The sequence below is a fragment of the Embiotoca jacksoni genome, unplaced genomic scaffold, assembly GCF_022577435.1.
Source record: "Embiotoca jacksoni isolate LCO1_2020_lvr unplaced genomic scaffold, fEmbJac1.0.p SCAF_4, whole genome shotgun sequence".
Classification (NCBI taxonomy): domain Eukaryota; kingdom Metazoa; phylum Chordata; class Actinopteri; family Embiotocidae; genus Embiotoca; species Embiotoca jacksoni.
The window spans coordinates 23306224-23450402 of record NW_027185392.1 but is presented as its reverse complement, the minus strand read 5'-3'; the positions used below and the strand labels follow the sequence as shown (position 1 = coordinate 23450402).

General features: G+C 41.5%; 2 protein-coding genes across 2 annotated transcripts in view; one reads left to right on the top strand and one right to left on the bottom strand.

Moving 5' to 3' along the window:
• The window catches only part of naf1 (nuclear assembly factor 1 homolog (S. cerevisiae)), a 10368-nt gene extending 6229 nt beyond the window's left edge, over positions 1 to 4139 (bottom strand). The window contains exons 1-5 of the mRNA XM_069167741.1: positions 4066 to 4139; positions 2666 to 2913; positions 2329 to 2464; positions 176 to 269; positions 1 to 50 (exon numbers count right to left, since the gene is read on the bottom strand). The exon at positions 1 to 50 is cut by the window's left edge and continues 33 nt beyond it. Of these exons, the coding sequence (XP_069023842.1) occupies positions 1 to 50; positions 176 to 269; positions 2329 to 2464; positions 2666 to 2913 (528 nt within the window). The 5' untranslated portion in view covers positions 4066 to 4139. The remainder of the gene's footprint in view (positions 51 to 175; positions 270 to 2328; positions 2465 to 2665; positions 2914 to 4065) is intronic.
• Positions 4140 to 45574: 41435 nt separating this feature from the next.
• Positions 45575 to 126605, top strand: vegfc (vascular endothelial growth factor c). Its single transcript, XM_069168292.1, has 7 exons — positions 45575 to 45949; positions 77939 to 78182; positions 79714 to 79904; positions 99328 to 99467; positions 111508 to 111650; positions 118036 to 118360; positions 126037 to 126605. The coding sequence occupies exons 1-7, from the start codon at positions 45836 to 45838 to the stop codon at positions 126143 to 126145; spliced, it is 1266 nt and encodes a 421-aa protein (XP_069024393.1). The 5' UTR covers positions 45575 to 45835; the 3' UTR covers positions 126146 to 126605.
• The last annotated feature ends 17574 nt before the right edge of the window (positions 126606 to 144179 follow it).

Sequence of the window (144179 nt, the reverse complement as noted above, 5' to 3'; positions counted from 1 at the left end):
GATGCTGTCATCGTTCAGAGGGGGCGTGTCCTTCAGAGACTGGATAATAACTGCAGACACAGAAAGACACGTTGAAATCCTCCACTCTTTGTGCTCTCTGATGGAGATGAGCAAACACTCCTCAGACACTAAAAACTGAAGTGCAATCTGAGCATGTGTGTGTGTGTGTATTTACCAAGCTGCTGTAAAATACTGGAAACTGTTCCCACCGGCTGCAGCTCTGCTTCCTCCGGTAACACCACACACACCTCCTCCACTGCTGGAAGCTCCTACACACAACAAGACAGTCTGATGGTGTTCATCAAGTTCATGTACATTCTGCCAACAGGAAAACAAACACGAAGATAAACCCAAACAATGTGGACAGGAAAGGGTTAAGGTGCCTCTGCAGTCTGATGTAGCTTCTGGTGACTGTTATCATGTGAACATTGTTTGTTGTGTGTAAAAGGAGAATAAGTGTCATGGTGTAATGTTTTTGTGCCATGTCTGTTTCCAGGGAAACACTGAGGCTCCCTACACCTGCTGAGAATGATCCAATCAGGAACAGGCGTCATTATGGGCTGATGCCATGCGCACTAAACTAACTACAGAAGAATTGTTTTCGTGTATAATGTGTAGGGGGTTTCACTCAGCCTGACTCCTGTTTTTCATTTCATATCGTATTACTGCCCTCTAGTGTCAGAGTGATGTAATATATCTACAGTACACAGAAATATAATTATTAGTTTCTTTTGTTCATCACTTTGTGATACACAGTAACCGTGAGCTACACAAAGATCCAGAGCACTGGAGCTGCAACTTTAATGTTACTTAAGCATGAATACACGAGAGGGTGCGATTATACAACAAGTTACCAACTAAATAAAACAAGTAATCTATACGTGTTCATATTGTGCGGCAATTCGCTCTCAAAATACAAAACTTTTTGTTCGTGTGATCTCCGTTTCTATGGCAACACATGGGTTACAACTAACAACTGGAAAACGACCAGTCGCATCAGTAGACTCTTATGTAACATATGAAATGTTTACTACTCCAGGAAGGAGTCCGACCCTTAGCAACCACCTAGCAACGGAGAGGATTTCTAGTCTCCAACTGAATAAACACAGAACATAGAAACACTAAACTGATCAGCTAGCTCAGTCTGGTTGGAACAAAGATATCTGATGAACAAAGATATCTAATGAACAAAGATATCTAATGAACAAAGATATCCATGGACTCATGTGTTTTTAACATTTTAGCTCCGTGTCATGTGTTCAAACCAAACCGGTCCAGCTAGCCGCCGCTAGGATTGTAAGTGCGTGACTATCCGTGGTGTTACGGTACGGGTGCTCGGAGCGACCAAAAAGGACCAAAAGAGACCCGACTTCACCAAATGGGTCATTTAATAGAACTATAACAAGTAGAAACTACATTATATTACATATTATATGAAACTCTATTCTAATTCTATATTCCATTGAGGAGGTGGAGTGATATTTGTAGTGATGAGCAGGATGTGATGTCATGATGATCTGTTCCAGATGTTCAGTTGACCAGTCAGATCTCTGGGGGCGGAGCTACTGGTTGTATAATGAATGTTACTGAACTGCTGTGAGTGTCACTGTGTTCCCATTCGTTCACTCAGTGTGTGATCGTGCTGCCGGAGGTTTGCTACGAAAAAGGAGTGTTTCCTTGACTTCCTTAACTTTGTCATCACAGTCAACAATCCTCAGAAACATGTCACATGTGAGGCAAATATTCAATTGAAAAACATAATAGTTCTGGCGATTTTCAAATAGTATTTTTGCTTGAAAAGTTCATTCTTGTTTGTTTTATTATTTAAAAATATTATTTTCATAAGTCAAAATTTATAAGCAAAGATTAAATCAAAACAACAAAATTAAGAAAGCCATATACTTTTATCAACTTCAAATTATTTTAGAGAAAACTGGTTTGTTTTTTCATAGAAATGCACCAACAGATTCATTCACGACTGTAAATCAGATTAACCGTTGAAACCAGTCGTACAGCTCCAGCTTCAGAACGGCACAAAGCAACGCTGCCTTTCTCATTTTTTCTCAACATTACGGACTCAACTTGTTCAAATACCTTTCACTGAACCAAACTCAGCGGGGACTCTGTGCCGAGGTTCAGTGTGAGCGGAGAGGTCGCCGGTTCCAAAAGGTCTGATGAAGACGTGTAGTTTGAACAAACACATCAGATAAACAACACCTACGTTGCTAAAACCTTCTGGGGAGAAGTTTTCTTTCCAGGAAGTACGTATGTCAATGTAAATTGATTTAATATGGAACTATTTGTAAAAACACAAACACACATACTGACCTCAAGCAGGACTTCATCTCTCGTTCTGACCGGGACTGGTTGGCTGAAACCTTCATCATCAACTTCTTCCTCCAAGACAGACGGGGAGGGAGAGGAGGACGATGAGGAGGAAGAGGAAGATGAGGATGAACTGTCACTGAAGACAGAAAAAGAAGAGCATCAGTGTTTTTGCTTCGCTGCTCCGTGTTTATAACATTTGTGGCACTCGACCCATAAAAGGACTATCGGGTGGGAAAATATTAGTAACCAGACTGTTTGATGTGCTGAGATTAATAACGAGTCTCCTGTTAAATTGTTGTGTGTGTGTGTGTGTGTGTGTGTGTGTGTGTGTGTGTACCTGTCTGAGTCATCTGAGTCCTCGTCATCGCTGTCTTCCGTCTTACACGCGATGTCTAATGACGGCGTCGCTGCTGTCGAGTGTGTTTGAACGTCTCCCGTTTCCTCGTTAGGTGCTCGTATGTTTGACGGTGCCGCCACACTCTCAGAGGTCACGATGAGATTCTCCAGTTGGGTCGTCACGGTAACCTCCATCTTCTCCTCCTGCGGTGACGTCTGTCCATTTTCCTCTGATAGCTTTCCGTCCATCTAATAAATTATATAAAAGTTAACACTTTAGAGTGGCGGTCTGCCATATCATACACAATAAATAATATTTAAAATAAAAAGTGTTTTAAATCATTTTAATAATAATGGCAATACCAAGAGCTGGACCAATACTGGATTATTGGGGCCGATACCAATATTAGGGAGGAAAAAATGTTGATATAATCGCCAAAATTTCTTTATATCTATACTGTTTATAAAGTACATACAAACACATGTTCATTAAAGTATTTCATAATTTAGTCCACAAGACCCTGATGTGTCGTGATATTATTTTAGAGCCCGGTCGCCCACACCTACTTTACAGGAAAGTAATGCGAGCGCATACGGTTTTTAGTTTATGAGGCTTGTGGGTTTCTAGTACGAAGAAAAAAATATCTATTTTAATTTTTTTTAAGAAGAGCTACATGATTATGTGCTTAAAGTCTAAACTGATTTGACCCTTCAAGACTCCCTTGAGTCTCCAGAGGTTCTAACCTTAGAGGTTAGCTATGATGAAGTACCCAAAATATCAATCTACTAATGAAAAAATTAAATACATCTAGAATATATCTGGACTAGATAAATATTAAGTAGAACACAGTTTAATCAACTAGTTTACAACAGGAATTTGATCAAGTACAGACTGCTTTTAGCTCTGAAATGTGAATAACATCTGGTTTTCTGGTCTTACAGAACACTAATCAATATTTAAAATAACACTTGAATGTAACTGTAATCTTAAAATACGACACAACATGTTGTAATACTCCGATTAAATACATAAATACACGTCCTGATGAAATGACCTCCGGGAATGCAACACTACCCATTAACTGCGACACTATGTTCACTGAAAATGATGTCCTGGAAATACTGTATTTACCAGCGAAATCGACAAACAGGTAAAAGAAACGTAAGTCAACAGAAAATAAAAAGATACGTAAATGTTTGTTGTTTACATTCATGCTAGCATGTCCGGCTAAATAGCTGAGGAGCTAGCTACGGCTAATAGCGTTAAAATAAAATGAACCCGGTTCACCAGCCGCCAACCGGGACGAACCCACAACGTTTTCCACAACAACAACAACAACAACAACAACAACAAAAATCCATGAACAGCTTGTTCGAAGAGCGAGAGCGGGGAATAAAAACCTGTGAGTTTGTAGAGCTCCTCGACAGTGCTGCGAGAAACCCGGAGAAACCCGGAGCTGCTGTCACTTCACCACAACGGACCAACGTGTTTCCGCTCAGAACCTTCAAAATAAAAGCTGCCTTCTTTTTCTTCCACCGTTTACGTCTTGTTCTTCTTCTAGATTGCAGTTTGAAGCAATTACAGTTCCAGCTGCAATACGGTAGTGGCGATTAAATGATGTATTGAAGCTTTAACATCTCGTATAAAATTATTTCTACAATTAATTTCGATGGCAAAATAGTTATTTTCCGGTGGTTTTCATTACAGTCTGTGAACTTGACGCATCTACAGCCACATGTCCGCAGCACGTGGGGTTGTGTTTTTCCGGGTATGCGCAGGGCTGCGCTGTCCAGTGCAACTGGTGAGGATAAGCTTGAGGTTATTGATAAGACTTTTACTCTGCACAGTACAGTAGATATAAGCAGAGTCTCACAATAGAAGACTGTTCACATGCAACTACTGAAGGCAGTGACATCATGATCAAACTACAAATTTGAGTAATCTGTTTGTGTCAACTCTATATTACTCCATGATCATTCCACTCGTGGACTACTGGGGGGCCCCAGAAAACAAACACAATACAGAAAAGTCCTTCTAAGGCTGTTCAGAGGCTGTTCTGGGCAAATTCAAGGTTCTTCAGAGGCTATTCTGTGTACGTTCAAGGCCCCAGAAACAGCGATGGGCAGTGGTTGAAGGTAACTAGGTACATTTACTGAAGTACAATTTTGATGTACTCCATAAACTTCCATTCCACTACATGTCAGAGGAAAATATTGTACTTTCTACTCGAACACATTTACTTTACAGGTTCAGTTACTTTTAAGATGAATATTAGACACACGTTCCCAAACATTTTACCCTCTGTCTTGCGGGAACCAATCTTTATTTGCTCATGCTCTATCCCAGCTGCAAATTGGGGGCGGGACACAATAAATATAGCTTTGCCAGTGTGGTTCCTTATCACAACTGATCAAGATGGCCAAAAGATTCTCTGCTCAGAGGGCCTTGCAATTGATTTTGGAAGAGAGAGAAGCTTTGGATGAAGATGTAGAGGACGAGGTTTCAGAATGTGAGGAGTCTGACAGTGACTTTGAAGAAGAGGATGAGATTGAGCATCAGCTAGTTCCAAAACGAAGATGAGCCACAGGACCAGCCCGTCAGCAGCCAGACCCAAGACCAGCCCGTCAGCAGCCAGCTCCAGGACCAGAACAAGCCCGTCAGCAGCCAGACCCAGAACAAGCCTGTCATCAGCTAGCAAGTAAAGGAATATGAATGTCAAAAAATTGTGAAATTGAATGGTCTTCTTGCCCAAGAAATGAGCCACCCCTCATGGCTGCCAACGTGATAAGGATGCAACCAGGGCCAACACAGATGACAGTTTCTCATGTGCAGGACATCAAGTCTTCTTTTGATCTTTTCATCCCAGATTCCATTCAGAACATTATTCTGGATTGCCCTAATTTAGAAGGAGGGCGTGTTTTTGGAGAGAGGTGGAAGGAGATGGACCAAACCCATTTACATGCCTACTTTGGGGTTCTTATACTTGCTGGAGTTTTCAGGTCTAAAGGGGAATCCACAGAGTCCCTGTGGGATGCAGAAACTGGCAGTGAACCTTTCCATGCAATAATGTCTCTGGAAAACTTCCACATAATTTCCAGGATTATCCGCTTTGATAACCGAGACGACAGACCAGCTTGACGGTAGAGAGACAAGCTAGCTGCTTGGATATATAATATATAATATATATAATTGAATTTTCTTTTCTTTTTTTTTTTTTAATCTTTTTTTTATTACATTTGATTAAAAAACAACCAAAAAATGAGTAGCACTTTAATTCATAAATGTGATCTAACAAAGGTAAAGGGCAAATATTAACCATATATGCTGTTTATATTGTTTGTAATTGGGATGAAGTAAACATCTGTTGAGCATTTTAATGTAAAATTGTTTGATTGTGTTGAATTAAAAACCCCAAAATGCAGCGGGTCCATCAGACCCACGGCCACTGGCTGAATAACAAAAATATGAACACCACACAAGGGTTAATCTTGGCTTGCTTTTCCAGCCAAAAAAATGTGAAGATAGGAACAAAGATAAAAGATTTGTAACAATATCCTCAAAATGTTCAATTCTCATTGGCATACAAAGCTGTATTAAATCCAGGAAAAATGTATACAAGAGAAAACAATATTAAATAATTTCCTCCATTGTCTTAGACCTCAGATGATGGAAGTAGGGGTGCAGCAGTAGTGGTGACAGACAGCCTCCATTCAGTAGAGAGTAACATCAAGTTCAATTACAATCATCATTATAAAATTTGCTAAGAACTTTAACTACTTTAATGCTTTAGTTAGTAGTTACTTTTAAAATGAAAATTTAACAACATGATTTTGAATGATTAAACCAGTGATTTCAAACCTATTTGTCTTCTGATGTCTTACAAACAGAAGTGTGTAGTCAGAGGTCATGTTTCAGATGTCAGTGAGTTGTTAACAGCTCCACCAAACAGAGATTTTTCCTCCAAACTTCTCACCTGATTTCATTTTAATGAATGTTCAAATGATTAAACATCTCAGCAGAAATCAACAATTTGAGAAAAAGTCCATGAAGTGAAAACAGATTTGTGTACCAGAGCTTCATTTTTCTTCTTTTCTCTCCCTGTAATCGTCTGATGACCCCTCACATTTATCAGATGTCCCTGTATATAATACTGGCTATAAAGAAGTTTAAAGCAGCTCCATCTGCAGCTACAACAGTAACAGGCTGCTGACATACTGAGATTGGGGGAAACAGAAGTTAACACACAACAGGTCAGACAGGGATCCTGACACAATGGATGATAAAAAAAAAAATAAATCTATTAAAGTACAACACATTCCTCATTAAGGTAGTGGTGTCCAACCATTTTGTCTTCTGATATCTTACAAACAGCATAGTGTAGTCGGGTCACATTTCAGATGTCCCCGAGTTGTGTAACAGCTCCTCCAAACAGGGATTTTTTTTTCCCTCCAAACTTCTGACATGGTTTGTATTAATAAATGTTGGAATGATCCAATATTTCAGCAAAAAAACAAGGGTAAGAAGACAAATTCCAAAACTGACAAAATATTTGTGTATCAGAACCAAAGCTGGGCAATAAATCAATATTACATCTGTATCAGACTCGATGGCCTTCGATTTTGGATGCTGTGATATAGTCATATAACATGTTGTCTTTTAAAGGCTGCATTATAGTAGGTAGGTCTGATGATAACTTATTGAACAAATCGCATTGTGAAATGATTTTGCACCAACAATCATCCCTACAATATCATCACATTATCAAGCAACAGAGTATGTGAGTGCAGACCTGGCGTTTTAAAAGAGAGCTGAGCAAGTCCTCCAGAGAGCAGGAATTGGATTCTGAGAGAATATTACAATGTTTGAGTGTAAAAACAAGAAATCATTCTCTCCAATTGAAAAAGTGTCATCTTGATGTATTACACACCCATACAGTATATTCTGCCAAATTAAATCATTTTCTGAATAAGTCATTTCCAAAACAAAAAGAGAGAGAGTGAAAAATGTGGATTTACAGTGTACTAAATATTTGGTACAAATTGGTACAATTAGGAAATTAACTTTGTGGTGTCCTAAACTAAATAAATCACTCTAATCTGTTCATCTTAGTTGCATGCATTATCTCATGCTGATTGAGTCCTATTTAAAGTATTAGGGCCCCTTTGATTAAAAAAAAAATATATAAAAAAATAAATATCTCTTAAAAAATGAAAATGAAAGAAAATAGAAAAAAAGAGCACATGAAACACAGAAGTAGAAATCATATAACAGTCTACAGAGTTTGGATTTCATTACCAAAAGTAAAAAAAAATTGAAAACACCGTGAACTCACCCTTCAGAACACAGTTTGGAATGTTCATTATGACATCACAATGTGTTGATGATGTCACAGACATCAGTCAAGCTTCTGACCCAGCTCCATTCTACAGTTAGTATCAGCGTGGTGCAGTTGTTTCAGTCAGGATAATAAAAATGGACAATAAGCAGTCAGGAGGACTTTTCACCATCAGCAGCTCCAGTTTTCAGTGGAACGCTCCCAGTAGACACAAGTCTACTGAAGACAGTCATGTTGAGCGTGAGGAGGAACTTGAGGAGGAAATTGAAGAGGAAATTGAAGAGGAAATTGAAGAGGGAAGCCGAAAGGAAACAGAAAGATGCAGTGAGGAACATGAGGCTGATTTGAATTACTCTGAGGTACAGTATACGATTGTTATATTATTAATGATTATCAATATTAACATTGATTCTCGATTGTTTTTAAATTATTCCTTGATATCTATTTGATTCCACAATTGTGTTAAATTCTTTAAAATAAACAAACTCATGTAAAGAACGTGGACAACAAACTAATCATTGTTTTATGTTTCACAGAATACAGAATATGAAAATTCAGAGAAATCTGCTCATCAGAGAGACCTGGAGGAGGAGAGAGAAGCCAGAGCTGCTCTGGAAGAGGCCCTGAAGAAGGAAAGAAGAGCGAGAGCTAAACAGAAACGAGCCCTGGAGCAGGAGCGAAAAGAAGCCGATGCTCTTGCAAAGGCACTGAGGAAGGAGCGAGATGGAAAAAACACCCTTCGAGTTGAGTTGGAACATCTGAAAGGACAAACGTCTGATCTTAAGAGATCACAGAAAGAACACCAGCGCAGCAATGCAATGCTCAAAGCTAAAATGAGCAAAATGAAGGCTTATCTTAAGGAGGACGAGGAGGACATTGAGAAACTCCAGAGGGACCTGGCAGCATCCTCCGTTCAGCACAAAAAGGAAATGGCAGAGCGTGGTGAAGTGAGCTGTGCTGAAATAAAAGCACGGAATAACTGCCTCAAAGAGCAGCAGAGAATATGTTTGGAAAAAGACGCCAAAATTCAATCGATGCGCTCCAACATCCAGAAACTTCACGCTGATGTTGAAGCCAAAGACAGCATCGTTTCCTCACTGCAGGAGAAAGTGAACACGTCAGCGTCAGACCTCATCGTGGAGCAAACGAAGAACGGTGAACTGGAGAAGAACCACGAGGCTGCCGTCTACAAGCAGCAGCAGCAAGCAGAAGAACGGGATCATCTGACTCATGAAAAGCAGCTGCTGGCTTCTGAAAACAAGAAGCTGCGAGGTGATCTGGAGTCGGCGCTGCATCAGAGCCAGCTCGCTCAAACGCAGCTTCAAAAAGAGCAGGAGGCTCGAAGCGGACTTGAGGAAGCTGTTCAGAAACAGAAATCTCGGTTTGCACGAGCATCTAAGAAGATACAGACTCAAGAAAAGGAGCTCTCTGAAAAGACTCTGGCCTTAGGAAAAAGCCTGGCCGCTGAAACATTGTATAAATCTTTATATGAAATGGAGAAACAGCGATTTGAACAGCTGGTTTTAGAGAAGCATGCTGAAAAAGATTCTCAGTCAAATGTCAGTAACCAGCTGAGGGAGTTCTCAGAGCATCTGATGTACAAAACGCAGACACTGGAGACTGAAAGTGAAAATATTAGGGCTAAATTCAACACCCTGGAGACAGAATGTGACAGATTGACATTCAAACATCGCTCTCTCTCCGATCGCCTCGAAGAAGTGATGTCACAGAAAAATGATTTCATCTGTGAAAATCAAACTACGATAGCTAAGATGCAACGTGTGGTGGATGACCTTCAAGAACAGCTGTCAGAAAGAAAGACCATCCAGGCAAAACTGGAAGATGCCTTAAAAGCAGAGAAGACACGGAGCTCTGAATTAGAGCAGAGAGTGAAGGAAAGTGCCTCAGTGCTTGAAGAGGAGAGGAAGGCATGTGAGAAGCACTGCGCCGAGCTCAAGGACGCTTTGGCTGAGCAGACGAGAACGATGGAGGAGCAGCAGAAACTGGCCACGGCTCTCGCTCAAGACAGTTACTGTCGACTTCAGGACCAAATGCTGGTGGAGTCAGGATTTCAGAAGAGAGATATCAGGGACCTGGAGCTCCGACTCAGCCAGCAGAAATCTGCTCTGGGTGAGAACTCCAAGGTTCTGCACAGCCTGCAAAAGGACCACACAGATCTGGGGAAGAAGCATAGCAGCGTTAACTCAGAGTATCACGAGCTACTTAAAAGCTACAGCTGCCTTCAAATCAAATATGAAAGGCTGAGCTATGCACAAGGACAACTACCAGAACTCAGCCCACCTCCATTCAGAACAAATATTCTGTGAATTCTAACATCAGAGGGACATTTTCAGTCCCACTAACCCCTAACGTTGGTCAAATATTAAACAATAGAACTGCTCAAGTTGAACAAGGGTTAGGTAAATTTAAAACTAAATGAAGTGCAGAGAGGAAATCATTCAGGAAAAGCGAGCTCGGTTTTATGTGTTTTATTTCTGTGGGGTCCAGATCATGTGTGCGTGTTTAATTTGTTTTCTCCGGGTGCTCTGGTTTCTTAAGAAAAACAATCAGTGTTTCAAAATGTAAAGATATTTATTATCTGAAGAAATACACATATTTCACAGTACTGTTCCCATACTCTGTGGCATTTCTATCACTATATATCTGACAGAAAGCAGTGTGGAAATGGGGTCACGTGTCGGTGTCCCGGGACCACAACCGCTGAGTGTTCTGGGAGAGGATGTGGACCTGGAGGAGGACTACACCTTCCTGGACCTGGAGGAGGACTACACCTTCCTGGACCTGGAGGAGGACTACACCTTCCTGGGCGTCTCCATCCACAGCAGACTGAGTTGGAAGACCAACATCATCCTCTGCCGGCAGCGTGAGGAAGGAGGAGAGCTGGTGCTGCAGCTGCTGTAACCTGTGGGGGCCGTGTTCCCGGGCTTCCTTTCAAATGACCGCCCGTTTAGAGGAGTTGATCTCCTCCCTGTGGAGCCTGAACTCGGGGTGGGCGTGTCGATTCTGCGGGATCGATACTTACAGGCTCATTTGGTGTTGAATTTTTTTTTTTAGATATCGATAAATACAAAACGTGGGTGGCTGCATTTTAATTTTTCGTAAATTTGTCATATTTAGACTAAAAGTTGTTGCCCCGTGTCACATGACCGTGGGAACCAATGAGACACAAGGATAAAGTGAGCGAGCGCGCACTGCGCAGGTGCCAACTGCACAGCTCTCTTCCGCATATTGAATTTACGCGACATGAGCGGCGGAGAGAATGAAGAGGAAACGTGGTGGTGCTACTTTTCATCGGGAGACAAAAACACAGCAAGATGCAACGATCGGTTACCGAAAGGTTCCGCACAGCTGAAACACTAGTCACCTTTTTAAGCATTTAAAAACGAGCCTTCCTGAAAGCTCCACGGAGGCAAACGTCCAAGTCCTCAGCGTCACCTGTCCTCAGCGCCACCTGTCCTCAGCGCCACCTGCACCTGTCCTCAGCGTCACCTGTCCTCAGCGTCACCTGTCCTCAGCGCCACCTGTCCTCAGCGCCACCTGCACCTGTCCTCAGCGTCACCTGTCCTCAGCGTCACCTGTCCCCTGTCCTCAGCGTCACCTGTCCTCAGCGTCACCTGTCCCCTGTCCTCAGCGCCACCTGTCCTCAGCGCCACCTGCACCTGTCCTCAGCGTCACCTGTCCTCAGCGTCACCTGTCCCCTGTCCTCAGCGCCACCTGTCCTCAGCGTCACCTGTCCTCAGCGCCACCTGTCCTCAGCGTCACCTGTCCTCAGCGTCACCTGTCCCCTGTCCTCAGCGTCACCTGTCCTCAGCGCCACCTGTCCTCAGCGCCACCTGTCCTCAGCGTCACCTGTCCTCAGCGTCACCTGTCCCCTGTCCTCAGCGTCACCTGTCCTCAGCGTCACCTGTCCCCTGTCCTCAGCGCCACCTGTCCTCAGCGTCACCTGTCCTCAGCGCCACCTGCACCTGTCCTCAGCGTCACCTGTCCTCAGCGTCACCTGTCCCCTGTCCTCAGCGTCACCTGTCCTCAGCGCCACCTGTCCTCAGCGTCACCTGTCCTCAGCGTCACCTGTCCCCTGTCCTCAGCGCCACCTGTCCGACACAAGACGGCGCAGGACAGTTTTCAGAGAGGAAAAGCACATCCAGGTACAGATGGCTCAGTTATGAGCTCACGGTCATGTTTCTGGGTGTCTGTCTGCCCTAAATTCCAAAACATCTTTATTACAATCGAATTTTAAGGCCAGACACTACAAGTTAATAGACTAATAAATAAATGAATAAACTAACAGTTATCGCTGTGAAACTTCCACAGTTGGTTGCTTGAGGTACAATAGGAGAATAATTAATGAAAGTGTAAAGAACTTCTTTTCTAAAAACTCATTATTATGAAAAATCACATACTCATTTAAGAAAGTACGGGTGTCAGTATCGGTAAAATTCCATCTAAGAGTAATTCACCACCATCTCAAAACAACCGATTCCATTCAAACAAATAAAGGCCAGCAAAAAAATAAATATGGTTATGAAGTACGTACTGTAGATAAATACACCATAAAAAGGAAACATAAAGCTGAGGGCAGCAACTTCAATAAAATAGCCTCTTTCTCAGAGTTTTATTTTCAAAGTCTTGATGCCGTTTTATTGCTAATTACTGTGTGAATTTGAATATTAAATGATCTATTTATTCTGTAAGGGCCTGGTTTACTAAAGGTTTGTGTGTAAAATCACGTGCAAACTCCACTCCACCCGCAAAAAACTGTCCAAGCAGATTTACCAATGATGTGCAGTGAGGATTGTGTCTTTCAAATGTGAAAGATGCAATCCTCATTTCATTTGCCTGCATGCATATAATAATAATAATAATAATAATAATAATAATAATAATAATAATAATAATAATAATAATAATAATAATAATCATCATCATCATAATAATATTGGGCGTTTCTGCTTGAAGGTGCAAAATACTGGGAGGGAACATGCAAATACACACATTTAGCACCCACAATGACATTTACTAACCTGAAAATAGAAATCGGAGAAGTGATGAGGTGTGTTTTTTAGTAGGACTGAAAGGAACGTATTAATCAGGTGCACAGATCTGGAGAGACGGCTGCTCTTATTATGGAGAGAAGGAGACGTAGAGAAACTAAAGAATACGCAGTGAACGTGGTTTTACACCCGTGGAAACATTTTGGAGATGACAGAGGGAAAAATTATTCAGACATATCGTTTGTCCAGTGATGACATTTCTTTATTGAGTTATTGAATGAACTGAATGATGATTGACAGCCAACAACAGGGAGGAGCCACGAAATACCAGCATTGTCAATACTTCTAACGACTCAGCATTTTCCGGCCTCTGGGTCGTTCCAGCGTATCTTGGATATCCTACCAGTCCTGTTATTCAGGTGAGCTGTCACAGGTCCTGAATGCAGAATTCACAGGTAGCTTCATCAGGTTCACGAGCACTTGCAAGGCACTGAATGAAAAGTCACCTGCTCATCACAGAAAGATCTGGACCTGCTGATCGGAGTTTGTTCGAGGATCTCATCCACCTTTCCTCCGGTTTTATTTGCCATCCAAACTGTCTGTCTGTAGGGGATGTTGGCTGATCATATCATTCATTACCTGCAGTAATAGTAACAGCTTTGGATCTATGAATATTTCCCACAGAAAAAGCCGTTTGTCCTTTTGGGACAACAATTATTTGGTTAATCTGGCAGAGTCTCATCAAATGGGCTGCTTCAGTGTCAGTTACTGAAATTCCCATTGAGCCCTTTTTTGTTAGCCTACATTATTTACATTTTGGCAAGTTCTCCATATATATATATACACACACCAAATTAGCTGTTTGCAGATTCTCCATATAATGTATATATGCATAGACAATTATTAATGGAATAGTGTGACACTGAAAACGTGATGATTCTCAGGCAAGTTGTGAAACATCTTTTTTCAGTGGATTTAAACATATTTATGTGCTATGGACATCAGAGGTTAAGGTCAACCTCAGTAGTGTACAAGTCACGAATGATATCGACATGTCACGTGTGTTGAGGCTTTGGCTTTGTCCTGCTGAATTTCCAGGCCTATTACAGATCATATCATGTCATTACCTGATGGGTAAAATGACACCTAGAATTCTCACCTCCTTTACATAGAAGCAGAGTGAATGCTCCCGTTAGTCATATCTGTGAAATATTAAAGTTCCACTTGTCCATACTGTGTGTGTAGATGACCAGCAGGTGTTGGTGGTGAAGGAAGAGGTTCCATCTGAGCTGAGGCCAAGTCTGAACCAGGGGGACCCAAACAGCCCACACATTAAAGAAGAGAAGGAGGAAGTCTGCAACAATCTGGAAGGAAAGCAGCTTCAACAGCTGGAGGATGCTGATACTATCAAGTTTCCATTCACTGAGAAGAGTGAAGATGATGAAGCGAAATCTCAGTCCTCGCACCTTCATGGTGTCATGACTGATGAGAGCAAAGAGGTGGTGCCTCTACCAAGCTGCTCAGCTGAGTGCACGAAAAAAGAAGCTGATGGAGAAAAACTAAGTTCTTGGCGCATTCTGATTCTCCAAGAACTTTGTTTTTACATTACATTACATTTATCTGACGCTTTTATCCAAACCGACTTACAACATATGGTACACCATTGAGAGCAATTTTAGGGTTCAGTGTCTTGCTCAAGGACACTTAGGCATGTGGACAGGAGGAGCTGGGATTGAACCACCAACCTTCAGAACGTATATAGTATAACTATTTGTTGAAAATATTAAAAGTCAAATTTGTTCTCATTTTCTCTCATATCTTTTTGCATTTATATTGTCCATTAATCCTAAATCAAGATGTGTTTTTAACAAAGTATTTTTTTTCTGATAAAAAGAAAAAAACAACAACAAGATAAATTCTTAACAATACCAATGACAACAACCTAGATAAAAAAAAGCACCATACCATCAGATGGTTGGATGTTTCTGAGGAACTGAGGATACAGACATAACCACGATATCTTAACTGACACATACCTGACAAAAAGTGTGGTACCATCTGTTTTACTGAATTTTAAATCATGAAATCATGGCCACAACACATCAAAAAGTTCACGTTAAAACAAAAAAATATAATCATACTAAAGCTGCAACTAATAGCATTGGTCAACTAAAGTAATTGCAGAAGCGATAGAAGAAATCCTGGTAATACCACAGTTTGACAAAACTTGATTTCACAATATCAGTGATGCATCATGATATCCTGAATTATCATTACTGATTAACATTTTTCATCAGAATCTCAGTATTTGTTATTTTTGACCTCATGGTTATGGTTTCGTGAAGCAGCATGAGGAGGTTATGCTGAGTGATTCTTGTAACTGTGATAAACTTAAAAGTGTAAAAATATCACCAGATTCAAACACAAATATAACCAGTAGGTGGCAGCACAGTTCTGTTTGATATGATAACTATGAGTCGGACTGCCTGGAGTAAGAAAAGCTTTCCATCTTTTCCTAAAAATAAAATAGTTGATCTGGTGTCATGTAATAGTTGGTGTTCAGGTAATCCTGTACTAAAATGACATCTAAATTTAAAAAACAATATAGACTATAGATCTTAAATCATTCCACAAGGAGAGGACTTAACTCCAGATGGATGCTGGGATCTGGCGTGTAATCATGTAAGTTTCTAACTAATCTAAGAAATGTGTCAAAGCCTTGTATTTTTGCATGGTTTCTGCTTTAGAACAGATAAGCTGCAGTTGATGGCTGTTTGAAGGGCTCAGGTTTCAAAATTTCCTTTTTGCATCTTTCTTTGGCTGAACGTCTCTACAAGCATCTGTTTTATGTTCAAAATCCTGAAGAAATTACATGAATAATTACATTCATTCCTGGTTTTTAACAGCTTGTTTTTGTAAAGAGTTTGCAAAACTGTCTACTTTGCGAGTGACCTTCCTAATCACTGACTTTCTCTTGGTATGTAAGCGCTTCCACTTTTTCCCCTGGTAGCACGGTCAAATAAATACTACATAAATGCAGCTGAATGGCTGTATTGTTACTGAGCTGATAATCTGGCACCGGCTCAGTGCCACTGTGTTAGCAATATTCAAAGCCATCGCACACATCAAACAACATGTCTTGAGCCCACAAAGCACTACTGCTTTAGAGGACAAAATAACATAAATGGCCCCAGTCACCAGCTCTACGTCACCACTGAGAATAAGCGTACATGAAAGCCAGAATTCATCTTTGCGAGCACCAAAGGAGCTGAAAAATATGCTATTGTTGTCCTTGTGTGTGACTCACCTCATCAGAATGCTTTGCCAGAATTGTGCTGGTGTCCGAATGTAAGTGGAAGGGAAATTGAACATCAATATGTCTCATTGAGATACTGTACCACCTCTGCGTCCAATGATATTTCCTATGATAACATTGTAAAAGCCAAGCCTCTAACCCTGATTCCCATTGTGTCAGAGGACTTAAAAGCAGAACACACTCAATGAAAACCTTGGAAACCTGTGCTTGCTGCATAAAAACAATTCAGCTCATTCATCCAGATAACTCAGGAGTCTGAGGAATATATTCCACATACAACCCAGAAGGTGGGACGCTGTGTAAAATGTAAATAAAAACGGAATGTGATGAATTGTGTTCACAGAAGTGTTGCAAGTGTTCCTGAGCCCATGCAGTAATTTCCACCACAGAATGGAGTCTGTTTTTAATGCAGTGAGGGCCCGAGATCACCACCATCCAGTATTGATTTTCAGCCTTGTCCCTTGTGTACAGAGATTATTTTAAGGATATTATGTACCGTGGATGATGACATCCCCAAATTCTTTGCAATTTCATGTTGAGGAACACTGTTCTTAAGTTGTTATTGCTACTATTTCCCCACACAGTCTTTCACAGAGTGGTAACTCTGCCTCTCTGAAATGCTCTTTTTATACCCAATCATGTTAAAGATCAATTCAATTCAATTCAACTTTATTTATATATCACAACATAGGTTATTTCATGGCACTTAACACATTAAAGTCCTTACAGCAAGACTTTACAATATTATACAGAGAAACCCAACAATTCAATAATTCCCACATAAGTTAGGAGGGAAAAAACTCCTCTTTAAGGGAGAAAAACCTCCAACAGAGGGAAGAAAAACTCTCTTTAACAGGAAGAAACCTCCGACAGAACCAGGATCAGAGGTGGAGAACATCTGTTAACAGAACCAGGCTCAGAGGTGGGCGGAGCATCTGTTAACAGGACCAGGATCAGAGGTGGGCGGAGCATCTGTTAACAGAACCGGGCTCACAGGTGGGCGGAGCATCTGTTAACAGAACCAGGCTCAGAGGTGGGCGGAGCATCTGTTAACAGAACCAGGATCAGAGGTGGAGAACATCTGTTAACAGAACCAGGCTCAGAGGTGGGTGAAGCATCTGTTAACAGAACCAGGATCAGAGGTGGGCGGAGCATCTGCCTCGACCGGTTGGGGTGAGAGGAGAGCAGAGAGAGAAAAGGACAGCATAGAGATAGAAGAGAAGAACTGTTGGTGGAGACGACAATCACAGAGCAGAGACATGCAGCTCCATGACGGGACATCTGGAAAAGAAAGAACAGAAACTACGCTGTGTAGCTAACAGCAGCAATGTGACTACATTTCTTTATCGAGGTCTTTTGTTCTTCATCACAACAGGGACATAGCTGTTGTTTGCCTTCAGTACTTTTAAGTAAGCTGGATATGCACCCATGCGGTTCATGTAGCACAGAAGTAGGTAGAAGCTACCTCTGGAATTTGCACAAAAACGTCTGTCCTCAGGATCATTTCACGCAGGATGCACTGAACCATGCCAGCGCTATTCTTCAAAAAAATCTATTTGTTTGTCCGTTGGTGAGCGTTCCACCAGCCTGTTTTATGTTTCGACAGTACACAGGGAATTTAACTTTCTGAGGGGCCGCAGGATGTGTTTACTGGTCATAAAGGCAGCAGGTGTTTCTCTCTCATTGTCTTACACACACACACACACACACACACACACACACACACACACACACACACACACACACACACACACACACACACACACACACACACACACACACACACACACACACACACACACATGCAGGACAGGTGCGGTTAGTCAGTAAGTATTCTTCAAAAGTCACAACGTCACTCATTGTGTCCCGCGTGACAAAACATTGTCAACAGCATTCCACCCTTGAACAAACAGAATTAAGTCACTGCATCGCCTCCATATGTCAGACAGAATTCCTAAAATTCCTGGAGTTTTTTCTCCCTCTTTTGTTTGAGGGCGACTTCCACATTTCCTCCCAAAGGTGATGAGTTTTGGCTGTTCGTGAGCTTTGAAGGAAAAGGTAACTCTGAAGCCCCATAGAAGGACAAGAACATCATTATTTTAATTTCCATATCTTATTTTAGAGGTCCTGCCCTTTACAGTTAATTTCCTGCTGTATCATGTATTTCTGGGAAGCAGGATGGATGTGGGGTTTAATCAAATAAACTACAGTGTATGTTTGCATCATAATTAATTAATATTTCAGCCAGTATTTTCATGTTTCTGGACAACAGTGAAGCTCTATGATGCAGAGGAGGCAGATTTATCTTTGATACGTACAAATTGCTCTTTAGTAGTATCAGTTCAATGTTGGTTTTGGTGTTTTCATTTCATCAGTTGACAAAAGGACAAAAAGTCAAATCCTAGTGATTTTCGGAAAGATTCACATTCTGCATGCATGATTTCATTTGATTAATTTTCAGTTACACAAGATTTTTCTTCCCCTGTGAGTCAAAGTGAGTTGGGAACAAAGTAGTTACACACATGGCAGAAGCCCAAATTCTAAAAACAACGTCTCAAGACTTCTCAAACAATTAAAGTTAGAATAAACCCAAAGGCTTTTATGTTGTTATTAGGATACACAAACAGTAGTATTTAAAAAAAAAAAAAGACACTTCTCTGGTTTACAGGAACATTGAAGCCACTTAACTATTTTTTTTATGCTGGCATTCAAATATTCAATTTTTCTTTTTCTTGACACTGCAAAGTGCATTTCCTAATGAAATAGACTGACTGCTGATGAAAGTCATTGCAACTGCATGTTTCCAAGAGGATGAACCTATTTTTATTCCAGTGACTTCAGGTGGTATGAGTTGGCCTTGTGTCTCTCTTTTTTCTGCCGTTGCTTATGTTCAGTTTGTTTTTAATCAGGCATCTTATCCAGGTATAAATGTCAGGTTCACTTGACATATGGATCTCATTGATACTATTTATAGTCCAGGTCAGCATCAATCAATCAATGATCATTCTTGATTGGAACAGCTAGTTTTGAGTATTAGCGACCTCCTGGCCAACTATCCAAAAATACGAACACATCTTAGAAACAAACTGAGAGTGTTTGACCCAGAAAGTCCCAGGATTTATCCCCATTTAGGGAACAAAGAAATGTGTGTGTTTGTGTGTGTTGTCAGGTGGGTTTGTCCCACAGGATTACTCTCACACTACCCAGCAAACACAGACGTGGTAAATGCCATTCACACCGTTTGTTATATCCCGATATACCTCCTACAATTTACAGTCTCTGTTTATCTCTTTATTAATGAGTAAAGCAAGCAGAATATTGGTTCACTGATCCCTGTCTGAATTTAATTCTGCAGAGATTTACATCAATTATTTTATTGTGGTTGGGTTTTAGGATTTTCAGGTTTAATAATTTCTCGCTGTCCAACATTTTTAATAAAAGCAGTGTCTGTTTCCCAATCCATATGTCCACCTTAAAGCCAGGTGTAGTAGAGTTTAAGTGTTTGAGTTCATGAGGGCTGAAAGGGGATAAAAACAAAACAAAATGGGACACACCATCATGACACCATGCACTGCTTACAGCGCCATTGGAAAAGTAAATATGCCCCATCTCCAGAAAAAAAAAAAAAAATAAATAAAAAATAAATATATTTTATGTTTATGATATGTTTATCTTCTGATTTGATCCAGTCTCCATATGATATATTACATGATATTATATATGATATAATCATTACACACGATACAGCCCCAAATTGACTTTACAAAGCAAAAAGTAGAACTTGAAATGAGCACCCGTCTTCACGTCCTGCTACTGAACCACGCCGTTATTCATTCACTTGATATTCATTCTGATCACTTCTGTCCAGCACATATTTCTCCCGACATATCAAGCCACTTATCTCCGGTTGCTATCAGTGCAACATTCCTCTTTGCGGTCGAGGACCTCAGCTCCCTCTCGCCTTATTTCTACATCGGTTTCTAATTGTTTATGTGAAGTCGGGAAGTGTGAGGAGAGACGTGCTGAAGCTCTACTTGCCCCAATCTGATTGTCTCCACCTGTGTCTAATTGTCTCTTTTTTCTTTCTATGAGACCAAACAGTTCTAAGGACTTTCTTGAGAGGAACCACAGAGTTTCCCCCAGAATTAAAAAGGTTGCCTTTTGCTTTTGCACTGCCAATAGGAACTCTGAAATCATGCAGCACCATATAGAGGTAATGCTGTCGGAAGAACGCGCTGCCACTTTTTTTCTCCAAGTGAAGTTATAAAGTTTTCAGTTTTCTTGATCCGGTTGAAATTCACGTACATATTTTGCGAATTTCAATTCAATTCAATTGTATTTATATAGCGCCAAATCCCAACACAGGTTATTTCATGGCACTTAACACATTAAAGTCCTTACAGCAAGACTTTACAATATTTTACAGAGAAACCCAACAATTCAACAATTCAACAATTCCCACATAAGCTAGGAGGGAAAAAAAACTCCTCTTTAAGGGAGAAAAACCTCCAACAGAGGGGAGAAAAACTCCCTTTAACAGGAAGAAACCTCTGACAGAACCAGGATCAGAGGTGGGCGGAGCATCTGTTAACAGAACCAGGATCAAGGGTGGGCGGAGCATCTGTTAACAGAACCAGGCTCAGAGGTGGAGAACATCTGTTAACAGAACCAGGATCAGAGGTGGGCGGCCATCTGCCTCGACCGGTTGGGGTGAGAGGAGAGCAGAGAGAGAAAAGGACAGCGTAGAGATAGAAGAGAAGAACTGTTGGTGGAGACGACAATCACAGAGCAGAGACATGCAGCTCCATGACGGGACATCTGGAAAAGAAAGAACAGAAACTATACGAGTGAAGGAACTGAATGGAGACAACAGATAATAATAAGAAACTATGGGAGAGAAGAAGATGGTGAGGTATGAGTCAGTTAAAGAGTAGGAGGAAAGAAAAGAAGATCAGCATGTAACGAGGTCTCCCAGCAGTCTCGGCCTATAACAGCATAACTAAGGGTTGGTTCAGGTCTACCTGAGCCAGCCCTAACTATAGGCTTTATCAAGAAGGAAGGTTTTGAGTCTAATCTTAAAGCTAGAGAGGGTTTCTGCCCCTCCAACACAAACTGGGAGCTGGTTCCACAGGGGAGGAGCCTGAAAACTGAAGCTCCGCCTCCCATTCTACTTCTGGAAACTCTAGGAACCACAAGCAGACCAGCGTACTGAGAGCGAAGTGCTCTGCCAGGATTATATGGTTCTATAAGATCTCTAAGATATGATGGAGCCTGGTCATGTAGAGCTTTGTAAGTCATCAAGAGAATTTTAAATTATATTCTTGATTTAACAGGAAGCCAGTGAAGAGAAGATAAAACTGGAGAAATATGATCTCTCTTGCTAAATCCCGTCAGTACTCTTGCTGCAGCATTTTTGATCAGCTACAGGATTTTAATGAGTAATTTGGACACCCTAACAACAAGGAATTACAATAATCTAGTCAAGAAATAACAAACGCATGAATGAGTTTTTCTGCGTCACGCTGAGGAAGGATTTTCCTGATTTTATTAATATTACGTAGATGAAAGAAGGCAGTTCTGGAGATTTGCTTTATATGGTGTCTAAAGGACAAGTCCTCATCAAAGATGACTCCAAGGTTCCTCACAGTTTTGCTGGAGGCCAAGACAACGTCATCCAGAGTAACTAAGTGATTACAGAAAGTGTTTCTGAGGTGTTTAGGACCAAGTACAAGAACTTCTGTTTTGTCTGAATTTAGAAGCAGGAAGTTTTTGAAGGTCCAAAGTGTATGTCTTTCAAGAGAGCCAATCAAAACAGATGGAATGGTCAAATTTGTTCTGGCTATATTTAAGACATATTATTTGATTCACCAAATAAACTTGAAGCCTTGTTATGATCCGCTACCATTTGCGCTGTCAGCAACTTCAGTACGTGTTAATACAAACTCAACACTTATTATTATGTATAGTTATGAGTATTATTTAAAATGTATAGCTTCATAGCCTTTTATTAGAAAGAAACCTCTTTTATTGTGAAACATTTGCAGGAACGTGTTGTGGCTGAAGTCAGACAATCACAACTTAAATGAGTAATCAGAACAAGCGTAGAAAACAACACAAAGCGATAGAAATAACCATTATTGACATGCCATCATAGGAGCAGGCGTTAAAACTGTGACGCTCTTAGAGGCACATCACATGCGCCCTCTAGTGCTTCAACAAATATTACTACACCCCTGCATAGTACGACGTAAACGGAGCGACTTTTCATATTTCTCTTCATTGTATCGAAGTCACGCTGTGTTTCCTCTAATGTGTAAAGACTTCATAAATTTGGACTTTGTTGTCGGTCCTTTTCTCAGCAGTGTGTCTCCATTTGAAAGTCTTTCCATCTGTTTTAAAGGGCTTCATTCGTAGCTGTAGTTTCCCCGGCTTACTGTTTACACGGTGTTTTAAACATGGCGGTTGCTTGTGCTCCTGTGTTCGACCAATCACTGTACACTTACGCCACCGCAGTTTCTATTGTAACGGGGAGAGTACCAACCCAGGCGTAAGAGCTAAAAACATACCACAAAACTGAGTTATAGCATCTTAAAAGGTTTTAGGTTCCCCTTGTACTTACACGCAAAAAAAGGGGAACTCCCTCCAACTTTCTGTTGCAGGATATGTCCTTCAACCGACACAGAAAACAAGTCGCTTTATGCCGGAGATACGAAATAACTAATATGGAGAGCCGAACCTGCACGTTGACGAGGTTGGTTCCTTTGGTGTCTGATGGAGGAAACCCTCGCTGTCTGAATCTGTGTTTTTGAGACAACTTTTTGTACACTGCAGTTCCAAAGTGGAAATGCTCCGCCATGGCATTGACTACTTCGGTATGTCCTTTAGCATATAAAAAAACCAACACAAGGGCATGTGTTGTGTGTGTGCTTTTAAATGTAAGCAGCATGAGATTTGCTTATTAGCCAAAACACAAATGGTAGCCGACGCTGATGAAACGAATTACTTTGTGATCAGTTTTGTAGGTATTTAATTATAAACCAAGATATGAGACAACGATAAACTGGAAAGTGGTGGCACTAGAATGCAAGTAAGAGTACCAAAGTCATTGAAAAATATCTTTAGAGGACCATGATAGTGTGTCAAAAGATTTCAAGGCATCCACCTAATAGCTGTTGAATAATTTCAGCCCGATACATAGTGGAAGAGGGACGATATCTCAGGGATGTTTCGAGATAATATCTTGAAATTTGTCCCAGACGTTCACTTGATTCAATAATAAAGTGATTCGGTTTTGTTTTTTAAAGGTCAGGGTCAATGTGACCTTAGGTCCGTCCCATTTTATTGAATGCGATATCTCAAGAACACCTTGAGAGAAATTCTTCACATTTAGCATGAACTTTCACTTGGACGTAAAGATGATGACGATTTTTCTTTACGGCAACATCCATATTTGAAGCATCGTCTACGGTCCTACCTACAACTTTATGTTCTATCAGAATCAGCCGTACCGGTCAAATGTCTTCAACGTCATTTATCATATGAGTCTGGGGAGACATGGATGTCAGCTGCAACTTGACTGGTTGGCCGAGGCACACAAACACGAGGTGCAAATGTTTCTTCGGTGGGTGGTCATGGTGCGGTATGAATCAGATAACTCACTCCCAAGTGTTCCAACAATGAAAATAATGGACTTGGCAGAGGAAATGTCACAAAGGAATAATGTACTGTACTTCAACCTCATCCATGATGACTCACCTCATCGGGCCTTACTGTTTACCTGAACATGTTAATGACCCACGTACATTCAATACAGACATTAGACAAACACATGCGCACACACACACACACACACACACACACACACACACACACACACACACACACACACACTAAATTCAAATGTCCTGTCCTATTCTGTCTGGTTTTCTTCTGTTGATCAGTCAGTGAGGAAAGTTTATTGAACTGAGCTAATTAGGGATTTACATGTTAGCCAAACACACACAGTTCCATCCCTGACACACGCACACACACACACACACACACACACACACACACACACACAGTACTTGTTCCAATGTTCTGATATGATACAGCACTCTTAACCTACTGGCTAACACTAAATAAGAACTTTACTAAATTGAAGCACACAACAGCCACCAGGTTATGATAAGTCGGAGCGTAAAAGCTGCAGCGTATTGTTTTCCTCGTTTCACTGTGAAAACACAGAGCTAGTAGCCAAAGTGGAGCAATTATTTTCATATCAGGTCAAATTCCACAGGCGTCTGTGATTGCGCGACAAAAAGCACAGCATTCCAATTACGGAACACACACAAACACTGACGCACAGAGGGATGAACACACACACACACACACACACACACACACACACACACACTGAGCGGGAGAGAGAATGTGGTTTGGTTGTCAGGGTGTACGACCTTAACCTGCTATTTGTGGGGGGTCTGTGCTTTTAGTGTTTGGATGTGCTGTGTGTGTGTGTGTGTGTGTGTGTGTGTATGGGTGCACAATTAATTGCCTAACCAAGAGGTCAATGCTGAGCCAAGGATTAGTTGTTTATGTAACTGAGAGCTGCAGAGACGCAGGGAGAGAGCGATCTTAACTTTCTCCAGCAGCCCACTAGCTGTAGTAAAGGCTGTGAAATATTTAGATTACATTAAGTCAGAATATCTGTCGTTCATTCAATGAGGAGTTCTGCTGGAAACTCTTACGATACTTCACTTAATTCTGTCCCCCGAGGTCTCTGCACTGTGACCAGACTTGATCTCTTCTCAAAACAAAACCTGAGGTTGCTGATTGTGGCGCATTCATTGAAAAGGTGTTATGTGGTGGGGTGTTTTTCCAGGACCCAAATGCAAGCTCACAGACTCAAGGTTTTCAAATTCCAAAAATACAGTCTTTATTGTCCAAAAAAAACAAACAAAAAACTACAAACCAAAATGTGGCACCGAGCGTGTCCACTTTACATCCAGTCGGGAGGGCAACTCCACCGACTGATGATTTTGACGGGGATATCCACAGGAGACACAGAGGCCGGAGGAACGGGAACAGGTACAGGACTGACGGAGAGCTGACGGAGAGCTGACGGAAGACGGACGGAGAGCAGACGGAAGACGGACGGGTGGCTAACAAAAATGCACCCACCACCAGAGTTGTGCAGGGGCAGGTTACATATAGTCTGGGGAGGTGATCAGGGAGATGCAGCACACCTGCAGGTGGTGATCAGGGGTGAGTGGCTGCATCTGCTGGGACTGGTGAGGGGCGTGGCCACGGGAGGTGAGGGGCGTGGCCACAGACAAAGACAGGGGACACAGGAGGAGAGGTGATCGGGGGCAAAACGGAGGACAAAACTGAACTCCTGACAAAAGGCCTCTTAAGTACTTATATGACACTGACGCGTATTTATACTCTCAAATTTACAGTGTTGGTTAAGTAGAAATAAAAATGTCATGTTATACTGGAGTTTTTCCACATCTCCTTCTGAATTGCTGATGGAGACAAAGGAACCTTTTTGTATTTCAAAATCCTCCCAAGTGTCTCTTATCCATAGAGTCCAATATTGTTTATTTTGGCTTCTCCATTGTGGAGCTGTTTCTCACTAAATTTGGAGTGTTTTTCATTTCTGTGGAAACAAAATAGATTCGGATTTGACATGTAATAAGATTTAAATTAGACTCTATACTGCGGTAAAACTTCCATATAGCACTTAGTGCTACGTGAAAGTATTAACTTTCAACATATTGCCTGCTTGAGACGTGGTTGCTTGCTGGACCTTCAGTACTTTTTAGCACTGAGTCGAATAAATCAGAGCTTGTAAAAAAACTTTACTCTCCCAGTAGTACATTTATTTATAACTCAAAGGCATTTATCAGGAAACTGCTAATTACAGTAACTCAAACATGATATGAATGTCGCACAGCCTGCACTGCTTATATTCATCGCTAATGCAGATAAATTATGCTAACCATTAACAGCCGTGATGGGCTACAAACCACTAATACTAATCAGTCATTGCATGTCATAAATCTATAAACTGATACACCTGCTTGTATGTTTCCCTGAGTTTATACTGTGTTTTGTCATTGCAACCATGGTTTCTCAGTACTCATGCCCTTCGTCAGCCACTAGTCATGTCAACGCTGCTGTGGTGCTTGACTGTGAACTTGATCTGAAATCCTGCGAGAATGTCACCAACCTCACCGAGCTCACAGTGTCCTCGGCTGACTCCTCCGATACGAGCATGACTGAAAATAACACTCTCTGGTGGTGTTACGGGCAAAAGTAAAACAATAAAACTAGAAAATGTCTCCACTTTGAAACTGAGGTGGTTCCCACATGCATTCAGTATTTCTAACCAGTTTCCAAACTCCATCAATAATCAGGCCCTTTAGGAAATTACAATCACAAATATGAATGCAAATTCAATCAATATCCTTAATATCTTTCTCCACATTCAATATCCACATTAGAGACTCTGCTGAAGGCATCATGGCACAAAGTATTTGTTTCCTAAACTAAACCTGCTTTATCGACAACCTCTCCTCTACATGTGGCTGATAGGAAAACATGGCAAAACAGGAAGTGACAGGGTTTATGGGAAATGTGGTCCTTTCATGAGATGTATGATTTTTACTGCACTTTACTGTTGTGCATACAGGATGTGTGGAATATCACTTGAAAAGCATTTAAATGTAACTTATTCATACACAAGACGTTGATCTTTCTGTTCTATCTTACAGCCATTAATGACTCCAAAACTTTAAGTTTGAGCCTCATGATGGTTCTTTAAGTTCAGAAAATAAGGACGAAGAATAAGGATACAAACTAAAATTTCTCCAGATATTTTCGTGATTTGCAGCAAATACTCATTATTACAAAAACTGATCCCATATGACAATTTACTTTTTGGGTAGGAGTTAAAAAAAAAAATTCCTTGACTTGAAATGTCCACAATTTTATGACAAGGAACCACAAGTACTTTTTGAGAAAATCTGGCATTTATGATTGAAAATTATACAACAAATAGCTCCCAAACAGAAATCTGAATGATGAACTTTACATTTGGAACGTGCTCAAATCAGCATAATAGGGTCGGCCTACTGGCTGGAGTAGTAAACAATGCGTACATTACAGAAGAGTCTACTGATGCAACTGATTGTTTTCCAGTTCATGCCCCATGTGTTGCCATGGCAACAGAGATCACACTAACAAAAAGTTTTACATTTTGAGAGCGAATTGCATGATGGTGTGATGCGGTCAGGACTGAGGCGCCTAAACATCACTGAAGTGTAATATTGCTTAAATATCTGCAAAAGTAGGTGACTCTAGGTTAATTAGCAGCTTTGCCATATAAATCTAGGCAAAAATATTCTCTCAAAATTACAGAATTTAGACTTTTTCTTCAATGTCAAACCTAGTTGTTGAAATCCATTATTATCACCCCTTCTCTCATTGAAACACATACAGATGTTGGTGATGTTTTGAAAATCTATGGCCATACGGCCAATAAATAAATGAATAATTAAATTAACGATAACAGCTGTTCTCTAACAACATCAAACAAATACCTAACATTACATTGCAGCCACTTTTACACAAAGTCACAATGGACAGAATGTCCAACTCAGACATGTTGTACAACTGTAACTTAGCCTGTGAATATAGGGAGTGAAAACTGAGCAAGCATTTATAAACCCGCTTGTTTGACTTGTCTCGGCCAGAAGGACGAAACATGAATGACAAAACCGGTCAGATGACAAATTTCAAGTCCAAAGTAGGTGGAGTTGTTCAGAGACAAAACACTTTCACCATCTCACACACACACACACACACACACACACACACACACACACACACACACACACACACACACCAGCTATCAGTTTTCCCTGGACCCATTGTAATTAATGGTGTCCAAGTGTCAACCAAAGCAACAAAGGAATCTTATCTCTATGCTAACATGCTTTCCCTCCAGCCACTGTGTGTGTGTGTGTGTGTGTGTGTGTGTGTGTGTGTGTGTGTGTGTGTGTGTGTGTGTGTGTGCGTGTGTGTGTGTGTGTGTGTGTGTGTGTGGTAGAGAGAGAAAGAGAGGGAGAAAGAATTATAAGAATTTATAGTAGTGGAACTTACTGCTGACAGAACTATTTCACATCCTCTTCAGGTTTTTCTTTTCATAAACTTTCTCTCTTTAGGCCCAAACAAGGGAAATCGTCTCCAAGGCCCTCCATCCTGCATCTGTCCTGTGATGTATCAACAGTGTAGTGAAAGTTACTTTTGAAATGTAATAGGTTAAAGATTTACCCTGTTAAATTGTAAAGGAATGTTATTATTTTAATTACTTCAGCAAAGTAATACAACTTATTACATGTAATGACTTTTTCTCATAAATGTCAGTACTCAACACTGATCACTGCCATTTATTAAAGTGTTATCACATATAGCTTGAATTAAGATTTTAACGTATTGATTTTAAAGCGCATCCCCCCTCCCCCCAAAAAAAATCACAAGTATGTAAATCACGAACAACCTTTGAAGTAAATGGAAAAATGCTCCCATAACCTCAAACCAAATCTCTTTTTTGACACCGTTACCAAAATGAGTCTTTTAATACCTCTTTGTCTTATCTGACATGACGGTCAACCACCTTGGCGTGGTTGTTTAAAGACACGGTGCAAGTTTAAACAAGAGAACCCATCAAAAAGAAGAAGTTCAACATTTGAGTGCATTCTGACAAATTAATGGAGTCTGTCTAGATGTACAACCCCGTTTCCAAATACGTTGGGACGCTCTGTAAAATGTAAATAAAAACAGAATTTGTAAACCATGTAAACCCATATTTAATTGCAAGTAGACCACAAAAAAACATATCAAATGTTAAAACTGACAAATGTTTCTGTTTTATGAAAAATAAACGCTCATTTTAAATTTGATGGCAGCAACAGGTTTTAAAAAAGTTGGGACAGGGTCAACAAAAGACTGAAAAATCTGCTTAATGCTAAAAGAAACACCAGATGGAACATCTCAACTAATTAGGTTAATTGGCAACACGTCAGTAGCATGATAAAAGAGCCTGAATGAGGCTTTCAGCAGGCAAGATGGTGCCCACTGTGGCAGACGTCTCTGTGTACTCTGTCGTTATGAGGTGTTTATTTTTGCTTGTCTAGTGTTTCGGAAGTCATTCCACATACACGTTTCATCAGCATTGATCACATATGACAGACAAACGCTTTTGGAGATCGGGAAACAACCTTATGGGCCCACTTTTAACTTTTAATCTGTCGGATCCGGACCACCTCGCATGAGCTCAAATCAACGGGGCCCACAAACACCGCAGTCGAGCGAACAGTGCCGCCGGAGGAAGGAATGATCAAAGCGATGACGAGTCGACCGCCTCTGCCGAGCCTCCTGCATGCAAATGTCTGATCCCCCAAAAATAAGATGGATGAGCTCAGAACCAAGATTACATCCCAGCGAGAGATTAGAGACTGCTGTGTGCTAATTCTCACTGAAACCTGGCTATCGGACAGTAAACCGGACTCAGCGGTCCAGCTGAACACCCACTCCATACACCACGAGGACCGCACAGCGGCCTCTGGAAAACAGATGTAAACAACCGATGGATGTGTTCAAGTGACGCGGAGCTTTCAGTGTTGAAGTGCAGACCACTCTATCTACTGAGGGGGTTTACCGTTTTATTTCTCCTGGCTGTTTACATCCCGCCACACGTGAACACCGCGGCAGCTGTTGGGACTGTGTACGATGTGATAAACACAAGAAAACACACACCTGGACGCGTGTTTATTGTAGCAGGCAATTTTAACCATTGTAACTGTGATGCCAGCATACCACCAGTACGTTCTCAGCTAGGTGTACATCACTTTGAAGGGGGGCATACAGGGCGACACCCCGCCCCCACTTCGGTCAGTTTGATCACATCTCAGTGTTTCTACACCCGGCATACAGACAGCTCCTCCAGCAGGCCCCCTCTGTAATGAAAACGGTAAAAGTATGGCCTTGAGGATCTGTGTGATAAACTGTGAGGTTGGATCCAGGCTGCAGGCTTGCTTTAAGGCATTTATCTCAGGTAATGCCAGTGACTACAGGAAAGCCAGATGTGATCTGAGAAGAGCCATAAGGGACACCAGAAGGCTATGCAGCCTGAAACCAGAGGGTCACCACACCAGCGCGGACTCCCAACGCACATGGCCGGGGATAGGAAGCAGCACAGACAGTCACATCACACCAGATGAATGGATTTTAGGACCACTTTGAGGCCCATCAACACCGAGGCACTGGGGAGCGAGCTGGACAGTGAGAGCACACATTTGTGATTTCATCTACAGATGTGGCGAAGTCTCTGAGGAGAATAAACCTCCCGGGAAGGCAGCCGGCCCCAACAACCTCCCTGGACGAGCACTGAAAACCTGCTCAAGGGCACTAGCAGATATTCAACCTGTCCTGCTCCCCACCTGCTTTAAGACAACCACCGTCATTCCACTGCCAAAAAAAGGAGATAGCAACCTGTCCTAATGACTACCAACTCATAGATGATCATACACTTTGGACTCTCTTCAGTTCGCATACAGACCGAACAGACACAAAAGAAGCCGTCAACGTAACAACACACAGGCCTCACACACCCAGAGAACAGGGACAGCTACGTTCGACCGCTGGTACCGTCCAAGCTCATCAGTTTCAATTTCTCCCTTTCAACATTTTATATGTTGTCTTTGGTCCATTTTCAATGAGATATGGGTTTACGTGATTTGCAAATCATTGCCTTCTGTTTGTTTTTTTTACATTTTACTGAAGAATCCCAACTTGTTTTGGAAACGGGGTTGTAGTTTGACAGTTCTTAAGATATTCTTGTTGCTTTTATCATTATTCTTTGCAGTTGTTTACACCTTTAAAATCAACTTACAACAAATCAAAGATTGCAACAAACATGACTTTTAGTCTGGCTTCTGCGCAGATTATAGTTCTGATCATTCCCTGTCACTTTATGACATTTATCACCCATGCTTAACTTTTTTGATTTTTAACAGTACTTACATGGGCCATATACAGCCATATCAAGATAATTACAAAATCAGCCTACTATCACCTGAAGAATATATCAAGGATTAGAGGACTTATGTCTCAACAGGATTTGGAAAAACTTTTCCATGCATTCATCTTCAGTAGACTGGACTATTGTAACGGTGTGTTTAAGGGTCTCTGCAAAAAGTCAGTCAGAACACTGCAGCTGATTCAGAACGCTGCAGCTCAAGTCCTCACTAAGACCAAGAAAGTGGATCACATCCCTCCAGTTCTGAGGTCTTTACACTGGCTTCCTGTCCAACAAAGAATTGACTTTAAAATCCTGCTGTTGGTTTATAAAGCACTGAATGGTTTAGGGCCAAAATACATTTGTGATCTGCTGCTACCTTATAAACCCACCAGACCCCTCAAGTCATCTGGGACGAGTCTCATTTCTGTCCCCAGAGTCAGAACTAAACATGGAGAAGCAGTGTTCAGTTTCTATGCTCCACATATCTGGAACAAACTCCCAGAAAGCTGCAGGTCTGCTGAGACTCTCAGATCCTTTAAATCAAGATTGAAGACTTTTCTGTTTGCTGCTGTCTTCAATTTAACCAGACTCAAGAATGTTGATCAATTTCCTGCATTTCTGCATTATATTACTCTATTTTATTTCTGAAACTGCACTGCAACTTTTATTCTATGTTTTAGCTTGTTTAATGTTTTAATGACTGTTTTTAATGTTTCGATCAATGTTCTTAATTGTTTTTAAATTCGCTTTTCCTTTGCCTGATGTGTTGATGCTTTTATATGAAGCACTTTGAATTGCCTTGTTGTTGAAATGTGCTATTCAAATAAACTTGCCTTGCCTACATGTATTTGGCTTTTTCATATACATATTTGCAAAATTTCAATATGAAGTATAATTTCCTTGAAAGTTAAATGGGAAGACACACACACACACACATACTAACTAAACACCCTATTCGACTGCCCATTGTTGTTTAGTTCCGTTAGAACAAAAATTCCCACAGTTGGACTTAATGACTAAGTACACACAGACACACACACAATGACAAATATTAACTGTCCACCCCATCCCATGTGTCTCAGTAGGCTAGAAGCTGCAGTTTAAAATTAATGTGTCAACATTGGGGTATATTCCTGTTTATATTTGAGAGCATGGATGTGACAGACATCTTTGCTGTCACTGTGGGTTCTATTGGCTGAACGCACAACACTTCACCAAAGTACGATGTTCCAATTTGTTTATTCCAGACAAACGATCACTTTTAACTCTGGTGCTCTCCTGCCGGGCATTCGAGCACATGCCTGGCCAGCCTTTCTGTGTCCCTAAGAGTGAGAGACCTGGTGTCCTGCTGCTTGGGTTTTTAAGGGAAGAGGGGGACAATCAGTCATTGATTTCAGCTGGGGATAATTAAGCCCCTTCCAGGCACCTTTCCCTGAACCACTCCCCCAATCAGTCCCTCCTGCAGCTGAGCCAAACCACGTCCCGCCACCACATACCCCCACCGCCCAACTTAGGCCGGGGAGCCGTCTTGCCTAACCCCCCGCCCCTTGAGAGCGGGAGAGGAAGTCAGCCATGGCCATCTGCGCCCCCGGCCTATGGACCACCTTGAAATTAAAGGGCTGTAAAGCCAGATACCACCGAGTGATCCGGGCGTTAGTATCTTTCATGTGGTGGAGCCACTGGAGCGGAGCAGAACAGAGGATGAATCGGAATCCCAGGAGGTAGTGACGCAGGGAGTCGATCGCCCACCGGATGGCCAGGCACTCCTTCTCCACCGTGCTGGACCTGACCTCCTTCTCCGATAGTTTCCGGCTGATGTAAAGAACAGGGCGGTCAACCCCTCGTACCTGCTGGGACAAAATGGGCCCCCAGCCCTCTTTTCGACACATCAGTCTGCAGAGTAAAGGGGAAAGAGAAGTTAGGTGTGTGGAGGAGTGGTTCCCCACAGAGAGCCTGTTTCACCCTCTCAAACGCCCACTGGCACTACTCCATCCACTGGACCGGATCTGAGGCACCTTTCCAGGTCAGGTTGGTCAAAGGACTGGTCAGATCCGCAAAGTTTGGGATGAACCGTCTGTAATAACCCGCCAGCCCCAAAAACCGCCTCACCTCTTTTTTAGTCTTGCGATAGCAGCAGTCTTGTCCACCTGAGGGTGCACCTGCCCGCCGCCCAAGTGATACCCCAGATACCGTACCTCCCTCCGTCCAACTGCACACTTCCCTGGGTTGGCGGTGAGCCCCGCTTGCCTCAGGGACTCTAGCACTGCACATGCTCCGCCCAGGTGGTGCTGTGGATGATGACATCATCCAGCATATGCAGCATGTGGATGCAGCACCCGGTCCATGAGGCGTTGGAAAGTGGCTGGGGCACCGAACAACCCAAAGGGAAGTGTGGTGAATTGGTATAATCCAAACAGAGTGGAGAAGGCTGTTTTTTCCTTGGACTCTGGCGAGAGAGGAATCTACCAGTATCCCTTGGTTAAATCCAGTGTTGTAAAGAAATGCGCATTGCCCAGCCGGTCCAGGAGTTCGTTGACTCGGGGCATTGGGTACGCATCAAATTGTGACACATCATTCACCCTGCGATCGTCCACACAGAACTGTATAGATCCATCCTTCTTGATAACAAGAACAATGGGGCTACACCAGGCACTGTTGGACCCTTCTATTACTCCCATCTCCAGCATAGCAGCCAATTCCCTCTGAACCACTTTTCTCTTGTGTTCAGGTAGCCTGTAGGGTCACGACTGCACCGTCACGCCCGGAGACGTCTCAATGTTGTGCACTATGAGGTTTGTGCGTCCTGGCAGGAGGAAGAACACATCAGCAAACTGCTTTTGAAACTGGGCAACATCTGTTCTCTGGGTCCCGGAGAGATGGGCGTCATAAGGGAGCGAGGCAGGATTGGTAGACTTTGGAACCTCTGGCCCCAGCTCCTCTCTCTCAGAGAAACAGACTCCTCCTCTCTCCATGCTTTTAAGAGGTTGAGGTGGTAAATCTGTGTAGCTCCGCCCCTGTCAGACCGCACCACCTCATAGTCGATGTCCCCTACTCGCCGTGTGACCACAAAGGGCCCTTGTCACTTGGCGAGGAGTTTTGAGCTGGAAGAGGGAAGCAATACAAGTACCTTTTCTCCTGGTGTGAATTGCCTCAGCTTGGCCCCACGGGGGTCCATGACGTATTGCATTTCATTTTTGCTGGGGTTCGGACCCTCCTCCCGGTTTTCCTTAAGCAGGTCGAGCACCCCCCGTGGTTTCTTGCCAAACAGCAGCTCAAAGGGAGAAAATCCCATGGAGGCCTGGGGGACCTCCCGCACTGCGAACAACAGAGGATCAAGCCATTTATCCCAATTGTGTTCATCTTCGTGTATACATTTACAAATCATGGATTTTAAAGTCTTATTCAGACGCTCCACAAGACCGTCAGTCTGTGGGTGATAAACACTGGTCCGAATAGATTTAACTCCCAGTAATCCGTAAAGATCCCTTCGTGACATGAACAAGGTGCCCTGGTCAGTCAGAATCTCTTTTGGGATTCCGACTCGGGAGATGACCTGAAACAGAGCCTGCACGACACTCTTTGCAGAAATGTTGCACAACGGCACTGCCTCAGGATATCATGTTGCGTAATCCACCAGAACTAACACAAACTGATATCCCCGTGCGCTCCAGTGAAATGGCCCGATGAGGTCCATGCCAATTCCTTCAAATGGGACCTCCATTAATGGTAGAGGGCGCCCTCTGAATGGCCGGCTGGTTTACCAGTTGACACTCTGGGCAGGACGCGCACCACTGGCGCACATCCCCCTAGATCCCCAGCTAATAAAATTGGGTCATTATCCTGTCCAGTGTTTTAGCGTATCCCATGTGACCAGCCATTGGGTTATAGTGAGCCGCCTGAAAAATTATTTCCCGGCGGCTTTTTGGCACCAACAATTGGGTGTTTTCCTGTCCTGTCTGAGTGTCACAACTCATTCTATACAGTCTGTCCCTAATCAATGAAAAGTGCAGATATGACTGTGCTGCGTCAGGGTGCACCAACTGACCATCAATTCTTATCACTTGGTCAAAGGCAAAGCATAGAGTATCATCACGAGACTGCTCAAGTGGAAAACCCTTCATGGAGTGCAATTCAGGAACCGGCGGAGTCTCCCTGGGAGGCTCCGCTGGTTCCCCCTCCCCGTCTGCAGTGTCGGACAACCTTGCGTCACCGCTGAGCACAGCACACATATTGCACGACCCTGTCTGCCGTGAATGCACCCCTGCACACTGCCCCATTAATTTATGAAACCCAGGCCAATCTGTTCCCAAGATTAGGGGGTGTGTAAGGTGGGAGCTAACCGCAACCTTCACACTGTGCTTTTTCCCCATGTATCTAATTTCCACTGACACTATGGGATACTCGTGAACATCCCCATGCACACACCTAATCTTCACCCACAATGCCTACACCAATACCCTGGGCCGAACCAGGCTCTGGTGAATCATAGACTGTGTACAGCCAGAATCCACCATTGCCTGATGTACACCCCCCTGGATCCTTACTGGAACGCGGTATGTCGCCCCTGGACCGGGGGAGGGTGTTGGAGGACCGGCAACATGAATCACCTGGCCTACGTCCAGGAATGGACACTCCTTCCAGCAGTGCCCAGGCCGGCCGCACCTCCAACACTCCTGCCCTGACGTATGAGGAGCCCCCTGCAGGTTGGGAAGGGTGCCTGTAGCTACTGGGACCTGTGAAGACAGAAATGGAGGGAGAGGGTGAGACCGCGGAGATGGCAGCGGCTGAGCCGGGAGCTGCCGTTGTGACCTTCTCTGAGGGGCGGGAGTTGCTGCAACTACCTGGCTGCGGCGTCCCTTAGTCGCTGGGCATGGGTGAAGGGCCCGTCTTCAGGCTCCAGCCTGGCCTCTCGGAACCGCCGTCGATGCGCCTCTGGCGAAAGGCCCAGCCGGTCCAGGATGGCTTTCCTCACATCAGTGAAGCTGTTTCTAGCTGTTTCTAGCCGTTTGTGCCTCCCCCACCAGGAGCAGCAAGAGCCGAATCGCCCGCTACACCGCCGGCCAGCCACATGCCTCCGCCACTGCCTCAAACATGCTGAGGAAGGACTGCGCGTCGTTTGCTGCAGTCATTTTATGTAGGTGCACCCCTGCCAACGTCAAAGATGTCCGCGGTGGCGGGGATGCAGCTGCCCGTGCTGCGAGCTGCTCGAGCACCTCAGTTTATCTGTCTGCCCGGGCCTGAAGCGCCGCCAGGAACCCCCTGTTGGCCTCAGCATGGTCCTGCTGCATGGCTGCGATCTCCCCCAGTATCTGCCCCAGGGCGATGACCACCAAGTTCATGTGCTGGTCGTCCATCTTCATGCCGGGCCCCACATTGGGTGCCAGTGTGACAGACATCTTTGCCGTCACTGTGGGTTCTATCGGCTGAATGCACAACACTTCACCAAAGTACGATGTTCCAATTTGTTTATTCCACACAAACAATCACTTTTAACTTGTCGCGCATGCCAGCCAGCCCGCCAGCCAGCCTTTCCGTGTCCCTAGGAGTGAGAGACCTGGTGTCCTGCTCCTTGGGTTTTTAAGAGAAGAGAGGGACAATCAGTCATTGATTTCAGCTGGGGCTAATTAAGCCCCGTCCAAGCACCTTTCCCTGAACCACTCCCCCAATCAGTCCCTCCTGCAGCTGAGCCAAACCACGCCCGCCACTACAATGGACTTTCAGAGAACATGATTACTTGATTTTACCTCAGAGTTTGTAATGCTTTCGTCCAAAACCCTGCCCTCACACTCTAATAATCCCTGCTTGCTTACAGAGTTGCTCCAACCCTTTTCAAGATTGTATGGCGGCACTTAGATGTGTTATTGTTTGCTCAAATGTCCTGAGCTTCTGTGCACTCCTGACAGATCTGCTCTCAGACTTCTGCTATCTTTTGTGAAATATCACAAAATTATCCAACCAGGAACCAAGAGCCAGGTATAGTGTTGAGCTTTCAAACTTGGCCTTTTTCCTCAGAGCATCATCCTGTCCGTACAGTTTTTCTATTTATATTTGTAACTCTAGCCAGCTATAGCCAGGGCACTGGGTAACATTTAACATGTGGCGAGCACAGAGTGGGCGGAATGAATTAATGGGGCACGGTTTTAAAGCGCGCTAACTGGGAGGGTCGGACTGAAGCCTTTGAAGATTAAAGGGCCCCGTGACAGACTCCATGCCTGCCTGAACTACCACGAGATCCCAGTAGTCTCTGACTCACTCCTGACTGGACAACCCTTTGTCTCTCATCACCTCCACATGCACTTGATCTTGGAGGCTGGTGGAGGGTGGCTGTCCAGTGACACCTGGTCCGGTACCTCCACTTGGAACCTTCAACCTTAAGCATGATGCGCCAGCTTCGCCCTGGCTAGTCACTGTCCTTCCTACGCCAGAGTGCGGCAGGCAGAAATAGGGCGATTAGGGTGTCTACTTGTTGTCTAATACTTAAATACAAGTCAAAAGTTAGGAACATTGAACACTTACATTTTAGTTATTGTAATTTCATTATTTGATTTAAAAAAGTGATTTGTTACTACTTCGTAGCAGCACTGAGAGCATGAAATGGAGATCTTGAAAAGCCAAGCTCGTGTTGAAAGATAAGAATAAACCCACAAGGGTGAAAACACTGGCTGTGTTTTATTATGATGAGACTCATCAGTGCTCAGAATCTACCTTGTATATTTCACAGGAGTAGGTTAGTGAAGAAGCAGGCAATGACAGGTGCATCCTGGTATTGAGTAACCTTCCATGTGCATCAGTTAAAAACGTTATGTGTCATGTACAAACACCTCATGTTCAAGGTTCCAGCTCTGGAAAAGGGGCTCCTGACAACTACAGCTGTTGCCCATTTGTTTAGAGGTGGGAGGAAGGACAGTGAGGAAGACCTTGGAGAGAGGACAGGTACAGTAGGCTGGGTGTGTTTGTGGAATGAGGCAATCGGCTTCTCAATACGATTCATCCAGTCAGCAAATAAACAGCATTGTGCATTATGTGACTTCAGTTAACAGAACAGGACTTGATACTTTAAGTGCAGTTGAACTGCATATTGCTCATTTCATATTTTTACTATATATTTTGATCTACTTGTATTAAATATATGCATTGTATCTGTTCTTACACATTTTATCTGTTTTATCGCTGTATTTTTTCCCCCTGTATTTTTGGGTGTTCCTCTGTGTCTGTTTTTATGTGGAACACTGAATGTAATTTTCTTGCCGTGAATCACTTTGAGCTGTGTTTTTTGTATGAAAGGTGCTATACAAATAAAGTTTATTATTATTATTATTATTATTTATTTATTTTTTTTGACAAGCTCTGAAAAGAGACTTAAAAAAACACTAATTTTGCTCAAAGACCAATGACTCTCCTTTTTGGGCTTTTAGGTGGTGGCTGAGAGCTGGTGAAGGCCACATAATCAGCCTCACTCTGTGGCCAGCAACAGGCTCTCAACATGGAGAGGATGAGGCTTAAGCAGTAGTCTGGCCATTGTTCTGTCAAGTTTGGACAGATTTTTAGAAGACAAGTTCACCTAACTTGGGCCTGGTCACCTCAGGGGCTGCAGAAAGTATAAGAAGATACATTTAAATTTTCTTAACCTGTGGATTCTACAACACTAGAAAGATATCGGGTGTTTTCAGTCAAGTCTCACAGAGACACAGTCAAACAAATTGAACAAAATCAACCCACAATGAAGAATACACAACTTATCCTCTATCACCGCACGTAATAATAATAAAACATACAGATGAGAATATTAGAATTTCCAGTACACGAGTCAGTTTGTAGTCAGAGTTATTTGGCTGAGCTGATTGTTTCTCTTTAAACCAATGATATGACTGCATGTGTTAATGCCTGGTGGATGTGTCTACATCTTGGAATCTGAATACTGCTGATGTCAGTGGTTGTTGTCACGGCAGTAAGTGATGTCCAAACACTGTTGCCCTGGGTCTGTTCCGCAATCCCTGGATTGACCCTTGACCTCTGAGGCAGAGGCCAATCAAAACAATGTTAAGTCAAATAGTAATTTCTTCTGGTCTAATGGGGAACACGGGACAACCACCCACCCACACACACACACGCACACGCACACACACACACACACACACACACGCATGCACACGCACACGCACACACACACACACACACTTTCTGGCAATAAAAACAAAGATTAAGTAAAAAATATGCACATGTAAGACCATTTCTATATTTGTCTCAGCCATAAATTGTTAAAAACACACGCATAATTGTTAACTTGTTTCTGCAAACACACTCAGTTTTATTCAAACTGAATATTCCCTTGGGAAAATAATCCATTCACGCTCTCAGTCTGTGTGTTTGCATGTGTGTGTCTTGTAATACTTTGGAATGCTGAAGGATTTCATATCCCCTAAATGTCTGCAGAGTGGCCCCTCTCTCTCTCTCTCTCTCACACACACACACACACACACACACACACACACACACAGTCTTCAGCATAACAGACTCTTGGCTAAACTTGGAGATGGAGAGAGACCCCCTGCATAGTACAACCTTTCCACTTCAACAGTGCATGCGTGCGTGTGTGAGTGCGTGTGTGTGTGTGTGTGTGTGCGTATGCGTGTGCGTGTGTGTGTGTGTGTGTGCGTATGCGTGTGCATGTGTGTGTGTGTGCGGCCTACAGCTCCAGGCCTGTTCAATAACTCTGTCGCTCCATCTCTCTCATGCCAAGTTATTTCAGCTGAACCTGCTCACACTGTGGACTGGATTCACCTCCACACGTTGACCCACCAGGAATGTGAACGCTGCCGTGAAATTATCTTCTGATTTGCAGTCAGAAGTGTCAGAAAATACAGTATAATTAGCTGCTTATATGTCTCTCATGTGTTTATGAAACCAAGTGAGAGATATGTGGTTTAAAAGTACATAAAATGGGCTTAAAAATCAGACACTAAAGTGTTAAAATTAACTTGTAGTTCTGTATGATTCATAGCTTTATGTGCACTTAAGAAATGTAACGACATGTCAAGACGGCAGTGACGACAGAAAAGCCACATGATTGGTCAGTTGATGACGCCTGTGTTTTCCCCAGTACTTTCCAAAAAGTACCCCCCCTCCCTTCAAGCACATATCTAAAAAAAATAACAAATCCTCTCTGTGTCTGTTTGGCTAAACGCCTTGAAGTCAGGAAAAAGCCCTGCCTTGCAAAGTATGGCTCACAGAGTTGGCAAATTTGCTTTGCCTGGAAAGACTTTAAACAATATAGATTTAATGCAGTTGCCCCCAAAGAACATTGAAGAAAGTCATAGCGGCTTGTGAAGCACCAAATGCACTCAGGCTTGTTTCAAGGTCTGGATTTGTTTTAGTAAACTATTTTTCACCTCGTCTTTATAATATACTTTTGAATGTCTTGTGTAACTTGAAATTCAAACAATAATGAAGCTTGATAGAATGGGCTTGTTTTGTTTTAAGGTTACATAATTTCATTTGAGGCTAGGTTTGGATGCTAATTTTAAGAAATTGGATAAACATTGAGTTAAAAGAATATTCTGATGACATTGTATGATACATTTTGTTATTATGATGACAGGAAACTGGACCTAGAAGCAGAACACAGAATGAAGGTTAACCAGATTTATTGTTAAACAGGTTGTGATGTGGAAATTATCCAAGAGATGAGAGGAAGAGAACATCCAGTCAGTCCTGGGGTTAGCCGGGATACTGGGTAGCATACGAGCGGTCGAGGGCTGCTGCCAAGAGAGTGAACGGCTGGCTTGGCAGGTGGAGATCCAGCAGGGAGTGGAGAACTCGGGTGAGCTACTGGAGGTTACTGCTGGGCAGCAACGGACCAGGCAGACAGGTGAGTTCAGGGTCCAGAGGTCTGCAGGTGAGAGACAGCTGGCAGGGAAAGCCAGAGGTCCAAAGGATCTGGAGTCCAGAGAGGAGAGTGCAGTAACTCAGAGGCAGGAGCAGCAGATGGCAGGTGAGTGGAGAATCACCAGCCGGTGGACGAGGAGGGGAACCCAGGTGAGTGGAGAATCACCAGCCGGTGGACGAGGAGGGGAACCCAGGTGAGTGGAGAATCACCAGCCGGTGGACGAGGAGAGGAACCCAGGTGAGTGGAGAATCACCAGCCGGTGGACGAGGAGGGGAACCCAGGTGAGTGGAGAATCACCAGCCGGTGGACAAGGAGGGGAACCCAGGTGAGTGGAGAATCACCAGCCGGTGGACAATGAGGGGAACCCAGGTGAGTGGAGAATCACCAGCCGGTGGACAAGGAGGGGAACCCAGGTGAGTGGAGAATCACCAGCCGGTGGACAAGGAGGGGAACCCAGGTGAGTGGAGAATCACCAGCCGGTGGACAAGGAGGGGAACCCAGGTGAGTGGAGAATCACCAGCCGGTGGACAAGGAGGGGAACCCAGGTGAGTGGAGAATCACCAGCCGGTGGACAAGGAGGGGAACCCAGGTGAGTGGAGAATCACCAGCCGGTGGACAAGGAGGGGAACCCAGGTGAGTGGAGAATCACCAGCCGGTGGACGAGGAGGGGAACCCAGGTGAGTGGAGAATCACCAGCCGGTGGACGAGGAGGGGAACCCAGGTGAGTGGAGAATCACCAGCCGGTGGACGAGGAGGGAAACCCAGGTGAGTGGAGAATCACCAGCCGGTGGACGAGGAGGGGAACCCAGGTGAGTGGACCGAGCACAGGACTACTCTTCTGGCAGAGTATCACAGAAGACAGGTAGAGACGCAGGCTGGCTGGCAGGAAATCCTCCATAGAACAAAGGCAGGCTGGCAGACAGAACTGACAGACAGTCAGACTGCAGGCAGGCTTCGACAAATGAGCCTCTGGAAAATGGGGCTTGCAACATAATGGCAGTCAAGGCACTGACACGTGAAACAGACTGAACAAACTGACGAAGATCAGGAGTAGATATACTGCTGAGGTGATTAGTGGGATGACGATCAGCTGTGTCAGGAACCAGAGTTGATGGACAGCAGGTGGAACCTGAGGAGCTGCAGACAACCACCAGACACGCCCACCAACATGGGGAAAACACTAGGAAGGACAGGGATCTTGACACATCTGTCTAGGGTTGCCATGGTGATTTGATACTTGTCATAGGTGTGTCTGCATAAAGACTTGAGCTAACTTAATATTTACTTTTCTTTACTCTGTGCTTTTGTCCACAGGTGTATCCTACCTAATCACTCATTGCTGTCTCCATCACTGGAAACACTTGGTCGGACATGTGGTTTATGACCGAGGATAAAGATGGTATAAAGTCAACTTGCTCATCAAAGTAACCAGCGTCCTTTGCTGACGTTAAGCCGGGAAGATGCTGCGTGTCACCAGATTTTTGCACAATCATGCTGAGGCACTGCCAACCTTAACAAACACACACATTACTAACAGGCCATTCTGGTGTATTCAACTCATATTTCTGTTTGGTTAAGTACTGTGGATCATAACCAGGCTAATGGAATAATAGATAAATGACTTCAATGAATGTCAAAAAATAAATCACTACAGAGAAGGAGACAGGAGTGAGGAAATGGTTCTGTTCAGTGTCATCCAATAGGGAAATAAAAAGTAAGGTTACGCAGCTGTATGTATATATATACACATATGTATATATATACATATACATATGTGTATATATATACATACAGCTGCGTAACCTTACTTTTTATATATGTATATATATATATATACACATATACATATTATATAAATAAAATACTATGAAATTGAGAATATGAAAAAAATCTTGTTGGTCAGAAGAGAATTATTTCCGAGGGTCAAAGGGATACAAAAAAAAAAAATACTGTATCAACAACAATGTGTCATTTTGGAAACAATGGCAGAATGACTGGAATCTGTTTCACAGGATGGGTGGCTGGTATGAGCGAGTTTAAAGGGGAGCTGGTCAGCCTAAGAGGTCAGTGTTTCAGTCTCTGGCTGTCAGTACACCAGAGTCAACGACCTGCGGCGCAACAAGGCGCATGAGCTCGGCTGAAACTGCTTCACAAAGCTTCTGGACAAAATGTGATATAATGCCTTTGTGAATCCCCGTTTAAGAGTAAAATCACAAAATATACTCTTTTTATTTTCCACAAACAAAGTCTCATCTTATCTTAAAACAATGCCTCATAGACATTTTACAAACTTTACTTTACTCATCAGTGTTATTGTAAATAGTTTGATGGGTTCTCTTTTATATTACATTACATTTTCCACCACACCACTTGTTATGTCTCCAAATCTCTCCAAATGGCATCCTTCAGAAATGCCTGAACTTGAAAGTCATGTGTGAAATACCAATTTTCTGTGCCATTGTCAGCAGATTTTAATCAGGAGTAGGTCAGACTTCATGCTGTGGTCTCATTGTGTTTTTCAGCTAGCAGGTCCCAGCTACAGTCATCTGCAGGAATTTGTTTGCAAAAAAACAACAACATTCAGGCGCATGAGGAGGCGCGTTTGGCAAATTCTACCACAATGTTAAGGGGCTAGAGTTACTTGAGTGATGCTGGATTGATTGGTGCTCTTGTTTCCTCAACATAAATCCATAATGAACTTTGGACAGTTAAACTATCATCAAACGTCCCTGAGGGTCAGCTTGTTTCATAAAATGTTAGATTAAGTGGTACTTGATCCATAGAAAACACTTTTAGCACAACTCCAAACAAGTCTTTTCTATTAACACATCAAGTTCAGATTGTAAAACTTAGTAGAATATGTCCATTGTTAATGTGGCATCCATCACAATACTATAGTTGAAAGCCAAAATGGTAAGGACAAATAAAGTTAACTTAGAGAAAAGATAAAGTATTGTTTGCAAAAAAAAATATTTATGAGACCAGAACAGAAACAGAGGATTCAGACGATTTGTAACTGAAAACAGAAGCTGCACAGACCGACCCAAAAACTGAATTAAGAGTAAAATGAAGGAAAATATGAGAAACAGGAGCTAGAATCTCTCTCAGTTACATCTGAATTCACAGACCAGAAACAGTATGAAGGTTGGACACAGGGAGAGTGAGACAGCAGACACTATTCTTAAAATCAAAGAATAAGACAGCTACAATGAGCAAAAAGAAAACGCAGAGACAGACAGCTTCGGAGATGTGTTGTTGTTTCCAAATGAGTCCAGATTCAGTAGACTGCCACGTCCATGTTTTACCCCTGGAGCAGTTGGAGGCTATTTTTCGTAAACTGGTGAAAGTTTAGTTTTTTCATTTCAGAATGAAGTGTGCAATAAATGCAATAAAAAATGAACAAGCAACAGAAGTGGATTTTTAATAATGATCCAAAGCATAGCAGCTACCAGAAAATTGAAGTGTTAGATTTGATCTTCCAGAGGCCTGACACAAATCCAACAGAGCCCATGAAGGATGTTGTGAAAAAAAAAGTCTTTACATACTAAAACATTGTAACTGGGACCTTCAGTGAAGCATCTGTGCTCCAGTTGAGATATAAACTGTTTAAGCTTTCAAAAATGTTTACAAACTTCTTGTGGAATATTCTGCTTGAAACTTATGCCTTTGCAATTTTTCGTTACAATAAATGTCGTTTGCTTACATTTTTGGTTGTGGCTAAAATCCAAATACTGTTTGGGGCAGTGAACAGCTTGACTACACTGTGATTTTAGGCAGTCTGGATATTTTTCTTGCAAATGTTGTCTAATTTTGTTTTCTCATATGAGAACCAACTAGTCAGAATAAACAATTTTACTTATTCTTTTATTAAACCACCTTCCTTCTGAAACAAAGTGTGTTTCATCAGGATAGAGAGGTGTACCGGACTAGATTAGTGCTTTATTGATTTTATTAAATGGTTATAAATTATTTAAAAAAAAATGTGGTATATTACACAGTACTTTGAGAAAGAGATCTTAGACCTATTCTTTAGTTCATGGACATGATTTATAGTTTTCATTTGGGAAAATATAATCTGTTGATGCAGTTTCTATCAACTGGCGACAGAGGTCAGTAGAAAATATGGATTAGTCTTGTCACCCTCCGGAGGTCATCTCTCACAGAGGTGGTCAGCTCCAGGCTCTTATTTTGAAGTCAGGTCGTCCGTTTTCCTGTAATTGTGCGCCTTGACGGTCTTAATTGACGCACAGCCTCCGCTGACCCTCCGGATTTATCTGTTTCCATATGACCGGGCTTTTATCCACAGCGGGGTTCATACACATGCTGCGGACTCTCTGAGGAGTGAGTGGGCTACTGGACCTTGACAGAGAGAGACAAAGAAAAGAGAGAGAGAGAGAGAGAGAGAGAGAGAGAGAGAGCGAGAGCGCAAATGAAAGAGTGTTATTACCAGCAGCAGAAGGAGAAGAAGAGAGCGCACACACCGGGGAGGGCTTTTTAATTTTTTTTCCTTTTTATGGTTGTCGGATCATAAACACTTGAGGACTTCATATAAACATGCACCTTCTGGGAATATCTCTGGTACTGGCGTATCTGCTCTACACCAACCTCGCCAGCGACTTCAGCCACAGCGACGATGAGGACTACGATCAGGAGCAGATGGACGAGCCGGTAAGTTGGAGAGGAAAATCATCTGAGCCTGTTAGAAGTGAACGAGTGTCCCTGCCTTCATGTGCTTTCAAGTTCCAGCTGATCCGGTTAGTGAACGGGTTCATCATAACAATCATTTTAATATAAATATATTAATACTATAAGTATTTAATTCATGTTTGTCCCATGTTAAAGGACCCACACTGAGGTGCAGGGACCAACATGTGACTCGTGATGGGAGATGTGGTTTTTTATTCCGTATTTTTACATTGGTAACACACCTTTCTCTTCACTGATGTGCTGCTCAGAACGACAGTTAATTCAAAATGCACTAATACAACCAGAACTTTTCATACAGAGTTCAGGAGCATGTGTCTCCCTCCAGCAGCAGTGTGTGAAGATGTGCTCAGTGCATTTTGTGTCTGAAAAATGATCCACAGTTTGACTTCTGTTGTGCCGTGAATGTGATTTTTTAAACCATTATTAACTGATCTCTCAGGCTTGTCTGAATAAGTTCAGATCAGGGGACTGCAGATGACCTTGAGATAATCAAAGACTGTCCAAGTGAAACGTCAGTGTGGATGAAGGAGAGCTCTCTCTGTCCTCCATTAGTCCACATTGTCCTTTCAGAGATCTTAAGACTGAAACGCAAGTATTTGTTTTAAAATTTCAACTAAAAACTAACTCAGTGAGATGAATCTCAGGGCTGCCACGGTGTGATGGAACCACCTGCTGAGGGGGACACGGATCCTAATGATGCAGCAAACTTTATGAACTTCATCCAATAAGCAACATATATGACTGCACAAAAATGATTTGGATAAATTATCAAAAGGCATTCATAAAACATTGGCTTCATGCACTCCACTTCGCTAAAAGACAGAAAGCAATGAGGATTGTCAGTGAAGAAAATGAGTATTTATTTATTTCACACATGAAGTTCAGTTCAGAGGCAGCAGTCATCTTGTTACACTTTGCAACAAAACGTGTCCATTCTGACCTGCAGACTGAGATAAACTGGATTGATAGGATGCAGCATTTTTGGAGGTTTGACTAATCTACAAGTCAGAATATCTTGATCTTTTTACCCATGTATATCCTGCCAAATGTCCCCGCAGAGCTAGATTAAGCAGACGAACATCCCCAATACAAAATATAATTTAGAAATGTACAAATAAAATACAAAAAAATGTATATCCCACTCTGGTTTGTTGCACTTTCTCCTTTTCACTCAGGTTTCTCGATGATCTCTGTTCACAGTCCAAGTTTTTTTCCCCTGATGTGTTTGGCTTTGGCTGAGCGAAAACAAAAGGCATGTTAGCCACAGCCGGCTCCGTTTGATTGTGTTTTCTTAACTGATTGTATTCCTCTGCTGCGGTGTGCGGGATATCGTTAAAGGTTTAACTTCAGCTTTTTCTACGGAGCCTCTGGATCTGAGAGGTCAAAGAACACAGAGACTCACACAAACACTGACTTTATGTCTCACTTCATAAACTGACTGTGTGTTGTTTTAAACATGGAAGATAATGCTGATCTTAACTGGCTCTTGTTAAACTGTTATTATCCATCTGTCCGGTGCCATTTTAACAGTTGGACTGAGACACCCTTAAAACAGACTTCTCTCTAATGTCATGCCAGCACAACAGATTGAACTGAACCCACAGAGAAAGTGGATGAGAGAGGAACGGAGAGAGGGCAGGGAACATTTTTTAGTGTGGTGGTGGTGGTGGGGTAGGGTGGGGGGTGGGGGGTTTAGAAGGGGTATTTTCAAATTAGCCAGAGAAAAGAGCCAATGGAGGCAGGTGTCACAGGGGTCAAGTGTGTGTGTGCTGTGTGTGTTATGTGTGTGTGTGTGTGTGTGTGTGTGTGTGTGTGTGTGTGTGTGTGTGTGTGTAGCTTCCACAGAGGCAGAGCAGGGTAAAAGAGGGGGTGGGGGGATAAGTGCTAAGCAGCAGCATGCAGCCATTTGATCACAGTAGAGTCTTAATTGGGATGATGAGTTTCTCTCCCAGCTACCATCCCTTCGCCTGTAAAGCTCTCACAGTTATTCCGAGGAATTTGCCGCACTCATCGCTGCTGTCGGGTGAAAACCTCACAGCCATCAGGTGTCCGCGGATTAAAAGGCAGATGCTGTTTTCAGAGTTCTCAAGCAATGCCACAGAGCACGGATGAGGTCTCTTTCATGTTTCAAATTAGTGGTTGAATGGGTTGTTCAGCTCGATTCAGAAAATATCTCAGATTCAAGACAAAGCCATTAACTGGGCTTTTCTTTCATTTCTTTCCACAGAAACAGACAATTGACATATGACTGACATATGCTTGCATAACCATCTTATTGCTCGCTAAAGATCTTATTTGAGATTAAATAAGAGCTTAATGTCCCTTTCTGGTGTTTTAATGAATGTACAGAAGACAGCTTTTTATTGTAGGATTGTACTTTTTTTTTTTTTTTTTAAAGAACACTGATTTTATTCATCGTTCTCACACTGGGATCCATTGTGACCATTTCAGTGGAACATGTGACCAAAAATCTGTCAAGTCTGACTAAACATTTTTGTTGGTGTCGCTGGTGCGCCTGAAATGTAGCAGGTGTAGGTGGTCAAATATTTGTCTTTGACAAACATTATAAACATACAGTATTTTCTGTCAGTCTGAAATCATCTCTGGTCACGACGGCGTGGTTAAGACGAAAGTGGTCAGGACTCACGATGTGTTCCGCTGTCAGCAAAACGTGCGATAGACACGCTTTGGCCTCTGTGTGAGTTTCACGTTTCGTAAGTGTGAAGCTTACACGCACGTTAAAGTAATGACATGAAGGATCATGTGACCAAGGAGAATGTGACCAAGTACAAAGAAAATTTTTCAGCAGTAGTAGTTGGTGACAGGGTTGGTATGGGGGAATGATTCAGAGACTGCCATGTGGGAGACAAAGGTTTGAATCCCAGAGGTGACCCAACTCTGTTTTTTTTTTTTTTTTTTTTTTCTGTAACCCCAGCCATGTTGTTTTTCCCCAACAGTTACATTTTCCTGTAAATCACATGTCTTTTTGTCCACGGCAGGAAAACATGAAACTGTCACACTTAGAGAGGCCAAAGCATGGCTTTCTAACGTTTTGCTGCAGTGGACAGGTGTGTCTATTTCACGCTTTGCAGTGACACCGGGTTATACTGGTTCATGTCAGGGGTCTCCAACACGTCGCTCGCCAGACATTTGTGGGTAGCTTGCTAAAGGTTCGGCCAAAGTGCAGTGTTTCCCTTACGTAGACTTACTTGATCAGTGTTGAGTGCTAAGCAATCAAAAAGCAATCAAATGTAATATGCTACATTATATTGTTGAAATAATTAAAGTAGTTACATTAATTATTGCATTTTAACAGGTTAACTAGTGTTCTGTAAGCTGTTGCATTTCAAAAGTAACCTTCTCAACACTGGTGCTGGTGCAAAAAACGTAGTCTCAGTTTATGGTATTCACTGCAACTCAGCACTCGAGTAAAATATGCTAAGAACCAAGCTGCTGAGTTGGTTAATGTCTCTACAAGGTATGGACATCACACCTTTGACAATATTTATGGCCATGTTCATATTAACACATGGATTAATTGGGTTTATTAGTACTGATGCTCCACAGAAAGAAAGTCTGGAATTTAAATTTCACTTGAATATCGACAAAGCAAATTAATTGACGTTGAAAAAAAGGCTAGTTTTCATCAGTGGTCCCTTTGTCTCACGTTGTTAGGTCTCATAGGTAATCTGAGAAATATACTGTATATAGTAATAAAAACATATTATATTGTGATAGAAGCATATAAAAAAGCATTTAGAGTTCAGTTCAATGATAGAGTTATAGTATGAGTACAGTCATGTTAAAAAGATGAATAATGACAGCATCAATGTTGTTGCTTGTCAGTAGGCCATTTTTTTAAAAGTCTTAGTTCAGTAAATAGTAAGATGCAAACTCTCTAATGGATTGTGATACTGAATTCCACTGAAGTGAACTGAACAGATCTGAAACCCTCGATGCCTCTCTGGTCTCTGACTGCAGTAGATTTAAAGTTGATGAAGGCAGACAGAGGAGGTGGAGTTAAACCATTCATAATCTGGTAAATTTGGCAGACATTTATGAGCTTTCTCCCTCCAAGCAGATTATACCTAGAATATGACAATGGTAAAAACTGAATAGCTTGTCTTGTCTGAAGTACTTGTTTGTATAATGATTACGGTAGTTTTAAGGCAGGATAGTGTGTATTAGACCAATTTACCAAAGAATAGGTGCTGGTGGAGAGACCCATTGAGTGGTAGTATATCTTAGCTACCTCAGTTGATAGGAAGTTTCTAATAAACCTCAAATTTGCCAAACAGAATTTTCCTTAATTACAGACCGAGTTTTGAATCTATATGAACTCCTAAATATCTGTATTCTGAAATTACTTTTAGTTTTTTGCTCAAGATGAAGATATTTTGCTCTGTATCTACTCAGTGACCTTTGTTGAAAAATACAAAGTGTTTTCAACACATTCAACCGTTAACAACATTGATTAATTGTATCATCAGCATATATTAGAATATCACACCGTCTACACAGAGAACACAAATCATTAATGTACACAATGAACATGAAATACATAGAGGGTTCGATTGTTATTAAATATTATTATCATTTGGATTAAATAAATCGATTTTGACAAGTTGGGAGTAAAATGAGAGGTAGGATTTTGGATGATTGAAAAACTGGAAAAATTGAAGCTGACTAGTTATTTCAAAAGATTAACAGTGTCAAATGCTTTTTGTAAATCCAATGGGTGGCACAGTGGTGCCGTGGTTAGCATTGTCGCCTCACAGCAAAAAGGTTCTGGGTTTGAATCCGGTCCTGTGCGGAGTTTGCATGTTCTCCCTGTGCTTGCGTGGGTTTTCTCCGGGTGCTCTGGCTTCCTCCCAACATCCAAAAACATACACCTCCCCATCTCCTTCTGCCCACATGCCTAAGTGTCCTTGAGCAAGACACTCAATCCTAAATTGCTCCCAATGGTGTACCATGTCGTAGGTCGCTTTGGATAAAAGCGTCAGCTAAATGTAATGTAATGTAAAAGACCAAGTCCCCCACAACCCCCGGCTTTGTTATTTTCTATGAAGTAGCATGTGATTGTTTCATTTGAGTGATTAACCCAACATTCAAATTGCATTGGTTGCAGTAGGAAGAAGCTGCTGGTGAGATGGTCAGTGATGTCCTCAGCAGCCAAGTTTTAGAATACTGTTCCAACAACCGCTGTTATTGCTGGTTGGACACTTTGAAGATGTTGTCATCGTTGCTCCAAGATTCCCTGATGATGTTGGTTCTGGTGTTGGTGAGTCCTACTGGTGGATCCTCCGTGGAGACAGTGTACTGTCTGGCCTTTGGAGCATAAATAGCTCCTGAAGACACATACCTGAGTAGAGGTAGAGAAGCAGGTGTAATTGTCAGCATTTATTATTCTAGTTGGGCCAGGACACTGATGAATATCCCCCAACAGATGCAGCCATGGTTATTATCACAGCCACACTTGTTCGAGTGATGTGTTTGTTTGTTTCTACTAAATCACGTGAGTAATTGCTTCATCATTATCGTGGCTCATCTTTTGGTGTCGTTGAGAGATTTTTGAAGGAGATTGATGTTTGCCAGTTAGAGAGACTTAAAAATGAGCCTTTAAAGTAACAGAGCGTCGCCGCGTCCGACCAACCTGCTGCCGTGTTCTTCTCGGGTCGAGTTGTTGTTGTTTGGAGTATGTTACGTTGACTGTTGACTCTAAATTGCCTGTAGGAAATATTGTTTGTTCTATCTGTCCCACAATAGACTCGAGGCATGTCCAGGTTAAGTTTCACCAAACAGTGGTTCACTTGTGATATGATGGATACGACACAAGTTAGCTGTGGTTGTTAAGGGTGGTTTTGTTTGGTTGTTTAGCATCGCTCTCAGGCAAACTGTCAGCTTTGCATCAGAAACTTTTCTGCTGTGAAGTGTAAAAACTATTATTTTGTCTGGAGGCTGCGTTTTCCGCATGACAGAGTCTTGTGAAGGGCTTATTTTTTTACTGAATGAATCGGTGCTTCACCGTGTGAACTCTACATACCTGAATTATTCACGGTGACTTGAATTTCAAAAACATTCGTGTGAGTTGTGGCCTGGAAGATCCCATGTTTAAATTCTGAGAGGGATTGAAGGAACTGTACGTAACACATCAACATGCTCACTGAAACAGCTTCAATCCTTGTAAATGGTTCAGCCTTCTTCTCTGACTCATTTGACTTACTACATTTGGCTTGTTGTGGAGGAAAAAAAAATCCCCAGTCAGCCTCTCCAATGAACCCTGTTCCCATTTGTCTTCACAGCTTTTCGAGTGGTTCCTCTTTGTCTTTCATGTCTCCACAATGTTTTCGTTGGCATCTAGCTTTTCTTTTGACCTGCTTGCTCTGAACATTCGTTGCTTCATTGCTTTGGATGTTTTTTGAGGATAAGCCCTATCAACCGCCTGATCCTGCACCTGACCTGAACATCTGAAGACCTTTAGATCTTGTCCCTGCATTATGTCGACCACCACCTTTGTGTGTGTACTACTGAACGGTCACTCTTAAAGGATTTGCGGCACTCCCACCCTGCGGTTGGCGAACATAGTGGCATTACTTGTTTTTTATTCACGTACTTCATCGAGGCATCTTCATGATCGGGTGGCTTCCTCGTTTCTGCCGCTGTTGTGTGGTTTGGAAGGAGGGGGAAAAGGATTGGTTTGGTAATATTGCAGGGAAACAAGTCAAACATCAACAGTGTTTCCAATTTCAAGAGGTTGACTTCTAAATGTTCATAATATAATTTTGGGGCAGGGAAAAGGAGGTAGCCGCATAATTGTCTGAATTTTACAAGAAAATATCCTGTAGTGTGATTTTTAGCAACCCGACACACCCATGCGTAGTATCCACTGTTTAGTTCAGTTTATAAAGTAACAGGGTTGATGAAGTGGTGAGATTGAACCAAATGAAGCTTATTGAGTAAAATCCTTCTTAATATCCAAAATAATCAGCTCAAAGATGATAAAGAATTTGGAGGAACCACAGACTGGATGGTAATTTAGTGTTGGAGTGTCACTATGAGCAACATCTTACACATTCCATGTGGTCACTTGATCTGTCGTTCATGAAGATATTGTTCAGAGGTCGGGTGTCCAAAATGCTGGCAGATCGTGCTTCATTCAAAAATCTACGCCGTTCGATTAGGTGTGTTTTCCATTCGGGGAAGACTCTCAAATATGGTGGTTTCAAATATACCAACACTGTTTGATCATCCAAATTCCCTCTCCTTTTTCCCAGTTTAATTGCACATCAAGTATTCATCACAGAGAGACGCGGTGTGTATCCCATGAAGTTGCACAACTGGAGCTGTCCAACAATGGCAGTGCTTCGTCTGTGTGATGAAACATTGAGTTTAGCTCTGAATCCATCTCTACACCCACTACTCTTGATTGAGTTGCTGCCTGATCGCTTCACAATGTGCCGCTATTAAAAAAATAAACAGAACTTACCCTTTCTGATTATATTCGTTTCTCTGTTTGACAAAATGTTTTCAGCTAATTTAGTTCTGAAATCACAGCTGACTTCTGCATTGTCTTACCATGAAGGTTCATACCATAATACAAAGTACATTTATATTCCTTTTTAGCAATCAAAATAAACATTTTTGGTGATAACATTGAGCTGGCCATTTTAGAAGTAGCTTTTGAAGCCAAAGAAGCGTGGGCGCCCCTGGTTTAGAACATCGTTATGTGTCCCGCTAAATGTTTTCGCAAATGTAAATTAACGGTACATTTTTGGAGGCTTTTTAGCAGCTACCCTGTGAGGCATTTATCGGTCTTCCATTTTCCACGACATTAAAGGTTTGCCGGGGTAGTTTCAGCATATGTTGCCAAGTCTTTTAGTGCTGTTCTTATCTTTCCTCTTTGAAGCACTTCATTTTCAGTTTCTTGGCGTGCACTTCACTTACCAATCCTTGAGCCCTTAGATGTAGATTTCAAAAATCCCTGTTACAATATTAATTCTTCTTTCTGAAGGTGATGTCTGCTATTAATATTTACAACTTTTCTTCTATTTATTAATTACTTTCACTTGATACTACTTTTTTTTTTACTCGTGCTTTTTCTACCTTCTATGTAGGCAGTTGACTAATTGCTGTTATTTATATCAAATATTAATGAATGGAAAGCAGTGGTTACCACAAGACAGGAAAAGCATTAATTAACTTGGAAATCTGTAGCATGTGTGGCCACCGCCACTGCAGGTTCTGAATTTAAAGATTTTGGATAGAACTAACCACAGATTCCCCCAAGATTACAATGTTTATTTAAAACATTTTTTTAATCTAACAAGCAGTGAATAAAGGGCAATTCATTAAATCTAATTTTAAAAACTTCAACATTGAAAACACTATACAATGCAGCTTCCAAACATAAGTGGAGTGCCAACGGTGACGAGGCTGCAGCTGTGGACAGTAAAGGGTGGTGGGGGTAAGGGAGGAGGCTCTGGGACATGGCCCTCACCAGCTCCTGTGCTCTACACGCTCACACACATATCCAACAAAGCTAAATTATAACAAAAGCATGCAAATATTGGGAAGGATGTGCAATAACTACCACCAACCACACAACTGGGAATGTGAAGAGCATGTGAGAGGCCCAGTCACCAAACCCACCACCGCCTGGGCGACCATGCTGCTGCCGGCCCCAAGCACCCCGAGCATAACAAGAAAACCTTAACTCAAGTACAATCTAAGGAAAATTTAATTCTTGGGGGAAAATAATCCTACAAACCATTTGGAAAAGAGCAGAAAACAAATACCAACAAAAGTCACCTAAAACTAAACAACGCAACAGAAATGAAGAAACACAAAACAGTAACAAAACAAAACAGCAGTGGCTTTCACTTATTTCTGGCCTGAATGTTGTGCATCCTCCATGTAGGAAGGTTCACACCTGGTTTGGGCCTCCCTGAGAAGCTGGACCAGATCTCTGCACATCACAATTTCTGTAGCACCAGAACACCAGAAGGGAAAAGCAGCCTGATTTGCAGCTCATTTGGTGCAGCTTTTAATACCCTGCCTAATGGGTGACCCAGGAAGTAGGAGGTGCCAAGGCCTGCCAGAACCTACAGGAGCTCAGGAGGGACATTTGCTCACTGGCTATGCATAAAATGGGGTTGCAGTAATGAAATGTGCAAATGTTTTGTAGTAGGTCGTTAGAAATTTTAAAGGAAATCTTTTTAAATATGCTGTAATTTAAAAAAAAAAAAAAAAATTATTTTACTAAAAGTGATACTATTTAACAACAGTTTTAGGATGTATTTCATGCATGGATTTTAAAAAATAAACTTTTCTGTGCTCAAATGGCAAGGATGAATATTTACTCTTTCCCTCCAAGAAACCTTGATCGAGATTCTCACCAAGCAGGGATAAAAAAAAAAAAAACCCTCTTTGAAATCAAATATTACTGTTGTCTTATAAATTCGGTGATGCTTATAGTGATGAGCCGCATACTCTTATCTCACCAGGAAGTTACAACCTTTGTGTAATCTGTGGATGACCCAGAACTACAGAAGACGTAGACAGATGTGGTGAAATAATCAATACAAAGCCAAGTCTTTCTCTCTGTCTCCCTAAATCTGTCTCAGTGTCTGGCTCTCTGTGGGCTTATGTTGCTCCATCACTTACTTCATCATAGTGAAGATGACTAATAATAGAACAATATATCTCTTTTTTTGTTCTTGTTGCCTTTACCCTGACCCACAGTCTCTTTCATCTCTTTCAACTCTTTTTATTCTGTATCCCACTCCTCCACCATCATATCTCTCTCTGTTTCTCTCGCTCTCTCTCTATCTGTATTTCTTAAATCTCAACTATCTCCCGTATTTCACAACCCCTTGGAATCGACAAAAGAATGTGGTGTGTAATAAGCAACCATTTTGAAGGAATTTTCGGATTTCTCTGTGGAGCGTCCAGCTCTGTCTGGGTCTGGAGACATGTGTCTGTTGTTTCAAATACCTACTGTGTAAAGTATACGAGAAATGTCACTGTGAACGTGTAAAATATGCTTCCTTTAAAGAAAAAAAAGTCCAATTACTCCTCTATTAACTCTCTTTTGGTCTCCTTTAACTCCTGAGTGACAAATCTGGATCTTTAATTGCTAAATCCTTGTCTGTGTTCACCAGCTCACCAGTCTGTAACTCTCTCTGTCGGCCGATTTGGTTGTTGAGCTCACTGCAAACAGCAGCCGCCTGTAGCTGGAAACAAGGTGGATGAGAACAGTAAGACTGAACCATAACAGTAAAGTTGCGCGCCACTTGACCAAAACAAAGAGCACAAAGGTGATAAAGGGGGTGATAATTCTTTGTTACTCCTTTCACACTACAAATAGTCATTAAAGTTATTATCACAAAAGATATATTACAGCAGCTTTAAAATCCAATAACACTTACGTCACATGACGGCAGCTCTCTTCAGAAAGTGTATCTGTCTCATTCGCTTTGGTGGGACAGGTTTGCTGATGCAATCAACTGCAGGAGTTGGAACTTGTTCAACTTTAGCTGTATTTTGATGATTTACATGACAACTGTCACAGCGAAGGATGGAAGTGATGTCACTGCAGTGACTTTCCAAACTGGTAAAATCCCATCTCATAGTATCATAAACTGCCGTGCAGCGTTTCAGCACCACAAAGACCTTCAAACTCTACAAACACACGTCCATCCTACCAGACGATGGCACTAATGCATCATTGAGCCGATAAAGTAAATAAAAGGGGCAGGCACTGCGTGGCACGCAGGATGTGGATCAAAGTATCCTCACGTCCACGACTGTCACAGGAGAGATCAGAGCAGCTTGAGTGAATTTATTTTAGTCTGGAGGAAGTTATATAAGCTCAATGTAAATATTTTGTATTGTTTTGGTATTTTAGTGCATATATCTTATTTGTCAAATGAATTTGTATTTGAATGCTGGACTGTTTCTGCTCTCTGTATCTATTAGCCAGCTAACGGGTAATTACCTGATTCCCTGGACATTCAGTTGCTTCAACAATAACCAGATGTCCTATTTGGATTTGTCTGTTCTGTTTTTGTCCGGTGCAGATGAATACACTATGTATGTGGTTTTTCTTCCCCTACCCTACAAATAAGTCGGCTACAGCCCGATCACAAACTGTTTTCAGTGCACTTGTTGAGTTTTATGTAATTTAATTACACCTGGTCATGAACAGCACCGCAGTCCCATTTATCCAATCACCCTCGTCGTCATGAGGTCTGTTATCTGTTCAGGTGCTTGCCTTCATCTCGGCATGTTAGAAGTGGATTTTTGTGGTGGGATAAATATTGTGGTTTCCGTGTTTGTCAAATGATCTAATTGCTGTTTAGGCAGCTTTCACACCACTTTATAAAATTGTCCTTTTATTATAACTTTCAGTTGATTTACCCGGTGTTGTAAATCCAGCTGACACACCTCACGTAACACACTAGGGGCTATCCACTGTTCCAGTTCAGGATCACGATCAACCACCTGAGTTCTGCTATTTGATTCTGCTGGCCGAACCTTTTCAACATGTAATCACTCTGCTCTCTTTCCACCTTTTTTTCTCCGCTGTCACTGAAATAAAGGCATGAAATATCCCCAAAATAATCTTTAAAATAAAAAAAAAAAACTAAACACGGTCAGACCTATGCAGAGAAATTAGCTTCAGGTTGTAGCAGTAACCTGCACTGCTGCATTGACCCTTAAAGAGACTGTGTGTGCGTTTGTGTGTGTCTGTGTGTGTGTGTGTGTGTGTGTGTTTGTGTGTGTGTGTGTTCATCACTAATCATTGTAGATAGAAACCAGGTGGGTCAGATTACTCACATATGTGCTCTATCTAAAACTCTCTCAATGTCTCTTTCTTTTCACACACACACACACACACACACACACACACACACACACACACACACACACACACACACACACACACACACACACACACACACACACACACACACACACAGAGTCATTTAGGTCTATACACTTGACTCATTCATCTATTATCTGTCCTCACTCTCCTACAGAAAAGCAAATTTATCTGTTCTGTTCATCCTTTCTTTCTTCATTCCTTCCTTCTGAGCCAAAAACAACCAGAGTGAGTCACAGCCCCTCATTTGTTTTATATTGTGAAAGAATCAGAGAGTTGTTCATAGTTTCGACTGATGAAGAGAAAGACTAAAAAGGTGCATGGTCATTGTCAGTAATTTTATCTCCCAACAAATCGACTTCTGTCTCTACTCGTCATAAAATGAATTCAGGCAGAAAGTTGCAAAGCTTAAAACTTAATACTTTACTCATTTACTGTCAATATGAAGCCTTTATGGTCTGCTGCTCTGAGTACAGCTGGGAGTTGAGACTCCAACGGCTTTGAATCTCGTGCGTGATGTTTGCTGCTGTTCTCCCATTGGGTCTGTTCAGGTCTCACTTGTTTTGGATGACCTGGATGGAACGGGTCTCTCTTTATCAAAAATGAAGTCATCCATGTTGTGTTTGTGCAGGTTTTTTTCTGTTTATTTTGAACTGAGTCTACACAAACTGCAGCGTCCTGGAGTTCCTTTATCATTGGAGAATACAGATTAAGTTCAATAAGTTAATTCGTTTTTTTAGTCTGCAACTGTTTTGATAATTGATTTCTTAGCTGAGCTTGATTGCTAACAAGACAATGAGTTCACACAATTTATATATAACATTTTTTTTTAACCGCGCCATTGACTCCATTCTAGGATATGTGGATGTGAAGCATGTGTTGAAATATGGATTCTTCCACTCTGGCCCGGTCAGTGTCATCAAGGCAACCTCCAGTTTTTTGACAAAACATTTTTGTATCATGGTTTATTACATTAGTGCAGATTTACTGAGCGTCGAACTTTCAACGAAGTGAATTGACGACACCGTCATCTTAAATGTTTTTGTAACCAGACCACAAGAGTCAGCTTTTTGGGCAAATACTGCTGTCCTCCATCCCTGACTAGAACGCAGAATAAAAGTCTCCTCTGAGCATCTTGGAGGTTTCTATCAGGAAGAGGACTTACATTTCTTTTTGGCAATCCCAAAATAAATGTTCTTTGTGTTATCGAACATCTGGACTGGACTGAAACACTGATCAAACCTAATCCAAGCTTGTGTAACCTGATAATTATCCTCCCTCCCTCTGCTTATCCATCTCTCCCGTTCTCCCCTCGCCTCCCCTCCTAACCTCGTTCCATCCGTCTGTGTATGAAAAACTAAGCTGTAATCAGTGTTAAAATGTTACTCTTCATGTATAGATAACCTACCCGGACCTTTTACATATACAATTTGGAATAGATTCCTTAACAGAGACCCATTCTTAGCTCTCTAGAACTCATTTCGACCTCCCAGTATTAATGGAGGCCTTTTTGACTCTTGATGCTCTTTGAACTATGAAGTATGTGAGAGCTCATTGAGAGTATTTTGACATTGGAAGGTTAACCAGTTAGAGCCTCCAAAGACTGACCTGCAGACCCCACCGGTCGACACGCTGTGTGGGACTGGGGAGGGGTGGGTTGGGGGAGTAGTGAATGTGAGTGAATGGGGGGTGAAAGAGGGTCAGTGAGGCTAGAATGCATAATGAAGTGAGATTGTCACTCACAGCTGAGAGGCCAGGAGGCGGTCTTCCTGCTGGAATCTTGAAGGGATCCAGCACGGTGGGTCCTGTGTTCATTTTCACATAGACACTCATTCATGGTGATGCTCACAGGTAATCATCATTTGGTCCTAAACTGTCTCCGAAATCATTCTCTCGTTCAGTTATTCACGACTCCCTTTGTATGGACACTCAATAGTGAGCAGGGAGAGATTTTGGTCAGTTACGAATCGTTGTCATTTTGCATCACCACTGTCTGCTCTAGTCAACTCCTCAGACATGAATAATAGTGCATTGTGTCTTTGCTTCAGTCCTGTCATGACAGAAATGCGAGCAGAAGCTGATAACAAATGATTGTTGCTGATGATGTCGGCACGGCTGGTTCAGATGTGAGTGCGCTGAACTGCTGGTGACATGCTGCTTTGGAGACTGTATTTTCACAGATGATGTGATGTACAGTGGTGCTTGAGTGTTTGTGAAGCCCATTTTTACACAAGTGTTAAAAGTTGATAAAGAGAACTCAATTAAACAAATATGTTAAAGTATTATAGGTATATTGTTAATCCAATATTGCATTTCTGTGAGTGGCAATAGTCTGTGAAGCTCCAGGGTTTGCAATTAGTTTGAAAATGGAATTGGAGTCAAGTGTTTTCCATCAACGGGATGATAATCAGTTGTGACCGGTTTTATGTAAAGAACAGGGATCTATCAAAGTCTGAGCTTCACTTGTGGAAGTGTGTGATGACACGAACAGAGAAGAGTTGTTGACGCTCATCAGCCCCGGAAAAGGTTGCAAAACGATCACTGAAGGGTTTGGGCTTCTTCGGATTCACAGTCAAATAGATTTTGTAAAAAGGGAGGAAATTCAAGACTTTTGTTACCCTCTCCAGGAGCGGTACCCTCCCCAGGAGCAGTACCCTCCCGTAAGCCTAAATTATTTCCCCCAGAAATCAATGTGTTTTTGTGCCCTCTGTTTAACATACCCAACAAACACCAGCAGCAGCAGTGAAAAAGGAACAGCAGCAGCTTCCTCAGACGCTTTTAATTTGAAAATCATTTACGTCGGTGGCCCCGCCCCTTCCTCTATGTAGCCAAGATGGCGACCATTCAGGGTGGAAGTGTCTAGAGTTTCACACTTCTTTTCCGGGGCCGTTTTGAGTGCATCATCCTGGTACTTGTAGTGTACTGCATGTTTCTGTACTGACAGTGTGAACACACCGATGCACTCAGACTAGTGAGTGTTAGTACACAAGTATAACATCTGGAACACAGCACAGGGACAAGATGTATAATATACTAGTTAACTTCTAAGCAACTGAAGGTCTCTGACACATTGGTTGATGTTCATGTTCATGAGTCCACCATCAGGAGAACACTGAACAACAATGGTGTGGACAGCAGGGTTACAAGGTGGAAGCCACTGCTCTCCAACAAGAACACTGCTGCCTGTCTGCAGTTCGGCAAATATCACGTGGATAGATGAAACCTAAATAGAGCTTTTTGGTTTAGATAAGAAGTGTTCTGTACGGAGTTATAAGATATAATTCCTGTTCATGATTGATGTACAGTTACCTTTCATTGCAGTTACTGCTGCACAAGGGGGTCACATCAGATACTAAAAGCAATGGCTCACGTTCTTTTTCCTCACACAGATATATAATATTAGATCATTTAACTCTATACGTAAATGACCCAGATCAACACATTTGTGTATATTGTTTATTTTGGTTCTCTTTATCTTCTTTTCAGGACTTGTGTGAAAATCTGATAATGTTTTAGATCAAACTTATGGATGAATATTAAAAACTTCTGATTGTGATGAATGATTTGGGATCAAAAGTCACTGTGACCTCATGTCAACCCATTCTTGTGACCGCAATATCTCAGGAGTGTCGGGAGGGAATTTCATCAAAGTTGGTAGAAACATTCACTTGACTTCAAGTAAGAACTGAATATATTTTGGTGGTCAAAGGTCAAGGCCACTGTGACCTCCCATTCCTCCCATCCCTCTGTCCCATTCTCGTGAACGTGCTATTCTGGGAATGCCGTCAAGGAATTTCTTCAAACTTGGCACAAATGTTTACTCGGACTCAGAGATGAACTGTTTATATTTTGATGGGTATGTCAAAGCTTACTGTGACCTCGCAAAACACGTATGAATGAATAATTCACACTGTAATTCTGAGAAAATTTCACACACATGTCTAATAGAATAAAACGATGAAGTGATTTCAGGTTAACTTCACTGTGGCATCAAAATGTTCTGATCAAACACGTTTGTGACATTATTCCCAGGAACATTGTGACAATATTTCACATTTGGTCGGATGCTGAATCGGTGACACTAACCTTGTTTTGGATTTGCCAGCAGGTGCTGCAACCTGCTATCTTCCTCAGCTGACAACACTCTGACATCTACTCCTGCTGTATTTGTGTTGGTATTTTGGTTTGCTGTTTCACCGAGTACTTTGTAGTTTTCACTTCAAATTCAGTGATTCTTCTTGTGCCTCTTCATGGTATTACTTAGAGCAGAAGGAACCCCTGTCGAATTTCCATCCAAACCTGTTCTAAATCATGTTGTTTTATTTTCCTCACTGCAAGTCTCTTTGTTTTCCTGAGCTTTTTTTGTATTCACACAGTTCCTTCTTATCCATTTAATCTCATCTAATCTAGCCTAATTTCTCTCAGGGTGTTTTTGTGCTGCTTCTGAAAGGACTTTCAGATGTAGCACTCTCTCTCTGTTGTGTGTGTGTGTGTGTGTGTGTGTGTGTGTGTGTGTGTGTGTGTGTGTGTGTGTGTGTGTGTGTGTGTGTGTGTGAACAAATCCACTTAAGCAAAGCTCTCCCAGCTAGAAAGATCATTTGGAGCAGTAGGTTAAGTGCTTGGGAAGCCAGAGTGGTGCAGGGATGTACAACAAGAAATAGATAGTTCATAATTGATGATTCTAAAGACACATGAACTATTCAATGATAGTAGATTCAGGTAAAAGTCTCTCCCATGTTTTTATAGAGATTATGTTTGTGCTGCTCAGACAAGTCTCTCTGTAGAGGAACACACACACTCACTTCTTTCCAAAAATCCAAAACAAATCTTTTAGGCCGAGTTGAGGTGATATTTAATTGCAGTTAACAGTAAATGCTTTGTCTACTACAGTTGGGTGATTTTCTGTATTTTCATATGACTGCTGTCGCTACGAGCAATCATCGATGGTGATTCTGTCTGCTTGCCTCAGTTGGTGTCTCACAGCTATCCACAGTTTTACAGCAAGCTGTGAAGCTTTTGGTTCATTTTACAAAATAATGTGGTGATCATAAAATTACACGTTTGTCTGCAGCAACATCTTGGATGTCTTAAATAAAAATGCCGCCCCTCCACCTTCTCTCAGGTTCTTGTATGTGTTTCTTTCTAATTACGCACATCTTCTGTATGTAATAGATTCAAAAAGCATTCTGACCACTTCTGTTTTTGCACAATTTATTTTACGGTTGATTCAATTATGAATTCATAAAATTGACATTTTGTCCATCTGTCCGACTTCTTCATGTCTCTTCACAGGGTTTAAGTCTGGGCTTTGGTTGGACAGTTAGGGACTTATCCTGAACCCATTCCAGCACTGTCTTGGCTGAATGTTTCGGCTCGTTGCTGTTCTGAAGGATGAACCGTCACTCCACTCTCAGCACATGTTCACCAAGGACTCCTCTGTATATGACTGCATTCCTCAGTTCTGGCCAGAGCTCTGTGTCCCTGCTGCTGAGAAGAACCCCCATACCATGATGCTGCCACCACCATGCTTCACCTTAGGGAGAGTATTAGGCAAGTGAAGACCATTGCTTGGTGTTCAACAGACACAGAGCTTGGAGTTCTGTGTCTCATCAGACCAGAGAATCTATTTCCTTGTGTTTTCAGTCATGTGCCTTTATCTCAGCGTGATTTCCATCTAGAACCTCTATTATAAAGGTCAGGTCATGCCTGCAGACGACTTCTGAAGCTCTTCTGAGTGACTTTTGGGTTCTAAGTCACCTCCCTGACAAAAGCTCTGCTCAGCACACAATAAACATACTGATGGATTCTATCCAACAACAGTGTAGTGGTACTTGGGGAAAAATAAAACCTTTAGTGTGGAGGGTGTATAACTTGTATTTGCATAGTGTGGGGTTTTGCAACAGCTGCAGCTTTTGAATTGAAAACAGGTCGGTGTTCCCCTCTTTTATGCTATGTAGCCATGATGGCAGCTGTGGAACATAATGAAGACACCATCCGGGTACTCATAGGGCATTGTGACCAAATCTTTCTTATATTTCTCTCTCTTTTGACTTGTTTTTTCTTGCACAAACACAGTACCCCTATAAATACAGAAAATTATCTTTCCAGCATGTTTTGTCTTGCGTTTATGTAGAGAGAAAAATGGGTTGTAAATTGTCAATAAGACTGACAAGATTACATTTTCAGTCATATTGTCTAACTGACAATAAAGCCTCTCAATAGGTTTTACTACAGACCGAAAGGCTTTGGTATCATTAAAAACAAATTGATTTATCTGCTCTTTGGAATTTAATATTTCTGATGTAAGAGTTAGCATTTTGGCATTACGCTGTAGGAAAGGTCAGATGATCAAAAACATGTTTTGTCCACCAAGAACCAGAAACCCAGCCATGACGGACATTTTGAGATGGAGCAGTGAAAGCCTATTTCCAGCCTCCATAACAGGTTCAGACTGATGGCTTGTGTCCATGTGAGTCACTTACTATTTATTTTCTTTAATTCTTTTACAATTTGTGTGATTGTGTGTGTTTCAGACATACGATCAAACACTTGACTGTTAAACAAACACACAGCCATGATGAATTTTTAACTCGAACACACACAAAGAGAAGGACAACACAAACCGCTGGCTCCTGGTGAGACCACCAAGCTAGTGGTTTGTTTGGCAAAGAAAAAAGCCTTGGTTACTGACTTCAGATGACTTTGAAACACACACATATACGCATACATAAATACACATACTCATGTTCATGAGCATCAAACCTGAGGTTCTCTGGATATACGGGAGACTGGGTATGGTTGTAACACATTTTGCTTCAGCGGCTGTAACTCACCTCATTTTTTAGATTGAATTCCCAAGCTTTGATACCAAACTACCCACTTTTGTTTACAACAAATGGCACCAATTCAAGCCTCTGTAAGAAAATCACAAATCTTGTGATTTTGATGTCAAATACATGGAGTTGTAACAATTACATAAAAGAAGCAAAAACAGATTTCACACAATGAATATACACAATGCTTTTAAAAGAGGTTTATCGATGTTAAAGAACAATCTGGAGCAAGGTCTCGCTCTGTGCATGACCGTCCATTACTCAAATCCACTTTCTGTTTGACTCAGGAGTGTGTGTGTGAGAGTATGTGCTTGTGTGTGTGTAAAATAGTCAATTAGAACAATTTCACTTAATGGTATGGACACTTTACTACAATGACCCTACAGATTATTTAGGTCTATTAGAAAACAATGTCCATCTGTGTGTGTCTATTTTCTTAATCAGACTCACAATGGTGACAAATGGGAGGCTGTGGCTCAGACAGTAGAGTGGGTTGGGCACTAATCAGAAGGTTGGTGGTTCAATCCCCAGCTCCTCCTGTCCACATGCCTAAGTGTCCTTGAGCAAGACACTGAACCCTAAGTTGCTCCCGATGGTGTACAATCAGTGTGTGAATGTGCTCCTGATGGCAGCACCTTGCATGGTGATCTGTCTCATTAGTGTGAGAATGGGTGAATGGGAAACCATGTTAAAGCGTTTTGAGACCGAAAGGTGATAAAGCGCTATACAAGTACAGATCATTTACCATTTACAAATGAATGTTGTTAATGCTTGAGTCTGTATTTTTTCCTTTGCTTGCCTTTCTTCTTTCCTTAAGAACAGACCCCTGGTGTCTGAGCGTCTGCAGTGATTTGCAGTATGTGCTCATTGTTACATGGCAAATCTCATGTTCCTTCACATCTGATCTGACTGACAATAGTTGTGTTTAAGCAGGTGGTTGTCATTCTTTTTCAGACGTGTTACAACTCCCCCAGTTATTGTTTAAATAGCTGTATCAGCAGAGTGGCTTGATATTAGCAGGGAAAAAATGCATTCTATTTTGCCTGAGAAACTACGATTCAGTCTAAATTAAACCATATGATTTTATCCGTAATTGTATAACTACTAAACAAAAAATAGTATTGGTCAAAACATTTACTTTTTCACCTAAAAATCTGTTTTTTTTCTCTATAAAATCTGCATATGCCTGTTTACAGCCATGTTAGATCGGGGAGGAAGAGGGTAAACACAAAAATAATCAAATAACTCATATTATTCCTGTTTGTGTCTCGTAACAACTCTCATGTTACAACCATACCTGGTCTCCCCACGCATCTGTATCTACAAGGCACCTGCCTCTTAGCTTCCTCTTTCTATTAATGAACAACAATATTGTTTCTATAGATTATTCTTGGGCATGAAACTGGAAATTTATCAGATAAAATTAATATAATTGATAATTAACAGGTTAAAGCCAATAATTCCAGTGCAGCCTTTCAGGATATAGAAGATGTATTCATCTTATCTGTCAGAATGTTCTGTAGCACTTGGACACAAACACCACAAGTTATGTGTAAACTGCTGGCTGAAAAAGATTTGAATGTGCGGTCAACAGAATGAAACCACAGAGCAGTTGGGAAAACGGGGGGCATTGGGGAACAACAGCAGTGAAGCTGTTTGGCAACACATGAGGGCATGTGCAGTTTCAGAAAGTCCAAAAGTAACAAGGTCTCTTGGCTCTTAGGAATTAATTCAACCAGTTTTAAAAGCTTAGCGGACATCCATGTCAGGTGCGAAAGATCAGATAATGATAACAGGATTTAAGTGGCTGTAAACTGCCTTTAAAGCTTCCTTAGCTGCTTCCCTGGTCACTTGGGGGCAGAAGAATAAGCTGTAAACACAACAGTGACATCAGCACGAAAGTCACAGTATTACCAAACAGCTGTTTATGTACACATCCAGCTTTTTTTGAACTGGTGTTTTGCTCAGTATTTGGTCTCCCCCAGCTGTGAGAAAAATGTCTGCCTCATTGCTTACTGACTCACTTTGTTCACCAGATAGTCTCTAGCAGTAATGCTGTGCAGCTGCTTGCTTTGGCTGAAAACAAAGTTGTACAGGGCAGCGGCTGTGAGCTGGAAAACCAAGGTAACCACTATATAAAAGCATGGTAGAGTTGAGAAGAAGGACACAGTGGGTTGTTCATTTTTAGTGTTTATTCCTTTTTAAAAAAAGAAGAAGCTCGTAGCCCTTCATTCTGTTGGCAACAAACGTGTTAATGAATGTGGTTATGATGAACTTCATGAGCTTCTCAACCTTAAACACGTTCATTTTCACTTGAATCTATTTGACCGTTCTTTGAAATGGAAGAAATGCATCTTAATGTAATCTTCATGGGTGTTAGTGTAGTACCTGTGACCAGGAGTCAATCCCAAGCTGCTGCTCTGCACTTCTTAAATTCAGAGTTTATAACCACGTCACCATCTGACGAAATCACTGCAAGGCTAATTTAATGACAATGGGTGTCGTGTGATTTCAGCTATATTTACTTGTACAATGATCACTCAGAGAGAAAATTAGAAACAACAGAATATTTTTTTAATTTTGCCTTTCATACCACACAAAGCCTCTCTACCACTTACTGAACAGACAGACAGAGAGAGGTGTGCCTCTCACTTGGAAGGCAGTAGGTGCTGGGGACTCTCATATCTGGAAAGTACCCATAAGGTTTTCTCTCAAAACGTTGCTGGATTTGTCACTAATGCTTATTTGAAAAAAAAAGTTGTTATGGGGGCCTGAAAAGCTGCTAAATCTTACAACAAATTTGATGAGTTGGCAACACTGCTTACAGCACCACACATGTTCTACTGGGGGATGATTGTAACTTATTTTGTTGTTTAAGCTATAATTTGCAAATCTTGAACTGTAATCACTATATATGTCTGAATATAGTCTTTCTGAAACCACTGTCCTCAAGTGCTCCACAAAGACCGCCTGCTGTACCAAGGTTGCGCAAGTACACGTGTATCCCAGAGAATTATTTTTACCCATGAATGTGGGTTGTGATATGCTGTCATCAAGTGTCTTGACTTGACATGAAAAAACATAAGCTTATGTTTTGTTTGTGTTTTGTCTTCTGAAAAAGTTATAGAACAAACAATTCCTGTTACTCCAGAAAGAATCAGAAATGAGAGCCTTTTCCTGCTTTAGACCTGAGGGAGGTTGATTATTCTGCAGATTTTCACATCAAATCTCTTTCTCAAGTACCATATAGATTCCCTTAGAGCCCTACTTTTCCTATTTTATTAACAGGTAGTATGTAACCATGCCATTTTTCTGGGGGACAAACTTGTGGACAATAATATAATATAATATAATATAATATAATATAATATAATATAATATAATATAATATAATATAATATAATATAATATAATATAATATAATATAATATAATATAATATGTCTCAAAGGAAATTTAGTAACAGTAATACAAGTGGTGCACCAGATCCCACTCGGCTGTGAGTGGAACATAAAACAGTGTCTTAGATGTTTTATATAATGTCCTAAAAAGCACATTGGATTTCCTTTCTTTGATGTGCTCTGTGTTTGAGTATCTGACAGGTCTTTTCCACGTCTGCTGTGCGTCTGAGTGTTTTACCATGTGTTGCTCAGGCTTCAGTTCTCCGGCAGTGTTTCGCTGGCTCTGGCTCCTCTTTGTCTGTTTGTGTTACTCGTCAATTCTTCAGTAAAAAATACATTAAAAATGACCCAATTTTGGTTATTTATAAAACATTTTTCGGTGTATTTCACTAGTTCAGGCATGTTTCCCCAATCAGGAAACACTGTAAATGTGTGAGACCATGTCAACTTTGTATCTATCCCATCTTTATGTCATCAAGTCATTTGGTCTATTTATTTAGTGAAAAGGAAACATCTGAAAATATGAGCATCTTCATCTCGGAAATGGTTTGACAGAAATTCCACTTTAATAGATTTCCCAGACAATTCAACTCATGGGCTTCATCAAGAGTCTCACCTGTCACACAAACAAAAACAAAGTACATAATTAGGTCAAATTATCACAATTAAACCATCTTTACAATGATAGAACAACTTCCATCTTTGGATTGAGACTGTTTAATAGATGCATTGTGTTGTTGTGGAAAAGAACTAGTCAGTTCTACCAACTCATTTATATCCTTTTATCTGGTTTTGACCAAGAAAAGCTCAGGAGCTCATCAGATGTTTTAACAGTTCATTTATACCTAAACTTGAAAAGAGAAACACTCGGCACGAATATACATTATCTGTGTGAGATGTCTTGACAGTTGAGTTTGGGGCTTGTGAGAAGCTAGGAAGCTGGGAAGCAGAGAGATTGGACTCTGGGGATGCAGATCCTGGATCTTTTCCCAGAGCCCTGCAGTGAGATGAAGCCAGTGTGGATCAAAAGCTCAGGCAGACCTGAGACATCCGGAGACATGGAGCCCCCAGACAGAGTGGATGAGTGTCAGCTGCTGACATCACGCTGCACAATGTCATTCTCTGCTTTCTAGCTTTGGAGTCTCATAATCACAACTATTACCCGAGCTGTTTGACATGAGTGCAGCAGTCTGACAGCTGTGTGCTTCTCATCTGACACTTCTGTGTTTACATTTGTATTAAACCTGTTGCTCTCGGCTGGTTTCCCACCTTTTCATCTGCAGCTTGTTATTGCTGTAAGTCTAATATGTTCACTGTCACCTGTTTCGTTCGATTTCATCAAACTGGAGAGTTTGCCCATGTGGTGCAGTTGTGTTTAAGTTATTGTAAAAGCAGTTGGTCAAACTCAGGTGTGGACTGAACAGCAAACAAATGCAGCTCTGGGATTCAGTCGCTGCAGTAATTTGTGGCTGAAGATATTTTTTTTTAGGTTGAACTGCTATCAGCTCATCATCTGTGGAAGTTAAAAGGCGTCTTTAACATCCATCACTTGTACTAAAAAAACCCCACATCAAGCACTGTATTTGTTTGCCTTTTAAACCATTTATTCCTCCACATTCCTCCGAATCCCTACAATGTCGGTGGAGAATGCAAAGTTAGCATGACCCATTGAATTGAATACCTGAATTGAATTGAACTGCAATTAATTGAATTGAACTGCAATTAATTGAATTGAATTGAATTGAATTGAATTGAATTGAATTGAATTGAATTGAATTGAATTGAATTGAATTGAATTGAACGAGTGAGAAATTTGCCTGTTGGGTTGCATCACCGCCTTCACAGGTTCTTCTTTCATTGTTGATTGCCTGGTCCCTAAAATTGGCTAATTTATACATAGAGTTGCCCGATGAAGATTGCTTTCTTTAAACAAAGCTATCCACCATTTTGACAGTATGCAAGTTATTTGTTTGTGTTTTGTAGTATTGCTTCTCCCGTCTGGAAACAGGTGTGCAGACAACTCCTCTTATTTTCTTAGACAGGCGTCTGCTGAACAGCAACTTTTTTGTCTTAGCTTCACCAATTTACCGATTTACCAAACATTTAAGAAGAGTTTTCTTTGTTAGTGCATGTTTGTCTGTGGTTCTCACTATCTTTTTTTTCGAGGGCAGTTGGCTTCACCTTTTGCTGCTCATATGCTGATATCTTTGTTCAGTGACTCCTGCTTTTCATTTGTACCAATCTGTATAGTGGTTAATATCAATATATACACCTCAGTTTATTTTTTGTTTTTTTCATTAATAATTCTCATTACAGTGCAATTAGGACAGAAAGGCCATAGAGGGTAATAACATGATTTGTTTGACATGATGTGCACAAAAAGGAAAGTTGAAGAAATGTGTGGTGAGAGGCTATTCGACCCAGTTGTGACATGATGGTTTCATGCAATATTTTGGTTCTAATGTCATGGAGGTTTTGAAAATGCTCTCTGGTAAAACCTGCAATAAGCACAACTATATCAGAACACTTACATCAGTGCTGTGAGCTTTTTGTTGTGATCGATGGTAGACCTCAAGTTTCAAACCAAATATGAATGACTAAGTTGCACCATGCTTTGGAAAATTTCAGAAACTTAGCCTTCAGCTTGAAGTTAATAAGCTCGCACTAGTCGGGTGGCTTTAATATACTGCCAACTATATTAAAATGTTGAGTCTGGTGGTCTCAGCAGTGATGAATTTCAAAAACATTTTCAAACCATCAAACATTTAAAATGTTCAGGAAACAACAAACAGCAGGAAGGACCAAAACGGTGACTGATGTGATAGGAGTCCATTCAACCCCGGTCAGCCTTGCAAAGCCGGGCCTGGCTGCAGAGCAGGAAGCTGGACCCTCCGTCAGGTGACAAACAAGTCATATTTAGGTCTGCTGTATTCTCAATTGTTTGTTTCAGCTTCTTTGAGTCTATATGAAGGCAAATGATGGGATTTTTCCCATGTAAAGGGACTGTGTGTGTGTGTGTGTGTGTGTGTGTGTGTGTGTGTGTGTGCGTGCGTGCGTGCGTGTGGGGGGGGGGGTGTATACAAATGCACACCCATACACACAAGGAGAAACACATAGAATGAGGGGAAACTGAGACAAGAACATATACAGAAGGACACACAAACACACATGAAGGGCAGACATATACACAAAGGAGAAACATGTTCAGAGAGAAGCACATACTCAACATGCATATAGAAACTCATAACACATTCTTTGAGTAGGAAATGTTTCCAGGAGGAAACTGAGTGTTTGCCTCACTGTCTGTTTGACCAGCTTCTAATACAAAGGCCAGTGTATGTGTGTGTGCGTGTGTGTGTGTGTGTGTGTGTGTGTTTGCGTAATATGGCCTTGCTTGCAGCAAACAGTCATATTGTTCCTGTCAGACTGATTGTGTGGATGTTAAATTTATGTTTATCATAAATAGTACAATGGTATATATCTAACTGTAGTGAAGGACAGGAAGTGAGATAACATTCACATTCAGCAGCCACGCATTTGTCAAAGTGTGTAGTTCTTCTGGTGTGTAATGAGCAGGTGGCGAATGGGGCGTCAGACGTCTGGTTTTGTTGTGTTTGTGGCTGAACGTTTGATCAAATCTGAATTATTTGTCAAAGGTAAAACAATGTAACATCTATGGTTAAATATTGAGTGAAATTTGTAGTTTTTATTCATCAACCAAGACCTGATTGGCCTGTTTCTGTCATCCTGCATTATCGAGACCCACATGAGGAAATCAGATCACTGGCAGCAAATAATCACTTTTTATTGACTTTACTGCTGAAGTACAGAAATAAGTATGCAGAAGTAACACACTGACTGATCCGTGACGGCAAAAAGTTATATTTCTATCTTTCTAAATCTCCACACTGATGCAAGGACATGCATGCATTTGTTACTATTGCTTTTGTAGCTCCTTTCTTATACAGTGGGTACGGAAAGTATTCAGACCCCTTTCAATTTTTCACTCTTTGTTTCATTGCAGCCATTTGCTAAAATAAAACAGGTTCATTTTATTTCTCATTAATGTACACTCAGCACCCCATCTTGACAGAAAAAAACAGAAATGTAGAAATTTGTGCACATTTATTAAAAAAGAAAAACTGAAATATCACATGGTCATAAGTATTCAGACCCTTTGCTGTGACACTCATATTTAACTCACATGCTGTCCATTTCTTCTGATCCTCCTTGAGATGGTTCTACTCCTTCATTGGAGTCCAGCTGTGTTTAATTAAACTGATTGGACTTGATTAGGAAAGGCACACACCTGTCTATATAAGACCTTACAGCTCACAGTGCATGTCAGAGCAAATGAGAATCATGAGGTCGAAGGAACTGTCCAAGGAGCTCAGAGACAGAATTGTGGCAAGGCACAGATCTGGCCAAGGTTACAAAAACATTTCTGCAGCACTCAAGGTTCCTAAGAGCACAGTGGCCTCCATAATCCTTAAATGGAAGAAGTTTGGGATGACCAGAACTCTTCCTAGACCTGGCCGTCCAGCCAAACTGAGCAATCGTGGGAGAAGAGCCTTGGTGAGAGAGGTCAAGAAGAACCCAAAGATCACTGTGGCTGAGCTCCAGAGATGCAGTAGGGAGATGGGAGAAAGTTCCACAAAGTCAACTATCACTGCAGCCCTCCACCAGTCGGGGCTTTATGGCAGAGTGGCCCGACGGAAGCCTCTCCTCAGTGCAAGACATATGAAAGCCCGCATAGAGTTTGCCAAAAAAACACGTGAAGGACTCCCAGACTATGAGAAATAAGATTCTCTGGTCTGATGAGACCAAGATTGAACTTTTTGGCGTTAATTCTAAGCGGTATGTGTGGAGAAAACCAGGCACTGCTCATCACCTGCCCAATACAATCCCAACAGTGAAACATGGTGGTGGCAGCATCATGCTATGGGGGTGTTTTTCAGCTGCAGGGACAGGACGACTGGTTGCAATTGAAGGAAAGATGAATGCGGCCAAGTACAGAGATATCCTGGAAGAAAACCTCTTCCAGAGTGCTCTGGACCTCAGACTGGGCCGAAGGTTCACCTTCCAACAAGACAATGACCCGAAGCACACAGCTAAAATAACAAAGGAGTGGCTTCGGAACAACTCTGTGACCATTCTTGACTGGCCCAGCCAGAGCCCTGACCTAAACCCAATTGAGCATCTCTGGAGAGACCTGAAAATGGCTGTCCACCAATGTTCACCATCCAACCTGACGGAACTGGAGAGGATCTGCAAGGACGAATGGCAGAAGATCCCCAAATCCAGGTGTGAAAAGGTTGTTGCATCATTCCCAAGAAGACTCATGGCTGTACTAGCTCAAAAGGGTGCTTCTACTCAATACTGAGCAAAGGGTCTGAATACTTATGACCATGTGATATTTCAGTTTTTCTTTTTTAATAAATTTGCACAAATTTCTACAATTCTGTTTTTTTCTGTCAAGATGGGGTGCTGAGTGTACATTAATGAGAAATAAAATGAACTTTTTTGATTTTAGCAAATGGCTGCAATGAAACAAAGAGTGAAAAATTTAAAGGGGTCTGAATACTTTCCGCACCCACTGTAAGATAACACTAATAATCCCCACACAGGGCAATTTGAGATTTCTTATAACAAGATCACGTCCTGAACAGTACCCAATCAGCCGATATAATTAATAGTAGATCCGCTTCTGAAACTCTGCTGAAACATATCTACCTTCCAAATATGCTGTGGCTGATCCATTTGCTTTCACACCTCAAATCGCGGCGATGTGGCAGAGCACCCGAGTCCCTTTAAACCAAACCACAGAGGTGAGCTGTTAGACAGGTTTAGGTTTCAAACTTGCGTTGGGTTGAGTCACCATGAGGGTTAAAAAGGCCGACACAGGCTGCGTTCAAGGCCTCTCTGCAGTAATTAATATAGCCTATGACACGTCTTTGTTCTACAGCCCACAGCAATTTGTGATGAGTCATTAGGATCAACAGAGGTGGACAATTTAGTCGTTATCCAATTCTGTCTTTCTTTTCATACTTCAACATTGTACCATCACTGCATATTACTGCATGTGTGTGGGACCCTGTACTGCAGGAATTTCCCAGGCGGCAGTGTCAGCTTTCCCCTCACACAGCTACTGTTTTCACACTTCAGTCACTCAGTCTTACAGCCCCTGTGTGTGTGTGTGTGTGTGTGTGTGTGTTAATCAAAGTTAAAGTTGACTTTTTATCACCAGAAAGTGTTGAAAGATACAAACCGCCGATGCTCTCCTACTGTTAGAGCCTCATTATTAGTTTAGCTGTAAATATGACTGTTTAGTCTGAGTCAGCTCTCAGAACAAAGATGAACATGGGAACACCTGGATGGAACATATTTACATTTGCACAACTCTCAAAGAAGCACGAGCAACCAGAGGAAGAACAAAGCTCCATCACGCTGGAGGCCTTAAAAGCGGTGCGGACGGTGAATTGTTTCCATACAGTTCTCATCCCAGTCACACTAACGCAGCTTTGACAATGAGTGAACACATTACCGGCCGTCAGACACTCAAGTGCTGCATTAGTGATGACAGCAAATGTGTTCAGGAAAAACAGCACAGTAGAAACAAATAAAGAAATCTCTACCCATGTTCCTTCATTAGTAGGTCAGAGGTCAACAAGAACCTTTTTCTAAGTTTATTTGTGGGTCATCCTGCTAAACTTCTACTTGTCAGCAGTAAGAAAGCTGTGGTGCTGAAGATATGAACATTTTCCAACACTTTTCAGTTTGAACACTAAACTCTCAGAGACACACACAATTGGTTTGGGAGTAGATCACTGCCATAAGTCAAGAGCATGCTCTTTCAATTTGAGAGCAGGATTTCTTGTTTTCACAATCAAATATTGTAATATTCTCTCTCAACAGTCTCCCCTCGGACTCAGATAGTCGCGGCTCCCTCGATGATATTCCTCAGCTCTCTTTCAAAACTGTACATCTGCCCTCAGATAAACTGCTGCCTGCACAGATTTCCTGTGCTCCAGTTTAACCCTTCCTCCTGCACTCATGCTGCTTCAGTGATTTTTTTTAAATTACCCGAAATGACCCTGTCGAGGTTCCCCAGCCAATAGCATGGCAGGCGACCATTGGAATCGTCACTGCGTCCTTTGCGGGTGTGCTCGATTTATGTCTCCCAGCATCCCTTATAGGTGGTTACTGTTTAAGTGGATCCATTGATTCCCCCCCTCCAGAGCCTTATTAAATGAAGCTGGTTTTCTTGTAGGACATTTGGAGTTGAAACATGTACCAGTGTCTGCATTGCATTGGCTTGAGGACTATGTCAGTGGCAGACTCAGAAGGGAATTGGTGTTCAGGTTCCACTAAGATTTGCTGGCCCAGGATGATGACTGGCTAATACGCTGATATAGATTTCCCAGAGCCCTGCTCTTGGACCTGTGTGCTGAATAGGGCCCATCGATAGACAGACCAACCCGAGCACTTCGAGTACTGCCCACTCTGACAGTATGCTGTGTGTCTGATATAACTAACAGTTGGTCTGCATGATGTTTAACTTTCTGCCTCAAGCTCCTTTTTGAAAGAGGCTAATACAATTCTTATTATCCTATTGTAGGTCTGGGATAACCCTCATGCCGTTTTAAATGGGATCATTAAACTAAGTACATGATACATCCTTTTCTGTTACACTGTGGGAGAACCGGCCAACATTAAAAGGCAATTTGCAGCCATGTCTGGTTTTTCAAATGTAATCGGTGCAATTGTCTGAGATCACAGTGCAAAAAGGGCTCCTTTTGAAAATGAATTCGTGCATGTTAATAGAAAGTATGTGCACATCTATCAATGTACAAGTCTAAAGTGATGCTAACACGGTCCTGATGAATGTGGTGGCACGATGGCTCGACACGTCCTTCTTTTATCCTGGTGCAGAGCAGTGTAGGGAGCAGACAGCAGGCAGGCGCCGTGTGTGACGGCTGGCTTCTTGGTAAGTTCACATAACGACGTATTGTCGATATTCTGCCCATTCAAGCCTGATGAATAATTACTCTTCATTATAACCTGCAGGTTATTATAGCCACTCATGCACTGGCTCTTCACCCGGTTTCCAAGCCCGCAGTTGTAGAGCGTGGTAGACGCCTCCTTAAATGCCGATGTTTGGATACTTAAGGTGGCTGACTTCTTTACCTCCTCAAAAAGATCTGCCACATCATCACGGTGTGTTTCGTTTTACACAACGTGGCCCTGAGAATTGGCCTTCCTCTCCCTCCTGGCATCCCAACCCCCCCTGCCTGAGGACCCCCGCCCACAGCGCCCTCCCCGACAGGAAGGCCAGGAAGGATCCGTGAGGATATCATGCAACACATGTAAAATGACAGAAATGCAAAGTTTCACTTTTCAACAACTATTTTTTAATGTTGTTAAACTCTCTTGTTTTAGTTTGTCTGCTATGACATAGATTGCACTAATTGTGTCTGTTTGTTTCTGTAGGATGGCGTCAGTCAGGACTGGGCATCTTCCAGAGGATGCCACGTGCACAGGACACTCTGGTACAGCGGCGGGACGTTCTGCTACAGCGCCCTCTCCTGGAATCTCTTCACCGAGAATCGCCACTTCCTGCTCCCATCGACTCTGGAGGAACAACTGAAGAACATGAAACATTAGCGCACAGTCCTTTGTCACCTGTGTCCATGTTCACGTAACGCAATACAAATGTAAATGATACTTTACCGGGTTCATCTGTGGTCTCCCTCATTCTCCGACAATATCCCAAACACACTTGTTCCTCCGAGTATCGAGGTCATTCGGGGTTCAAGTGAGAGTGTGTGTGTACTGTTGTCACCACCGGCAGCAGACACACTCATTTCTTCTTTATTTCAGGAAATGACCTGTTTGTTTCACTCACTGCATTTCCTTCTCTTCTGTCCTGTATTTCAGCCACAAACACCTTGGTTTCAGTGTCACGAATGTTCCTTTTCTTGCTCTTCCTCTCCATTGGTTCTATGATGAACCATAAAGAACCACTGAGCCAAATGGTTACTTTTATATGATTCAACATTCATGAGGTGCATTGACCATATATGGTTGAATGTGGGTGTGTCATGGACAGGATATGAGGCTGATTCACGTGTGCACATTTCTACATGAACTGTGATTTATAAAGAGAACATTACACGCAGGTGCGTGTGTGCACGGTTTTATAAATCTGAATGTTTTTTATGCACAGTTAATTTACAGCTTTGTTCACACGTACACTTTTAGTGTGGATCCTACGTAATGTTTATGAATTGGGGCAATAAATCTCCAGAGTTAATAGGCTGCGTACAAAATGCCTCAAACTCATTACAGATTACAAAATGTTTAAGGGACTTCATTCAAATTTAAAAAAGTAGGAGTTTAAAAATGTTTAAAAATAATTAAATTGTGCATAACGACCTGTTTAGGGCTGGAAACCCAAAATGTAGGACTGGGTAGGACTTAATTTTGGACTTGTTAGCCTAATTTTAGGATTAGGGACATGACCCAGGACTTGGTGGTCTTAACTCCAGACCTGACCTGGAACGTGTTGGTTTCAATGTCAAACTAGCCCTAAATCAAGTCTTGACTTGAACTTGTTGGTCCTCACTTTAGACTAGACTTAGGACTTGTTTGCCACAACTTTAGACCATCGGCGATGTATTTTTCTGACATGCAAAAATATGACTTTGTGATGTGTTCTTCGAGAGAAGGGTAGAGAAGGTGTTTTTGGTCAGTGAGAGTTGAGTAGTAGACATCGTGTAATAATTGTCAGTAAGAGCAGTTTTCTGAGTGAAGGTGTCTCTTGTGTTTTTCAGGACTCTCCACCAAAGCCAGATATGGAGGAGAAGTTGCGTTCAGCCTCCAGCGTAGATGAACTGATGAGTCTCATTTATCCATCATACTGGGCTGCTCTGAAGTGCAGATCCAAGCTTTCTGCAGCCGCTGCCTCTTCGGCCTCCAAACTCTCCCAGCCACCACAGCCTCGTCGACCGAGGCCACTGGCTGATACAGACGAGCCAACGTTCGCTGCCGCCTACCTCAACTTGGATATCCTGAAAAGTATGTTTACACTTTGTTTTAATATTATTTTCCTCAGAGTTGAGCACTCAGTTGTTAAACCAGTTGCAACGCAAATGCAGGTCTATTTTCTGTGGGCTGGGAGCGCATGTGGTGAACGCAAAGGCAAGATGGAGCTGCCTCAACAGTCTTAGCTGTGAGCATTGAGGCGTTTTGAGGGTGTCGTGGTCAGCATATCAGGTGATGCACTGGAAATGGGGATATTTTAACTCAAAACTTGATTTGCTCTTTCATCATTTGATTAAATGTTAAAGTGAACAAAGAACACTATAAATATTTTCAATATATTGAAATCAGGTGCTGCAACAATGTTGAGAAGTGCAACTCATTTATTAACAACACTGATGACGTGCTCCTGTTTTAAAATAAAAGGAAAGCATAGAGAGTAAATACTTATTGTACACTGTATGACTGACTATTATGTCTATAACCGACTTCATATTTAAGGGGAACATGTATTAAATGACACTGTCACATTTTAAGGGGTTTTGGACTCAAATGCATGAGAAACAAAAAGTCAAGTTTAGACTCTTTTATTTGTTCCCCACACATTAAACAAAAAAAGTTGATACAAGGATTGTCCAAAAAGCTCACAAATGTCAAGTCCTTGATACCAAAAACAGTGAAAGGAAAACAAAGTCCAGAAGGGAAAAAAACTCAGGTCGAACATGAAATCTTACAAGACACCGGGAAGAGCACAGACAACCAGCTTGGAGGTAACAATCACGACGATCTGATAATGCAGGTAGGAAGCATAAAGACTTTATACACAGTAAGTCAGGAGGTAATTGAACACAGCTGGAAACAATCAGGGCGGGGAAGACAATCAGACACAGGTGGAAAGACTCGAGAACAGGAAGTAACGACAACAGAAACAAGACAAGGAGAGTTACCAAAATAAAACAGGAAATGAACATGAAACCCTTAAAGGGAAAGCGAGACACTGACAAGGAAGACACAGAAAGAAAACGAAACAATGAAAAGACACTAAAGGGACAGGGGAAGACAAAACCAAACCACAGGGATGAACTGTGACACACTGATACATTCTTGCATATCAGACATTTAAAAATAAATATTAACAGAAGGTATTTTACTTTTTTGCAATGTGGAAATTGTTGAGAACAGGACTCCATAAGGTCAGAGGTCATGGTTATAATTAGGGTTGCCCCTGACTGAAGATTCAAATAGTCACATAGTGGTCAACTTGAACTTTTACAACTGTATGTATGTAGAGAGCCGCCTGTTAATGACGATTGTAATGGCAAAACTGTTGATAATTCTGAATGTGTTGGAACAACCAGCAAGGAGACTGAATATTTGCATAATGTATTTATTTTACACATATTGTATCTTAGCCTAACAGTGTGTGAGTATAGGCTACTAACAGCCAAATCATAAAATAACCTGGCCACTGTGTGTGTGTGTGTGTGTGTGTGTTTGACAACTAGACGTGTGGCGATGTGACTTCCTGTCTGTGGCCGTGTGGTGATGTGACTCCCTGTGTGTGCAGGTATAGAGTCGGAGTGGAGGAAGACTCAGTGCATGCCCAGAGAAGTGTGCGTCGACGTGGGAAGGGAGTTCGGGGCCCCCACGAACATCTTCTATAAGCCCCCCTGTGTGTCCGTGTACAGATGTGGAGGCTGCTGCCACTCTGAGGACAAACAGTGCAGGAATATCTCCACAGGTTACCTCAGCAAAACTGTAAGTCCATTCCTCATCTTACTCTTCCTCCATTATCAGTGTTATTGTTGTTATGATGTGCTCAAATGAAAACATCTCCAGAATTATCTGTGTTCTCCCTCCCAGTCTACTCTCATGCACACACGTCTGGACCTTTAAATTCGGGGTGGGCATCATCAGAGGTCCCGAGATACAATATTATCACGATAAGTCACAATATGATATTATTGTGATAATAAGCATGTTGCATTCAGTCTGTTCATCTCACTTCAATCCTTTTAACAGCAGCACAATGTGACAGACTGACCAACACTGTCATAAAAACCTGTTATAAATGCTGCATGCACCTGACTAATGCATTGATATTTTATGTCTATCAATGTATTCATACAATTTCTTAAGTTAAAATGGTATCAAGGTTTTTCCCCACCCTTCCCTGACCAACATGTTGCACATGTAAAATAAGTACGCATGCTTCCAGATGAAGGTCAGATAGAGGAGAAACACTGATTCACTATCGTGCGTGTAAAACCTTTCTCTGATTAGCTGTGTTAGACACACTGTCAATATGACGACTGGTTAGAGGCAGGAGCTCTGGAGGACCCTCGACTGGTTCTGTGTGAGTGTGTATCACTGAGAAAGTGCGTGTGTGTACACGTGTGTCTGTGTGTGTACACGTGTGTCTGTGTGTGTACATGTGTGTGTGTGTGTGTGTGTGTGTACTAGTCTCTGGAGTACAACTGTATTTGGAAGAGTTCATAGCATGCAGGCTGCTTTTTAATTGGCTTGTTATGTGGTTTGACCGGAGGAATACTGTGTGTGTGTGTGTGTGTGTGTGTGTGTGTTCCTGTGTGTGTGTTTGTGTGCATGTGTTCCTGTGTGTGTGTGTGTGTGTGTGTGTGGTCAGACACTCAGTTAGGGGCTCTTTCTGACGCTGCCCCGTTCAATGTGGGACTATAAATTACTGATAAAAATTGACTTGGATTTGTCTTCGACGTTTCCTTATGTGTCACAGTAAAATTAATCAAATACATGGTAACTTTGAAATTTTAATATAGTTTGAAGAAAACATGGAGACTGATACTAAGAACACCCGCTTATTTTAGCGAAACCTTCAGATTATCAGTTGTGTGTGGACGGTCCTGGTATCCCCTGGAAGAACCCTTTTGATTTTGTCACCATTGTTTAATGCCATCATAAAGTCACAGTTTACACAAGCAAACAACAAAAATAAAAATTAACTTCAACTTTAGCTGTCCATCATCTGTTAAATAATACCGCCATCAAGACAAAGTTGTTTTTTTGCACCGTTTGGAATTAAAACATTAGACTTGTTAAAATGTTTATGTGTAAATTTGAAGATATTGAATGTGGGTGTCAGTAGCTGGGGTATCTTGTAATGCTGATGTTGCTTTTAATGTTACTTTAACATTAATGTTGCTTAAAAGACTGTTGTGTGTCTGAATGTATCACCTGTAGAGCCCCCTGCTAGTGTGGCAAAACATTTAAATGCAGTGTATATTTAGAATACAGCAGAAGACAGGAACACAACATTTTTTTCCCGAATGAAATCCATGAATCAGTGACACTGCAGACTTTCTATTTTAATTTACAAATTAACAGTGATGAATGTACCTCTGCTCCCTGTTCCCTCCACTCTTTCAGGAAGACGTCCAGAGCAACTGGGAATAGTTCGAGTAAATATTATGTGATCTACACGATAAACGTGTGGTCAAGTTTGGAACAGCTCCAAACCACTGAGCGATTTTTATTGCATGTAATGAAAGAAGCATGATGAGACTTTTGTTTTTGTTTTAATGTTCAGGCAGACTTTGAGGCTGAATATATGTAACTAATGAAACTAGCAGGTGCTTTTGAAAACCAGAAGTATGGCGTTGTTTAGGCAGTGCGTCGTCACAGGAGACCGTCTCGTCAAACTCAGCCAGTTAAAATCCTTCTGCATTTTCCCGCTCATTTGTAAGCACATTCCCTGAAAAAGGATTTTCCTTTAACAAAAGCCTCTTAAAAACGTTAATTTATAAAACCTATGTGTAAGAATGCTCTACAAGACAGAAAGTGGACTGAAATTGCTGAAAGATATTTGCATTTAAATCATTACATTTTTTCAAAAGTTTCTGCCAAGAGAGTAACCTGATACGCAGCTGGAGGACACAACGCTTTGACTCTGCTTTCATTAACCGTCCATACTCTGTAAATAATACAGGAATAGATGGAAATGTTCTTCTTTTGGAAGCAAATTTGCCACTCAGGGCTCATAAACACAGATTCTCTCCATGACTCAACAGCGCTGCTAAACAATCAGGCACTCAGTACGCACGCAGCTGTGACATAAACCGATGATGTCTTGCATGAAATAGCTGCGGCATGCAGGCAGTAGTGTGGTGTTGACGTCTCGGATGAGATGCTAGTGTTTACTTTGGTGTACAGTAAGTGCTGCTGCTTTCTGGTGATTCAGAGCAGCGTTTCACAGATCCTGGAGTTTGGACAGATCAGAGCACATGTTTCCTATAAACATTTTCTGGAGAAGAAGATCACCCAGTATGACGTCTTAGTGCAGCTGGACCACGAGGGCACAGTGAGGACATGCCTCCATTTCAACATGATGAAGACGCATAGCACATCATGTGTCATAATAATAAAAGAATAGTGCGTACTGTGCTGAAGCTCCCGAAAGGAAATCCACTGAATTTATAACTTCTCTTCTGTAGTGATACTCTAACTCTAATCATAGCTGCAAAATCATTACCACTTTGTTTTATGACCCATTTCAGCACTTTCACAAATACGTTAGCAGGCCTCAGACTTTAAGGTTTCAGTTTTCTTGTCCAAATGTAGGACACGAGGACACGCAGCTACGAGAACCTTTTAAATCTCAATTTTGGGGACCGGAAATGGAGACATGATCAAGGAAAAAGTTGAAGCAGGTTAATTTATTATTAGCAGTACAAATACATTATCTTCACATGTCAGTGTAGGTTTTAGTGTTGACTCAAACCCAACAGCAGCTCCTCTTTAAGTTCATGCGGCCAAGAGGAAAGTCCACAGGCTTTATTTTCATGAGCCCTTCCTCCATTGCCCCACTCATCCCGTGCTGATGCAGCAGTACGAAACAAACAGTCCTGCAGCAGTTATAAGCAGAAAGAAGTTTTAAATGACTGTATCTACATTTCTTTTAAAACCGCGTAAACAGATTTTGTTGTGTGCTCCTGAACTGGTCCATTCTCTCAGCCAGTGAATTTATTTCCAGATGGCTGCTGTTAATGCACTGGCTCATGCAGTGTGGGACGGCTCTTTGTTTCAGCTCATCTGTGTTATTCATTTCCTACTGTGTGTTAATTGAATGAACTGGCAGTAGTGGTCTGAGCTGATAGCTCTTTTGTTACAGTAGATGAACTGTTCAAGCGGATTCAATCAGCACAGGAAGTCTACTTTGGCCAGTGGCCGTGTCTGTATGTTCGTGTGCATGGTACGTTAATGGTTTGGCACGCATGAAGCTGAAAGGCACATTAAACCGCCAGCAATCAATAGTTATTATTAACTGTCATTGGGAGCCATTTGAGTTAAGCTGATAAACCCTGTGTTTATGCAGAAAGTGAACCTTGTCAAAGAAATTAAATACTTGGCGGCCAAAGAGAGAATTGTTGTTCTTATATGTTAGTGGAGACTTTCATTCATCAAATACTATTTATTCCATGTGAATGCTAATAACGTAAACTGAGGATATGATGTTCATGATATGAATGCAGTTCAGTAAGAATGAACAAATTCCATATGGTAACACATATCGTGAGTAAGACATAACATTGATGCAACATTTAGTGAAAATTGGCAAAATGATAAGTGTATTTACAATCGCTTGATGCAGCGTTCATGCTAATGCCATCTACCAATCAGCTTGTTGCTCCCTCACTGAGCTAAACACTCAACAAAATCACAACTGTTTGCTGTCCTGGCTCCTAAATGGTGGAATGAGCTCCCCAACGACATTCGGACAGCAGAAAGTCTATACATCTTTGCCGCAAACTAAAAACACACCTCTTCCGACTTTACCTTCAATAGGTAGCGCTTCAGTAGCCCTTAAAATGGCACTTACTGATAGCATTTTGTAGTTTGGCTTGGTAGTTTGGCTTTCTTGAAGAAAATTGTACTTTCTTGATCCTTGTTGTTCTGGGTCTGTACCCTCATGGTTGAAATGCACTTATTGTAAGTCGCTTTGGATAAAAGTGTCAGCTAAATGTAATGTAATGCTAACACTAATAATAGTGTGACGAATATGTAGATTGTATTTCAACCCGGTCTCACGGCAAAATGTGAAATAAACACGCCCGTCCACGGCCACAAAACGTGAGATTGCTACACTTGCCGCTGTCTAGGCATGAAAGTTACACGTTTTCCTGTAGTGGACGACAATGAAACCTACTGCATGCTTAGAATCATGTGATTTACAGGAAAATGAAACGTTTTGCATGTGGTTGGAGTTACTAAATAACCACATGCTTGGGGTTAGTGACAAAGAACACATGGTTGGGGTTAGGAAACAAATTTAAGTTAACAAAATCAATCAAATGTAGGTCAATTATGCTTAATAATTGATTATGTTTAAATAAAAAAAATAGCCTACATCACAACTTTCCATTAGTTTTCATTCATTTTGTTACAAAAAGGGTTAACGGCTTGTTCTCAAAACAGCTGCCTCAGATTGCTTTTTAGTCAGGATGGTGATTCCCCTTCACAGCCCTGTATAAAGAGGGAAACAGAAGGGAACCATGGGATGGGTCTATTTAAGTTATTTATGCAAATACGTTATTGGGGTTGTTAACACATCAACTAACGTTTGTTAGAAAATGTTATCAACTTTAATTGGCTGAATTTATTAAGTAATTGGGCTTTTCAACACATGAATACTGTGTAATATATTTTTAACTCTCATATAAGGGAGTCGACAACAGCTTGATTTCTTTCTCAATGACAGAAAAGTCTCGGAAGCATTGACTGAATTCTGTCATAAGAGATGTGATCACAGACACATACTTCCCCCTTTTAGCAGAAAGTTTGGCCTTCGGAAAAGCACATTTGATTTGGGACAACGTGGGGAAGTGCGCAACATTGAAGATGCGTAGTTGTGTTTCAAAGAGACGAAGCTTTGCACATGCATGTTAACAGCCTCGCCTCCACTCTCCCACCTTGGTGCACCATTAAGGCCATTCCTTTGTGCTCGCCTGTCATCGGTGGAGCCCCGTCCGTTGTAACTCCACACAGCTTATCCCATTTAAGTTCCATTTTGTCAATTGCATCTGACATAGCTTCAAAAATGTCCTACCGTTGTTGTGCCCTTTAGACTCCTGAGATCAAGCAGCTCCTCCGTAACGCAAAGGTTATTGTCAACTCCCCGCAAAACAATGAACAGCTGCGCGGTGTCTGTAGCGTCTGTGCTTTCATCACATGCAATCGAGTAGAAACCAAGTAAGAAGTAAAATACAGTCAAGTGCAAATTTCATGTGTGGGTCATATTCCATTATATTTTTAGAATTTGCTGCGGGCCAATTAAAAATGAGCCACGGGCCGCAGTTGGCCTGCGGGCCGTAGTTTGGACACCCCTGCTTCACAGTAAGAACAGCTGATTCTTTTTGTGAAAGTAGAAGGACACAGAGTGCGCAGACCTCCACCAAGGCCTATAGTTCACTTTACAGTATGAGCTACGATATACCTGTGAAGGGCAGAACACAACAGCACATTGGCAACAGGGAGTGACACAATACGCTTCGTGATGTCCAATCTGTCACAAAGGATTAAGATTTACATGTATGGCATTTAGCTGGCCAGATGTGACATCTCGCAAACGTTATGGAAGTAAAAATAATTTGAGGATCTGCCTTATGATTCGGATTCACTCCAAAATTGAGCTGTTCTTCCTTGGCTCAATAAACACCCTTCCATCGTGTCTAATGAAAAGCAGGTGAGTAGTTTTTTCATAATGAAAAACAAATATGCAAACGGCACCAGAACCGACCTCCTTAGTGTCGGTAAAATGACAAACAAAGAATCCGAGTATTTTGAAAATTGGACGATGGTGTTTCAGTGGTTGAAGCATGCCACCTCTCAGCTGAAGTAAGAGAAAAGGAGGCCAAGGTTGAGGCAGAGGAGGCCTGACAGCGGAGACGAGGCTGTGGGTGCTGAACCACAGTCCCTCTGAGGTTTCACAACACATTCTTTAACTCTGATGGTTTTCCTAACTGCTGCTTTTGGCCGGAGTCTCGGACTACTGGCCAGAGTTTAGAGATTTACATCGGCTGCACTGTATGTCATTCAAATTGAGCCTGACTGGACAAGTAATAGCTCACCTGAATTCTTAAAACATTTTGAATGTGATTGAAAATATTTTTTCTCGGAATGGCTGTATGGAAAGGTTAGGAGTCAAATGTGGCTGTTTCTGCTAAAAGCATGCTGTGGTTAGTTTCATCATCCTCAAAGTTTCAATGAGAAGATTTACTTTGGCAGAGGCTTGAAGCAGCTGGCAGGCATTGAGCGGCTCCACACTTAGCAAGTCATAGAAGTATAATGAGTGTTTGACTGACTGTAAGTATCTTAAAGCGTTTATGTCTGCTGGTGGTTCTGTGCAGAAAGGTTTAGCTCAACACCTGTGTTGTCATACATTTTCATTCTTTAACAGCCTGATTTATTTCATCTTCCATTCTTCTGTACTGGGTCCAGTGTGTTCTGGTTTTGTCATTGTTGGCTGTCCTCACACATTAGAGATGTTTTTTCTTCTTCTTTTAACTCGACTAGCAAAGGGGCCCAACAATGGTTTGAGGGTCCGTCCATCCTTCCAAAGTAAGATATGATGACAACTAATGGCCAAATTCCAATGCAATGTGCTATGTATTTTCACCCTGCACAATTTCTTTAATCCCTTATTTGACATTATTGCCATTTCTTTAGTACCATCATTTGGCAAAAAATTAGTTACTGTATGTGCAAAACATATAAAAAAGTAAGAGGCAGTTCATTTAGTGAGCACATTACCACTTAAATACACAACAAACAGACACATTTCACAAGACTTCCTCACAATTGCCACCTTTATTACTAAAACAAGACTAAAACATGAAAGTATTTTGTATGTTGGACTCACAGTGAAACATTGTGCAGCACATAATGTTTTCACAATCATGTACAAGTACAAGGGGCAATCAGAAAGTTCTGATATTGCTCCCGTTGTGTGCGAATGGAGTGCAGCGCTGTGACAAATACGGAGCAGAGGGAAGCTGTAACCTTGGCGAGTATTCAGAGTTACCTCGCTTGATTAAAATCTCCAGAGTGACACACGTTTTTGGGACAAATGGTAAATGCACATTTGCATAATTGTAATTACACATGGACCTGAAACTTGAGCAGAAAACACGTCACATTTTGTGTGAAATGCTTGGAAAATAGAGCGAAATTGCAGGGAGCCATAATCATGTTGGTGAACCAAAGTGCCACGGTGCCTCAGTTCAGGTCATTTACACTGTGATGTTCTGAGGTGTCTTAAGGAAAACACTCTCTGGATCTTGTGTCATACATTCTGCTACCAGTTTGGTGCTACAAAGATCAATTAAAAGACAACAACAACAAAAAAAACTGTGAATCTATTGTTTGTCTTCTGCCCGGTCTGAGGACCAAATGACGGCATTGCAGTTTCTGAAGAGAATTTCTAAACCCCCTCATTATGAGGAAATCAAATTGTCGGCATTATGTAATGAATCAAGTTGAATTGCACTGGTAAAATATGCTCACATACAGATAAATAAGGGTGGAGTCGATTCAGTATTATTTCCCTCCTGAGAAGTGATTTAGAGAAACTATAATCCTCTGAGACCAGACAGCCTCCTTTTCTTTTGTGCTCTTTATTTAATAAATTCTGTATCTGTAATGAAGTGTCACTGTCACTGAACAAAGCTGGATGAGTTGATCATCTGATAGGCTGCTCAAGTATTCTGGAGTGTTGTGCAATGCAGAAACCTTCAGTCCAGCCATGATTTGACACTGAGGGAATCCCCTCTTTGATTAGAATAACAATTTGACTTCTGGCACTTTCTCTGAGTTCTGATGCCATGTTTCCCACTCTCACAAAGGTACGTGCTGCAGCCATATTTATAACAGGTGATCAATGGCTGCTAGTTGATTTGGTTGAACAAATCATTGAGCTGTTTAAATCCACCTGAGTGTTCAAAGAAGGAAAAGAGAGGCTTACAGGTACTCTGACAACTCAAAATGCATCAGATTGAATCAAAATGTAAGAGGAAGTTTAAAGGTTTTGGACGTATGTGTACAGGAAAGTAACCAGTAAACACATACTGTGTATCTGTAATAATTATTACGGGTATTAACATAAGTTTAGAAGACTTTTGTTACATCTCCAGAGTGGGTCTAAAGATGAAGGGAGCAACACAAGAATAAAGACACCCGTGGAAAAAAGAACCTCAGGAATTCAGCCGAAAACAAAAGGCAATTACACCAACTCAACTAAGAGAGTAACTGGCTCTGGTCCACAATCACTAGTGATTCAAAAATAAGCTACAAGCAGTCTGAAAGCTGCTGAATGGTCCACTGACGACCTTCACATACAGCTCAGGTTTTAATGCACCACCACTGATGGAAAATCAGCATCAGGTGAGGCCGATCATCCAGCTGAAAAGAGGCAGCAGCTGGAGAGACACACACACACACACACATACACACACACACACACACACACACACACACACACACACACACTCAGTGACGTTCTGACCCCCTTGAAATGCGTTTAACACTCAAAACACCCCGGCCCATTCACTGCATCATTGCTGTAGACTGTCTGAAGCATTTAGAGCAGGGGTGGGCAAACTACGGCCCGCGGGCCACATCCAGCCCGTTCATCTTTTTAATCCGGCCCGCCGAAGATTGGTACAGAATTGCCCAAATCAAATCATATCATAATTATGACTGCATTCATTTGACCTTGTCCTGTAATACCTGGCGGTCCACCAGGTGGCGCACTAGGCGCAGTGACACATTGACTTGATTTTGCAGAGGCCGGGCTGCTCTCTGTTGTTACTCTGCTGCTGCTCTGAACACATCTGCAACAATGAACGGGCCAAAGAAAAGAAAAGTCGACAGCGAGCGCCGAGTGTTTCATAAGGAACGGACGACTAAATACTTTTTCACTGAAGTCCGGTCGAAGGCCGTGTGTCTTATTTACCAAGAAACCGCTACGGTTTTAAAGGAATACAACATCAGCCGTCACTTTTCCACCGAGCATGCTAATTGCGCTAAAAACCAGTCAACGCGGGAACGGACGGCGACCGCTCGGAGGTCGGCAGATCGTTTGCAGGATCAGCAAAACACCTTCATCTGACAAACTGCCATCCAAGAATCAAGCACGAAGCCAAGCTATTTGCTGGCATTCAAATTAGCAAAGACCAGCAAGCCTTTCTCCGAAGGGGAGTTTCTCAAAGAGTGCTGGTAGAGACAGCAGGTATCTGGTGTCCTGAGAGCAAGAACAAATTAGAAAACATGAGCTCATCACGCAGGACGGTGACTCGCCGTGTTGAGATGATTGACGAAGACTTGGCTAGCAAGCTAAACAAAAAAGCGGAGTCATTTACATTATAATCCTTGGCATTGGACGAAAGTAACGACATAAAGGACACCGCTCAGCTTTTAATTTTTATCAGAGGGATTAATGACAATTTCGAGATAACAGAGGAGTTTTTGGCCGTGGAATCCCTGAAGGGGAAAACGCGGGGAGAGGACTCGTATGACGGCGTGTCGGGGGTCATCGAGAGGCTCCAGCTACCTCGGAGTAGCTCGCCAACGTTACCACAGACGGATCGACAAATCTGACTGGAAAAAACGTCGGGTTGCTCAAAAGAATCCAGGAGAGGGTGAAAGAGGACAACCCTGAGCAGGAGGACATTTTCTTACACTGTGTAAATCCGTCCTGCAGCTCGACCACGTGGTGAAGCCAGTTGTAGAAGTGGTTAACTTTATTGGAGCGAGGGGACTTCACCGTCGTCAGGTTATTAAGTTTCTTGAAGAAACTGACTCTGATCACCAGGACTTGCTTCATCACTCCAACGTCCGCTGGTTAAGTTTGGGGAAAGTATGTCAACGAGTGTTGGAGCTCAAACAGGAGATTATCTCATTTTTGGAGCTACTTGAGAAAGCTGACGATTTTCCTGAGCTGAGTGACAGATTGTCTTTGTGATTTATCTTTTGCTGTGAACGTACTGACACACATGAATGAGCTGAACGTGAAGCTACAAGGGAAAGACCAGTTTGTCCATGAAATGTACACAAACGTCAGAGCCTTCAAAACCAAGCTAGCTTTATTCTCAAAGCAAATGTCAAACAAGTCATTTGCTCATTTCCCCACACTGGCTACGCTGAAAGACGTCCTCGACATGAAGACATACAGGAAATCACTGGACAACCTGCACGGAGAATTCTGCCATCGGTTCTCTGATTTTGGAAAAATTGACAAGTCACTTCAGCTGGTGTCTTGTCCCTTCAGCTGGTGTCGTGTCCCTTCAGCTGGTGTCGTGTCCCTTCAGCTGGTGTCGTGTCCCTTCAGCTGGTGTCGTGTCCCTTCAGCTGGTGTCGTGTCCCTTCAGCTGGTGTCGTGTCCCTTCACACAAGACCCTGAAACGGCACCACAGGAGTTTCAGTGTGAACTGATTGATCTCCAATGTGACACCGTCTTCAAGGAGAAGTTCAACTCTCTTAAACTGGATGAGTTTTATGCTTCATTAAGCGCAGCCACATTTCCAAACATCCAGAAGATGTCCCAGAAGATGCTGGTGTTGTTTGGCGCTACGTATGTGTGTGAGCAGACTTTTAGTGTGATGAACACCAACAAAGCACCTCACAGATCCCAGTTGAGTGATGAACACCTCAGATCTGTTCTGAGAATTGCCACAACAAAACTAACACCAGACTTCGATGCTCTGGCAAAGAAGGGTGATCAACAACACTGTTCCCACTAAAAGTGAATGTAAGTATTAACACTGTAACGCCTTTTTTATGTTTATGTTTGATATGTCTGCATCTGGTGCTGGCCCGGCCCGTCTGTCAAATTTTAAAAGTCAATGTGGCCCCTGAGCCAAAAGGTTTGCCCACCCCTGATTTAGAGGGTCTCCGTTGCGGATTTCCTGAGTTTAACACAAAATGTAATGTGCTTCCTCGGCTCAGATGCATGGTGGAATTGCAAAAGCGCACATTTCACAAGAAACGTGTGTAACTCCGGTGCTGACTTTGATCATGTTACTCTGTTATATTACTTTCTCCTGCTTTGTGCATGTCAGTGATGCACAGCAGGAGCAGTCTTGGATCTTTCTAATACACCTTCATATGTGCCTCTACATATTCCTGTGTTCACACTCTTATTACAAAGTAACGATCTCTTGCTTGGTGCTGCTGCTATTGTTATTGTATCTTAAAATAGCTTAAACTAAATTTTCAGGCTTTTGAAACAATGTCATGCTTTATGGTATAACTGTTATTGGTTGAATTATTATTTCATTATTTATGGAATAAGAAAAGTTATTCAACACAAACTGGACATGAGTGGAAAAGTATTCATTGATAAATGGGTTCATTGGGATCAAACTCACCCAAACCTGATGACTGTCAGCCTTGTTCAATCTAAACACCACTTCAAGAAAATATGTCAATTTGTCTAAAATGCCTCATTCAACAACACATAATGCCACAATGGAAGGAAGTTCACAGCAGATTAAGAAGAAGATGGATATACAGAACCAGCCATGGTTTGGATACGCTTACTCATTAAAGGCTTTTCTTTAATTTAACTATTTTCTACATTGCAGAACAAAACTCAAGCCATCAAAACTATGAAATAACACATTTGGATTCATTCATTACATTTTGGTGACAAAAAAAGTGTTAATACAGTGTCTTTTCAAATTATACATTTCTCAAAGTGTCCATGGTTTGTCTTATTCGGCTACATGGTATAGTTGTTATCTGCAGGTTAGCCTCTTCAAAAGTGTATAGTAATACATATTATGACATGAAATACTAAACTAAGTAAAACTAATTGACAGTACATAATTGTTTTAAGACATGAAGGTCAGTCAATACAGAAAAGGTCAAGAAATTTGTCAAGTGCAGGCTCAAAAACCATCAAAAGTTATTTAAAGTTACCAGAAATCATGAATAAATGGCACCTCACTTTGGAGCCCAGAGATCATGGAGATGACACATCTCAACATTGACTTTTGAGAGGAAACTGTGTGAATCAAGCGTGACCCAAGAAACACAAAGATTGGAAGTTAGAACAGAGAAAATGAGGCCGAAGTGGAAATTATTGGATCCAGTCACTGTGCAGGTGAACGGATGATAACTACATCAGGACCGGCAATATGGACAAAATCAAATATCATACTTTTGAACTGAGATGTCAACATGGACATTGCAGCAATATTGTAGTGATGCCTATTGTTGCTTTCACAAAATATTTACAGTGACATTTTGAATGAGAAGAATCTACTTTCAGAAAACTACATCACTTATTGTAATGCAGCCTTAAAAATCAGGGGAAAAAAACCAACACTTACGTCTTATCATAGTTACAATATTCTAAATCTAAGACAATATTTTGTGTCATGTCACAATATTGATATATGGACCAGCCCTAATATGAACATGAGGTTTCCACCGTGAAGCCTGGAGGAGGAGGTGGGATCGTCCGGGGACTTTACTGCTGACACTGTCGGCCATTTATTCAGAATTCAAGGCAACACTTAGTCAGCAGTGACAGTCTGACACAACTCAGCTCCAGGCCTTGGAAGGACAACTTTATCAAACAGAGAGATGGAGCGCTGGTCTCCGCAATCTCCTGACCTTAACCTAACCGAGATAGTTCGGGATGAGCCGAACTGCGAAGTGAAAGAGAAGTGCTTAGCGTATGTGGAAACACCGTCAAGGCTGTTGGATGAGCTGTGCAGCTGACGGCTCCATGAAGCCAATGGAGAGAGGGCACAAAGCTCTTGTCAGGGTAAAAGGTGGCGACTTGGACAAATCTGAAATTTAACACATGCGTTGTTCACACTTTATTCGCTTGCTACATAATTCCATTTCTGTTATGCATTTGTTTGGATGCCTTCAGTATTGTTCTACAAATGTAGAAAATATTACAGTAAGTGTGTCCAAACCTTTGAGCTGTGCTGCACATGTCTCTGGGGTGGGTTCAAAGTCATTTCTAAGGCTCTGGAACTCCAACAAACCAGAGTTAAAGCCATTATCTCGAAATGGAGAAAACCCAGTGAACTTTCCCAAGAGTGACCTTCCCTTCAAAGATAACATCCAAGGAACTGCAGGCTCCTCACATCTCAATCCAGATCAGCATTCATTTCTGGCAACTGTCTTTTTAACAGTAGAGTAATGTTGTTCTCGGGAGAGGGGTGAAGTGAAAACCACTGCTAGCCCCGAAGGAAATGAAGATTGATGTCAATCATGCCAGAACACCACCTTTGGGTTTGGGGTGAGGTGGGGTTAGGTGGGGTGAGGTGAGGTGGGGTGAGGTGGGGTGGGTGTTTTGAGGGAAAATGTCTGGTGTTTAGTCCGTGATTTGAAGTTTAAGTGGAACTGGATTATACAACAATACAACTGCACGACACTGCGAACACATAAACTGGCGAACATCAGGTTTAACAGCGCTGCATTAAATGACTGACTTACTGACAGCATGAATAAATAATCCCTGTAATTAAAAGATTCTCCTGATGGTTTTGTAATCAGCCTCTGGATCTTGTCATACATTCTGCTACCAGTTTGTTGCTGGAAAGATCAATACAAAATAAATAAAAACTATCAATCTATTGTTTGTCTTAATAAATAAGGATGTAGTCAATTCAGTATTATTTCTCTTATGAGAAGTGGTTTTGAGAAACTATAATCCTCTGAGACCAGACAACCTCCTTTTGACAGGACTTTTTGTTGATTGGAGTTTTGTGCTCTTTATTTAATAAATTCTGTATCTGTAATGAAGTGTCACTGTCACTGAACAAAGCTGGATGAGTTGATCATCTGATAGGCTGCTCAAGTATTCTGGAGTGTTGTGCAATGCAGAAACCTTCAGTCCAGCCATGATTTGACACTGAGGGAATCCCCTCTTTGATTAGAATAACAATTCGACTTCTGGCACTTTCTCTGAGTTCTGATGCCATGCTTAAGTTTAGAAGACTTTTGTTACATCTCCAGAGTGGGTCTAAAGATGAAGGGAGCAACACAAGAATAAAGACACCCGTGGAAAAAAGAACCTCAGGAATTCAGCCGAAAACAAAAGGCAATTACACCAACTCAACTAAGAGAGTAACTGGCTCTGGTCCACAATCACTAGTGATTCAAAAATAAGCTACAAGCAGTCTGAAAGCTGCTGAATGGTCCACTGACGACCTTCACATACAGCTCAGGTTTTAATGCACCACCACTGATGGAAAATCAGCATCAGGTGAGGCCGATCATCCAGCTGAAAAGAGGCAGCAGCTGGAGAGAGACACACACACACACACACACACACACACACACACACACACACACACACACACACACATCACATTCTGACCTACCAACAGAATACAGATTACACTTTTAAGAAAGGTTGCACAAGGGGGAATTATTGGTTACTGCAAGGTTAATTATGTAAAGGGCCCCGAGATGACGTGGTATGATTTAGTGCTGAATAAATAAAAGTGAATTGAACTGCATATTGTCACGTTCCTAAAATAGTGGCCTAAGTCATTTTTTGACAAAAATGATTTTGTTGCCTAAATCATCTCCTCATGATGCTGGCCACCTCTGGTAAAATCGCCTACATCCTCAGTTGAACAGATCATGCGATTCTACCCCTGTAGTATAATGGCCTATGTCAAGAGTGTGACTTAGGCTGTTTTATTTTGCCTAAGTCAAAAGACAATGTGACTTAGGCAATTTTACAAGCTTTTCAAGAGGGCGGCTGCATCAAGAAGAACGAAAATCTACCGAGCCACTGGAGTTATTTCCATGATTCAGGGCTTGTCCCCTATTGGTAAGTGATGAGGTTTACTATAAAATAGGCTAGGCTATAAATATTGCTTAGTTATTTAGTCTTTGTATTCAGTCTTTTTAGTCAGCATTTTAGTCAATGGAAATCTCACTTGAGATTGATCACACATATGTGACCGTACACTTCAAAGGGTTGAAATGTTTTTCAATTTCGGTAGGAGATGCACTTGACAATTCTGACACCAATCAGGCCTCATCCACTGAAAATGACAATGAGACCGTTGTTGAAGAGATGAAGCAGCATGTACCAGGCCAAGACTGTTTCAGATGGAGCAGACAATAGCTTAAACACTCTCGTTGATGTTGTTGAAGATGCCAAGCAGACTCATCCACACCATGAAGAGGACATATCTGATGATGATGATGTCATCAGCGATCCAGACTATACCCCATCCTGTGATGTGTCCTCTGCCCCTGAAAATGAAGACAGCCTAACCATGGTGGCAATAATTCCAGAACAGCAGGATGAGGATGAGGATGTTGATTCAAACCATACGGTCCAAAGGGAAATAAATAAATGCCTTAGTCCGGGAACATGGAAGCAAAATGAATCCAAGGAGAAACGTCTCAAAGAATGTCATACAAGAGCAAAGGTGGCAAAGAAATAAATGCAAAGGCTATGCGTCCTCCCTGCAACTCCAAGTTATGTCAGCAAGTCTCAACTCGACACTGTCAAGTCATTACAGAAGAGCAGCGGCAGTGGATATTTCAGAAGACCTACAAAGACAAGACGTTCCTTCACCCAGGCACAACCATCTCCCAACTACATCGGGAATATCAACAGGCAGCTGCAACTGCTGGAGTGAGGGCCGTTGGAATATGATATTTCACAGATGTGTTCCATAAAGAGAACTATTCCGTATTCATTCCGGGAAAAAAATCAGTGTGATGTTTGTGTTTCATTCAAGCATGTGAATATCAGTGAGGCCGAATAGGATGCACATGTCACCAAGAAAGATGAAGTGAGGCAAGAGAAATCCTGGGACAAGGACTCAGCGAAAATTAAGAAGTCTGTTTGGACAATGGACTAGGTCCATTTCAAGCTGTCCTTCTCGAAGGACTCTGCGTGGGAAGCACTGCCACAGAGGGTACAGGTGCCAAATGAGCCGATAGCATGGATAATGTTTCCATGTGCTCTGCCAATCAAGGAGAGAAAGTTCCAGGACCTCCAGTCAATGAAACATGTCGAGTGTCATCACTTCTTTGACAATTTGCCACATCAATAGGCATCAGTCAAGAACCCAGCAAAGAAGAGCTGGAGGGAGAAGTGAGGAGATGCACATGCCTCCTCAGCATTATGTTGAGTTAGTTTGTTAGTTATGCTTTATTGTTGACAGAGTTGAAGGTTTAAAATTGCTTAAGTCACAAAGGTATGTTCAAAAATTTGCCTAAGTCATTTATTCCTCTTATGTTACATAATTGACAGACATTGTTATTAGTATGTCAATAGTCATCTATTGTCATAACCTTTTTGACTGAAATTATTGATAATCACATTATATAATCAGCATTTGGCTATGTTTTTTGTGTTTCCTGAAAAACCTAAAAAAAAAATGACTTGGGACATTATTTTAGGAAGGTGACAGTATTTCAGATTTCAGCCTCTTTCTCTCAACAGACTGTTTTTTTTTAGATGTTCATTAATCCCTGAGAATAAAACAAAATTTGAAATTAATTTTACACTGGCCCCCACACTCTAAAGGAAAGGAAAAGATCACAGGGTGTATAATAATAAAAAAGCAAAAACAAATAAGACTTCAACGTATTGATGAAATAACAAAAAAACACAGAAGTACAATCTATATAAAGGTCGGCACAAAAACAGCTCTCAAACTGACTGCAGTGCTGCTTTATGTATCGACACTATGATGATAATATTCATCACATACCTTGTTTTTCAAATGAGACAGTTGCTCCAACATTCATATGAAGTCCTCACCAGTAGCATTGGTGCAGTTAAAGAATGAAAAGGAAACATTTTGGTGAATTAAACTGGAGGAACATTTAGTTCTATTGTTGATTCAAATAGTCAAACTAGTCATGCAGCAAACCATGTTCATAACGCTAATAAGGGAAAATGTTAAATTAAAGATAAAAACAATGTTTTAATTTCAGACTGTTTGAGGATCCTCCAGATGTTGGGCTTCTTTATTTCCACGGTTCCCCTGACTTCACCTCGCTGCTGTGTGCAGGTGAACTTTTCAACCCGGTGGTGCTCACTGTGATCTGTGTGTGGAGCTCTCTTTGTGCCCTGTAACCATGGTGAGGTCAGCTTTAATGATATCCTCGTTCGGATGAGAGGCAGAGAGACAGTTTAAGCTGTTTAAGTGTCTTGAATAGGAGTCATTGAGACTAATTAGTTATTATTCAGGCCAAACATCCCCGATTGAAAGAATGAAGTAGCTCTCAGGGCTTCTGTTCTATTATGTACAAATAGTCTTGTGTAACATCTTCATCAGTGCAATGTGAAAACCCTTATTACTCTCTTTGTTCTTGAAGTGGTAATCCTTCACATTCTGGCTCCAGGATATCTACAGCAAGTGGCCAGTGATTCAAGCTCTAGGTTCTCCTTCAGCTTGAAGGGCTCTTGTTTGAAGAATGTGTGGAATTGTCGTTTATTGTGGTGGACTACCTTTTTCTTTTTTTTTTAACTGAATTTATAATTCAATCCAGTTGAATTGGACTTAATGGGGCAAATTTCAAATGTTTAATTGTGACATGAGCATGTAAAAACTGAGTAGAGACCTGGTGGAACAAAGCTGGTGGAGCTCTGATGTTTTTCCTCCTGTTACAAATCATCAATCATGTATTAATTTCCTGCATGAGGTCATTACAATGGTTTTCAGTGTTTATGTCTAAAAAAATACTTTCTGACTGACCTCAGTTGCCAATTTGTTTCACACATTGCTGCGTTACCTGTAGAACTTCACATGCCGGCTTTGCACCAAAAAATGTACTATTGATATGAAAAATATTTCTCCCTCTGTAACAGAAACCATCTGACGGGAGGATCTCGTGGCTGCTGGCTCTCACTTCCAGCTCTGTGTCGCTGTTCATGCTACACTGAGGTGGCAGTCAGCCATGTCTCCTGACTTTCTGCATCTACCACTATCGCCATGAGGCTATTGCTATGTTCCAAATGGCGAACTTGTGTACTAACTCTCACTACTGTCAGTACAGAAACATGCAGTACACTACAAGTACCAGGATGATGCACTCAAAACGGCCTGAAAAAGTGTGAAACACTCTCTGCGTTCTGAATCGCATACTATTTATTTTTACTTTTATACAGACTGCAGCTACCCTTAAACATGATGTACTCTTGCATGTAGTATGTGTACAATTGGGACAAACTACTTCATCATAAAAATGCGTCTTGAACTTTGACGCACTTTGTCATATCCAATCCGTAGCGCGACGTTTGCAGTAAAAAGAAAAAGGATCCGATTTGGAGCAAGTATGCTTCATTTTAACAACTCTTCTTTTTCTTCTCCTCCTTCTTCCTTTTGTGGGCGGAGCATCAGCGCCACCAACTGTGTCGGCAGCTGAGGCCATGTGATGTATCTTCCCCCACACAAAGGATTGTGGGTCAGAACAGCTTGAGTATCACGCTGACCTGCAGACTGCAAAATACGACCGGATGTAGTAAAACATCCTGGTACTTTTGGCATCCTACGTCTAACATACTATGTATTGGGACACACTAAATCTTTTTTTTGCGTACTAAATAGTGTGGTAGTATGGACACTGGAATGCAGGGACTGGACACTTTCCACCCTAAACAGTCGCCATCCTGGCTATGTAGAGGAAGGGGCGCGGCCATCGACGTAAAGCCGTTTCAAATGAAGGCGTGTGAGGAAGCTGCAGCTGTTCCTGAACACAAAAGTGTTTCTTTTTCACTGCTGCTGCTGGACAGAAGAATGAGTGTGTTTATTCAGTGTGTTAAACAGTGGACACAAAAACACACTGATTTCTGAGTAAAATAATTAAAGCTGCAGATATTTTGGAGGGTGATGTGTTCACATGATGAGGTCATTTCCTGTCAGGGCAGAACGAAAGTGTGTGATTTGTAAGAATGCTACCCTGTAAAAAAAATCCTGCACTACACAAGTAAGAGTCTGAACTTGTGAGGGCACTATTTGTTAGTGTACTAAGGGAAGTATGTCCACATGAATCTGTGGCACTCATTGAACCTGTAGGGAGAGAGACTTCTGGCTTCTGGCTGAATCTGAAGGTGTACTCACTCCACTGTGCTGCACATGCCTTTTGCATCCTGTTTTGATTCGCCAGGTCTTTCTCTGACTCTCTTGTGTTTCTTTTGCTCTCTCTGCAGCTGTTTGAGATCACAGTGCCGATCACCCAGGGCACCAAGCCGGTCACCATCAGTGTGGCCAACCACACCCAGTGCAGCTGTCTGTCCAAACTGGACATCTACAAACAAGTTCACAGCATCATCAGGAGAGCCCTGCACGAGTAAGCACTCTGCATCACTGAGTCACACACACACACACACACACACACACACACACACACACACACACACACACACACACACACATTCAGAGGTCAATACATTGAGTTCAATTAATTCCCCACTGACTCTATATTTAACCATAACTAATGGACTCTTTTGCATGCGTGTCTGTGTATGTGTGTGTGCGTGTCTGTGTATGTGTGTGTGTGTGTGTGTGTGTGTGTACGTGTGTGTGTAGGATAAGAGCAGTCCTTTCCTTTTCCAGTCGAGGTGTTCAAATTGGCAACACACACGTAAGGCGTATTTGAGTCTATTGTTGCCGAGGTTGCTTCCTGTGCTGTGTGTATACGAGGGGTGTTACTTTAGGAAAAACGTTTCACGTTATCACAGTGCCAAGACATGTTCGGAGGTTCCTGTGTGCACACCTACATTTGTGATTTATGACGACCGACAGCCGGGATCCAATGAGGAAGTGGTTGGTGATGTATTTTTTGGCTTATGTCCTCTGAAAACAGAATGATGCCCGCGTTTAATATTTGTCCAAGAACGGAAATAAAGCAGCTCAGATACTTTAACACGAACATACATATCTAGAATGACACTTGTTTGCAAAGATATGATATTTGCTTTGCCTCATTAATTCATCATTAATTAATTTCTTGTAGAGATTTTGCCAGTCACTTCGCTTCACTGACTATTGGTCCTCAGCAGGAGTGCCATGCAGACAGTCTGAAGTCGCTGAGGTCATGGATCTTATTTACAAAGTGCCATAACATGTTGTATGAGGACACTTTACATTGTAAGATCAAATCGTTACAGTATTATAGAGAGAAACCTAAAAATTCACTCTTGAGCAATCACTTGGTGACAGTGAGGAAGAAGAAACTTTGGACAGATCAAGACTCAAGTGGTTGGGACGAGGGGAGAGCAGAGAGAGAAAAGATGAGCATTGAGAAACAATAAACAACAAACAACGGCTAGATTGGAGGGCCAGTGACCAGATCAGAAACATGCAGCTCCAGAACCGGAGATACCTGCAGAAAGGTGCAGGAGGAGAGGACCGAGAGGAAAAAAGCACAAACTACGAGAGAGAAAACACAAACTTCATGACATGCAATGGTGACATATGAATACATGGAGAGTAAGAGAGGAGAGGTACTCAGTGCATGGTGGGAGGTTCCCCCCCGCAGCATAATAATAATAATAATGATTATTATTATTACGTTATTTATATACCGCTTTTGAAAAACAAGTTACAAATGGCTTTGCATACGTTAAAAACACATTAGGAAACGGTTAATAAAATATAACGAAAAAAAACGCAACAAGAAAACAAAAAAGACAGTAAATCAATAAAAGTGAAATCAACAAAAAGCAAGTCCACAATCGTACATTTTTAACAGTGACTTAAAATAAGACTGTGTTAGGGACACTTCAGGGACAAATTAACCAGCCTTAACTACAAACCTCATCAAAATCAAAAGATCAGAATTTATATTTTGATATTGTATTGTACACAATGCACTGCTGTCACCTTTAGAATTGCTTGCTTATGATACAAGAACATAATTTATGATAGTAACATTTCAGCAAGTTTGGATGAGTTTGATAATAACACCTTATGGCGACACTGCTGAGACCTTAGTGTTTGTTGTGGTGGTGGGTGGGGCGACCTGTGACTGATGTGTATTCAAGGATTTATGCAGTTTAGATGGCGAGACCCAGATTATGTTCTGTAATGTGTCTCCTAAATGCCTCACATGCAGAACACGGGTAGACGTTTACAATTAACTGATGTTCCCTAAACATGCACTGCTGATTTAAAGTGTTGCTGCGTGCTTATTTGGAAAGAATAAAAAAAATCATTGAAAGGGTCTTTAAGGATAATTCTGGTTTATTTTAACCTGGAATATTTCCCATAAATGTGGCCATTGTGTTTCTGTGGGTCAGACAAAGTTATCCTACATAGAGACAAAAGTATATGCCGGAGAAAACATGGAAAAATGTGAAAACTGTTATCCAATCTATAAATGAATGCTTCACAGGCTACTGGCTGTGGCTCTGTTCATACCTTGCAGTATCATGTGTCCTGGGTGATCTGATCACAATTGGACATCTCTAAATGTGTCTTCACACCTGCCATTACAATGCATCTCAACATGAGTGATCACCTGTAATTGGATCTCACTTTTCCACCCACTTTTCACCCACTTATTATGCATTCTACATTTGTAAATATCTGACCACGAGAGTGTTGTAATTCACAACCTGAACCGTCAAGCTCGGCCCGACCACATCAGTTCAGGCTCAGATTATTTCATTAATCCAGCATGTTTGTAGGTGTCAGGCTCTGTGCTGTAGTGGATACATGAACTGTGCTCGTGGGCGGGGCCTCTTTCACATTTGAAGGTCTAATTTACTGCTTCTTGTCAAATTACATATATTTGATTATTTCTGTGCTGGATTCTGTATAATGCACTACACAGCTGGCATACTGCATATATTGATACTGATACCGCTGCAGTGATGTGGAACAATACATCTTCTGTGTATGGTTACATGTAGTTAAATGGAGGAAATCCCCCGTTGTACCACATAGAAGGAGAGGAAGTTATTTTTTCAGTCCCGTTCTTTTTTCAAGTATCAGTTGAATTAACTACATGATTGACGATGGTCACATCCTTGTATGTATGAAATCCAAGTGGATGTTGCAAGAAGAAGCCCCCTCGTGTGCATGTGTGTCCTGGTGGGGTACACCAGCAGAGAGTAATGGCCTGTTCAAATATGGAATGTGCACTTATGCCGCAGACCTTCACAATAAATCTAAACCCAGGGAAGTCATGAAGGGTTACCGAATACTGAGCACTGTGTTGGTGTGTATGAAAGACATACCGGTGGAATGTAACTTGCTGTAATATGACAGATGTTCTGTTAATGAAATACAAATGATTTATGTTTGGACTTCAAACTCACCTTTTAATCTGGCTTCTTATATTCACTGCATAAATATATTAACAGCACTTTGTGGTTACACATTTCTGTCTGAAAGTTGGTGTGGAGCATGTGTTGTCAAATGCCAACATATATGAACACACACACGCACGCACGCACGCACGCACGCACACACACACACACACACACACACACACACACACACACACACACACACACACACACACACACACACACACACACACACACACACACACACACACACACAGAGCTGTGAGGTTAAACAAAGCGTGTCGGACTATGGCTGGAAAAGGAAACGCGTTGTCGAGATTTTCACACCTACAAATCATCCACCATATAAGAACACATGAGCATGAAGCACACGTATGTTTCACATTAGGTGAAGTGAGAGAACACACCCTGGCCACCACCCACACACTCCTCCACCCCCAAACAAAATCTCTCTTTGTCTTCGTCTCTCCGTCTTTTACTTTCCTCTGTCTCCTGTCATCCCATCACTATGTACGTCTGCTTGGGTATCCGTGCACTGCAGCTCTAATTAAAACCACACCGTCTCTTTTCATCGCCACACTCTTTCACAACTTCAGACAATTTGTCCATCTGAAAACACACCATTGGTTGTCTATGTCCAAGTCAAACGTTCCCTAAATGTTGCAGTTGAGACGGACTATGTTCACATCATGGTGGTTTATATAATTGACGCTGTGTGTGTGTGTGTGTGTGTGTGTGAGAACAGTATTGTCTGAGGAATTATATTTTTCTTGGCATTGTAGAAATCCAAACACGGTATCTGATTTCCAGAGTAATTCAGCATAAGGTTGTGAGTTTGTTTTCAGTTACATGGAAAACGAATTTTTGTTATTTTTTTTTTATATTTGTAAAGTTTATTTTAATTTTCAATTAAAACATATCGTGACATATGAGATAATGGTTTATTTTGGATTACATGTATGAGCAACCTTATACCTTCATACAGTCACTTGCTGTTTGTAAGGGACCGTATGAAAATTATTTGGGGGAAGAATGATAGTGTACTGTCTAAAAAGTCACAAGTTGCATCACATGCTAATTTCACATTTGTGACATCATAATGTAACTGCATTTTAAAAATGATAGTTAACTAACTATTTTTTTTCAGTAACTATCATAACATTAGTGTACATCTAAATCTACCACCAATTTTAAAACCTTTTTATGTCGGCTGCTTATTTTTATTTTATTTGCTAGTATTTTACATACTCGGGAGTCTCTCTCACACACACACACACACACACACACACACACACACACACACACACACACACAGTGGGCCACCTCAGCTGCGGTGCTCGCAGAGCAGTTGGGTTTCAGGTACCTCGCTCAGGGGCACATCAGAGGGAGGGAAATGTTCATTCACTCCCTCCGCCCACATTCTTGTCCAACCCTGTTTCCCCTCCACTTGTACACTCTGTTTACTCTGAGAAAAAACTTCAACGATCACGTAATATTCAACTTTAAAATTTGTTTTTGTTCAGTGAGAAATGAATGAAAAAGGATAGGTGGTTCCCCGTACAATCCAATGGGGACGAGGGATTGGTTGCTTAATGCTGCTGATTTAAAGTGTTGCTGCCTTCAGCCAACCAGACGGGTGATAGCAGAACTCCACTTCTGACAAAAGTACACGAGAGAACATGGAAAAATGTTAAAACTGTTATCCAATCTATAAATGAACCTCCATTTAATTTAGACTTCTGGATTCAATCAGAATAAAATCTGCCCAATTTTTAATACAGCGAGGAACTGTAACCTACATTTCCAATGTGGTAACATTTGTCAAAATGGTTGAGATAACATCCATAAATCTGAGTTATATTTACCACCTGTCTGACTGCATCTGGTTGTAGGTCAACCAAGTTTCCGTCCTTTTCAGAGCACACAGTCACTGCCATAAAACAAAGGGAAATAGACATGAAGCGTATAAGCACCATTTGGCTGTTAAAAGGCGTACGGTGTGAGTACGCCATCCTTCAGAAGGATGACTGGAAAACAACTTCACTGAAGTAATGACGTTGTGTTCCAGAGATCAACAATCAAAACAGTAAACAACATCTTCATTGGTCGGAGTGCTGCCCAAAAACTAGGAGAAGAGATCCAAGGTTATAAATTCCTGACACGTTCCTCTGATGTGTCTCTGAAAGATCTTTGAATCATCATGATTCAGAGACATCAGCTGACAAACGTCAGTCTGCTTGTTTCCTGCAAAGTGACTGAAGTGTCATGTATCAAATATATGGACGATCATAATCTGTCACTGCTTATTTTCCACTCACATTTTCATGACCCCTTGATGTCCAATGATTTTTTTAAGTAAAGTAATGAATGAAGAAAGTGCAAAGTGGGATTACCTTGTCTATTTTTATTTCAAAATCAACATCTTGTAGTTCTATTTCTAGCTATATAAACTCAATATCTTTGTGTATCAGTGTCGGTATTGGCCCCAAAAATCCAGTCTTGGTTGGACTGAACTCTGACAGCTTGATGTTCATCAAGTTTATGACTTTTAAAAGCTACAACAAAGTTTAGATGGTAGAAGAAATGGAGGCTCTGACATTGTGAAAAGCGGTCAATGAGCGGAAAGGAGTTGAAAGAAAGACTGAAAAGGATGAAACATGAATAAGAAGGCATGGGGAAAAGAAAACTGGACCGATTTATCCAGAGAAAACAAATATGAAGGTCATGTGATCTTAACATAGCAAACAGCAGAGATATCAGTGACTCTCCCTCACCTATCTCAAGTTGACCCGAGTGGCCTGTCTTTGATGGAGATGTTTATTTACCCAACAATCTGCATCCTTCCGGTTACATTATCAACTAAACTGTTCTACACTGCACTTGATTTATTTGCTGTTAACATGAATCTGAGCAGGTCTCTGTTTCAAGTCTGTGTTTAGGCAATTAAAACCACTTGTTAAAGGTTAGGGAGAGATCATTTTCAAGGCTTGTTCAACATTGTAGAAACCTTATGCTGACTGTTTGTTAGAAATAGGGATTAAATCCTTGCCCACAGTGTTAAATGTAAAGTGACCATCAAACCTTCCCTTTTTGTTGTAGCCACCACAACATTATACTCTCTGGAAATGGACATTGAATGTTAAAGAAGTTTGGTTCTTATGCTGAAAATATGTGGCCTTAAATTGAACCATTTCTTTAGAGGCTCTGTGAGGCAGGAAGTGAGGCACGGTGGGGCTTTGAGCTAATCCTAACAGAAAAAGGACACGGGTTTCCCATGTTTTCCACGTGATCGCATGTATGACACACGTTTACCACATGTTACAACATACGATAACATGGGGAAAATATGGGGAAAAGTTTTCACATGGCTTTACACATTACACCAGGAAAATGCTCCAAAGCCACGTTTCACATGTGGATGTGATCACATGTAATCACATGAGTTTTGTACATGTGAAATATATGTGTTTGTTCTGTAAGGCAAAGGTTAAATTCACAATGCCATGTTACCATTTATTCTTGCGATGTTTGACTTAACAAAAGTGATTTTATTATTGACAGTGTTGTAGGTATTTATCATTTGATGGTAGTATAATGTTTCCAAGTCACATGAACTCACTATCTTTAAATCAAAAAGCTCAATAACTAGACTGCATTGTGTCACTCTTGACATTTTAAAGGTGTGAGGCTGTGATGACGTGTGAACATCCACTTAACCACGGGTCAAATCAACATACTGTAGATACTTGTAAGAAATATCATTGCAATCCATCCAAGATTTGTAACAATATTTCAGCATGGATGACTGAATCAACAGGTCTAAATAGTGAAGCCAGATCTCTTCATGAGCATTACATTTTTTTTTTTGTTGGATCAGCGTGACTGACAGATAGATATAAAGAGACAGCAGCAGAAATCATGAAGCATTAAGCAAAAGCTAAATTCAGGTGACCTGCAGACCGATGAAAGTCACTAGATTAGAAGGGAACTGATCAAGAAAACATTCTCAGAAAAATATGACATTGCTAAGAAATGTTTCTAAAACAGAAAATGTTTTTGTTTTTTTTCTGGACAGGCTACATTCAGAGTTTAGTAGTTACAGCCCTACTTTTGTGCACACAACACAATAAACAGGGACACACTGGTTAACAGATGTTTTCCTAGGGTGCAGAAAGGTTAATTCTTCTACTTCAGCTGGTGTGTCCCCACCACACTGAGAGGAGAGCTGCAGTCTCGGTGCCAACAATCAGTGCTTTTGACACAAGTTTTTACCTGCTCACGTTGGTTCCACATTATTTTAGTCACTTTATTTGGGAAAGGGATGCACATATATACCTAAATCCCACAGCCCCCTTTCACACTCATCTTTTTACTTTTCTTTTGATATTTCTCCACCAGCTGACACGTGGATAAGGAGACACAAAAGCATTATTTCTATTATAGCATAATGCTGAACAGATGGATCTGCAGCTTCTGTGACATGAGTCAACAGAAAAACCAGAAATGGAATGCTTTTTTTTTTTTTTTTTAATCCCAGAGACATCTCATCAAAGATAATTATTTGCTATTTCCTTCTTCTCCCTCATGAGTGTTTGATTGAAGCTCACCCAAGAAATCCTTCTTTGATTAAGGTGTTTATTTGTCTACAATCCTTCAGCTGGCTTATCATGGACACCACACACACACACACACACACACACACACACACACACACACACACACACACACACACACACACACACACACACATGGACACACACAGAGTAACACACACACAGACAAAGACACACACACACACACACACACACACACACACACACACACACACACACACACACACACACACACACACACACACACACATCTGAGGAATCACATTTCTTGAACCAATTGAACTCTGTTTCAGTCCGAGCGAGCTCCTGCAGCCCAGAAAAAGAAAAGTTTCATTTTGGGTTGATAAAGTTTAGGTAACACTTAGTTGTGAAATTGATGTTTTATTTTATTTGATTATACTTGATTTGTTGGATAAAGTTACCCTTGCCAAACTTTTTAAACCTGCAACAACTCGTATTTTTCCACTTCGGGGCATCTGAAACAAGTTAACACTAAACTGCCACACAGAGCGTTCAAAAAGTATCCTGACAGTTGACAACAATTTGATGTGTTTGCTACTTAAGCTTTGTCTCATTGTGTTTTGGTCTTGAACTCAACTGCCTAGATCAGAGGTCTCCAACCTCCAAGAGCTACTTTGACGACATGAATGTGTCCGAGAGCTACTCATGTTTAGTGAGCTCCACCAGAACCAGCTGAATAAGCTGCTTTTATGTACACAAAAACAAATCGATACTCAACACACTTTTTGTGCATGCTTTTTTCTGTATGCTTTTAAGAAATAGATAAGTTTCAACATCCAGCCACACAGCGGTGTAACTTTGATCTCTCACTACAGACTCTCGCTTTACAGCTCCACTCTGCTGTTGCGGTGCAGCCAAAAATATGGTATTTATGTTATTTACCTAATTTATGAGCACCTGTTTCTGTCCAGCTCAGTGTGAGAGTCTCGGCTGTGTTTCTGTCCTCTGATCTCTGTGTCTCGCTGTGGGCGGCGCTCAACCTCTGCTGCACCGACAGGGTGCGGAGACAGACACAGGTGATGGAGAGCGACGGGAGATTGTTCACTCGTTAATCAATGGCACTGATAGCATCGTTCTCTCGGACAGGTTAAATGGATCACCAAATATACTTGGGTAGCCGTCAGTACACCCAACTAAGTCTATGAACCTTAAGCAAGTTACTCAGATAACAAGCTACTGGTAGCTGGTGAGGGACGGGATGGAGACCCCTGGCCTAGAGACAGACTTTTATTTATAAGGACATATTTTGTCACTTCGAACAAAGAACCCTTATAATGTTGAGTCTCTTTTTTTATCTGTTGAGATTCAACATGAAGATGAGGTGACTGACAGGTCACTGGCAGGTGTGGAAATATTACAATCCACAGTTCACAGAAGAATTACAGAGGCCGTGCTGCATGATGCAAACCTCTTATCAGCAGCAAGAATTCAAAGGATGGATAGAAATTTGCTAAAAAAAAAATTATGGACAGATGAGACCAAAAAGTGTGGAGAACGACAGGAAGTGGTTGCACGCTTCAAACCATTCCAGGTCATTAGTGAAGCACGGAGGAAGTCACGTGATACAATCCTGTCTCGGAGGTCTACAGACAATTCCTTGGACTTCATGGCTTGGTTTGTGCTCTGACATGCACTGTCAACTGTGGGACCTTATATAGACGGTGTGTGTCTTTCCAAATCATGTCCAATCAACTGAATTTACCACAGGTGGACTCCAGTCAAGTTGTAGAAACATCTCAAGGATGATCAGTGGAAACAGGATGCACCTCAGCTCAATTTTGAGTGTAATGGCAAAGGCTGTGAATACTTATGTACAGTGGGTACGGAAAGTATTCAGACCCCTTTAAATTTTTCATTCTTTGTTTCATTGCAGCCATTTGCTAAAATAAAACAAGTTCATTTTATTTCTCATTAATGTACACTCAGCACCCCATCTTGACAGAAAAAAACAGAAATGTAGAAATTTGTGCACATTTATTAAAAAAGAAAAACTGAAATATCACATGGTCATAAGTATTCAGACCCTTTGCTGTGACACTCATATTTAACTCACATGCTGTCCATTTCTTCTGATCCTCCTTGAGATGGTTCTACTCCTTCATTGGAGTCCAGCTGTGTTTAATTAAACTGATTGGACTTGATTAGGAAAGGCACACACCTGTCTATATAAGACCTTACAGCTCACAGTGCATGTCAGAGCAAATGAGAATCATGAGGTCGAAGGAACTGTCCAAGAAGCTCAGAGACAGAATTGTGGCAAGGCACAGATCTGGCCAAGGTTACAAAAACATTTCTGCAGCACTCAAGGTTCCTAAGAGCACAGTGGCCTCCATAATCCTTAAATGGAAGAAGTTTGGGACGACCAGAACTCTTCCTAGACCTGGCCGTCCAGCCAAACTGAGCAATCGTGGGAGAAGAGCCTTGGTGAGAGAGGTAAAGAGGAACCCAAAGATCACTGTGGCTGAGCTCCAGAGATGCAGTAGGGAGATGGGAGAAAGTTCCACAAAGTCAACTATCACTGCAGCCCTCCACCAGTCGGGGCTTTATGGCAGAGTGGCCCGACGGAAGCCTCTCCTCAGTGCAAGACATATGAAAGCCCGCATAGAGTTTGCCAAAAAACACATGAAGGACTCCCAGACTATGAGAAATAAGATTCTCTGGTCTGATGAGACCAAGATTGAACTTTTTGGCGTTAATTCTAAGCGGTATGTGTGGAGAAAACCAGGCACTGCTCATCACCTGCCCAATACAATCCCAACAGTGAAACATGGTGGTGGCAGCATCATGCTATGGGGGTGTTTTTCAGCTGCAGGGACAGGACGACTGGTTGCAATTGAAGGAAAGATGGATGCGGCCAAGCACAAAGATATCCTGGAAGAAAACCTCTTCCAGAGTGCTCTGGACCTCAGACTGGGCCGAAGGTTCACCTTCCAACAAGACAATGACCCTAAGCACACAGCTAAAATAACAAAGGAGTGGCTTCGGAACAACTCTGTGACCATTCTTGACTGGCCCAGCCAGAGCCCTGACCTAAACCCAATTGAGCATCTCTGGAGAGACCTGAAAATGGCTGTCCACCAACGTTCACCATCCAACCTGACGGAACTGGAGAGGATCTGCAAGGAAGAATGGCAGAGGATCCTCAAATCCAGGTGTGAAAAGCTTGTTGCACCATTCCCAAGAAGACTCATGGCTGTACTAGCTCAAAAGGGTGCTTCTACTCAATACTGAGCAAAGGGTCTGAATACTTATGACCATGTGATATTTCAGTTTTTCTTTTTTAATAAATGTGCACAAATTTCTACAATTCTGTTTTTTTCTGTCAAGATGGGGTGCTGAGTGTACATTAATGAGAAATACAATGAACTTTTTTGATTTTAGCAAATGGCTGCAATGAAACAAAGAGTGAAACATTTAAAGGGGTCTGAATACTTTCCGTACATGTGATTTTTTTCGTTTTTGATTTTTAATAGATTTGCAAAAATTTCAATTTTTTTTTTATTTCACATTGTCATTATGGGGTATTGTGTGTAGAATTTTGAGGGAAAAAAATGAATTTAATCCATTTTGGAATAAGGCTGTAATATAACAAAATGTGGAAAAGGTGAAGCGCTGTGAATACTTTCCGGATGCACTGTATGGCTGCTTTTGGAACTGGCTTACTCTCCAAATTGATTATAATGGCAGCAGGAGGAGGATTTTTCCTCGTCATGTACAAAACCATTCCTCCACTCTCACCGGTTCTTCTGATTCTTCTCAGCAGAAGGCTGAAGGCCTGGAAAATGATCTCTGAACAGATACTACATGTGCAGTTCTTTCAGTGGGTTGTAGACTTTATGCTGTCATTGAAAACACATTTTTCACTGTATCATCACCTTTTAGGTGGATATGAAGAAGTTGTTAACAAACAGCTGCTTATTTACACACCAAGCAGTTATGAAGTAAGCTTAGCCTTAATTTAAAGTGGTGCCTCAATTTCCAATATTCCAACATTAGCTCTGTTTTTGGTTTCTACTAGTGGATGAAAATAATTAGCTCTTTAGCTGCTAAATGCTGCATTACATTCACCAGCACTCGTCTCTAACTGTGTCTGTTTGCTTTTTGCTGCTGAGCAGGTAGTGTACAGAAGGTTTGTAGAGCTTCATCCTTAGAAATAGCTGCCAAACATGAATCTAAAAGAGTGATGAGGGTGAATCAAAACAATAAAGTTGCTGCCAAGGAGTTAAATGATGAACTGAAACTCACTGTAATATTCCCGCAGCGTCAGTTGCTTTCTTATTGTGACGCTGCTTTCATGTCGTCCTTTTTTCAATACTGGAAGCTTGTGATCCCTCAACAACATCAGTACATTATAGTTTATATTATCTGATGGACTACATCACTGATTTTTGATTGGATCTCTGGAAGTGTTAACTAAACTTTCTGTGTCTCTCTATCGAAGGTGTCCAATAGCCAACAGGACGTGTCCGCCTGGTCACACCTGGAGCAGCAGGCAGTGTCGGTGCATCAGCATGGTGGCCAATGTGCACCACAACCCCCCTTCCCCACCGATGCCCCCTGTAAGACCCTCCCAGCAGCACCTTGGTGAGTGTTTGCTTTTTTGCAAACAGAGGTCTCTGGTATTTTTTTCAGAAACACTTCAGAGGAAGCCGTGTTTGCTTATTTTTCCAGAAGTAGCCCAGAAAAAAAGAAAAAAGGAGGAGGTAAAGCAATAATTACAACTGCTGATCGGCAGAAGGCCGGTCTAATAGCTGGGAAATTAACCTCTGCTGCCAGCAAAGTCCAGACTGCTGGACGAAGCAGTATAGATGGCAAAGCTTTTGGAAGCAGTGTGTGTTTTGGGATTTTGAAATTGTCAACAATAGGACTTAGTTATGTTCAACATTTTTGGTATCAGTACCAATACCTGGATTTTGAATCCAGTTTCTGAAGATTACTATTTTCTATACACATTTTGGAAAATCCATTTCAAGAAAAATAAAATTACATTACGCAACACTGTACAAATCTGTATTCTCATAGTTAAACACCGATAATAAAACTCAATTAAACGGTCTGCTTACGTTATCAAAACTCCAGCACAGTATTTACTCCAAAACACAGTATTACATCTATAATATACAAAGACTGCTGTTGCATCATTTGAAATTACTCAGCGGACGGGCTTAATTTTCCACGTGTCATAACTTGAGTTAGGGCGTACATATTAGCTGTATACTGCTATCAACACTGACCCTTTTGATTTACACCTCACTGGAGCTAGTGGATGCTTCCAAGCCCTGTCTGCAGACTACACTATTCAACCAGAGTCAGGACAAAACCCCAAAGTCCAAGAACACTCCGTAGACCTTTGTGATACATTTGTGGTGATGCATAAATCATGGCGAGGGTGTAAAACCATTCCTAACGCTTTGACTGTTCCCAGAAGCAGAGTGACATTAATAATTGTGAAACTGAAGATGTTTGGAACCATCTGGACTCTTAATGGACATCTTTGGTCAGGAAGATGACCTAGAACCTACTGGTCACTCTAACAGAGGTCCACAAGTCCTCTGTAGACATCAGACAACTTGTGAGAATGATGATCATCTCAGAAGCACTTCATCAATCAGGTGTTAAGAACAGCAAACTAAAATGCTGACTAAGAGTTTAAAGGACTTCAGCAGCACAAAAAAAAAAATTATTCTCTGATGTGATAAAACAAAACTTGAACTATTTGTGTAGAACTCCAAGCATTACCAGGTTATTGATGGTCAAATCTCATGAATACACACCTTATAAACAAGTGGAATTCATTGCAAACTTTCAAAAGGTTTCTGCTGAGTTCGGAGAGTCCGACGTGGAACGCTAGCAAACCTCGCAGTAAAAGTAACAGAGGTTTTGGGCCATACTGTGAAACAGTCCTTGAATGAGGCCCATTGACACCGTTGACCTCATCGTACATTAAAATATAAACAGCTCTCGTTACTGCTTATGTCTACAAATGTTTTAAGAAGGGCTCTGATTTAGATTCCTGAGCTGTTTGGTATGAATGCACATCGGCAAATGTAAAATATATTTAAAGACGTAAAAAGAAAAAGAACAGCTGGCCACATGTTGTCTCTGATGTCATCCCATTTTACTATCCCACTAAACTGAACAGCTGGGTCGTCTGTACTGGCCAAAGATTAAAAAAAAAAAAGTCAACAGTGCATCAGTGGACAGATAAATAGCTGCAAATACTTCAGGTAGGATGGATCAGTGTGGGTTGTTGCTGCATGACGATGTGTCCCCAAGACTTGTAGTAACACACACACACACACACACACACACACACACACACACACACACACACACACACACACACACACACACACACACACACACCAAACACCGAAACAGACACACAGTGTTAGCAGAGTCTCTCTGTGTTAGTGTTTGTGACAGGAGAATGTTCATGTGTTCATTGAGGAGTATTTATGACTGCAACGTGTTTGTTGAGAGTCTGCATGTGTGTGTGTTGGTGAGTTCCTCAGTGTGTGTGTGTTTGGCTATGATAACACTCTTTGGACTCAGTGTAAACAAATGAAAAACGGAAGAATGTGGAGACCTCAGAGCAGCAGATTCCACAGATACTCACTCATACACACTTACACGAACACAGTGTGTTTCACAGGGACAGAACAGATTATCAGGGAAAGACAGCAGGAGGTATTTTCCTTCAAAACCAAGTTCAGAAGCAAAACGTCTGACTGGCTGATCGACAAAAGCATTGTCAAAATATTATTATCAGATTGTACATTTATGCTTTGTGCAGGTCAAACCTTTTATGTCCTGGACACTCCATGAGTGTTCCACCAGCTCTACTTATATAGTACTTAATTAATTATACATATTATTGCCCTCTAATTTTATTTTAAAGCTCTTTTTTTTTTTAAAAGATTACAAGAAAAATCATGGCACACGCGGACACATCAATTTATCTTCACGGTCAAAGGATTATGTTCCAAACATAGAAACAGGAACAGGATTATTGGTGAAGCTGTGAGTGAAATAATGACATCTATATAGAACAGGAGTCTCCAACCTTTTGACAAAATGAAAGTGTCCGAGAGCTCTTCATGTTTAGAAACATTTATTCACATAGCTGAGCTCCTCCCAAGCCAGCTGAATAAGATTCTTTAATCTGAACAAAAACAAATCGATACTCAACACATGTTGTATCACAACAGCTTAAATTCAACAGCATGTACTGCTTTTTCTGCATGTATTTTATTTTAATTTGATGAAGCTCACATCTGTCATTGAAAACAAAACAATGGTTATTGCTCACTTTATTCGTCCATAATTTCTGTCTGTCCACTTGTGACTGTATCACATCGCTTCCCTTCAGTTTCTGATTAAATTTCTCAGTTACATCTATCAGGAACGTGAGATCAAATAGCCGCTCAGCATCAGACCACAGGATGCTATCCTCCTCCCTACATTCCATGAAAGTCTTGATTTCACTCAGCAGGGAAAGAAAGGCAACAGCAGACATCATTTCTGTCTTACTTTTATCATAATCTTTCAGGCACCGCGGTCATTGACTCTTTTACAATCCCGCCATCAGTGAAGGTTTTTTTTGTGCTCCGTTAGAAAGTGCTGCACTTTAAATGACGCTTCTGTTGCTTCGTCGGCCTCTTTGTCGGTTTGGTAAGACTGCAGCCGTTTAAGTGCTGTTTTCAGTTCATTCACCTTCTCTGTTTGTAGAGTACTACCAGCCGGAAAGTCCCGTGAAAAATTGCTGTGAACTTTGTCGAAGTTACATCTTTTACAAAGTGACACACTCGCACTGAAAATTAGACACAGACACACAAAATCTCAGCTTCCCATTCTTCATGAAAATAGAAGACTTTTTGCCTTCTATTGGCCTGGCTTCTATCCGTGGCCATCGTGAAATCTGTTGCGTGCTTGCTAACCTGATGACATCACCTGATGTGAGAATCATTTTGTGTCACAAAGGGGTGCGATGTCTGTGAATTTGATTGGATAGAAATATCTAAACAGATTTACCAAGTGACTTTGTGTTATCATATTTATGTACATGTTTTTTGAACCTTCAGCGAGCTATGCAACGAGCTCAGAAACAGATAATAAGCTTCTGACAGCCCTGGTGTGGACACTACTACACAAACTACTTTTGGTCTTTGTAACTTGGCTCTGTTACCTCCCTGAGTTCTCTCAGCAGAGACACGCAAAACCACTTAGATGCAGATATATGTGCTTATTCTAAAGGACACACGCTCCTGTCCTGCCTCCAAGCACATTTTAGTCCCTCTGCAGCCTCTCTGCTGCTTTGCCTCCCCAGGAGTCAGAGAGCGGTGCAGCGCGCTCCTGCTGGTATATATGGAGAGAGAGAAATCAGTAACACCAAACACCTGCGCTGATTAACTCTCCCTGGCACCGGTTCCTGAACCTCTCCCCCAATCAGTCCCACCTGCAGCTGACCCACAACCACGCCCCACTGCCACAGTCTGGTTTTGTCACTAGGGATGAGATGAATACTCAGCTCAAACGGTTAAACTCGCTGCTGCCCTGCTCCACAGCACTGTTTCGGCAGCCTGCCTCCATAGGCAGGCTGCAGAAACAGTCTGTAGTTTCTATCCAAGATCCAAAAGTCTGCCAGTTGTCATTTGGTGGACTTTGACATTTAATTAATGCCAGTGTTTTGCATCTATGTGACTCAAGATTTTATTTGTCCCTTAATCTTATATCATTGAACTGCTTCTGACACTAGATGGCGGTTCTCATAATGGAGGCCAACTCGCAATTCCATGAATGTGGTGATTACGGACCAGAAAATACCCGACAAATAATTTTCCTACTCCGACTTAACAAGGGAGGATGTTAAGTTATCTTCACTAAGCTGACTGCTTTCAGACCGACTATGGTGTCAGGCTGAAATAATATTTTATTGTGGACTGCATCTGTGTCTCAACCACCGTCAGTTTATTTGATTACGTTTATTTAATAAAATGTTTAAACACACACACACACACACACACACACACACACACACACACACACACACACACACACAGAGAGAGAGAGATCAAATGTTGAAACTGAACTCATTGTTAGAAAATATGTGCTGACTTTGAGTTTGATGGCAGCAACAGCAACACATTTTAAAAAGTTGGGACAGGCATGTTTACCACAGTTTTGCATCACCTCTTCTTTTAACAACACACATTTGGGAATGGAGGAGATAGTGGCGTTTTGAAAGTGGTTTTCAACCTTGTTCCTTGTTTACAGAGATTTCTGTGGATTCTCTGAATATTCGAATGATAATATGTATCGTAGATAATGAAATCTCTCCACCTTTACTGCTGAGATACTCTGCCTCTCTGGGATTCTCTTTTTATACCCAATCACATTACTGATTTGTTGCCAGTTAACCCTAATTAGTTATGAGATATTCAACCACATGTTTTTATTTTAGCATCACACAACTTTTCCAGTCTTTTGTTGATCCTGTGAAATCCTAGTTTAGGGTAAGTAGGGGTGGGGTAACCACAAATTTCTTGCTTAAATTCCATAGAGATGATATTGTCCTATTCAGTAGTAAATTGTGTTTCTATCTATACGTGTGTTTGCAGAGAACTGACCTCTGCCAGTGACTGCAGCTAACCACAATGCATCAGCATTATGTGATTTTGCAGAAATTAATATTTTTTTTGTATCTTTCTTTGGAAACATGAATGTGTAAACTACTCTGACAATATGGAATACCATTCAAATATTTCAATATTATCTGACATCCAGCCCACACTCAATATTTCTTGGCTTTAAAATTGGTTTTGTGATTCTAATGGTTTATAACCACCTCAAAGTGTTCACGTTGTTCTTCTCCTAATTGTTCTTTTATTAGTGCTCATAGTATTTGCCTAAATTGAATAATTTGTTCAGTCAAATAGATCATTTCTTCCCTTAAATTATGTCGTTTTTCAAGTTCTCTGCTGATTTGTTCCCTAAAATTAGTAATTTTTGCCCATAAATAATGTGATCTTTTTCCTCAAAGAATTGTTTTCCTTTAATCACCTATTTTGTTACGGTCAATTAATAATTTGTTTCCAAACATGAGTACGTTTTAAAAAGTACTTTATGGGCAAAACCTTTGAATTAATTCAGATATTTTTCAAGTGTTCTCCCCCGAAATATCTACATGAATTATATTGTGTGGTGAAGATTTTCTTCCCAGATTAAACACAATCATCCGTGCAGAAAAATGAAGTTCTCCTGAACCTCTTTTGATTACTTTAGGTTTTTAAAGTCTGTGTGAACATGGGAGCAAAGGCGTCTTGGATTTTCTCAGCAGTAATCTGGGTCTCTTTGTTATCTGTGTTTGTTCATCTGTAGACATGCAAACACACATGTGTGTTTGGAACAATCTGAACATCTACAGTACTTGCCAGACCTTTTGTTGCTGTTGTTTGGTTTCTGTTGCTGTGTTTTTCAGCTAAATGTTGACTTGTCAGCACTGAAAGAGAACCATCTGTGTTTTCTCAAAGGAAAGCGAGAAAATCACAAGTACATTTAAGGAATACTTTATCAGTGTCGTCAAGCAACTGCCATGTACACTGTTTTTATATGCAGTTGTGCAACATATCAATAATAGACCACATTTACAGCAGTGTTTTGCATAGGGTACCATTCACTTTCCTTTTTCTGATATTGTTAAATTCTATTCTGCAGAAATCCTTCCATCCATTTATCCATTTATCTATCTACCTATCTATCTATCTATCTATCTATCTATCTATCTATCTATCTATCTATCTATCTATCTATCTATCTATCTATCTATCTATCTATCTATCTATCTATCTATCTATCTATCTATCTATCTATCTATCTATCTATCTATCTATCTATCTATCTATCTATCTATCTAATAACTGTAAATGACCCACTTTACCTGTATGTCTACTTCTTATTCCACCTCCAGACATATTCTCAGCAGATGTGTGTGGCCCAGATAAGGAACTGGACATGGAAAGCTGCCAGTGTGTGTGTCGGCACAGGGATCCAACTCATGACTGCGGCCCGAACCGACACCTCGACCGCAACACTTGCCAGTGCATTTGCAACGTGCTGCCCGCTCCATCCTGCCCGCTGAACCACGTCTTCAACAAAGACACCTGCCAGTGCACGTGTAGTAAGACGTGTCCAAGGCACCAGCCCCTCAACAAGACCAAGTGTTCCTGTGAATGTAACGAATCACCTAATAAGTGTTTCCTAAAAGGAAGAAGGTTTCACCAAGCCACATGCAGGTAAGGAGAGATCTGCGGGGCTCAGTACCATCCACTGTTTGCTGATTTAAAAATTCCATCCTTTGCAAAAGAGCACTCAGCTTTTAAAGATATTGGGCCCTGTATTCATACCCGGTACTGCGCAAGGTTTCTTTTTTTCGTGCTTGCGCCAATTTGTAATTTCCATGGCTCAATGTAAACCCAGCTGCATCGAGATGGACAGAAGGCTCAACAAGGTGTGTGTAAAGATGAGCCTCTGCAGTTCAAATATGGTACTTAATCCCACTAGTTTAAATAATTAAAACAAGATCTTCTAATGCAACCATCTGATTCAGTTAATCATATTAAAGATTAAGCTGACTCTTGTCTATTGAAGTAGATGTCAATCCAGCAGTTGGCACATGTCATGACACAGTATGAATGTCTGAATCCAGCATTACACTGTTAAAATAGTTGTCGTGCATATTAACGTTACTTTCTGCCGTAGTCCTCTGGTTTGTGTATGTGAGTAGGCAGCCTGGCGGACGGGCTGTTTAGAGTTTGGAGCGGTGAGGACAGAACCCGCCTCTCCTTGGCACTGACTGGCCGTGGAGGCAGGCTGCAGAAACCCAGGAAATAAACAGTCTGTAGTTTCTATCCAAGATCCAAAAGTCCGCCAGTTGTCATTTGGTGGAATTTGACTTTGACATTTAATTAATGCCAGTGTTTTGCATTTACGTGACTCAAGATTTTGTTTGTCCCTTAATCTTATATCATTGAACTGCTTCTGACACTAGATGGCAATACCAGGGAAAGAGGCATTTATAATATTAGTTACATCTTCTGAGACCGACTCGCAGTACCATAAATTTGGTGATTACGAACTGTAAAATAACAGACAAATAATTTTCCTTCTGCGTAAAGTTTGGATGCCGGTGCCGGTCTGCTCCTTCATCAACAGTTGCACCACAGCTGTTTTAAAGGGAATGAGAGGAGTTGATTTAATGGGCTGTGATTGAAGTCGGCTGTGACACACTTTCTAATTATCTATTGCTTCTACTTTACCACTGTGCCATGCTGCGCCTGCGTTTGTGTTCCCTAAAGGCAAAGCAAGGCAAGGCAAGTTTATTTGAATAGCATATTTCAACAACAAGGCAATTCAAAGTGCTTCACATAAAACCATTAAAAGCAACAAAACATCAGGCAAAAGAAAAGGAAATTTAAAAACAAAAGAAAAGGAAATTTAAAAACAATTAAGAACATTGATCGAAACATTAAAAACAGTCATTAAAACATTAAACAAGCTAAAAATAGAATAAAAGTTGCAGTGCAGTTTAAGAAATAAAATAGAGTAATATAATGCAGAAATGCAGGAAATTGATCAACATTCTTGAGTTTGGTTCAATTGAAGACGGCAGCAAACAGAAAAGTCTTCAATCTTGATTTAAAGGATCTGAGAGTCTCAGCAGACCTGCAGCTTTCTGGGAGTTTGTTCCAGATATGTGGAGCATAGAAACTGAACACTGCTTCTCCATGTTTAGTTCTGACTCTGGGGACAGAAAGGAGACTCGTCCCAGATGACTTGAGGGGTCTGGAGGGTTTATAAGGTAGCAGCAGATCACAAATGTATTTTGGCCCTAAACCATTCAGTGCTTTATAAACCAACAGCAGGATTTTAAAGTCAATTCTTTGTTGGACAGGAAGCCAGTGTAAAGACCTCAGAACTGGAGGGATGTGATCCACTTTCTTGGTCTTAGTGAGGACTTGAGCTGCAGCGTTCTGAATCAGCTGCAGTGTTCTGACTGACTTTTTGCAGAGACCCTTAAACACACCGTTACAATAGTCCAGTCTACTGAAGATGACTGCATGGACAAGTTTTTCCAAATCCTGTTGAGACATAAGTCCTCTAATCCTTGATATATTCTTCAGGTGATAGTAGGCTAATTTTGTAATTGTCTTGATATGGCTGTTCAGATTGAGGTCTGAATCCATAACTACACCCAGATTTCTTGCTTGGTTTGTGGTTTTTAACATCAGTGATTGAAGCTGAGCACTGACTTTCAATAGTTCTTCCTTGGCCCCAAAAACAATTACTTCTGTTTTATCTTTGTTTAATTGAAGACAATTTTGGCACCTCCAGGTGTTGATTAGTTCAATGCATTTACAACCCTTGTATGGGATTATAGTCCGCTGGCGATATAGTTATGTAGATTTGTGTCGTCTGCATAATTATGATAACACATTTTGTTTCTTTCCATAATCTGAGCCAGTGGAAACACGTAGATGTTTAACAGAAGAGGCCCCAGAATTGAACCTTGGGGAACACCACATGTCATTTTAGTCCGCTCTGATGTGTAATTAGCTGCAGACACAAAGTATTCTCGGTCCTTCAAGTAGGATTCAAACTAGTTTAGTGCTGTGCCAGAGAGTCCCACCCAGATTTTTAGTCTGTCTAGTTACTACTAGTTACTACTAGACAGACTGGTCGGCCGTGTCGAATGCAGCACTGAGATTGAGTAATACTAAGACTGAAATTCTACCAAAATACCACATCTACATTCATCGGCCACACCTGCATTCGCTCTCGGTGCACCGGCGCTTGCAATGCAGCGGTTGAAAAGGCAGTTCATTGCAAATGAGTGCAATTCTAAACCAAAGAAATTAAGTATTTTGTTGGCTCTTGTAAATTTCCACTGAGTGAACCATTTTTCACTTCAAGTTGTGAGATAAACTGTGATTGTGGAAAGCTAAGATCGTACATTAGATGGCAAGAATGAAAGCCCCCTTTTTGCTCTAGGAATTTTTTTCCAGTTGCAGTGTCTTTCATCTTCATTTTATAATTTTCAACTTTTGGGATTCACTGCCATCTCAAAATGCTTACAAATCTCACAGGCGTGTTGTTTGTGTCGTGCAACCTCCGTGATTTTAAATGTCTTTTCATTAATTTCTTCATAAATCAATTTACTGATGCAGCCATCCATTTGTCCATTCATCTCTATCATTTTGTCCATTCAGTTACCCATCCATTCTTCTGTCAGTTTGTATAGCCATCTCTTCATCCATTAAACTGCAATCCATCCCCTCACCCATCTATCCATTCAATATCCATTGTGCATCCACTCATCCACTTCTGATTATCATATTCACATGTGTTTTGTAAAGTCAGACATTTTGAAGTACATTTTGTTTTGCTAATTTTTGTATCAGTTTTTTTTGTATTCACGTGTTATGTAAAGTCAGACATTTTGAAGTACATTTTTTGAATTTGTGAATACAAAAAATGAATTACAAAATTGATATAAATGATTTCTATATGACTGTGATTAGGGTCTTTCAACAGTGTAAGTTCTTGGTATGTTTCAATGGTTGCATCATCCTGGAGAAGTCCACACTAACGCACACACACATGTTCATACACTGGGAATGTTAGTGGGTGCGTATAGCGAGAGGAAAGCACAGGTCTGACGGCAGTGGGTGGTTATTGCAGTGAACCCAGTGTGTAATACAAGATTTCAGTGTGCTAATGACTTCTTCTGGCTGTCACTTAACCATTTCCTCTCCCAGAACAGAAGGAAACACACACACACACATATACACACATCCATCCATCCCGTCCACGTTTGACCCTTTGTGACCCTGTTTGAGAGTGATTTATGAGTAGAGCATTGCAATAGGAATCTTGACTCTGGGATCTGGCACTTAGGTCTGTTTGACTATGACTGTGTGTGTGTGAATGAGAGTTTCTGTGCATTCAAACTATTCTGTGTATTTCATCACAGGTTCATAGCAACCGTGACTGCAGTGACAGTTACACGCCAAAACCTTTACTATGCTGAAGTAAAACCATTTCAAATGTTATTTTGACTTTCATGGCTACACTGCTTATGTAATTATCTGAAGTTTGGACAATGAGGCCCAGCCTCTTTGCACCAGTTGCCGTGCAATGTGCCAGCTGCTAGGTGTCATATAAGTGACTAGGATGAAGATGTACTCATTAACAATTCATAATGGTCAATGATCTGTTGGTGTAGTGCAAGCTTGAATTTAATTAGGGCCAGAGGCTCCAATATTCTTTCACCTGGATGGATTAATGAGATCTGACTTTCACCAACACCTTAGCAGTGTGAGAAAGAAATGGGAATATATACTGCCTGCCCCCGTGTGCACTTATGGTTTGAGTTACAATGTATTTTATTTATCTTTTTATTGAAATTTTACAAAACGCATGTTTTATAATTAATGAATATTTCTTCCCATCACTTAGAAGGAAAAAGACATGCTGGGAAATGAAAATGTGCTCATCCAATGACCTCACTCCCTGTCTATCTATACTGCTAAAAAAAAAAAAAAGGGAACACTTAAACAACACATCCTAGATCTCAATGAATGAAATATTCCAGTTGAAAATCTTTATTCATTACATAGTGGAATGTGTTGAGAACAAAATAACATAAGAATGATCAATGGAAATCAAAAGCATTATCCATGGAGGTCTGGATTCAGAATCATGCTCAAAATAAAAGTGGAAAAATCAGATCACAGGCTGATCCAACTTCTGTGGAAATTCCTCAAGACAAGTCAAAATGAGGCTCAGTAGTGTGTGTGGCCTCCACGTGTCTGTATCACTCCCTACAACGCCTGGGCATGCTCCTGATGAGACGACAGATGTTCTCCTGAAGGATCTCCTCCCAGACCTGGATCAAAGCATCAGTCAACTCCTGGACAGTCTGCGGTGGACGTGGCGTCGGCGGATGGAACGAGACATGATGTCCCAGATGTGCTGGATTGGATTCAGGTCTGGGGAACGGGCAGGCCGGTCCATAGCATCGATGCCTTCATCATGCAGGAACTGCTGACACACTACAGCCACATGAGGCCGAGCATTGTCATGCATCAGAAGGAACCCAGGGCCCACTGCACCAGCATATGGTCTTCAATGGGTCTGAGGATCTCATCCCGGTACCTAATGACAGTCAGGGTACCTCTGGCTAGCACATGGAGGGCTGTGCGGCCCTCCAAAGAAATGCCTCCCCAGACCGTCGCTGACCCACCGCCAAACCGGTCACGCTGGAGGATGTTGCAGGCAGCAGAACGTTCTCCACGGCATCTCCAGACTCCGTCACGTCTGTCACATGTGCTCAGTGTGAACCTGCTCTCATCCGTGAAGAGCACAGAGCGCCAATGGCGAAGCTGCCAAACTTGGTGTTCTCTGGCAAATGCCAATCGCCCTGCACGGTGTTGGGCTGTAAGCACAGGCCCCACTTGTGGACGTCGGGCCCTCGTACCGCCCTCATGGAGTCTGTTTCTGACAGTTTGAGCAGAAACATGCACATTAGTGGCCTGCTGGAGGTCATTTTGTAGGGCTCTGGCAGTGCTCCTCCTGTTCCTCCTTGCACAAAGGAACAGATAGCGGTCCTGCTGCTGGGATGTTGTCCTCCTACGGCCCCCTCCACGTCTCCTGGTGGACCGGCCTGTCTCCTGATATCTCCTCTGTGCTCTTGACACTGTGCTGACAGACACAGCAAACCTTCTTGCCACAGTGTGCATTGATGTGCCATCCTGGATGAGCTGCACTACCTGAGCAACTTCTGTGGGTTGTAGACACCGCCTCATGCTACCTCTAGTGGTGAGGACACTGGCAAAATGCAAAAGTGACCACAAATCAGCCAGAAAGGACGAGGACAGAGAAATGGTCTGTGGTCACCACCTGCAGAACCATTCCTTTATAGGGTTGTCTTGATAATTGTCTCATTTCCACCTGTTTTCTGTTCCATTTGTACAACAGCAGGTGAAATTGATTCACAATCAGTGTTGCTTCCTAACTGGACAGGTTGATTTCCCAGAAGTGGGATTGACTTGGAGTTACATTGTGTTGTTTAAGTGTTCCCTTTATTTTTTTGGAGCAGTGTATTTGTGCTCACTACTGAAGAGCAGTCTTGTCATTGTGTTTACACTGAGGCTTATTTTGCCAAGTAGTGACCAGCAAACTGTAAAAAAAGATATCATGGTTGCTGTTTTCCATCCAGGACTGTTGTTGTTCCATGAAATTTAAAAGCATCTCATTCTTTCCGCAGCCTTTTATGTTTCTTTAGCTGACATTTTTTCAAGCACTGGTAAGCTGCAGCATAAGAGAAATGTGATTGGTCCCCATGCAAATAGTTTTCATGGGCCATCCCCTCACCACAAACACCCCTCACACATGACACATCACAAACTAGTTAGCATTTCCCAGCGTCCCTTCTCACTTTGCAACTTTTGAGAGTAAAGCAATTAAATCGAATATACGTCTACGTGATAGGAAGAATAAAATGTTTTTAATATAGCAGGCCGTTTTAGAACGTTTAAATAAAGAGAAATAAAAGAGGCTGTGGCTCAAAATGTAAGTGCACAAGGGGAACTTGCAGATCCAATTGTAACAGTACATGAGTCTTCTGGGGCTGACAGATTTGGTGTAGGAAGACAATTCATCCACCCTTTACTAGAGTGAGCAAGACCTACAGAGTCATTGATATAGATGAACTTTATTACATAGCGAGTACTAAGCAGCATTAAGGAGGAGTGCCACCACCAATCATCAATTCCCATACAGTGTGGTACCCCTCCAAATAGTGTAATTATAATTATTTTGAAAAATATGTTTAATCGATATTGATGTTGCTATTGTGAACTATTTTGACCACACTAACCGTGTTGTGAAAATCTGATATTGTGACAGCCTTAATATGAGATATAAGATACAAGGCAGCTGCAGATGTTTCTGAGCTTTAAGGTATTTCCGTTGTCATTTCTGACAGAGTACTTGATCATTTTCAGAAAATCCAAGTGATCAGTTAATTTTTTCATCTTGTTAAAAAAAAAAAATCCTTAGAAACTGGATTAACACCACAATGTTTCAAAATGCCAGGGACCAGTAACTGCATTAGAAGTTCAACTTTAAAACATTTCTTCAACATTAACACCGTGGTCTGGTGGAAGCTCTGGGGGATCAGGCATGGGCTGTAAATCACATGGTAGTTCTGAAGGAGGTGCTTTTTACTGCTATGAAATCTTAACCTTAGTTTGGGCCTTTGACCTTCAGGACACACAAGAAAGTAGTTAGTGTTTTCTCTTTGTCAGGCAGCAGTGTTTGGTTATACTGAAAGCTTGCAGGCTCCCGGGACACAGTACACCACCACAGCACATCATCATGGCTGGAGACTTTATGTGACCAAAACAAAATAGTGGATAATATGTAAGTCCTTAGTTTTCATTCATACCAGTGACGAACCGGATCTCAACATTACTTTGGAATCAGGTTTCAAGTCAACTGCTCTCCAGTAGTAAACCATTAGAATATGTTCCTGCAAAAAAAAAGAAAAAAGAAAATGCAATCATCATATGATAGGTGGATTATGTGACGCATTGGAACCAAAGGATAATGGACTTCATTCATGAGCAACATGAGAAGTAATTTGTGACGGAAAAGTAAAAATCCAAATCACAACAAAAAAATAAACCACATGATACAATTTAAGTTGTGGTCTTCAAAGATTTTCTGGCTGAAACCAGTAGCATAGCCAGAAATTACCATACAGCCAGCCCATAATAAAAGGGGGTGGGCCACACAATTTAATTAGCTTAATATAATTTATTGTACATTACAAATGTGAAAGTGTCCGGCCTGCGTTAGGCTGTTTTTGGGTTTGAAGCTGAATCCTGTTTGTTCTTTTTCATTGCAGTTGTTTCAGGCCTCCCTGTGAGGTCAGAAGGCGAAGGTGTGAACCAGGGTTCTTCTTCAGTGAGGAAGTGTGTCGCTGCGTTCCGTCTCACTGGAGACGGCTGGACTAACCTCCGGATCACGAGGCGCTAACGAACAGATAATAAACTTAACGAGTAGAATTCCTCACCCGTCCCATGTAGACCTGCTGGTCATGAGTATCCCCATCAGCTGTGATGGCAGCTAAGTGTGTGGACCCTGATGGACGTGGGGAGGCCTTAGTGATTGGAGTGCAGTTATGGGAAACTCTGGTGATCTGGAGGTCAGAAAATGCACTGATTCCGCTGTGAGGAAGTTTTAATGGGAGAGCGACCGATCGGAGTCCTGGATTGGAGGGAAGGACTAAAAGAAAGAGTCAACACTCGACACTTGTTTGAAAATATTGTCTAAATAATTTGTTTTAAAATATTTGGGGGAGAATGTATTAATTATGTCTCAATATTCTTATGTCAGATATTGATTATATAATTTATTAAATGTTATTTTTCAACCTCTGTATATTGCAATTTCAGTATTTTTCATGAAAATACACTGTGATCAATATTTTTGTATCATGTAAAGTATATGTGTAAAATAAAAGTATACTAGATGTTGTATATTGTTAACTTAGTTTGTCATCCAGTCTGTTCTTGTGAGTGTTGTACTGCTGTTGTATTCTGCTCTTAATCCACTTCAGCGCAAGACATACACTTAATAAACACACAAACACACTCAGAGGTCAAACAAATCATCTCCTGCAAAACGCTCGCCTTCAGCAGCAGAACAGGAAAGAAGTGCCATGACTTCCGAAAGGTGATGAAGGCTCTGAAGTTCTTTAGTTGTTCAAGCTTCAGCTGAAAAACTCCCGCAACATTTCAGATTGTGTCACTAATAATGCCACGAGACCACAAATAAAAGATCAAATTAACTTTTCGTATAATATTCTCCTTGTGGATCAGTGGATACCTCATGGTGGACGGCTCCATGTAAAATGATTTGAACTCTTTACTTACATTTTAGGCCCTGTGCACCTACAGTTAGTCACATACTGTGAGAATAACATAAGACACCAACCACTGATACTTTTACCAGTTAACTGACAAAGAAAGCCTGACAACCATTACAACATGTTCTTGACCTGTATGCTCCTGTAAAGTAAAGATTACTAATAGATATGATTATTTTAATTGCAAAGACTTAAAAACAATTGAGTCAAGACCTTCAGATACGTTATCTAAAAACAAACCCTATTGTTTCCTCCTCATTTCCTTCCTGGACTTGCTCCACTCGTCTTCCCTGCAGCGACACAGACGGCACAATACAAATGAAGTTTAACGTCATTAAAATTTGAAAGCTTTTAGATCAAACTCAGATGTTTTCAGTCTTCAGATTTGCCTTTAATGTAGAAAATTGTAAAAACATAGAAAAATCCCTTTGAATGAGTAGGTGTGTTTAAACTTTTGACTAATACTGTATGAATATAACGATGCATTATTCCTCCCTTGGGAGCATTATGAGACTGTTTTGCAGTGACTCACAGACGTACTTTATTTTACCATCATTTTAACGACAGTTTGTTTATTTAGTCATATAATCAAAGCTGTTTCCATACGTCAGATAAATGTGGAATATTCAGGTTTTACAGAAACAATCACACATCAGTTGGGTTATTAGCAATGGTGTTTCAACAACTAACACTACATCTGGAGTGGATTAAAAAGTCTATCGGCCTCTGGAGCTGCACATCCTGAATGAACGGCTGCACTGTGTGTGTGTGTGTGTGTGTGTGTGTGTGTGTGTGTGTGTGTGTGTGTGTGTGTGTGTGTGTGTGTGTGTGTGTGTGTGTGTGCGCGTGCACAGCTGAAGAATAGAGACAGACAGTGGACAAGAGGAAACACCTTTATTTCTCGTCCACGCCCGTACAGACTGAACACTGTTGGATTTGGATTGTTGGATGTTGGATTTGGAATAACTGTGTGTGTGTGTGTGTGTGTGTGTGTGTGTGTGTGTGTGTGTGTGTGTGTGTGTGTGTGTGTGTGTGTTGTGAGTCTTTGCATGTGTGCATCCTTGCTGTTTTGCTTGGGGGGAAAGTTAAACACAAACTCGACACTCACCAAAAGAGTAATCAAAATAAATCAAGAACTGAGTGATCAAAAACACATATATTCTTTCACATCGTTTTCAAAGTGAGAAAGAAATTATTTCCAAAGTGATTTTTGCTGAACAAAATGTCAATTAGATTTAAATTAGATTACAGAGAGATGAGATGTCAGAACATCACAACATTTGTTCAAAGGAAGATGAGATTTGTTATATTGCAGGCTTGTACGAAGAGTGTGGTCCCGTGTCCACAGCCATGGACCCTGCATGTTGCTCAACACGCAGCTGTAGAGGTGAGAAACTTCAGCCTTTAAAGTGTCTTTGAGACTTGTTTGGACTTCAGTTTGAGTGAGTGGAACTAAATTAATTGAACTTCAGATATCTTTGGTGTGATGCTGGAACGTTCTATCCTGGTGCGAACCAGATGCATTGTCACTACGTTCTTTTCACTCCATGAATATGAGTCTGGCCACAATCCATAGGGAATGTTTTGCAGTTGTTCCATCGTACTATGCATAGATCTCAGGTTAATTTGAACCAATCAGTATGCGCCGTAGCCAGCTGACGCTGCAGCTATCTACGGTTCACCAAAGGTTTTATTTTCCTGAGTACAGCACATTTTTAAAATAGTTTTAATGAACAGCAGCAGCGGGATGAAGTGCTGAGTGTTTATTCTGCGCTGCGCGCTGAAGGTTCACAGATTTTATACAGTCACCAAGAGTTAAAAAATGTGCTAGTGCGCTCGTCACTGTCACCAGCCGTCCAATCACAGTAAATCACTGGGAGCGACAGTCGGCGCTGCCGGGCTCAGAACGTTCAGCCCAGTTGTTTGTGTCGGTGCCTCTGCACAGTAGGTCCATGAATCGGGGCCTGAGTTTCGGAGGGAGCACTGAAGGGGAGGCTGAATTCGTTTGGCTGTTGAATACAAGTATAACAATATATAACAAACTTTATCCTCTATTGGCATTTAAAAATACACCATCAAAGTGAAATACTGATTGTTTTAATCTGGACCTGAAATGAAGGGGAAACATTTATTGTCTGTTTTAATGTAAAGTTTCAGATCTGGTTCTGCTTTTAAAGTTTCATGAGTCTTTTCCCTGCAAATGGTGATACTCACATCATCGTTTTGATCTGGGATACATTCCAAACTTGTGCTTTTGGTGTTTATCTAAGATTGGGAGAGAGACATTTTGGAGACGACTATACGAGGGCAAATCAATATGTTCCGAGACGACTGCTCGTGTGTGCACACCAAGCGCAGCATCATGACGTAGACGGAGCAGGAGAAAGATAAAACCCGAATGAGCAACTGGTACAAATGTTGCCGCTTGATCATCATCAGTTCCTGAGTTACACACGTTTTTGTGAGCATTGTTCTGGGTGCATCGGTGATGTTTTACACACCTGAAACTTTATCAGAGTGCGAACATCAAAGTTCGTAAAAAAATTCTGGGGAACAGAGAGAAGTCTCAGAGAGACAAATCCGGTGAGTTTTGAGGAGCAACGACTGTACTGTTGTGGGAGAGAAACTTGTGCATTTTCATTGCGCTGTGATGTCATGTTGGAAAACCCTGTTTCCATGGCGCCACAGTTTGGGTCATTTGAATTCCACATTTTCCGTCAGACACCTCAGAAGGTCCCAGCAGAGCGCCGTGGTTTCAAACCCACCTGGTTTCTCCTGACCTGATGCTCTTTTTTCAGTTTTGGACAGAGATGCTCTGCCACTCTGAAACCTGAACATCACTCAGAACACCTCTCCAGGCTCATTGCTTCATTGTCTCAGCTCTCCTGAAGCATAGTAAAGGCTGTAGTCTCGCAACTTGATTTACCCTCATACAGTGGGTCCAAAAGTCAAAGACCATGAAATAATCAGAAGGTTTGATGATTTAGAGGTGTTGTGGACACCTTTAAATCAACTCCATCCAGCACCCTCTTCTGGTTTGCATGTTTGTGGAGAAAGATTCTTACTACAACAGCATCATGAGTCCATACAAACCTTATAAACAACTTAAAGACCAAGAGATGCTGACTGTCACGGTCTCTCCTCCACAGTCACCTGACCTCAACCCCACTGAACATTCACGGGACACTTGGAGAGTGAAAGACAGACAAACATTCCTGACATGACACGAAACTCTTAGGAACATTGGCTGATCGTGCCGATACAGCATGGGTCGTAAGTTTTTGCACAAACCATGTGGAGCCCACGCAGTCCATGCTAGCTGATATTATCATTTGTAAGGAAATATTTTGAATGAAGTTTGAAACAAAGTTTGAAACTAGTGGTCTCAGATGTTTGGACTCCATTGTGCATAAATCTCCATCAAAAAACGAATCAGTGCAGTGTCGAGCGGCCAATTTTATTTTTAATTTTCGATACATTAACTCCCTTTATTTCTTTTGTTTGCTTTTGTTTTAGTCTCCAGGAAGTAAAGGTGGGACAGTTGTAGCGGCTCCAACAAACACCCACAACACACCCACACCCACACCACACACACACACACACACACACACACACACACACACACACACACACACACACACACACACACACACACACACACACACACAATGTAAACACACCTCAAGTCCCTCCATAATAGGGAAGGAAGCTAACAGAGCTACCCAGGTCTGCTGATGAGGAGATAAGATGTTGGCAGACAGTGTGAGAGTGTGTGTGTGTTTGTTTGTGTGTGTGTAGTGAGGTAAGGATAAGCTTGGTGGCACAGAAAGCAGTTCACACCATATATTACAGTAAAGTCCAGTATTAACAATCCCACTCCCTTCCTGCCATTCAAACCCTTTTTGACTTATGACCTGTGTGTGTGTGTGTGTGTGTGTGTGTGTGTGTGTGTGTGTGTGTGTGTGTGTGTGTGTGTGTGTGTCTGTGTTTGTGGGAGGGGGCAGGTCGTGGGGGGACGGCAGTATGCGTCTATGAGAGGGAAAATATAGAGAGTGTGAAAAGAAATGCACAGAGAGAGAGTGCTCATATAGGAGGGAAACGGGGGTATTGGGTGTGTCAGCTGCTTAGATGACACAATACAATATGACACTGCAAGTGTGTGTGTGTGTGTGTGTGTGTGTGTGTGTTAATGTTCTATAATTCTCATAACAATTACTTTTCTTTTTAGATTTAAAGAAATCAACTCAGACATTCTTTTTCATTATTCAGCGTTTATTCCTCAAAGAACACATGTAGCCGCCACCCTCGACCTCTGTGGTCGTTCATATCGGGCCTCATAGCCAGAAGCATGCAGATGCCTCTTCTCCGACCTGCAGTAAAATGTGGTTATTTTTTGAAATGATATTTGATGTGATGTTTGGAAAGGAAACACAATTTTCTTGACTGTCCATTTGAATTCAAGGAAATAGTAAAGCCATCCATCATATGTGTCCTCATTTTACCAAACTGCCAGCTGGATTCAAATACATTTCAGCAAAAATTTGATCTGAGATGATACACCGAAAGATGCAATAAAGATTTCAGTTAACAGTAGTCAACGGTATATTCTTTTGTCAAACAGAAAGCTTTTAATAACGTCCATGAGTCACACATTGGCAGTGAAATCAGAACAGGCAGCCACTTAGGAGTGAATTATTATGTTTTTGCTCTGCTGGCAGCAGAGATGACGACATCAGCTGCTCGGTCTGTGCATCTATTTTGGGTTAGAGCGACATATTTAAGGGTTTTAAGCTCCAGTCTGAATCCGACGAATGTGATCGTTCTGGATGTTGGTTAATGCTAACGTTGCACTCAGTCGTAGAGATTCAGGGAAACATTCAGACAGAAATACATTTTACAGAAATGGTTTCAAACACAGAGTTCTCTCTTAAGTTTAAACAAAAACAGAGAATTTAGTCTCCTGGTTTATCTTTTGTATCCTATATCAACTTTATCTAAAACTTGGCCAGCTCTTTTGGATGAGCAAAAAAAATCCTTTACATGGTGAAAAACACCTGTTATAACTGCACACCATGTCCAGAATGCTCTCCAGGGTGTAGGTGAACATATTTCCTTTGTGTTATGGTCCGGCTCTGTGACCATAGCAAATGAGGAAGCACACAGAGGGTTGGACTTAAAATAATTCATTTATTTAATCAAAATTAACAAAAAAGTGTCCAGGAAACAATTCTAACAAAAGTACTGAACGCAGAAAACATGTCGTCCTGAAAACTAAAGTCTGTTACAGCCTGACGTGGTGCCAAAGGAGCAGAAGTCCACAGACTGGTGGCAGTGGTGGCTTTTAAGCAACCTGGAGACGGTGACCAGCTGCCTCCTGTTGCCCTGATGACTCCACAACCAACCAGGAAGCAGTGGTGCTGGAAGACACAAACAAAGCAAACGCAGCACACAAGTCCTCATAGTGGCCCCGGGGGCCGTCACAATTATCAACCATCATCCACCATGAGCAGAACCTCAGGCAGAACGAGATGCAAACTCCTGGTACGCCTCAGAAACAGACAGGCTGAGCTGCAGATCACAAAAACACAAAAACAAACCGATAGAGGAAGAAAGTTTTATGGACTAATGAGATTAAAATTCATCCGCTGTCAATATAATGAAAAGAGAGAAGTGGCGAGAGAAAAAAGCTCCCGACCCAAATCACCAGCTCATTTGTAAACGTGATTGTGCTGCTGTTTTGGCTTGGACATTTGACTGCCAATGGAACCGGCATGCATTTATTGATGATTTCACTGCTGACAGAAGCAGCAGGAGGAGTGAAGGGATATGCAGGAGATTTCTGTGAAGTCACATTCAGACACATGCATCAAAACTTACAGGGCCACACTTCATTGTTCAGCAGGACAACAATCCGAAAGATATCCTAAAGAGTCATTCAGGTGACATCAAGCCAGGTGAGCTGAATGCCACCTGCTGAAGACACAAAGCTTCTCCCGATCTCTGTCGGTCCAAGACTTTATGCAGTCACGGATTTTTCACAAAATCAAAATGTAATGTTTGACTTCATGTATATCTGTCCAATCCCAAGGAGGTGGGACCTCTGAGCCTCCCCCAACCCTGATCACTGCTGTGCAGGGTCTGGTTGCAAATGACATCACCAGGCGCAAGATGGCAGCACCCATTTACATTATATATTGGCTTCGCTTCTGGGGAGCAGTCATGCTGTCCATCTTTATTCTATAAAGTCTATGGATATGACAGATGACATACTAATATGCCACGGGAGTTTAAGCGGACTGTATTTTCAAATGTCTGGCCAACACAACCATGCCGACTCTCTGCATACACAATTGCTGCATGTAGTTCGTGTGAACCCATTATAAACTAGAGTGTCACTGTCAGGATGATGACACACAACAATCAAAGCAAAAGCAGCACTCCATGGTTACAGGTGATGATCGCAACGTTAGTCACCCTGATCAGCTGGGTGAAATAGCCCCCTGTTATCTATGTGTGCCTTCTAACACTGTGATTACAACCCGTGGTGGTCTCATGTATGATACTGCATCAGGATACAGCTCAGCCTTTCTCTGTGGATCAGAGGGAAAAATGTACAGCTCTGATAGACTCTACCTGCACTACCTCAAATTTATGCAGATTGTTGTTCATCCCCCCTTACATACTGTGACATGCTACTGTGTAATCTACCACTGAAATCATTATATCACAACCATTAAGTCAGTTCCGGTTGTTTGGCAGCTGCCTCACCTCAGCACATCCTGTTGTTCATGCTTTTCACACACTGCTCTCTCAAATCCTTTTTATGAGGGCAACATGTTGATAAGGGCATTATTTGTCTTCTTATGAGAAATTAAAATGTCAGCGCAGATCATTTGGCTGAGCGGTGTGCAGTCAGACCAGCCTCATTCTGCCTAACAAATGGCTGATACCTGGAATATCCCATTACTGCACCCTCCTGCTGCGTCATTGTACCGACACACTCCAGATGCTGATTTATTCCACACTTAAAATTTAAAAAAAGTGAAGTTTATTTTGCATTAAGTGTTCACATTTAAAAAGTCACATTGGGCCCTTGTACGCACCAACATGATATCCTACGCATCAGGTTTTTATTTAACTCACATGAGTGTGTGTCTCCTGTGGGTTCATAATATTCAAACATGCTGTGAATAATTGTGAATGAAGGCAGCACAGATTAGAAACACCTGCCTGGGTGATCTGTGTGTGTGTGTGTGTGTGTGTGTGTGTGTGTGTGTGTGTGTGTGTGTGTGTGTGTGTGTGTGTGTGTGTGTGTGTGTGTGTGTGTGTGTGCAATCCTAATTTCAACACCCATAAAATCCTCTTAAATGTGTAACAAGCTGCCGAACAGAGACAGATTGCTTTACAGTTAAACGACTACAAACAGCCACGGTGAGTCGGAATCACGTTAGCCATTAAAACCCCTTGTTCCTTTGTAGTACTCAACTAAAACAGTTGACAGAGATCATTGTTTCATGCTAAATACCTTCAGTTGTAGCCATTTTTTCATATCAATAAAAAAAAATCTAAAAGAGAGGGTTTTAACAATGTTCTCAGTTTTTGAGAAAACGTTGTATTAATGATTCCTGCATGTTTATTTGTAAGAAGGTGAAAAGCGTATGGAGCAGCATCAGATACACTATCTTGTGTTTGCTTATGTGTAGTCTGGTCCAGCAGGCTGAGGCTGTTTACGATGCTTTTTGGCCTGTGGCCGTCAGATGGCCTTGTGGAGTGGACTATTTGTAGAATCTCAGGTTTCCTCAGTGCACTCTTGCTTGTGTGGTTGCTAAATTGGATGAACCACTGTGTGGCAGGAAGTAGCAGCACTCACTGTGTCTCAATTTGTATACTTCACATTAGTATACTTCCAGGTTAGTACTTTAATTTAGACTATGCACTTTACGATGATGACCATAACATTTGAATGCATCACCCGCAGACATATCTCCTGGCTTTGTTTGGTTATTTGACCTAAAAATTCACATGTTTTCATGCCCTTTGTTTTACACACACAATACACATGATGATGGCTTCTATTCACCAACAGTGAAGTGGTACTTTGGAAACACTGTGGACATGTATAACTTGTATTTACAAAGTGGGGTGGAAAGTGTCAAGCGTTCCAACTAAATCTGTGGACCAGTATGATTACCCCTTCTGGGTACTTATAGTGTCATAGTTGCCTGAATGCAATTATGCACTCTAAATAGCAACTGTAAGTTCACAAGAATGGGATTTGAGACACAGCCAGAGAAAATATTTTCTTTCATTTAATTTTGTCTCTCAGTGTAAAGGTGAAGAGACAGTGTTAACGGCAGTAGCTACAGTTAGCTGAATTCTCAGGGGAACACAACTCTGAAGATCGATAAGACAGGCAGTATTTTTCTTTGCTCTCTGGTAAAAAGAGTTAATAGATGGCAGCACTGTAGCTCATTTTGTTCTTCTTACTAACTGCAGGCAAATAGTTTACATAAGAGCACACATACAACTGTGTTTCACCAAAATGTGGGACCCTGTGTAAAATGTAAATAAAAACAGAATGCAATGATTTTCAAATCATGTAAACCCATATTTAATTACAAATAGACTGAAGACAACATATAAAATGTTGAAACTGAAAAAAATATATGCTCATTTTGAATTTGATGTGCAGCAACACATCTGATGGATTTGGGGGTTTGGAGCCAGAAGTGACCATATTTGGACGAGCTGGGGAGGAGCAAGCGGTGGATCTGACTCGATCTGTTTGGAAATGCCAGGACACTCCACTCTGCCCACATAAAGCGGACCCCTGACTGCACCACAGCCCTGTCAATCAAACAGACACGCCCCCAAAAACATGGCCTTTTGAAGGTTTTTTCTATTTAATGACAGGATTATTTTCAGATGGACCTCCAGAAAACTAAAAGGAAGGAGTGACTTTAGCTAACAACACCGAGATAACAGTTGGAAAAAATGTATTAACTTCATAATTCATGTCAGAAGTTGAATGGGGGTCTATGGAACTGGAGGCTTTTTGGAGGCAACCTCTTGCGACATATGGTGATATTGCACTTCTGCATCCGCCTCCTTTTTCATACCCAAATGCTACGTCCACTTTTATATATAGTCCATGGAGCAAACCCTTTAATATTGCAGCTGTATCAACAGAGTTTGTGGACAAAGTTAAAGAAGGTTGAATGTATGTTTGGTTAATATGAGTTTCATTAAAAGGTCGGTATGTGATATACAGCGTGTATCTCTAAAACCTCTTCACCACCTGACCTTTCACTAACATTGAATTGCCACATGGGATGCCTATATCGGCCAAAATATGTTTTTTTTATGTAACATCTTTGAACCTCTCACTGGCTGCAACCAGTGTGTGTGTGTGTGTGTGTGTGTGTGTGTGTGTGTGTGTGTGTGTGAGGTAGAGAAACAGAGAGGCAGCCTTACTACTCCTCTCCTCTGGTTATGAAAACACAGCGACCGCCAGCACTGGCAGACACTTGGTCTAGCTAATATTAAATTCCTGGAAAACACACATTATTCTATATAAGGTCGTTCATTCAGACTTCTAAACAGAGGAATGAAACAGTCAATCACATAGGACATAAAATATTTAATGAACACAAACCTATATTTATGTCAGATCACCTCTCACATCGTTGGGACAGTGTTTTCAGTGGGGTCTGCTGGAGTCCGGGGGGATGTCCACATTCAGGGAGGTTGTTGAATCAAATATTTGACTTCCTGATTCACTTTATTAAAGTGCTGTATGCTTCGTGGGGCTTTATAGCTTTAAGTAAAGTTGTAAAAATATGCATGAGCACACGTGCAGAAAAAGACAATGAAAACATGTATGAACTCATCTATTTATTTATGCACTATGAAGTTGTGAATTAAAGGTCAAGAAAGGTTAACTGGATCTAAAAGAACCAGAGAAGGAATTGGTGTAAAATAGACACTGCAGAGAAATGCCACAGATGCAGCCGTTTATCTCTTTATTAAGCTCTAATAGTTATCTACAGCACTGTTGATTGTTGCAGTAGCAATCCTCAATGGAGTCCCTAAAGTAGGCTGGTCGGCTTTTCGCTGTTGCACATCAATTTGTTGTGTGTTGATTGGCTGGACGAAGGCTGAGCTCTTCAAAACTCTCTTGTCCTCAGCGCTCCTTTTAAAACTCTGCAGGTCAGCATGTGGAAAAAGAGCACCCTATCTCTCTGATAGGTGAACCAGAGGCTTGTACTACGAAGCAAGTTCAAAATACCCAGGATGTCTTTCCGTTATCTGGCTTAACAAACCCTGACAAGCGAAATTGTGCTAAGCGGTCACAAGAAGCGCTAAGCGATAAGAACTCACTATCTCAACCCAGAGTTTCTCAATCCAGCTACGAGTGCGTTCACATAAAAGAGGAGGTGTTTCCAGTATCTGACCAATCACAAACATGGACAAGTGTACTGACAGCAGAGCCACATGTTCCATTCATAATTTTAGAAACATATGAAGAAGTGAAACACATAATCCAGTTAAAAGCAGCACAGCTGCAGCTGCTGAATGACAGAAGAATGTGCTGTTAAAAAAATAAAAAAAGAAATCGCAGACTGTATGAGTTGAATGACTTAATATCACTTGGCCCTGTGACCTGTCCAGGGTGAACCCTGCCTTCACCCAATGTGAGCTGGGATAGGCTCCAGCCTATGAATTGGCTTACTATCTACTATACTATACTATAGATACAGGAGATCATTCCTGCCCACTGCAATAAGACTGTACAATAACTCACCTCTGGCAAAATCCATCACACAACAATAACACTGTTGTCTGTGTTTCTTGTTTGTTTAAATATAATATATATATATATACTGTACTGTATATACTGTGCATTTTTATATTTAATAGTTTTTTTACTGTTATTTTATTGCTTTCCTGTATCTATAAATGCTGCTGTAGCGAAAACATTTCCCCTTGGGGATTAGTAAAGTAACTACCTACCTACCTACCTACCTACCTACCTACCTACTATCATATACATACGACAAGTATGAATCCATATCTCATAAAAATCCCCAGGGAAAGCCACAGATGTTTGTCGGCCTCTGGACACTCTACCCTCCACAGAGGACTGTCTCAATCCACACAGGTCTGTCTCACTCCTCATAAAACCGTCTCACTCGGCAGAGGACCGTCTCACTCCACAGCGGACCGTCTCACTCCGCAGAAGACCGTCTCACTCCGCAGAGGACTGTCTCACTCCACAGAGGACTGTCTCACTGACAGCGCGTCGAGATACACGGGATCTTCTCTGATTGGTGATGACATTTTTCAGAGAGAATTGATTTGTCAGTAGGCGGGACTTTGATCTGAAATCAGCAGGTTAGCTCTGCAGCATGAGTTGTCATGGGAATGTATCCTGGTAAGAAGTGAACCAGCCTCGTAGTATTGAAAACCTGGAGTTTAACCCAAAGTTACTTTGATAACTGCAAATCCTGCTTTGTGGTACAGGCCTCAGGTCAGGGACGAGTTTGGCCTCAGGTTAGGATCAGCTGAAAGGCTGCAGGGGAAAAAGACCAGCCTTTGGGGAATTATGCTAAACTATATGTTTGAAACCTGTCTGACATCTGACTGCTCATGTTTCTAAATCCATCAGACTTCATTGGAATGATGCTTTGCTATGTTCCCAGACCGACTCCAAACTTTGGTGAGAACAAAAGACTTGACTTGTGAGAGCAGTGCTGTTATTGAAATTACATCCAAAACTGTGTGATAAAAACATTGCACTTGTTGAATTTAAAGTATTCTTTGTTCTGAGGTGGTTGGGCTCAGTGGGATCCATGATAAGTTTTGCTTGACTCAAACTTAAGCTACTGGATATTAAATGAATGTGGACATTAAACCTGACTCAGCATTGGTCACGCTGAGCCCTTAAGTTTTCATGGCGTTCGTGTCTGAGGACCCTTTTGTGAAATGATAAAGAAAAGCACCTTGAAGGTGGGTGAAGTATGGTGGTGTCCCATTTCAACCCACTCACTACACAATACTTTCTGTTTAAACAACAGAAAACCCTGTTAGTCCTGAAAGGACAGATTGTTTTTGCCTCCATACGGTGTTTTGAGAAAATGTCAAGAAAACTGCTGTTGTATTAAAAAAGGATTTGTTATCATTGACCAGTGTTCACCTCGACTGTGTCCTCAGGAGGGCTCTGACATTTCCTGAGGGGGTGTTTGATCACTTAACGGTTCCAGATCGCACAAACTGTACCAGCCAGGAGGTTGTATTGTAGCTGACAATGCTTAGCAACAGAGTGCTGCTCCAGGAAACAAAGACTTAACCGCTCAAAGCCTAAAATGCTTCCAGACCCTTCAATGTCACAACTCTTACTCATACAGAACTGTGGCCAACACAGTTTGACTGGTCATTCAGAGGAATGTAAGCCCTGACTGACCCTAATGAGTGGATGATGAGTCAAAAGTCAAAGCACACCTTTCTGCTGAGATTCATCATTGAAGTGCAACAGTTCAATAGTTGAAGGCCGGGCATTGTTCCTCTTGTTTGTGCCCCAGATCGACCTGATGTAGCTTAATACTGCCACCCGCCGGTCTGAACAAGTACCAGCCGAGGTTCAACTTTTACACTGAGTGCTCCATCCTGTTTTTTTCCCCAAAGACAGTGATGTTGCATCAAAGTGAAAACCATGACAGAATGGCAGTGGTGTTGTGCTGCACTGCTGCCACCAAGTACAGCAGGACCATCCTTCTGGTTAATGCTGCCATCTTGTGGTCTAAATAAAACATTACAACGTGACAGGATGTGGTTTGTGGCGTTCATAAGTCAGTAGATTTGATCTCAAGTGATAATCTTTTATTCATTTGTATTTTAATTTAAAAAATGAAAAAGAGAGATTGCCATGTTTTGCATTGAGTTAATGATTGTTAATAAAACTGTTTTAACAGTTTCTCTACTGAAGGATTTAATAACTGATGTGGACATCCGAGATGATTAAATTAATGTTGGGAAGTAATTCATGATGTGGCTGGAACTATTTCTTTGGTCTGAGAAAGCACTCAGTAATGTTTATACTGGAATGCTCTTGAATGACAGAGAATCAAGTTTGATAAAAAAAATGCAAGAAGTATCAGGTCAGGGCAATTACTTCTTCATTTTTTGTTGCGCTGTAGTGTCTCAAACCAAATGTGAAATTAATTGAATTCCCTCTGGAAAATGGTGACATAGACTCACTGAGGGTCAGTTATCTGCTCAGCCTCATTGGTAACAGCTACTTGACTTTAGATTGCTTCCTCCATAAAATCCAATTGGTCCAAATACCCATTTCTATTGTAGCCAGGGGCAATTGAGCTTGTGGGCAAGTTGGTCTGGCTGGACCTGTGATCTGCGGCTATGAGACCAGAGCTACACTCCTATATTATGCTGTCAGGAACAGAAAGGGCTTAAGGAATTTTAGAGACCTTACCAACCGTATCAACTCTGTAAGACTGACTGATCTGACTAACAGCTTGGAGACTCAGACCATTATGTGGTATGTCTAACCTCATCATTAACCTCTTCTACGGTAGATTGATGAAAGTTAATGCATCGTGGGAGGCCCTGGCCTTCTGGGACTGTATTTGCTGTTAAGCAGCAGGTGGTATCCCAGCATCCACTTCTGCGCTAACATTTTTTCATCTGACCTGCTGGGTTAATTAGCAGCTGCAAATTTGTCTGTGTTTGTTTTAAGCTATGGGGAGTAAGTGCCACATGAGAGGGGTTTAGTGAAGCAGTGGAATTCACATAATGTTGGCGACATTGGCAGTCGCACAGGAGCACTAATGTAACTGCAACACTTAAGACTGAACAACATCGGCTCCAGGTCTGTTTTTCCTCCAAGTAACATGAAGCAGAGAGCCCAGAGCCCTGACAATGGGGTCATCCCAAATGCTTTGCTCCTGAGGAGGTTACTGAGTGTTTTGCAGAAGGATGATTTACAATGATGGTGAGCATTACTGAAATGGATGGTCAGGTCAGAGTACATGTTGCTTCCAGCGGCTTATAATGGATACCAGTAATTGCACTGACACAAACATCTGCGACCGAGAAATTTCTTTTTACACTTTTTTTGTGTATCTCACGGTTTTTGCTCACAAGGTAAGAGCATTAGTAGAACAAAAACAACTCAACATAGAATAGGCATTATTCTATTAATTTAGACAATGAAACATTCCCTCAGAGCATGAAGACTTTGACACACTTTTGTGTTTGAGATATTATCGCACATAGTAATAATGTTTTAAATTTAATGCTGAGCCTCCTACTATAAAACATGAAATGTCTTTAAGATTAAAACTTAAATTGGTCTAAACATACTGTAGCTGTAAGGAAATAGTATGCACTATATAGTCTGATAATACAAATTGAGACTATGGCCAGTTTAATCTGCCTGAAGGCCAAAGGATGTGTAGAGCAAAGTTTTAGAAGATCAGAGGGGTGCATGCCCTTTTAGAATTTTTTGTGACATCATAATCGATGAAGGTGAACTAAAATTTTTGAAATATGTTCTTTTTTCATGAAAAAAGCTAAACTCTAGTTGCATTCTTCTGAATCATTTGGAACTAGGAAATGACAGGCCTGATGACAAAATAAAAAAAAAGGAAAGATATCAAATTGGCCCAATAATCAAGTCCTGGATGAAAGGCATGGATTTGTGTCTGTGTCTGTCATATTATTATGTGATATATTATGTGAGTGAAAAATTTGTCGTGGTGACATCCAGCTTTTTAACAGCAGGCCTCTGATTTATTAATTGAAGAATGAACATGAAATAATTCCATCATTAATTAGATATTAGACCTCAAAGAGAGGGTTATCTGAGAGCATGCCTGGTTTGTTTGACATGCCTGAGGTGCAGGCAGGTTTTCGGTATGGGTGGGCGGGGCATGGTGCCCTCAGGTTTTCAGTCAGATCCACCACTTAGTCCTCCCCAGCTTGTTCAAATATGGTAATTTCTGGCTGCAAAAAACAGAAGTTGCCAAATGCCAGTAAGACATTTGGCGAATGTTTAAAGCATTCGTTCACAAACCAAAAAGGGGATTTGCCACCTGGATGTAATTTCATCACTCACTCACTCATTCACTCACTCTGACTTTTTGTAATAATGAGCTGCACAGGGCGAGCAAAAGACAGCTGCTTCTGGGCATATTTAGCTGCTATGTCAAACAAATCAATTGTGTTTCTGATTAAGCAAGAGAAGCACTGTTTCAGCAGTAGACAAGTCGGCCTTGAATTCAATACACACATGATATGAACGCCTTAGATGATCAAACCTGAATAATTGTGGTTTAGGAGACACATTTATATTCCATTATACAACCATATTTCCAAGGATGTTGGGATGCTGTATAAAATATAATAAAATGCAATGATTTGCAAATCACATAAACCTGTATTTAATTCAAATAAACTAAAGACAACATATCAAATGTTGAAACCAAGAAATATTATTGTTTTATGAAAATATATGCTCATTTTGCATTTGATGCCAGCAACACATTTCAAAAAAGTTGGGACAGGGTCAATACATGACTGGAAAAGTTGTGTAAAGTTAAAAAAAACACACCTGGTTGAAGTTCTCACAACTAATTAGATTAATCGGCAACAGATCAGTACCATTATTGGAAATAAAAAGGGCATTTCAGAGAGGCAGTCTCTCAGCAGTGAGGATGGGAGCGGTTAATCACTCTGTGAAAGACTGCGTTGGAAAGTAATGCAACAATTTAAGAATAATGTTCCTCACAATTAACTTGGGGATTTCATCATCTCCGGTACATAAAATCATTAAAAGATTCAGAGAATCTGAAGAAATCTCTGAACACAAGGGGCAAGGCAGAAAACCGATATTGGATGGTGGTGATCTTCAGGCCGTCAGGCAGCACTGCATTAAAAACAGGGCCAGTGTGAAGTGGAAATCAGTGCATGGGCTCAGGAACACTTGTGAAAACCATCGTCTGTGAACACAGTTCATCGCTGCATCCACAAATGCAGGTTAAAACTCTCCAAAGAAGAAACCAGATAGAAACATGATCCAGAAACACCGCCGCCTTCTCTGGGCCGAGATCATTGAAGATGGACTGAGGTGAAGTGGACAACTGTCCTGAGGTCTGATGGATCACAATTTTGAGATTCTTTTTTGGAATCATGGATGCTGCATCCTCTAGGAGAGGGACCACCCAGCTTTTTATCAGTGCTCAGGTTTTGGAGCAACATATATGCTGCCATCCAGACAACGTCTCTTTCAGGGAAGGTTTTGTTTATTTCAGCAGAACAACGTCCAACCACATTCTGCACATGTTCCAACAGCGTGGCTCCGTAGTAGAATACTCCGGGTAAAAAACTGGCCTCCTGTAGTCCAGACCTGTCACCTATTTAAAAAAATTGGTATATCAGGAAATGAAAACTATGACAAAAAAAGACCCTGAACTGTGAGCATTTGAAATTAAGAATTAGACAACATTTTACTTTCACTACTTCAACAACTGGTCTCCTCAGTTTCCAAACATTTACAGATTGTTGTTAAAAGAAGAAGTGATGCAAAACAGTGGTAAACATGACCCTGTCCCAACTTTTTTGAGACGTGTTGCTACCATCAAATTCAAAATAAGCATATATTTCATAAAACAATAAAATGTCTCGGTTTCAAGATGTTGCCTTTGGTCTGTGTGCAATTAAATGGGCAGGAGTTCTGGCCAGTCCATTTCTTGCCCAGACTGGTAAATAACCCCCATCAAATAAAGTGTCATAATGTTTTGTTTGGTGATCTTTGGATGAGCTGGGAGGAAGATTTTGTTACTTTTGGACAGAGCCAGGTGAGCTGCTTACTAAGTCTAGTCTTTATGCTAAGCTAAATTGTCAGGCTGCTCGTAGGAGTTTCATATTTAGATTACAAGATTGCCACTCACATGTCTACATGCTAAGTCTTAGTCAGAAAGAAATTAAACATACAGTGTTAACCATTTTGTTGAACAAAAAGTTTGAGGTAGGGCTAGCATTGACTTTTACATTGTTCACATTTTACTGGTGTGCCTTGGTGGAAAAAACTGACAGGTTTTCAT

Bases quoted from the DNA above. Each gene is read 5' to 3' on its own strand.
- vegfc (XM_069168292.1), top strand. From the start codon at position 45,836: ATGCACCTTCTGGGAATATCTCTGGTACTGGCGTATCTGCTCTACACC. The intron at 79,905-99,327 runs GTAAGTCCATTC...CTCTCTCTGCAG, and splicing joins CAGGTTACCTCAGCAAAACT to CTGTTTGAGATCACAGTGCC. The intron at 118,361-126,036 runs GTAAGGAGAGAT...TTTTCATTGCAG, and splicing joins TTTCACCAAGCCACATGCAG to TTGTTTCAGGCCTCCCTGTG.